The sequence below is a fragment of the Nicotiana tabacum genome, chromosome 4 (assembly GCF_000715075.1).
Source record: "Nicotiana tabacum cultivar K326 chromosome 4, ASM71507v2, whole genome shotgun sequence".
Classification (NCBI taxonomy): Eukaryota; Viridiplantae; Streptophyta; class Magnoliopsida; order Solanales; family Solanaceae; genus Nicotiana; species Nicotiana tabacum.
The window spans coordinates 36,021,231-36,165,409 of record NC_134083.1 but is presented as its reverse complement, the minus strand read 5'-3'; the positions used below and the strand labels follow the sequence as shown (position 1 = coordinate 36,165,409).

At 37.1% G+C, this 144,179-nt stretch overlaps 2 protein-coding genes across 6 annotated transcripts; one reads left to right on the top strand and one right to left on the bottom strand.

The window, feature by feature from the left end:
• Positions 1 to 60,234: 60,234 nt before the first annotated feature.
• Positions 60,235 to 135,619, top strand: LOC107828155 (serine/threonine-protein kinase ATM). Of its 5 annotated transcripts, none has more exons than XM_075251681.1 (79): positions 60,336 to 60,554; positions 60,731 to 60,842; positions 60,924 to 61,067; positions 62,465 to 62,626; positions 62,726 to 62,921; positions 63,064 to 63,220; positions 63,306 to 63,445; positions 64,298 to 64,385; positions 64,673 to 64,776; positions 65,494 to 65,592; positions 65,816 to 65,872; positions 66,108 to 66,192; positions 67,769 to 67,843; positions 69,739 to 69,780; positions 69,912 to 69,982; positions 71,470 to 71,518; positions 73,357 to 73,428; positions 81,259 to 81,396; positions 81,497 to 81,586; positions 81,665 to 81,852; positions 82,080 to 82,680; positions 82,771 to 82,842; positions 82,939 to 83,103; positions 83,894 to 84,019; positions 84,152 to 84,279; positions 88,218 to 88,374; positions 89,021 to 89,067; positions 89,139 to 89,202; positions 89,352 to 89,426; positions 89,515 to 89,634; positions 89,820 to 90,005; positions 90,555 to 90,676; positions 90,761 to 90,830; positions 90,945 to 91,072; positions 91,592 to 91,733; positions 91,833 to 91,973; positions 92,084 to 92,182; positions 92,279 to 92,325; positions 95,024 to 95,216; positions 95,349 to 95,537; positions 96,811 to 96,882; positions 97,196 to 97,265; positions 101,305 to 101,422; positions 101,517 to 101,640; positions 102,629 to 102,769; positions 102,922 to 103,035; positions 103,994 to 104,041; positions 104,147 to 104,251; positions 104,416 to 104,502; positions 107,734 to 108,027; positions 113,095 to 113,204; positions 115,984 to 116,050; positions 116,136 to 116,210; positions 116,375 to 116,455; positions 119,062 to 119,226; positions 119,297 to 119,392; positions 120,080 to 120,231; positions 120,855 to 121,056; positions 121,176 to 121,223; positions 121,321 to 121,404; positions 121,959 to 122,042; positions 122,385 to 122,465; positions 122,608 to 122,697; positions 122,835 to 122,897; positions 123,108 to 123,248; positions 123,358 to 123,414; positions 123,595 to 123,654; positions 124,266 to 124,360; positions 124,689 to 124,797; positions 125,311 to 125,400; positions 125,909 to 125,988; positions 126,077 to 126,155; positions 131,226 to 131,272; positions 131,340 to 131,439; positions 131,637 to 131,768; positions 132,075 to 132,209; positions 132,293 to 132,358; positions 134,771 to 134,917; positions 135,355 to 135,619. In XM_075251681.1, exons 1-79 carry the CDS (start codon positions 60,477 to 60,479, stop codon positions 135,430 to 135,432), a joined length of 9,006 nt encoding a protein of 3,001 aa, XP_075107782.1. In that variant the 5' UTR covers positions 60,336 to 60,476; the 3' UTR covers positions 135,433 to 135,619. The 5 variants fall into 5 exon arrangements, with proteins under 5 accessions (XP_075107784.1, XP_075107782.1, XP_075107781.1 ...); XM_075251680.1 differs by having other exon boundaries at positions 116,375 to 116,491; XM_075251683.1 differs by lacking the exon at positions 89,515 to 89,634 and having other exon boundaries at positions 60,235 to 60,554; positions 116,375 to 116,491.
• Positions 135,620 to 137,308: 1,689 nt separating this feature from the next.
• On the bottom strand, positions 137,309 to 140,856 carry LOC107828156 (uncharacterized). Its single transcript, XM_075250762.1, has 6 exons — positions 140,416 to 140,856; positions 140,240 to 140,354; positions 139,579 to 140,057; positions 138,804 to 139,319; positions 138,605 to 138,677; positions 137,309 to 138,069 (listed from the first exon to the last, which is right to left on the bottom strand). The coding sequence occupies exons 1-6, from the start codon at positions 140,854 to 140,856 to the stop codon at positions 137,309 to 137,311; spliced, it is 2,385 nt and encodes a 794-aa protein (XP_075106863.1).
• Between the last annotated feature and the right edge of the window lie 3,323 nt (positions 140,857 to 144,179).

Here is a 144,179-nt window from a genome sequence, read left to right as displayed (position 1 = left end):
GATGTTTTAGGACTTGTTGGTGTATTTGTTTGAGGTCCCGAGGGCCTCGGGTGAGTTTCGGATGGTTAACGGATCAATTTCTTACTTGGCATTCCAGCTGAAGAATGATGGTTTTCTGTCACTAACTTCCTTCTACGCGATCACATGAAAATGTCCGCGATCACGTAGCCTTGTTTGAGGCAGTAATGATTTTGTTCTTCGCGATCACGTGAAGAGGGCCGCGATCGCGTAGCTGTGGGAGTTTGTTATTCGCTAACACGTGAAGAAGGTCGCGTTCGCGTAGAGTAAGTGGAGCAGAAGTAGAGGTCACGCGTTTTGTGCTTCGCGATCGCGTGGACAAGTCCGCGATCGCGTAGGGTTAATTTGGGCAGTGGGAGAATTGTGCTTCGCGATCGCGTGGACAAGTCCGCGATCGCGTAGAGCAAATGTCTGGGCAGAAAGTTTAAGTTATGACCATTTTTTACAAATTGGAGCTCGGGGAGAGGTGATTTTCGGGAGATTTTCAAGGAAAACATTGAGGTAAGTGTTCTTAACTCAATTTTGGTTAGATTACCCGAATCCATCGTTGTTCTTAACATTTAATTGGTGATTTAAGTTGAAAAAATTTAGAAAACCCTTTTGGTTTAAATTGAAGATTTGATGGTTGAATTGATATCGGAATTTGATAAAATTGGTATGGTTGAACTCGTATCGGAATGGTGTTCGGATTTCATGAAAATTATCTCGCGTTCCGAGAGGCGAGCCCCGCGTTGACTTTTGTTGACTTTTTTGGAATAAATTATTAAGTCGACGTATTATATCCGGAATTATTTTCGATTAATTTTAATGAAGTTGTACAATTACTTTGGATAGATTTGAGCTGTCCGGAGGTCAATTCAAGCAAGAAGGCGATTTTGGAATATCGGCATAACTTCAAAAAGGTAAGTATCCTGCCTAACCTTGAGTGGGGGAAATTCCCCTTAGGCATTGAGTCTTATGTGCAATTTGTGTAATTAAAAAATATGTACGTGAGGTGACGAGTACGTACTTGATTTAAATGTGCAAATTACATTGGTTAAGATCCTTAGACGCCCTTATGTATTAAATTGGAAATTATTGGCACTTACTAAATCCTTTAATTGTCTTGCCTAAATCCTTGTTTTGTTGGATTTGTTTTTATATGATGATTTGGTGTGATTGTCACTTTGATTTTTATGTGAAATATTATTTTGTTGCGTTGTTCACTCCCGGATATATTTGTTAAGATTTTGTGCACATTATGGTCGTGCCATGGGCTCTTTATTGTTTAAAATAATTTATTGTTGATTTTTGTGGCGAGTTGTAATATTTGAGCACTTGATGTGCAATCCGTGATAAATTATAATATTTGAGCAGCTGATGTGCAATCCGTGATAAATTGTAATATTTGCGCACTTGATATGCAATCTCTGATAAATTGTAATATTTGAGCACTTGAGGTGCAATTTATGAGATGTGATATTGGCACATTATATTGTTAAGAAGTTTTGTTTATGAGATGTCGTGATATTGTAGGGAGGTTTGTTCGGGTGTTTGCCTGAGGTTTATGTTCTGCTATTATTACTATTGATATATGCACATGCGGCGTGACAATGTGGGCTATATATATATTTGTGGGTTTGCGCATGTGGCGAGACAAGGTGGGAATATTATTATGCGTGTGTGGCGAGACAAGGCGGGTATTTACTTTATTATTGCACACGTGGCGAGACAAGGTGAGCTATGTCGGGAATTGAATTGTGATGACTTGTGAGAGCTTGGGGGCTTTGTTCTTGTTGCATATTTACTTTGGGACTACAAGGCGGTACCTCGGGAGATCCCCTGTTGAGCATTTACTTTTGGGACTACGAGACGGTATCTCGGGAGTGTCCTTTTGTTGACATCTCTCTATGGTTGCATTTGTCTTTGGTTATTTTGTATTTCTGTGATAGGTCGATCCTTGTGATCTGCCGTGATGTATTATTTGATTTTACTATGTGTTTGTTTTCTTTGTTGTATTGTGTTGGCTTGGGCTTTTTAGTATGAGACTCTGTAGATTTATATTTCTGATTTTTACCGGTTTTTGATGACTGAGTTGTTTTAAATAAAAGAAGTTATTATTATGTTTTAAACTAATAAGTTTTACATCCGAAGCAATAGATTATTTGATGTTTTATTTAAATTGAATTGTCATTTTTCTTTACTCAAACTATTTCCAATATAAGCTCATTTCTTTGTTGAATTCTTACTTGGTTTTTAAAAAAAATTATAACCTTACTTTATTGAAAATAAATTAATCTGCGGATCTTATGTATTGAAATATTTGGCACGAGAGTTGTTCGTGCGGTTGTAATTAGAGATATGGGCACGAGGTACCGTGAGATTATGAAAGGGGGTTGAGAACCGTATTTTATGATTATGATATGAGATATTTATTTGGAAGAGTTTTATATTTGAAGGATACTTATTTTAAGAAAAATATTTGGAGGGTATTTATTTGAAGAGATTATCTGTGAAAGACTTGTTTAATTGGTTGTTCTTGTGTTTCTTATTCATCTGAGTAATAATATTGGTGTTCTTGTTGCCTTACTATTTATTGCACTAGTGGATTATTGTTGCTATCACTGCTATTTGTTTTCGATTATTTTAGTATGGCACAAATTATTTGACTAGTGAGTGTCTTGACTGTACCTCATCACTACTCCACTGAGGTTAGTCTTGATACTTATAGGTACCGACTGTGGTGTACTCATACTACACAATGTGCAGAGCCAGGTAAATGTGGAGTCAGTTGACCGATCGCTAGCAGTACAGATCTTGCTGTGGAGACTCAAGGTATACCTGTGGTTGCGTTCGCAGGCTTCGGAGTCACCTTCTGATATTGTACTTTCACAGTTTTACCTCTATTTCAAAACAGTTGTATTTATAGGCTTTTCTAGTAACTCAGTAGAGCTTATGACTTGTACTACCGGTTTTTGGAATTGTAAATTTTATAGAGATTTCCATTTCAGAAAAATTGTTAGATGTTATTTAATTATTGTTGTTATTCAGTAAATATTAGGCTTACCTAGTCCCTAAGAATAGGTGTCATCACGATACCCAACAGAGGAAAAATTGGGTCGTGACAATTATCATCAGTTGTAGTTAAAGACGTAATTTCTTCTTCAAATGATGTTAAATCTCAACTTTGCTCATATGGGTATAACCTTTTCAAAATGAGATGTTTTACCCTTCGATTGTTGCTATCCTCGATTCAACTCAGTCCAGATCATGCTTAGGGCTATTGTCCGACTAATATTATTTTTGGGTTTTCCTTTTTTATCCCAACTTATGCAATACTCGATTCTTCTTATGACTTTTGCCAAACTCGCATAATAATCTATTTTTTAAAGATAGGACATTTTCCTCGTTCATACAATCAATCTTCGCTCTATCTGAGTAATTCAATTCTGCCTTAGCAGCCAAATGTGACCTAATCTTGTTCAGACATTATGGTCTTATGTCTTGCTCATCTTGCGCCTTTTACATCCAAGCCATAACATTTGAAATCTAAGTATCATAGACCCTTGTGTTTACTTCTGGTACTTTGTTTTCTCAATTCTAAAATACTCGCACAAATCTCAGATCGTTAGTATTAATCTCCATGTATTTGATAAACTATACAGACCTTTTTGAGAACTGCAGTCTCAATAGCCATTACCTCTTAAGCGCTACGCTATTACTCTCAATAGACATACGTTGCAAAGTGCAAAGACCACCACCTGCATAGGGATATACACCGCAAAGCACAAAGTCTTCACCTTCATAAGGCTAAGAACCGCTTTCTCTCATTTACATAAGGCTAACCACTGCCTTCCTATGCTTGCATAAGGCTAACACCTGCCTTCTCATCATTTGCATGAGGTTAATCTCTTCCTTCATTCTTGCATAAGTCTAAGCACTACCTTCCCCCACTTTCATGAGGCTAAACACTGCCTTCATCCTTGCTTGAGGTTAAGCTCTACCTTCATTCTTGCATAAGGCTAAGCACTACATTTCTTTGCATGAGACTAAGCATTGTCTCCATCGCTTGCATAAGGCTAAGCATTGCCTCCGTAATTACATAAGGCTAAGCACTGCCTTTCATTGCATAAAGCTAAGCATTGCCTTTCCTTGCATGGGACTAAGCACTGTCTCCACTTCTCGCATGAGGCTAAGCATTGCCTCCGTAATTGCATAAGGCTAAGTACTGCCTTTTCTTTGCATGAGACTAAGCATCGTCTCCCCTCCTTTACATGAGACTAATCATTGCCTCTATTTCTTGCATGAGGCTAAGCATTGCCTTTCCTTGTCAGAGACTAAGCATTGTCTCTTTTCCTTACATGAGACTAAACATTGTCTCAACTACACTTCAAAAGGCTAAGCACTATCCATTTTCTTTGCATAGGGCTAAGCACTGCCCTCATTTTCTTTGCATAGGGCTAAGCACTGCCCCCATTTTTCAATCACATAATTCCCACTCAATTCGGCCAAAATTGGTCATCATTTTCTTTACCCGACAACTCTTTCATCATTCCCGGGTAAAGAGGGGCAGTTGTTGATACCCAATTTTTACCCACATTTTTCCAAATAGTATATATATTTTCAAAATGTCATTTTGCATCATTATTTAATTTACAAGATTTATACAAGCATTTTTTCATAATTTTTCATAATTATTTAGAGCTCTAAAATTAATTTTCTTGCATTTTAATTACTTGAATATTTACTAATTATTCCTTTAAATTATTTGAGATGACTTAATCATCCAAATTTATTATTTTACACCCACATACATATTTTAAAAAATATTTTACATCGTTTCATATAATTATGTTTGTAATTTTAGCTATTTACGTATTGTTTGCAATAATAGCCTATATTCATGCATAATTACATTTTATTTACATTATTTATGCCAAAAATAGCCTTTTTATATTTTATAAGTTATTATTTTCAATCATTTTAGTGTATAAGAAAATATTTTATTATTTATTATTTATTATTTGTGTATTTTAAACAATTTTGTATTTAAAAGATAGCCTAAGTTATACATATTTTGGACCACATTAGTGGCCCGAAACTACTCAAATCACTGGCCCAATCTCCCCAGCCCAAGCCAAACGACCTCTTAACCTCAACCCGGTCGGTACCCGCTTAAACGACCCGCCCCACTCCCATTTCGATCTTTGCCGTTGATCTCAAATGATCAACGGTCCATAATAATTTCTCCACTTTCCTTATATCCCCTCACCCAAACCCTAACCCCATTTCCCCACTCCAGACGCCTCTAAACCCTCTCTATTCTGTCTGTCTCTAAGAAAACCTAGTAGCCGCCTTTTGATTTCTCTCCTATTCCAACCCAAAAATAGAATCAATCTGAGATTCACTTACCCATTTTGTGATACTTTACTATTGTATGCATGTCTATGGTGTTACTTAATTCTTGCCCTATTTTTGGCAAGAACTAACTTTCAAGAGCAGGCCTGATTGACTCCTATTTTGTGAAGATCTGGACGATCGCTCGTCTATATACACTCTACAATGAACGATTCTTGCATTATTGGTTCGATTCAAGACCGTTGGACCCAACTAGGGGTTGAGATTTTCTTTTTTCCTTATTGATTTTGATTGCATGTGATATATTCTTTACTTTCTTGTGTTTGACTAATGATTTTTCATGTTCGTCCGCTTAATTTGAAAACTATATAAACCCCTCCCTAATTTCCCCTCTGGAGGGACCTAATTTTTCATTGCGAGTACATTCGCTACACTCTTCTCTCACTCGTTCACTTCGAATGATAGATTAGCCTCAATTATCATGGTATTGCTCATGCCTATGGGTTTAATAATCAACCAGCTGCCCATATTGTTTGTATTGCAATATAGAAATTAAGTCTATAGGTTTTGTAATTTGCAAATCCGTTTGCATGCATATTGCTAAAATCAGAATCACTTAGAAACCATGTCTATAGGACTTATAATGAATTTAATCTGTACGTTGGCCTAAAATGCAGCATTGCTTGTTTGATATTGGAATCATATAGAGATCATGCCTATAGGATCAAAAGATTTTGAGTCTCAAGTTCGAAACGTTCAATTGCTTAATCTGAAAATCAGTCTGTGTGCTTCTTTGTTTATGTGTGGAGGCTAACATGAGCTACTTTTTGCTATTATGTGCAGTCCTCTTTGTTTTTTTGAATGCGTGATTAGTTTTATCATTTATAAGAAGCCTAAGTAAGTCTAGAACCACCCAAATAGAGGTCCAAAGCCTCCTGGACCATAGGCATGGGACGAGTAGTACACGCATAGGATGCGACTTAGAACTGAATTAGAACACCTTTAAGTAATAACTTTAACATAGTAATTGGGTAGCAGGAGTGATAGTCTGTGCCCGCTGAATAATATGAGCAATCCCCTATCTTAAGGGAGTTTGCGAAGTATTATTTATGTGGCACGGGGTGATCCTTTAGGCTAAAAAACTTAGGACCCCCTCTTTTTTTTTTTTACATACTTGTTACCTACACTTAGTCGTTTAACATAGACCAATGTAGTAGTATCCTTATAATCATTAAGATTAGTACCAATTCCCTTTGTGTTATAATAAAATTCTTTGACTTTTATATTTCTTTATTTATTTGATCACCTAGCCTAATCCACATAGTTTTAAGTTCGGTCGGGACCCACAGTTGTGGACCTCGAAGAGTGCCTAACACCTTCTCTTTGAGGTAATTTGAGCCCTTACCCGATCTTTGGTGGCATTGACTAGTCAAACAGAGTTATTTGCATAATAGGTGCCCTAACACACCTTAAAACTGTTAGGTGGTGACTCTTCTCTTTTAATACCTATTTAAAAGAGTTGTCACACGTCGAAACCCGATTTCGCAAGAAAAAGGGGCGCGACAGGTGTTATTATGATAAACTGACCTATGTGGTGCATGGTGTGATTTCAACATAGATGCATGATCATGTTTTGGTACAGTGTGTGGTGATTGGTACGGTGTTCGTGCGTTAGGATTTGGCCTTGTAAAGAAATTCGGAAGTTGGGACTTGGTTCTAAAGCTTGTTAGCTAAGGTGATAGGGAGGATTTTCAGTCTGGCTCGAGCCGATGTGTTGAACTGGAATATGGTGGCATGTGTAGGTGCACGAGGTGTTAAACAGTGATTTTGGACAACTCCGGAGCAGTCCTTAGCATGTTCGAGGATGAACGTATGTTTAAGTGGGGGAGAATGTAATGACTCGACCGGTCATTTTGATCTCTAGCGCATCATTCAGCGATTTGAGGCCTTGAGTAGCTTCACTTCAGGTATTATGACTAGTACATGTGGTCGGAACCGAATTTCGGGAAGTTCGGAGTTGATTTGAAAAGAAAATTCTAAATTCAGAAGCTTAAGTTGGAGAAGTTGACTAAGGTTTGACTTTTGATTAAACAACCTCGGAATCGAGATTTGAAGGTTCCAATAGGTTCGTATGATGATTTCATACTTGGGCGTATGTTCGGGTTGAATATCGGATCACCCGGGAGCATTTCGGCGCTTATAATAGAAGGTTGGTATTTTAAAAGTTTAAGAAATGTTTAAGTTTGACTTGAAGTGGATTTTAATGTTATCGATGTCCGTTTGGGATTTCGTGCTTTGGAATAGCTTTGTTATGTCATTTATTACTCGTGTGTGAAATTTAAAGTCATTCCGGATTGATTTGATAAGTTTCGGCACATGATATAGATTTTGAAAATTTAGAAATCTATAAGTTTGATTCGAGGCGCGATTCATGATTTTTGATGTTGTTTGGAGTGGTTTAAGGCTTCGACTAAGTTCGTATTATACTTTGGGATGTGTTGGTATGTTTGGACAGGGTCCGGGGGCCTCAGGTGCGAATCGGATCGAGTTTGGACTTGGGAGAAATGTTGAAGCATCTGGCTGTCACGACCCAAAATCCCACCACAGGCGTCGTGATGGCACATAGTCTCTAAGACTAGGTAAGCCGATTTCTATTACATTTTGAAGCCATTTTTTTTAATTAAATAAGTAACCAAAACTAACAACGGAATAAATATGAATATACAACCTCCTAAGACTGGTAGTACTGAGTCACGAACTCTAACTGAATACATGGAATGATCACGAGGACCGAATATACAATATTATTTGATTAAAAATTAACAGTACAATGAAATGAAAAGACTCCAAGGGACTACGACGACCAAGCAGCTCCACCTTGAATCCTTACGATCCGCTTTAGTCCGATATCTCTAATACCTGGCTCTGCACAAAAATGTGCAGAAGTGTAGTATGAGTACACTACGGTAGGTACCCAGTAAGTATCAAGACTAACCTCAGTGGAGTAGAGACGAGGTACAGTCAAGACACTCACTAGTCTAATAGCCTGTGCAATATAATATACAAGATAGTAGGAAACAGATAACAATAAGGACATCATAAAATAACCAGTGATATGTACAGCAAGACAACAAAATACCATTTAATATCGCTCAACAAATAATAAATACAAGTACACCCAATTAAATCAAATTCTTCAAATAAATATCCTTCACATATAATTCTACCAAATAACTCTCTTTCAAATAAAATTTTCCTCAAATAAATATCTTTCAAATATAATTCTTTCATATAATACTTTCTAAATAAAAATCCTTCCAAATAAATATTTTGAATATAATTCTTTAATTAAAAAGTCACCATGTGACACCTCATTTCATAATCATAAAAATACGGGTCTCAGTCCATTTTCATATTTTTCATAAACACGGGTCTCAGCCCATTTTTCATATCTCCACGGCACTTTGTGCCCATAATTAAATCATCATATTTTTCCGGCACCTCGTGTGCCCTCATTTCATATCACAACTGCACGGACAATTCGCATGCCAATATCCTCAATGTATATAAGATCCACATGATCAATTTATTTCCACTAAAGTAAGTTTAGAATTTTTAAATCAAGTAAGAAATCAACAAAGAATTAAATTTATTTTTTTGAAATCAATTGGGTGAAGAAAATAACATTGCGCTTAAATTAAAGCATCAGATAAACTAGTGGTTTGGTTGTAAAACTATTTAATTTAAAACATAATAATAATTCCTTTTTATTTAAATCAACTCAATCATCGAAAATCAGTAAGAAAAAACAGAAATATACTTCTTCAGAGTCTCGTGCTAAAAAGCCAACACAATACAACTAGGAGCACAAAACACATAATAATAAAGTTAAGTAGTACATCACAGAAGAAGACAAGAATTTACATATTAAATGAAACAAAATCACCCAAGGCAAGAACATAAATAAAGAAATATCAACAGGGCAGTCCCGAGTACTGCCTCGTAGTCCCAAATCATAAATAAATTTACAATATCTCATTTCTTATATCACCGCAGGAGCCTTCACATTTAATTTTAAAGAAATCATTTTTCCCGAAATAGCATCCCACGTTTTAGCCATCCTTATCACACCACATGACTTCTAGTAGTTCCCCTACTAGCCACGCGTTTCAAGCCACCCTTATCTCACCGCATGCGTTTCAACACCCTGACCTTATATCACCGCATGACTTCTAGTAGTTTCTCTACTAGCCACGCGTTTCAAGCCACCCTTATCTTACCGCATGCGAATCAATTTCACAATATTTCACAAATCGCACCTCAAGTGCCCAAATATCACAGCATAATACAACTTGCACCTCAAGTGCCCAAATATTACAACGTTTCACAAATTGCACATCAAGTGCTCAAATCATACAACATATCACAGATTGCATATCAAGTGCTCAAATCTTACAACATATCACAAATTGCACATCAAGTGCTCAAATCTTACAACATATCACAAATTGCACATCAAGTGCCCAAATATTACAACTTGCCACAGAAATCAACAATACATTATTTTCCACAATAAGGAGCCCATGGCTCGACCATAATGTACACAAAATCTTAACAAAAATATCCGGAAGTGAAAAACTCAACAAAATAATATTTCACATAAAATCAAGGTGGCAATCACACCAAATCATCGTATAAAACAATTTCAACAAACAAGGATCTAGGCATGACAAATAGAGGATTTAATAAGTGTCAATAATTTCCAATTTAATACCTAAGGGCGTCTAAGGATTTTAATCAACGAAATTTGCACATATAAACCAAGTACTTACTCGTCACCTCGCGTACATGGTTTTCAATTACACAATTTGCACATAATACTCAATTCCTAAGGGGTATTTCCCCCACTCGAGGTTAAGCAAGACACTTACGTTTTTGAAGTTATGCCGATATTCCAAAATCGCCTTCTTGCATGAATTGACCTCCGGACCGCTCAAATCTATCCAAATTAATTGTATAACTTCATTAAAATTCATCGGAAATAATTTCGGATAATAATACGTCGACTTAAAAAAAAATCAACAAAAGTCAATACGGGGCCCGCCCCTCGGAACCCGACATAATTTTCATGAAATTCGAATACCCATTCCGATACGAGTTCAACCATACCAATTTTATTGAATTCCAAAAACAACTCGACCTCCAAATCTTAAATTTGTGTTTTTGGAAGATTTTACAAAAATCTTGATTTCTTCCATTAAAATCTGAATTAAACGATGAATATAATCATAGATTCATGAAATATAAATACTTTAGGATATAGAATACTTACCCCAATCCATATGGTGAAAAATCGCCTCAACAATTGCTTCAATCCGAGCTCCATAGCTCCAAATATGTTAAAATGACTGAAACCTCGAAATATAGCTACTGCCCAGGTATTTACTCTTCGTGATCATTGAAAATGCTTCGCGATCGTGAAGCACAAAATTTTTTATCCCCAAAATTGCTCTTCGCGATCGCGAAAAACCAATCGCGATCGCAAAGAACAAACTCCCAACTCTTCGAGACAGCCTCTAGTATAATAATTATAACGTTTTGTACAAAATTCCAAATGATGAATGATTTAATTTTTTGAAAACTAGACTCCAAGTACTATAACTTTCATTTGTTGCTCATCTCCCAATTCCTTATATATTTCGAGATATAAGCTTTCAAAGTCAGTCCTATGCAACAGAGATTTTCAAACTCTTCCCGGACAGCCTGTAGTGTATCCACCATAACATTTTGTTCACACCTCCAAATGACAAATAGTTTACCTTTTTGAAAACTAGACACAAAGTCTACAACTTTCATTTTTGGATCATCTCCAAATTCCTTATAGATTGCGAGATATGAGCTTCCAAAGTCGGGTCAGTGCGGCAGGAGTTTCATCTACACGATAGCGAAAAGTCTTTCGCGATCGCGATTCACAGTGTTGAAACAGCAAAATTGCTCTTCGCGATCGCGACCGTTTGTCCGTGATCGCGATGCATACCTTTGTGGCCAAAAACCAGCAACTAAAAATGGCCTAGAAATGGTCTAAAACCACCCTGAAACTCAACCGAGCCACTGGTAGCCCGTCCGAGCATACCAACAAGTCTCAAAACATATTGCGGACTTAGTCGAAACCTCAAATCACATCAAACAATGCTAAAACCACGAATCATACCCCAATTCAAGCTTAATGAAACTAAAAAATTTTAACTTCTACATTCGACGCCGAAACCTATCAAATTAAGTCCGATTGACCTCAAAATTTGCACACAAGTCATAAATGACATAACGAATGTATGAAAATTTTCAGAACTGGATTCCGACCCCGATATCAAAAAGTTAACTCCCCTGTCAAACTTCTAACTTAAACTTCTTATTTCCGTCATTTCAAGCCTAATTCCACTACGGACTTCCAAATAATTTTTCGGACACGCTCCTAAGTCCAAAATCACCATAAAGAGCTATTGAAATCATCAGAATTCGAATCTGAGGTCGTTTACACATAAGTCAAATCTTTGATCAACTCTTTTCATTTAAGCTTCAAAAATGAGAATTGTTCTTTTAATTAAATTCCGAATCTTTCGAAAATCAAACTCAACCACACTCGCGGGTCATAATACATATTACGAAACTACTCGAAACCTTAAGTCACTGAACGGGGCGTTAATTCTAAAAATGACAAGTCGGGTCGTTACACTGGCATCTCATGTAACCGCACCTGCAAGGTTTTGGCCGCAGGTGCGGAGCCGCAGAAGCTGCCAAGAGGGTCACAGAAGAAGTTCTGGGCGAGTTGGGCAGGAGCGCAGGTGTGAGGAAATGTCTGCACCTACGAAGCCGCAAATATGGAGGGGAGATCGCAGAAGCAGAATTGGCCAAGAAGGCCTGGGGCCGCATGAACGGACTTTGGCACGGAGGTGTGTGAGCGTAGAAGCGCTTGTTGTCCGTAGAAGCGGAAGCGCATATATTTGGGCCACAAAAGCAGAGGCTGCTGGGTTGAGTTAGAGCCACACCTGCGTTTGATTTTACGCAGGTGCGGAGCCGCAGAAGCGGCTATTGGACCGCATGTGTGAAGGTCGGGCTCGGCAGCGTGTTTCTTTAAAACGAGGGTATGGCTCAATTTAACTTCATTTCGTCCATGAGAGCCGATTTTGGAGAACTTTTGGAGTGCCATCTTCATCAACTATTATAGGGTAAGTGCTTTCTTCACATTATGAGTTAAATACATGGCTTATATACGGATTTAAAGCATGGAAATTTGTAGAAATATGGGATTTTGGTAGACAACCTAGAATTTGGTATTTTTGGATTTTGACCACGAAATTGGACATGGAATTAGGAATAAATCATATATTTGAGTTCGTGGTGTTATGGGTAAAGTTTATCTTCAAAAAATTTCGGAATTCGGTCACGTGGCCCTGAGGGTTGACTTCATCGACTTTTCGAGCGGAGTTGGAAATTGTTTAAATTGATTAATTATGGTTATTAGAGTATATTTTGATAGGTTTGCACCTTGTTTGAATAATTTTGGATCGACGGGATTTGGTTTGAGGTGTTAGAGAGACTTTAGAGCCGGTTATGGAACTTCAGAGTGAGGTACGTCTCTTGTCTAACCTTGTGAGGGGGAAGCTACCCTTAGGTGATATTTATTGTTATGTGTAACTAGTTGTGGGTGCTACATACGTACGAGGTGATGAGAGTCCGTACGTAGCTAAAGTATGTTTATGTCCAGGTAGACCTAGGATCTTATCATGCAATAATTGAATTATTTGAATTCATTCTACTGACTTAATTAATTGAAGTTAGAATTGAAATTGATCTAGAAATAAATATATGTAAACTAGGCCAAGCCTTAACACTTTGAGTTGTGGGCGAGTTATTTGAGAAATGGTAAAAATTATATTCATTTTATGCTCATGTGTTATGTTGTAAACACGTGTCTCGTAATTCGGTGATTTTCTTCCTTTTCTTGTGGAGCGGGCCGAACACCTCGGCAGTATATAGATGCATCTATGATTCGTGTCGCACGACCTTCGGCAATGTATATATTATTCTGGATCGGGCCGAACGACCTCGGCAGTATCGTGCGTTATATCGCTAGTAGCCTCGAGCTAGTCTTTCCACTGATGCCCGGCATTTTATAGTATTTCTTATTTATTTGGTATTGACACTTGGAATGTTCTGAGATATTAAGGAAGAATACAAGATTGAGAAAATTTATGCCTTAAAGGGAATAAATTGGAAAATTATGAGATTACAGATTTACTTTGCTATAGCTGTACATTTCATATCTGTTATGAATTATCATATTATTTATTTGGACCTCTAGCAAGTGTCAATGTCGACCCCTCGTCACTACTTCTTCGGGGTTAGGCTAGATAATTATTGGGTACGCGTTGATTTATGTACTCATGCTGCACTTCTGCACTAAATGTGCAGGATCTGACAGGTTCATTGATGATCACCTTGGTGCGTAGGCGCACCTGTTGAGGAGACTTTATGTGAGCTGCATTCCAGGCTACGCATCGTAGTCCACCGAGTCTCCATTGTACTATTTATTTCATTCTGTCTTATTACATTCGGGACAAAGGTTGTATTATTATTATTATATTCCTTAGAAAATGCTCGTGCACTCGTGACACCGGGTTTTTTGGGGTTCCTACGGGTTGTTCGTTGTTGTAATTGTGTAAATATTATCACTTATTCTGTAAAAATCTATTTCATACAATTCAATTAAAGGGAAATTTTGATTTCAATTACTAAAATGAATAAGTAAGTTGTTAGATTACCGTTGTCTTGCTTGACGGCGGTGTTCGGCGCCATCACGACCTTTAACGGATTTTTGGTCGTGACATCTTGTGTAACGACCCGGCCGGTCGTTTTGAGAATTTAAGTCCCATTCGGCGGCTTAAGGCCCTGAGCAGCTTTGTATTATGTGTATTGACTTGCGTGTATGGTTGAATTCAGTTACCGGATGATTCAGAGTGATTTTGGACACTTAGTCCCTAAATCAGAAGCTTAAGCCTTAGGATTTTGACTGTAGTAAGAATTGTGTGAAGACGACTCCAGAATGGAGTTTCTTCGGTTTCGTTAGCTCCGTTGGGTGATTTTGGACTTAGGAGCGTGTCCGGACGGTGAATTTGAGGTCTGTAGCTAATTTAGGCTTAAAATGGCGAAAGTCGAATTTTCGGAGATTTTGACCGGAAGTGGACTTTTTAATATCGGGGTCGGAATGCTATTCCGAGAGTTGGAATAGCTCTGTTATGTTATTTGGGAATTGCCTGCAAAATTTGGCATCATTCCGGGTTGATTTGATAGGTTTCGGCATCGGTTGTAGAAATTTTAAGTTTTAAGTTCATTAAGTTTGAATCGGAGGTTGATTCGTGTTTTTTATCGTTGTTTGATGTGATTTGAGTGCTCGACAAAGTTCTTATGGTATTTTAGGACTTGTTGGTATGTTTGGTTGAGGTCCCGGGGGCCTCGGGTGAGTTTCGGATGCTTAACGGATCGAAATTTGAACTTGTGTAGTTGCTGAAGCTTTCAAGCTTCCGGTGTAATCGCACCTGCGGTGGGGTGGCCGTAGGTGCGGACTCGCACGTGCAGAAGGGATCTCGCAGATGCGGCCCTGGTCTGGGTAACCATTGGTCGCAGGTGCGACAAAAGGGGGGCAGAAGAGGAGCCGCTCCTACGGAGAAAGGATCGCAAAAGCGGAAGACGAGCCGAGTGAGGATTCCGCAGAAGCGGACAAGAATCCGCAGGCGCGCACTTGCAGGTGCGGCCCGAAGCTCGCATATGCGGTCCCAACCAGTTAAGCCATTTTCGCACTTGCGATGAGTTTTCCGCAGGTGCGGTTGAAGGCTCGCAGAAGCGAGTTTGCTGGGCAGAAAATAGGATTTCGAGGGTTGATTTCTCATTTCCAATTTTGGGACTTTGAGAGCTCGTATTGGGCGATTATTTGAGGGATTTTCAGAGAAATCTTTTAGGTAACGATTCTTAACTCCTTTATGGTTATATTCCACTAATCTATGGTTGATTTCATCATTTAATTTCAGATTTGGATTGAAATTTTGGGGAAAATGGGAAGAAGTTCTTCAACTAAGATTTTTGGGTTTTGATTGAGATTTTGACATCGAATTTGGATAATTTTGGTATGATTAGACTCATGAGTGAATGGGTGTTCGCATTTTGTGACTTTACCCGATTCCAAGACGTGGGCCTGAGAAGACCTTTTGGGGCAATTTTCTAAATTCTTGCCTTAGCTTTGATTTCATTAATTAGATTAGTTTCTTATAGTTGTATTTATGGTATGTAATTGATTTTGGCTAGATTTGGGCCATTCGGAGTCGGATATTCGTGGAAAGGCATCGTTACTGATTGATTAAGCTTGGTTCAAGGTAAGTATCTTGCCTAACCTTGTGGGGGGGGAACTACCCCTTAGGATTTGAGTTTTTTATGTTGATTGTAGTCCGTGTACGCAAGGTGACGAGTACGTGCTTGGACTTATTTGTTGAAATTGGCCTTTTAGGGTTCCTAGGTCCTCGTATTCATTGAATATGCAGTTGTACTTATTATGATTACGTTCCTTAATTACTAGTTTCACTTTTACCTGCTTAAATAGAATTAATTTCTTCATGATCCACTCTTACTGTTTACTTGATTCATATGTGCCTTAATTGAAAATGTTATTTCTTCCATTGCCATATTATATTTTCCCTAACTGCGTAGCTTTATTTGAAGTTGTAGTTGTCCTTTTTATGCAAATGTTCACCCTTAATTGAGGTTATGGTGATTTTCTCGCTGCCCACTTTTATTTGAATTGGTTGTATCTCTTCCATAATTATCCAAACTTAAAAGAAGCTTAGATATCCTTTGCCTTAGTGGAATTGCCCTTATTTAGAATTATTTGACTCGTGTTAGCTCTTGTTGTTGAACCGTATATTGTGGGGTCATTGTTACATTTTATTTTCTTCCCTGTTGAGTTGTTCTTATTATGCCTAGTATTCTTTATTATGGCTATTTCTTGCGATCGAAGGCTCTTGAGTAGATTTACTTGTCGTACCTTGTGTTATTGTCATTGTTGCTGTTATACTTATTATTGTGATGCACGAGGTTTCTGCCGTGCGGTTGTTGTTATTGTGATGCACGAGGTTTCTGCCCTGGGTTGTTGCTATTGTGATGCACGAGGTTTCTGCTGTCACGACCCAAAATCTAACCATGGCCGTAATGGCACCTATCGTGTTACAAAACAAGCCTACTTCTCAAAATATTACTACTAAACCGATTATAAGAATTTAATAAAACATTTCAACATTTAAAGTGTTCATAAACTAAATCAACTCTAAATATAATATAGAAAAATACGGAAACGAGCCCCAAACATCGGGGTGTCACTAAGTCATAAGCATCTAAAACTATGAACTAAGATATATAAGCTGTCTAATTGTCCAAAAGAAGAAATGACAAGAGGAGTAACAAGGTCTTGCGGACGCTAGAAGCTACCTTGCAATCTCCACAGATAGTCGGCCTAAACTCAACGATCGCCGCGCTCTAACTCACCTGGATCAACACATAAAGTGTAGGGTGTAGTATGAGTACAACCGACTCAGTAGTAACAGAAATAACTAAGGAACTGAGCAGTAGTGACGAGCTAAGTAAAACAGTCCAATTATTTATTTTCACAATTTAAAAATAAACAGGTAAATTCCATAACTCAGTAAATGCCACAAAGAAGTTTAACAGATAAATGCAGCAACAACACAAATAAATACAACCTCACAGCAGTGTCACTCCATCACTCATCACTCGCACTCAACACTCAACACTCAAAACACTCAACACGCTGCGCTCACTGGGGGTGTGTACAGACTCTGGAGGGGCTCCCAAAGCCCAAGCTCTAAGCACGGACAACTCACGTGCCATCGTATCAATACCTGGATCCTTACGGTCAACTCACGTGCTACGCGGACAACTCACGCGCTATGGTATCAATACCTGGACTCGGACGGTCAACTCACGTGCTACGCGGATAACTCACGTGCTATGGTATTAATATCCTCACAACCAGGCCCTCGGCCTCACTCAATCATGTACCTCACTAGCCTCACCATCATCAACAAATAAGGGAGCACATCCCACATCAAATATCACAGCATATTAGCAAATAATAGAGACTGAGGTAAACATGTACAATAATTTCTATAACTGGGTACAAATAATGTGAGCATGAATAAAGCCTAAGCATGATCTCTAACATGAAGGCAGACAAGTTCAACAACAAGTAACTACGTAAACACAGATGATGGTCATGAGGCCTCGCGGGACGGACCAAGTCTTAATCCCTTGAGGTATACACCCACACACCCGTTACCTAGCATGGGTATCACCTCCAAATAGTCACACGATATCAAATTCTCCGGGTTTATACCCTCAAAGCCAGAGTTAAAACTGTTACTTACCTTAACAGCGTAAAATCCTACTCCGTGATGCCCTCGTCTCTGGACTCGATCTCCAAAAGCTCCAAATCTAACCATAATCAAATTAATACCACCAACATAGGCTAACGAATCGAATTCCACAATAAAAACTATAAAATATGCCAAATATCTGAAATAGACCAAAACCCGGCCCCCGGGCCCACGTCTCAAAATCGATCAAAATGGCAGAATAATAAACCCCGTCCTCTCCCGAGTCTAACCATATAAAATTCATCAAAATCGGACTCCGTTTGGTCCCTCAAATCCTCACTTAAACTCTCCGAAACTCAAACCCTAACTCCCTCAATTTCACTTTGAAATCATCAATCAAATCCCAAAAACGAAGATGGATTCATGAAATATAACCAAAACTGAGTAGAGAACACTTACCCCAATCCCTATGGTGAAAATCTCCTCCAAAATCACCCAAATCCGAGCTCCCCAACTCAAATTATGACCGAATGAACAAACCCTTGTTTTATATATTTTTCTGCCAGCTATTCTTCCTAGTTTCTCATGCCAAACGATCCCTAACCTCATGGATTCCTTGTGAAATGCTAGTCAAGTTAGGATTTTGAATCACTTAATTTGACCTTATAATGAAGGAGATATGTTGGTTTCAATATTTGCAAATAGTGCAGATTTTTAAATACGCCGTCAGTGGCAATTTCGTAAGTAATCTGAAAAATCTGACAACCTAATTCTTAGTAAAATGACCATAAAATCCTCATACGATGTCCAAATTCAACGATTCTTTTTGCTACGGGCCCGTAATTATGATACGGATCTAATGCTTCAATCAAAAAAGAAATCGGAGCTCATTTATTCAATATTATATCATTTATGCTTGAAGAAACAGCGTCGAAACATAAGAAAAACGAGCGCAACACAACCCAAACCTATCCGAAACTCACCCGAGGCCCTCGGGACCTCAACCATAAATTCCAATAAGTCATATATCACTACCCGAACTTAGTCGAACCTTCGGAACACCCAAAAAAAATACCAAAACACCAAATCAACCTCGAATTCAAGTCTAAGAACTTCTAAACTTCCAACTTTCGCCTATTCAAGCCTAATTCTACCACGGACCTCCAAATTACATTCCGGACATGCTCCTAAGTCCAAAATCACCATACGGAGCTATTGGAATCATCAAAATTCATTTTCGAGGTCGTTTACACATAGATCCATATCTAGTTGACTTTTCTAACTTAACTTTCTAACTAAGAGACTAAGTGTTCATTTCACTCCAAAACTACTCCGGACCCAAACCTACCAACTCGATACAACTCAACACCACTGAACAACATATAAAGAAGCAGGAATGGGGAAACAGGGCTATAACTCTCGGAACGGCTGACCGGGTGGTTACATCTGACGCGCGGTTGTTGTTATTGTGATGCACGAGGTTTCTATCGTGCGAGTGTTATTGGGCTGCACAAGGTTTCTACCGTGCTATTGTTACTATTGATATTTGTGTGTGTGTGTGTGTGTATGTATGTGTGTGTGTGTGTGTCTGTGTGTGGGGGGGTTGCGCATGTGGTGACATAATGTGGGAACATTATGATGCACGTGTGGCGAGACAAGGGGGGCATTTATTTTACTATTGCACACGTGGCGAGACAAAGTGGGTTGTATCAGGGATTGATTTGTGATGACTTGTGATGGCCTGGGGGCATTCTTGTTGTTGATACTTATGTAGTGGTACACTTATCTGTGTGAGCTTTATCTAGTGAAAAGTTGTGTGAAAACATTCTACGTGCTGTCTATTTCTTTTCCTGTACTTACTAGCTAGCATGAACTATGTTAGGACACTTGCACAAGCATACACGTAGTTGAGCACTCTTATCGGTTAAGAAGTTTTCTTGATATTGTTGAGTATAGATGAACACCCGTGTTTACTTTCCTTCTATATGAGAATGGCTCTATCTAGAATGTGAGTCGTCAGTACGGTTATGAAGTGTAATGAGGGCACAGGATGCCAAGTGTTAGGGTTCAGGTATTGGAACCCGTGAGTTGTGAATAGTATGAGGTTCGGTACCTCGTGGAGTTTATTGACTAAAACCCGGTGTGAAATATGTCGTATTGTTGAGTTCTTACTTGTCCTTTCTTTAGTGATTATCGGACTTAGGTTGTGTTTCTGTTCATTCTTCTATGTCATTATTATGGTGTTCCGTTGATAGTTGTTGTTTTCCTTCCTTGTTGCAATTTCCGTATTAATTGTCACTTCGTGTAGTCTTTATGTAGATATCATATTCTCTTGTTTCTATACTTATACTTGTTCAGGTTATTTAGTCCAATAGGTGTCTTGACTGTTCCTCGTCACTACTCTACTGAGGTTAGTCTTGATACTTACTGGGTACCACCGTGGTGTACTCATACTACACTTTTACATATTTTTGTGCAGATCCAGGTATTTTGAAGTCAGTTGATCATTTACTAGTTGTGCGGACTGTTGCTGTGGAGACTCAAGGTAAACCTGCTACTGCGTTTGCAGGCTTCGGAGTCACATTCTGATTTGTATTCATACTGTTACTTTATTTCAAACAGTTGTATTTAGAAAATTGTAGCAAACTCTGTAGAGCTTATAACTTGTACTACCGATTTTGGGAATTGTAAATTTTATAGAGATTTCTATTTCAAAAATTGTTAGATATTATTTAATTATTTTTATTATTCAGTAAATGTTAGGCCTACCTAGTCCCTAAGACTAGGTCCCATCACGATACCCAACGGAGGGAAAATTGGGCCGTGACAAGTTGGTATCAGAGCTCTAGGTTCATAGGTGCTACGAGTCATAAGCGAGTTTAGTAGAGTCTTGCGGATCGGTACGGAGACGTCTGTACTTATCTTCGAGAGGATACAGAACTATTAGGATAGTTTCACTTCCTTTATTCCTATCGTGTGAGTTCATTGGTCTCGAAGTTTGAACTTTTATCATTCCATTATCTCACAGATGGTGAGAACATGAGCTGCAATTGCTGATGGCGTTACCCCCAAAGCAGATGTCGCTAGGGGCAGAGGCCGACGAGGAGCACGTGCCGTAGCTAGGGCACCACCAGAGCAGCAGTTGAGGAGCCGCCAATAGTTCCAGTTGGGGGGCAGGTACCGGAGGCGCCTGTTGTTATCCCCGAACTTCAGGAGACCTTAGCACAGTTCCTGAGCATGTTTGGTACATTAGCTCATGCGGGGTTGATTCCGGTTGCACCAACTATTTCACAGACCGGGGGAGGAGCTCAGACTCCCGACGCTCACACTCTAGAGCAGCGAGTTCATGTTGGTCAGGTTCCAGGTGTCATGGTGACACAGCCTGTGGTCCCAGTTCAGCCCGTGGTTAGGGCAGCAGCATCTGAGGAAGAACAACTTAGACTTGAGAGGTACAAGAAGTACCACCCTCCTACCTTCAGTGGATTGGTGACAGACAATGCCTAGGGTTTCCTGGAAGAGTGTCACCGCATTCTTCGTACTATGGGTATTGTAGGGACGAGCAGGGTTGCTTTTGTTACGTTCTAGCTCAGGTGAGTGACTTATCAGTGGTAGCGGGCGTATGAGTTGGGTAGCCTGGCCGAGTCAACTTTAGTTTTCAGAGATGTTCCTGAGAGAGTTTGTACCTCAGTCCCTTTGAGATGTATGGCGTGTGGAGTTTGAGCAGCTACGGCAGGGCACTATGTCAGTGTCAGAATATGCCGTTAGATTCAGTGATTTGGCTAGACACGTGCCTGCTTTGGTCGCTACAAATAGAGAGTGTGTCCGTAGATTCATTGAGGGGCTCAGGCATGATATTCGGTTCAGCATGGCTAGGGAGTTGGAGTCAGATGTTTCGTTTTAGCAGGTGGTAGGGATCGCTCACTGAGTGGAGGGCATCAGGAGAGAGAGGACATGCGAGGTCAGGAGAGAGAGGACAGGGGGCGATGAGGCCTCGTAGGCCGTAGAGATCTATTGGTCCTTATTTTGGAGGCAGGGTACGACATGGTAGAGGTTTTATGGGTCAGCCAGTTCAGTTTGCACTTCAGGATTCACACAGTGTTTCAGGTACTCATGGGTCTTAGAGTACCCATACCGCATAGTTCCCATAGCCACGTCAGTAGAGAGGTTGCTTTGAGTATGGAGATACTAGCCACATGGTGAGAGATTGTCCTAAATTCCGGACAGGTGTGTCACAGCGGAGTATTCAGGCGAGTAAAGGGTGCCCAAGAGGGGAAGGCCTGGCCCGTTGATATGTTTCATATAGTATGCTTGAGGTCGTTGCGCCATATGATGTCATACAAGTATGCTTTTGATTTGTTACAGAGGGGCACTATTCATATTTTGATTTGGTTCTGCTTATCGGGGCGAGTTCCCCTATTTGTTGTCCCACCTATGGGTGAGTTCATGACCTAGTATTATTTTTATGTGTTTGCCCTTGATGGGAGATTCTATGAGTGATAGCCATGTCTATCGTTGTTTAAATTCATTATTGAAAGTTAAGAGACTATAAGTGAATTCATGTTATCTATTATGGCAGGTTTGATGTGATTACTGAGTAATTTGGTTACGATTTGTGATTTGATACTCTACCGGGGTGAGAGTTCAGTAAGTGTTGTGATTTCATTGGCAGAATTGAGTTAGTGGATGATTTCAATTGGTATGACGTGTATTCGGCTTGTGATTCAGAGTTGAGGGTGAGACCCTCGCGATTCCATGTGAATTGATATGTTTGAGTCGGGTTGCGTGCCGCGGTGGAGGTTATATCAGGATGAGATCCTTGTGATTTGTTCATATACTTTGATTTTTCCTTTTAAATTGATTCGTAAGATGGTACTGATAGAGAGTTATGCCTGTCGGGCTTATTTGATATTTCTCTTATGTGTTTCTCTTTACATATTTAGTCATTTTCGTCTTGTGCTTATTTAAGTTTTAGCTTACGGGGTGTGTGCCCGGTGGCATTAGATATGACTTGTTGATCCGGGTGTATAGTTATGAGGTCTTCGTGCTTCTTGCATCGTTGTCAGCATTGCGGAGGTTTGAAACGGGCCTCTAACGGATATGAGGCTAATTGCCAATGCTGGTTTTGATTACGGGCAGCTATTGTGATCAGAAATATTATTATAGGCCTATGTGTGGCGTGTCATGTTGAGTGGTTATGCCTTGTGGGTGTAGACATGAGTTGTTGCAACTGGTCGAGATTGATATCGGGTATGGATTTAGAATTAGGTCTTTTGGAGATGAACGAAAGGTGAGATTTTGGCTCTAAGACTTATCAATGTTGGTAGAAAGGATAAATTACAGTTGAAATGGTGTCGTCAGGCTTATGTGGATTGGGGTGACGTGGGGTCACCCGCGGGTGTATGTTGGATTGGGGTGACGTGGGGTCACCCGCGGGTGTATGACTTCGAGGTGATTCTTGGCATGTTTAAGGACGAACGTTTGTTTAAGAAGGGAAGGATGTAACGACCTGGCCGATCGTTTTGAGAATTTAAGTCACGTTCGGAGGCTTAAGTCCCTGAGCAGCTTCGTATTATGTGTATTGACTTGTGTGCGCGGTTGAATTCAGTTACTGGATGATTCGGAGTGATTTGGGACACTTAATCCCTAAAACGGAAGCTTAAGCCTTAGGATTTTGATTGTAGTCGGAACTGTGTGAAGACGACTCTGGAATGGAGTTTCGTCGGTTTTGTTAGCTCCGTTGGGTGATTTTGGACTTAAGAGCATGTCCGGACGGTGAATTTGAGATCTATAGCTGATTTAGCCTTGAAATGGCGAAAGTCAAATTTTTAGAGATTTTGACCGGAAGTGGACTTTTTGATGTCTGGGTCGGAATGCTATTCCGAGAGTTGGAACAACTCCATTATGTTATTTGGGTCTTGCCTGCAAAATTTGACGTCATTCCGGATTGATTTGATAAGTTTCGGCATCAGTTATAGAAATTTAAAGTTTTAAGTTCATTAAGTTTGAATCGGAGGGCGATTCATGTTTTTTAGCATTGTTTGACGTAATTTGAGGGCTCAACTAAGTTCGTATGGTGTTTTAGGACTTGTTGGTATGTTTGGTTGAGGTCCCGGTGGCCTCGGGTGAGTTTCGGATGCTTAACGGATCGAAATTTGGACTTGTGTAGTTGTTGAAGCTTTCAAGCTTCTGGTGTAATCGCACCTGCGGTGGGGTGGCCGTATATGCAGACTCGCGCGTGCGGAAGGGAGCTCGCAGATATGGCCCTGGTCTAGGTAACCAGTGGTTATAGGTGCGACATAAGGGGCGCAGAAGCGGAGCCGCTCCTACGGAGAAGGGATCGCAGAAGCGGAAGACGAGCCGAGTGAGGATTCCGCAGAAGCGGACAAGAATCCGCAGGCGCGCACTCGCAGATGCGGCCCAAAGCTAGCAGATGCGGTCCCAACCAGTTAAGCCATTTTTGCACCTGCGATGAGTTTTCAGCAGGTGCGGTTGAAGGCTCGCAAAAGCGAGTTTGCTGGGCAGAAAATAGGATTTCGAGGGTTGATTTCTCATTTTCAATTTTGGGACTTTGAGAGCTCGGATTGGGCGATTATTTGAGGATTTTTTAGAGAAAGCTTTTGGGTAACGATTCTTAACTCCTTTATGGTTATATTCCACTAATCTATGGTTGATTTCATCATTTACTTTCGGATTTGGATTGAAATTTTGGGGAAAATGGGAAGAAGTTCTTCAACTAAGATTTTTGAGTTTTGATTGAGATTTTGACATCGGATTTGGATAATTTTGGTATGATTGGACTCATGAGTGAATGTGTGTTCGCATTTTGTGATTTTTACCCGATTCCGATACGTGGGTCCGGGGAGACTTTTTAGGGCGATTTTCTAAATTCTTGCTTTAGCTTTGATTTCATTAATTAGATTAGTTTCTTATAGTTGTATTTATGGTATGTAATTGATTTTGGCTAGATTTGGGCCATTCGGAGTCGGATATTCGTGGAAAGGCATCGTTACTGATTGATTGAGCTTGATTCGAGGTAAGTATCTTGCCTGACCTTGTGTGGGGGAACTACCCCTTAGGATTTGAGTCTTCTATTTTGATTGTAGTCCGTGTATACGAGGTGACGAGTGCGTGCTCGGACTTATTTTTGGAAATTGGCCTTTTAGGGTTCCTAGGTCCTTGTATTCATTGAATATGCAGTTGTACTTGTTATGATTACGTTCCTTAATTACTAGTTTCACCTTTACCTGCTTAATTAGAATTAATTGCTTCATGATCCACTCTTACTGTTTACTTGATCATATGTGCCTTAATTGAAAATATTATCTCTTCCATTGCCATGTTATATTTTCCCTAACTGCGTAGCTTTATTTGAAGTTGTAGTTGTCCTTTTTTTTGTAAATGTTCACCCTTAATTGAGGTTATGGTGATTTTCTCGTTGCTCCCTTTTATTTGAATTGGTAGTATCTCTTCCGTAATTGTACAAACTTAATAGAAGCTTAGATATCCAATGCCTTAGTGGGCTTGCCCTTATTTAGAATTATTTAACTCGTGTTAGTTCTTGTTGTTGAACCATATATTGTGGGATCATTGTTACATATTATTTTCTTCCATGTTGAGTTGTTCTTATTACGCCTAGTATTCTTTATTATGGCTATTTCTTGCGATAGAAGTTTCTTGAGTAGATTTACTTGTTGTACCTTATGTTATTGTCATTGTTATTGTTATACTTGTTGTGATGCACGAGGTTTCTGCAGTGCGGTTGTTGTTATTGTGATGCACGAGGTTTCTACCATGCGGTTGTTGTTATCGTGATGCATGAGGTTTCTGCCGTGCGATTGTTGTTATTGTGATGCACGAGGTTTCTGTCGTGCGAGTATTATTGGGTTACACGAGGTTTCTGCCGTGCTATTATTACTATTGATATTTGCACATGGGGCTTGAGAAGGCGATATATATATATATATATATATATATATATATATATATATATATATATATATATATATATATATATATATATATATATATATATATGGGGGGGAGGGTTGCGCATGTGGAGAGACAAGATGGAAACATTATTATGCATGTGTGGCGAGACAAGGCGGGCATTTATTTTACTATTGCACACGTGGCGAGACAAGGTGGATTGTGTCAGGGATTGATTTGCGATGACTTGTGATAGCCTGGAGGCATTCTTGTTGTTGATACTTGTGTAGTGGTACACTTATCTGTGTGAGCTTTATCTTGTGGAAAGTTGTGTGAAAACATTCTATGTGTTGTCCAATTTCTTTTCCTGTACTTACTAGCTGGCATGAACTGTGTTAGGACACTTGCACAAGCATACACGTAGTTGAGCACTCTTATCGGTTAAGAAGTTTTCTTGATATTGTTGAGTATAGATGAACACCCGTGTTTACTTGCCTTCTATGTGAGAATGGCTCTATTTGGCACGTGAGTCGTCAGTGCGGTTATGAAGTGTAATGAGGGCACAGGATGCCAAGTGTTAGGGTTCAGGTATTGGAACTCGTGAGTTGTGAATAGTATGAGGTTCGGTACCTCGTGGAGTTTATTGACTAAAACCCGATGTGAAAGATGTCGTATTGTTGAGTTGTTACTTGTCCTTTATTTATCTGTGATTATCGGACTTAGGCTATGTTTCCGTTTATTCTTCTATGTCATTATTATGGTGTTCCGCTGATAGTTATTGTTTTCCTTCCTTGTTGCAATTACCGTATTAATTTCCACTTCGCGTAGTCTTTATGTAGATATCATACTTTGTTGTTTCTATACTTATACTTGTTCAGGTTATTTAGTCCAGTAGGTGTCTTGACTGTTCCTCGTTACTACTCCACTGAGGTTAGTCTTGATACTTGCTGGGTACCGCCGTGGTGTACTCATACTACACTTCTGCATATTTTTGTGCAGATCCAGGTATTTCGAAGTCAGTTGATCATTTGCTAGTTGTGCGGACTGTTGTTATGGAGACTCAAGGTAAACCTGTTGCTGCGTTCGCAGGCTTCGGAGTCACCTTCTGATTTGTATTCATACTGTTACATTATTTCATACAGTTGTAGTTAGAAAATTGTAGCAAGCTCTGTAGAGCTTATGACTAGTACTACCGGTTTTGGGAATTGTAAATTTTATGAAGATTTCTATTTAAAAAATTGTTAGATGTTATATAATTATTGTTGTTATTCAGTAAATGTTAGGCTTACCTAGTCCCTAATACTAGGTGCCATCACGATACCCAACAGAGGGAAAATTGGGTCGGGACATTGCCACGCCCTAAACCTGGAGAGGCGTGGCTGGCACCCGGTGTCGTACTGGCCTGAGCGAACCACTTTGTACCACATGTTTTTCTTCTGCAACTATCATGGGCCAACATGGCCATAACTCGTAATGTATAACTATAAGTGGGCAACACTGTATCGATAAACTATCGTTCTTAAAACATGAATACATATGGGCCGTCAAGGCCTCTAACATACTGTACAAAATGAACCTCTGTCTACAAAGCCTCTAGGAATATTTAACATCAAATGGGACAGGGTACCGTCCTACCCATAAGTCTGTAGAAAAACTCTGACATGATGACGCATAGACTCGGCTGCACTCCGAATGAGGTGGAGTCTTACCGATCCTTCGCTGAATGCCAATCTCGCCTACTATGAGGGCTCGTCAAACTGATTATCTATACGTGGAAGGCATGAATACAGCGTCCCTGTAATGATCCGGCTGTTCGTTTTGAGTATTACAACCCCGTTTCCCCATTTACTTCTCAAATTGGGCTTTACAGTTGTTGTGTGACTTGCCGGGGCAATTTGGTTCGGGTCCGGTGAGGTTTTGGAATGAATTGGAATACTTATTTCCAAGGATTAAAGCTTAAGTTAAAATAGTTACCGGATGTCGACGTATGTATAAACAACCTCGAAATTTAATTCTGATGATTCCAATAGCTTCGTATGGTGATTTTGGACTTAGGAGCGTGTTTAAAATATTAGTTAGAGGTCCGTAGTGGAATTAGGCTTGAAATGCCAAGAGTTAAATTTTTGGGAAGGTTGACCGGGGTTTGAATTTTTGATATCGAGGTCGGAATCATATTTTTGAAATTGGAATAGCTTTGTTATTCCATTTATGACTTGTATGCAAAATTTGAGTTCATTCCGGATTGATTTGCTATGTTTCGGCATCGAACCTAGAATGTTCGATGTCGATTCTTCAAGAATATGTGGTATCACATTAAGCAAATGAGCTCCAAATTCAGTTTTGATTGATGTATTAGATCTGTATTGAAATTACGGAGCCATAACAAAAAGAATTGTTGAATTCGGATATCATATGAGAGAGTTATGCCTATTTTCGTGTCGAGAAAGATTTTCCGTCGCCGCGAGTGCCCAGGGTAGTGTGGGGCACTAGCCCTGGCGCTGGGAATTTTGGGATGCTGGAAACTGCGCCACAGACAGCGCCCCACGCTAGCTGTGACGCCCGAAACAGCTAAGGGTCTATAAAACGGGGTTCTTGCCATTTTTACTCATTTTTGAGTTTATGGAGCTCGGTGTAGGCGATGTTTTGGGCGATTTTTACGGAAAAATATTGCGGTAAGTGTTCTTTATCCTATATTGATTATATTTCATGATTCCATATTCATTTACATCATGAATCCGTGAATTTATGGAAGAAAAATCATATTTTTATAAAATCTTCCAAAAATATAAAATGAAGATTTGAAGGTCAATCCGATGTCGGAATTTGATAATTTTTGTATGGTTGGACTCGTATCGGAACGGGTGTTCGGATTTTATAATTTTGTCGGGTTCTGATACGTGGGCCCCTCGGGTGATTTTTGAGCTAATTTTCGGATTTTTATGGAAAATTAGCATTTTCATATGGAATTGATTCATATACCTCATGTTGATTGTATCAAATTATTTTGACTAAGATTCGAGGATTTCAGAGGCCGAATCACGAGGAAAAGGTTTATTGGAATAAAGAATTTGCTTGGATTGAGGTAAGTAACTCTTCCAATCTTGGAGTTGAGGGTATGAACCTTGAATACATGTATTTTGTGAATTGTTGGGAGGTGACGCACATGCTAGGTGACGGGCGTGTGGATGTGCACTATAGAAATTATGACATAACTGTTTCTTTGGAATTTTATAGTTAAATAACCTTGGTATTTTCCATGAGATTTTATGTGTTAAAGAAATTGAGTTGAAAAGCATATTAAAAATCATGTTTGAGGCTATGTGTCAGTATTATTGGGACCCACAAAGGTCATATTGCTGTGAAATATTGTGTTAAATTAAAAATTCATACTCAGTCATATTCTTTTCATTGCATATCATAACTCAGTTTTATGACTCTATTTTGATGCATATAAATGTTTTGGGCCGAATGCCCTGTTTTACTGAAATGCCCGAGTGGCTTGAGAGGTTTATGACTGAGTGAGGTCGAGGGCCTGATTTGTGAGGATATTTATGGGATCGGGCTACACGCCGCAGCATGTTGCACATTTATGGGATCGGGTTGCACGCCGCAACATGTTGCACATTTATGGGATCGGGTTGCACGCCGCAGCATGTTGCATATTTATGAGATCGGGCTGCACACAACAGCATATTTGATATAGGCCGAGGGCCTGAGTGATTATGCCATTATTTGGCTTGATATAGCACTTGGGCTGAAGGAGCCCCTCCGGAGTCTGTACATACCCCCAGTGAGCACATGTACCAACTGAGTGCGAGTGCCGAGTGCTGAGTGACTAGGAGGCATGAGTGATCGTGAGGTATGCCCGAGTGGTAAGAGTGATTGTGAGGTAAGCCCGAGTGGCACGAGTGACTGTGAGGTTTGCCCGAGGGGTTGTATATGAGTGATGTTCTGCCCGAGGGGATGTTTATGATTTTATCACTAAATTGCATCGCATTGGCATGCACACATGGCATACAGGCATAGAGATGTATTTTTCCTCATATTGTACAACATCATATCATTCATGATTTCTCACACATTTTCGACAGATGGGCATAGTGATGCATTATTTTTACACGAGTTATCCGGAAGGAAAATGAAACATCTTATTTATTATTGACAAGATTTTGGGAGAAATTTATTGTTTTCAAACTATTCATATTTTTGGGAACTCCGACAAACGATTTGGGTTTCAGTGATGTATTTGAAAGGAAGAACTATTTTTTTTGAAATCATGATTTGGCTGAGCATTTTATCTCTGAGTTACTTCTGGTATTATTTGCTTTATGTTGTTGTGTACTATTGGTTTTGGACCCGACCTTGGTAGAAGCTCGTTACTACTTTCAACCTACGTCTAGGTTTGTTACTTACTCAGTACATGGGGTCGGTTGTACTGATACTACACTTTTGCACATTGCATGCAGATGTTGGCTGTTGTTGTTGTTGTGCTCGATGGTTGTGGGATTTGAAGATGTACCTGCGTTCCTGTTGTAGTTGCCTCTTGTTCAGGGTAGCCTTAGATTTATAAAAGCTCTGTTTATGTATTATTCAAACAGACTATGTATTTATTTCATTTTCGCTTTGTATACTCTATTCTTAGAAGCTCATGATTTGTACTACCAGTTCTTGGGGAGATGTATCGGTTTTAGATATTTTCTTTTAATTAATTTCATTGGAATTGGATAGTTGGAAATTGGCTTACCTAACGGGTTGGGTTAGGTGCCATCACGACTAGTGGGATTTTGGGTCGTGACAAGGTGTGGTTACGGGATTTGAAGATGTACCTGAGTTCCTGTTGTACCTGCCTCTTGTTCAGGGTAGCCTTAGATTTATAAAAGCCTTGTTTATGTATTATTCAAACAGACTATGTATTTATTTCATTTCCGCTTTTTATACTCTATTCTTAGAAGCTCATGATTTGTACTACCAGTTCTTGGGGAGATGTATCGGTTTTAGATATTTTCTTTTAATTAATTTCATTGGAATTGGATAGTTGGAAATTGGCTTACCTAACGGGTTGGGTTAGGTGTCATCACGACTAGTGGGATTTTGGGTCGTGACAAGGTGGTATCAGAGCTCTAGGTTCATAGGTTCTACAAGTCATGAGCAAGTGTCTAGTAGAGTCTTGCGGATCGGTATGATGACGTCCATACTTATCTTCGAGATGCTACAAGGCATTTAGGATAATTTTCCATCTTTATTTCCTTATCGTGTGGAATTGATTCAGCTTGAAATATAACTCTTTTAATTCCTTTCACGTATTTGTATGCGCACATGAGCGCTCGGTATTAGCTGTGCATCGACGGCTTGTGATTCTTTGAATGAGGTTCGAGGTGTGTATTCTGTGTTTTGGTGATGGGCCAGTCTGGAGTACTTGAGGCCATGGTTAGACCACAGCTTGAGCTCGGTAGCTTCAGTTGTAACCTGTACATTTGGACTCATATATCCGGTAATATCCCTATGAGTGGAAGTTGTGGCTCGATGAGCGGCGGAATGGCTTTGTGATGAGTATGATGTAAATGCGGGATGTGTTAAGACGATTTGAATATGACGAGAAGTGTTTCCTTGAAATGTAAAGGAAAGTCCATTGGGTCCTTGATTTTCGAATTGATGTGGCGTACAGTCTCCAGTATGAATGTTTTGAAGGATCTTTCACATTGTTAAATTTTGGGGTAAAACTAAATTCTCACGTCTGGTTAATGAGTTTGGACTCAAATAGACTAAGTGATTGCATAGTAATTGTGAATGCGAAAACGTATAACAAGATACCAGATTGAGGCTAAGCAGGTGGATTATCCCATGCGAAGTAATCTACGTAGGAGTATTACTTATGATGTGAGTAGAGAGTTTCTTTTCTAACGACGGGGTGTATGGGTGGAGATTTGAATCTGAATCTGGTTGAGAAAGTTGACTTGTGTGTTAAGAGGATGAATACGAGCTTAGCGAATGATTGAGGTATTTTTATGGTTGGCGTTGTATGAACTTGGGAAGAAGTTTCGTTGGACTGACTGTGGCATTATGGCAGTAAGAGAGTATTGGTATTGTGATTTATGGAATATTTTAATCTATGGCTTTGAGCCAAGTGGGGGAGTCTACTACTGACAATTTGATTTTATGGTTAGGTATTAAATTTTAATTTTGGTCTGAGGCATACTTGTGGGTTAGTTATGACTTGCAGAAGTTGAGATCGAGGATGACTCAAATAAAGAAATTTTTGGTTAAGGATTATATTGCACGTATGAGTATATGAAATTCGTGGGATGAGTGAGTTGTTATTGATGAATGACGTAGTGCGCATGGAGTATGAATTTGATATGTGGTGTTAAAGTAGAGTTACTTCTTTGAGTGTTGTAGTGCTAATGGGGCACCTGTCTTTTGGCCCATTTGGGTGGTGCATTTAGATTTGAGCAAAGTGGGTGTCTCCCGAGAAAATTCCAGTGGGTTTGAGAATTATATATAGCAATTGAGAATGTTTCTGGACTTGTGTATGGATAAATCCGAGATTTGCATTTGATGGTGCCTGGACTTGCGAAAATCTATATGACTATGGATTCTACATTTTTGTGTAAGGAAGGTAAGAAGAACAATTTCAAATTCACATAATCTATTCTCAGGGTGAGTGTTATAGTTGTGGTATTTTTGAAGGTGCTTAAGAAGAATACAGTTGCTTATGGACCATAGGGCATTGTGGTTCTTTGCTAAGGTTTGTAGGGTGAGTTGTGGTTAAAGATCATGGTATTTTAGCAAGAAGAAATAGCAATCTGAACACAAATTCGGAAGGGACTCGGAGAAAATAGGACAACTGGGTAGTAGGTTGGATCAGTATGGTAATGGATATGATTGGTTCTTTGGGTGCTTATGATGTGGGGGTTTTCTACAGGTGCTTTGTGGCAATACACCTGGACTTGGCGACCTGCGTGGCTTGGTCGAGTTAGAGGAATTTAGTTTTAAGGGTTTGATTATGTGCAAATGGATTCCAAAGTATTCTTGATGGTTTCTACCGGTGTGGAGAACGTGTTGTGTATTGTGATTTTCTCCTGGAAAGAAGCAAGAGAAAGGGTTCTAACTAAAATGGTATGTAAATTATTGGTGACTCAAAGTTGATAATAAGATTCTTGTGCTTTTCACATGATGGCAATATAGATGTTATGTGTTGTACGAAAGCTAGATTTTCATGTATAGGGTGGCAGTACAGTCTTGAAGAGAAGGTAACGAATGTTGGACAACATGGACGGTTTCAAATAACTAGATGAATACTATTACTACTTGGTGTTGTATGAGAAAGGGGCGGACTTCAGAAGGCGCATTGTATTTTTACTTACGGATGTATAAATTAGTATTGCGGTACTCACATGGTTGATAGACTGCTGATATTCAAATTTTGTCAATTGGCATGAAAGAACTTTTAAAGTATTTCTCGTGGGATGATCATGTATGAGAGAAGTGTTAGGCATTCGGGCGGTGGAGATGGAATCAAATATGGTGATTCGCGTGTTCTATGGATTCAGAGATTGGGAGTTCCCAGGAGCAGATTGTTTCATGGTTGTGGACTGTGAAGTGGTGGCCAGAGCTAGCCAGATGATAGAATGTGTTATGATTCAGTCATTATGGAGTTTCAGAAGAATTTTTATCTATTTATGGGTAACCCGAGTTGATTTGGCGGTCCATTGGTAGGCCCAATTAAGATGTGTATTCTACACCGAGCCGGAATGGTTGGCTCCATACTGCTATTGTTGAGGGATGTGTCATTCGGTTGATGTTGAGCGTGATGAGTATTTGGGTATTGCATGATCGATTGCATAATGGTTATGTTCTTTCAGGTTTTGTGTGGCATTATTGTCATTTGCCGCTCCGTGGTTATTGATTTTGAGCAGGGTGGCTCGGGGTATATTATATGGACCAACGTTTGGATGGGGACACACATTGTAGCGGAGCTATGTTAAGGTATGAACCTTGTGTTAGAATCGGGTGATAGTTATGGTTTGATACAGCTTGTTCAAACTCATAAAGTGTGTAAATGTAAGATTCGTGTCTTGAAAGAAATTCTAAAGGTTGGAAATTAAATTCCAAGGTTTATGGGCTAGAGTTAAATTAATGAATTCAGTTGGATTGTGTTGTCAAGCCTATATGGAATAGGGTGACGTGGGTTCACCCCCGGGTACGTGTGTGGTAAGATGGAACAGTGATTTGATGGCTTGGAAACAACTCTTAGCACGTTCGAGGACGAACGTATGTTTAAGTGGGGGAGAATGTAACGACCCGGCCGGTCGTTTTGAGAATTACAACCTGTTTCCCCATTTACTTCTCAAATTGCGCTTTACAGTTGTTGTGTAACTTGCCGGGGCAATTTGGTTCGGGTCCGGTGAGGTTTTGGAATAAATTGGAACACTTAGTTCCAAGGTTTAAAACTTAAGTTAAAATAGTGACCGGATATCGACTTATGTGTAAACGACCTCGGAATTTAATTCTGATGATTCCAATAGCTCCGTATGGCGATTTTGGACTTAGGAGCGTGTCCGAAAAATTATTTGGAGGTCCGTAGTGGAATTAGGCTTGAAATGCCGAGAGTTGAATTTTTGGGAAGGTTGACCGGGGTTTGACTTTTTGATATCGATGTCGGAATCATATTTTTGAAATTGGAATAGCTTTGTTATTCCATTTATGACTTGTACGCAAAATTTGAGTTCATTCCGGATTGATTTGCTATGTTTCGGCATCAAACATAGAATGTTCGGTGTCGATTCTTCAAGAATATGTGGTATCACATTAAGCAAATGAGCTCCAAATTCAGTTTTTATTGAAGTATTATATCCGTATTGAAATTACGGAGCCATAGCAAAAAGAATCGTTGAATTCGGACATTGTATGAGAGAGTTATGCCTATTTCCGTGTCGGAAACGATTTTCCGTCGCTGCGAGCCCTGGCGCTGGGAATTTTGGGATGCTGGAAAATGCGCCACAGGCAGCGCCCCACGCTACCTGTGACGCCCGAAACAGCTGAGGGTCTATAAAACAGGGTTCTTGCCATTTTTACTAATTTTTGAGTTTATGGAGCTCGGTGTAGGCGATTTATGGGCGATTTTCACGGGAAAACATTGGGGTAAGTGTTCTTTATCCTATATTGATTATATTTCATGATTCCATATTCATTTACATCATGAATCCGTGAATTTATGGAAGAAAAATTATATTTTTATAAAATCTTCCAAAAATGTAAAATGAAGATTTGAAGGTCAATCCGATGTCGGAATTTGATAATTTTTGTATGGTTGGACTCGTATCGGAACGGGTGTTCGGATTTTGTAATTTTTGTCGGGTTCTGATACGTGGGCCCCACGGGCAATTTTTGAGCTAAATTTCGGATTTTTATGGAAAATTAGCATTTTTATATGGAATTGATTCCTATACCTCGTGTTGATTGTATCGAATTATTTTGACTAAGATTCGAGGCGTTCGGAGGCCGAATCATGAGGAAAAGGTTTATTGGAATAAAGAATTTGCTTGGATTGAGGTAAGTAACTCTTCTAATCTTGGAGTTGAGGGTATGAACCCTTAATATATGTATTTTGTGAATTGTTAGGAGGTGACGCACATGCTAGGTGACGGACGTGTGGGCGTGCACTATAAAAATTGTGACATAACTGTTTCTGTGGAATTTTATAATTAGATAACCTTGGTATTTTCTATGAGGTTTTATGTGTTAAAGAAATTGAGCTGAAAAGCATATTAAAAATCATGTTGAGGCTATGTGCCAGTATTATTGGGACCCACAAAGGTCATATTGCTGTGAAATATTATGTTAAATTAAAAATTCATACTCAGTCATATTCATTTCATTGCATATCATAACTCAGTTTTATAACTCTATTTTGATGCATATAAATGTTTTGGGCCGAATGCCCTGTTTTACTGAAATGCCCGAGTGGCTTGAGAGGTTTATGACTGAGTGAGGCCGAGGGCCTGATTTGTGAGGATATTTATGGGATCGGGCTGCACGCCGCAGCATGTTACACATTTATGGGATCAGGCTTCACGCCGTAGCATGTTGCACATTTATGGGATCGGGCTGCACGCCGCAGCATGTTGCATATTTATGGGATCGGGCTGCACACCGCAGCATATTTGATACAGACGGAGGGCCTGAGTGATTATGCCATGATTTGGCTTGATATAGTGCTTGGGCTAAAGGTGCCCCTCCGGAGTCTGTACACACCCCCAGTGAGCGCAGGTACCTACTGAGTGCGAGTGTTGAGTGACTGGGAGGCATGAGTGATCGTGAGGTACGCCCAAGTGGCAAGAGTGATTGTGAGGTATGCCCGAATGGCATGAGTGACTGTCAGGTTTGCCCGAGGGGCTGTATATGAGTGATGTTCTGCCCGAGGGGTTGTTTATGATTTTATCACTAAATTGCATCGCATTGGCATGCACACATGGCATACAGGCATAGAGATGTATTTTTTCTCATGCTGTACAACATCACATCATTCATGATTTCTCACACATTTTTGACAGATGGGCATAGTGATGCATTTTTTTTTACACGAGTTATCCGGAAGAAAAATGAAACATCTTATTTATTATTGACAAGATTTTGGGAGAAATTTATTATTTTCAAACTATTCATATTTTTGGGAACTCTGACAAACGATTTGGGTTTCATTGATATATTTGAAAGGAAGAACTATTTTTTTTTTGAAATCATGATTTGGTTGAGCATTTTATCTCTGAGTTACTTCTGGTATTATTTGCTTTATGTTGTTGTGTACTATTGGTTGTGGACCCGACCTTGGTAGAAACTCGTCACTACTTTCAACCTACGGCTAGGTTTGTTACTTACTCAGTACACGGGGTCGGTTGTACTGATACTACACTATTGCACATTGCGTGCAGATGTTGGCTGATGTTGTTATTGTGCTCGATGGTTGCGGGATTTGAAGATATACCTGCGTTCTTGTTGTAGCTGCCTCTTGTTCAGGGTAGTCTTAGATTTATAAAAGCTCTGTTTATGTATTTATTTCATTTCCGCTTTGTATACTCTATTCTTAGAAGCTCATGATTTGTATTACCAGTTCTTGGGAAGATGTATCGGTTTTAGATATTTTCTTTTAATTAATTTCATTGGAATTGGATAGTTGGAAATTGGCTTACCTAACGGGTTAGGTTAGGTGCCATCACGACTAGTGGAATTTTGGGTCGTGACAATCCCCAACAAAAGGACGTCAGTACGAATAATGTACTGAGTATGTAAGGCAGAACTGAAACATAACAGTAAGTCAACATTAATTAAAGACATATAAGAATCAACCTGAATATCTAAAGTGCCACCGTATATGCATACTTATTATACTTATATATATACAATGCTTCTCTTTGAGACTATTATCCATATCGTATGATGCATGACTTCCCAACTGATCAGTAGTAACTGCCCGACCGGCCGTAGCTCGGTGGTAAATGAATATTCATGTCTGCCCAACCGGCGGTAAATAATGATACATAACTGCCTAACCGGTGGTAACTGCCCAACCGCCCTTAGATTGGTGGTAAATACATGACTGCCCGACCGACCGTAGTACGGTGGTAAATGAATATACATGAAGATGCATGTATTACTATATTATAAACTTTAACATCTTTATCAAACACCTCAATAGGGAATTAGATACATACTTAGACATGCTTTTAAAGTAATTACATTAAATTAGTGAATATAACTCATATTTACTACCTTTATTCCTACTGTATAGGCACAACAGTTGCATAGAGAGTATTTTACCTTCATTACTCACACTAAGTTTACAAAGTGGACATACATTTACCAAAAGAATCTAAAAGAAATATTGTGTCCCCTTATTACAAGATGTGGCTTAGAACTAAATCCAATTAAAGAGTAGAATCCAAAAGCTTGGTCCATACTAGATCCGACATACAAAATAGGAATACATTATTCATAACTCGATGAAAACATATACAGTACATTTCAATTTATAAGATGTAGCTTAGTACTAAATACAATTTGAGGTGTGAAAGATTTGTAAGCTTGTCCAACTGAATAGATGCTATATCACTAGCTCATTCCAGGTTATACTTAGTGATTGTAAAGCCTGAATCCTTTAATCCACAAACATGAAATAGCAAATTTATAGATACCCTAGGAGTAGACAATTTAAACCTATCCAGTTGGCCATATGAGAGATAGTAAATACCAGGATATTCAGATGATGACTTTTTTCTTCTCTCTCAATTCTGACTTAAACAATAATTTTAAAGGGGTTATGAGATGGTATAGCCGATGGGGAAATAATTTAATCATATAATCTATTTTAAAATAAATACTTCCTTTATTTCATATAGAATTGTTTCAACTACAGTATCTTTTAGTCCTCTCACAAAAATTCAAAATAGTGTTTCTAACAATTGCTCTGTCAATCAATTATTATCTTTACGGGAATAAATAACATAGATATCCTTAACTGTTAAGAGTAGAACCACTTATGGAATATCATTACATTTACGTATCGTTTCTTGGATCATGCCAAAAAAAAAAGGATTAGCCTTAACATACCTGAGTCGATTCTCTTGAGAAAGATTACACCGTACTCCCTTAAAATTATAAAATCTCACGTTAATTTAGATCGTTGAAGGTATTGGGCGTTGCTCATATGACTCTCGGTTGTAACATACAACTTCATATTGTGGTGCTTTCATACTTTAAAATTTTTCTGCCAACTCTTGCCACTAAAAAGGGCTTAAAAGTTACTTGGTTGAGAGGGTAAGCTCTACGTACACACAAATGACATTTTATTTGTTGGATCTTTATCGTAAACTTGCTAGAATACCATCATCCTCCTTGTAAGCTCTACCTGCTTTCTAGTAAGAACAAAAATATTTATCTTACGGCAATGTCTAAAATCAATATGAATTCATTAATAAGATATAGGGGGGAAATAAACTTAAATTAATAATATATTTAATTGAAATGAGTTGCAATGCCTAACTAATTTGCTGTTACGAACTGCATTAATAATCCAAACAATTTGTACAAAATGTAAATAAGTCAATTTAAAATAATAATTGTAAATGAGATATTGTAAACAATAATCATGACATGACAACATTTAATATTGTAATTATCTACTATCAAGAACATACGGACAAACTAAAGGTTATAAAATTTACCTCAAAGTACAAGTAAGTTTACCTTGGCTGACATGGCGACATCTGACACTATCAAGATTCTTTTAATGAAATATTGAGCTCCTCTTTATACTAAATGGCGTTGGTTTAAAAGTTTAAAAATCAACGTAAGTAAAATTATAATCGGTAAATTAATCCTAAACCTAAAGTGATATTAATGGCTGAATTTTGCAATTTTGGTAAAAGGAATCTAAAGATAAGGGAATCGTAAACCTAAACAAAGAAAGAATACGTCAAAAAAATATTTAGACACAATGTCAATTCAACAACAACAATAAAAGTTATGCCTCAGTCTTAATTTTTTTAGTTTTCCACCAAAAAAAATTAGTCAATGCCAAACCAAAACAAAGAAAAGGATCTAAACCTAAATAAAGGAAATCTGTATTCAAAAAAAAGGGGGCATTTTTTTTTGGTTTTCCTCCACAAAAAGAAAATAATAGTGAATCCTAAAACTAAACAAAGAAAAGACATGGCAATTTTTTATTTTTTCCAAACAAAGAAAAATAAGTGAATCGTATGCCTAAACAAAACAAAAGAATACCTAAACAAAGTAAGAGGTAGCATTAATTAGTAACCTTAATTGACAGAGAAATCCTAAATTTTATAATGAATGCAAAACCTAAATAAGAATAAGTTGTACTCAACAGAAAAAGGCAACAAACGGCGGTTTTTGGTTTTCTTTTCCAGAAAAATAATTAGTGTTCACAATTATAATTTTATCCACCATAAAATACACTTACGAAGGGCAAAAAGGTCGGTCAACATTTCGATAGGGGATTCGTGCTTTTAATATAGTACTAGTTTTAGTGTACGTGTGTTGCACGTGTGCATCACGTTAATCAGTATAAACGTATACAAGAAGAAGAAATTGTTGAAAATAACAATAGATAAATCAAATATTAATTTAAATAATAATTATTATTGTTATTAAATTGACACAATAATTGTGAATTTAATATCTTCCGTACATGCAAAGATGATGAATTTTGTTGAATTAGCTGTATAATATTTTGTAGTTAATAGTTATTTTATTATTTAAAATATAAATATATTATGTTATTGTATCTCATCTAACATCTCTTTAAAAACTCTTTATTTATAATATTATTATACAAAAAAATATTTTGTTCAGTAGATATAAAATGGAGTATAAAAGTTTTTATGCGAATTATTACACGAAAATCAGTTTTTTTTCTGGAGAATAAAATGATAAAATCTAATTTTAATTTATCAAGATTTTAAAATAAATATCATTTGTTAAAAAAATAAATTTAAGCTACTTTTATAACAAAAGAGACTAAAAGTTTAAAAATGTCCTCTGAATTTTTCGTTGTTTCTTTTTTTTTTCTCGGGTTTGAGTCTAATATTAAAACCTTTCCGTTTGATATTTATATTTCTTTTTATGGATGGTGATGGAATTTGTTCTTTGTAACCTAATTACATAAGGGTTTTTTTCAAAGTTCATTATAATTATATGTAAGTTAAGTGGACATCTTCTTGTAAAAAAATAAAAACTTTATAGTTATTTTAAAGTTCCAAATATATTAGTTTATCAAAATATTAAAATAACAATTGTAGTTATAATTTTAAATAGTATGGTTGTAGCTCGATTTATTTTTAAATTAATATTACCATGTTAGTTTAAACTTCTAGAAATTTATACTTGAAATTAAATTTAACTCTTAAAAAGTCAAAACGAAAAAGAACATGCATTGCTGATTTCTAATGATTTTAGGTATTCTATTATCAGTAATATTTGGGAAAAGAATCTAAGAACATGGAAAATTTTAAGTGCCTCGTATTAAACTAAAAAAAAAAAATAAGTCCATGCATAAGGATATAAAGTTGGTAAAATAAGGAAAAATATATTATAAAATAAAATTTATATTAAATTTAAAGTCCTGAATATTAGGAATTTGTACATGATCCAAATAAGGAAAGATTTAGTAAGTAGAATATTAATTGATTTTGAAGTCCTAAATATTAGAAAAATAATCAAATGACTATTTTGTTTAGTATGAAATCTATTTTTAAAGGGTAAAAAAGGCGAACGACATTTCGCTAAAGGCTTTCGTGCTTTTAATATAGTATATATTACTATGCAATAACAACAAAATCAATCTAGTTTTAGTGTATGTGCGTTGCACGTGTGGTTAGCGTCAATCAGTAAATATGTGTATATGAAGAACATGTAAATCAAGTTATCAAATGCTAAATTCTAAAATGTCTACATTAAGTTAATATTTTAAAATAAGTAACTTTGTACAGAGAAAAGTATAAGGAGTTGTCATTTATTTGAACGTATACCATAAAGAAAATTAATTAATGACAACTAACTTAGAATATATTTTGTCTTCTAATGTTTCATTCTTATTGTTTTTAACGTTTGTACTTTTAACAGCTTGACTCTTACTACTATATTATAATCTATTTTATTATAAATTTCGAAAAGAATGATTTGGATTTTTCGTAAATTAGTTAAATCAAAGACTTTTTTGGTTAATTAGGATTGTTCTTAACATTAAAGTGATTTTTTTGTTGGTGATTCAAATCTTAATAATAGCTCATCCTAAGTTTTAAATATTTAATTATAATTATAATTTTTATCCAATAAGAATTTTTGGGTACTGTAGGCGGATTATGATAGAGGAAGTAGAAGGGGCAATGCGTAAGATATGCAGGGGCAGAGCAACGGAGCCACACGAAATCCCGGTGGAATTCTGGAAGAGCGCGGGGCGGGCAGGTTCGGAGTGGCTCACTAGGCTGTTTAATGTTATTTTTAAGACGAAGAAGATGCCCGAAGAATGTAGGTGGAGTACGATGGTTCCTCTTTACAAGAATAAGGATGATATCCAAAATTACTACAATTCTAGGGGTATCAAGTTATTGAGTCACACTATGAAGGTTTGAGAGAGGGTGGTTGAGGCCAGGGTGATGGCGCTGCTTCAGCTCACTGAGGACATGACCCTTGATAGGAGGGTGTGGAGGTCGAGGATTAAGGTAGAAGGTTAGTGGGTAGTTTTTAGTTGTTCACCGATAGTCTTAGTAGCATGCATGTCCATTCATATTCTTAGATTTTTATTACGTTATGTGGTTTTGTTTGCCTCAGGTATTGTATTCCCTATTGCTATTATTTGGTACTACTTATCTTTTATCTCTCTTTTTTTCTTTTCTCTTCCTTCTTTCTTCCTTCCTTGCTTTCCTCTTCTTCTTATTGCCCTTCCTGAGCCGAGAGTCTATTGGAAACAGCCTCTCTACCTGCATTAGGTAGGGGTAAGGTGTCACAACCCAAAATCTCGCCACAGGCATCGTAATGGTACTTAGTCTCTAAGACTAGGTAAGCCGATTTTATAACAATTCAAGCCATTATTTTACCAACAGCGGAAATAATTACAAATATAACAACCTCCCAAGACTGGTAATACTGAGTCACGAACTTTAACTGAATACATGAAATGATCTCCAGGATCGAATATTCAATATTGTTTGAATAATAAATAACAGTACAATAAAAGAGAAAGACTCCAAGGAACTGCGACGACCAAGCAGCTCTACCTTGAATCCTTGCGATCCCACTCTAACTCTATTCAAGTCCGATATCTCAAACATCTGGATCTACACAAAAATGTGCTGAAGTGTAGTATGAATACACCACAGTCGGTATCCAGTAAGTATCAAGACTAACCTCAGTGGAGTAGAGACGAGGTACAGTCAAGACACTCATTAGTCTAATAACCTGTGCAATATAGTATATAAAATAATAGGAAATAAATAACAATAAGGGCAACACAAATCAACCAGTGACATGCCCAGCATGGAAACAAGAACACTATTAATATTGCTCGACAAATAATAAATACAAGTACACTCAATTAAATAAAGCTCTTCAAATAAATTTCTCTCACATATAATTCTTCCAAATAACTCTCTTTCAAATATAATTTTCTCAAATAAATATCTTTCAAATATAATTCTTTCAATAAATCTTTTTCAAATATAATTTCCTCAAATAAATATATTTCACATACAATTCCTTCAAATACTACTTTTTGAATAAAAATCCTTCCAAATATGGGGTTGCACCAGGGATCGGCTCTTAGCCCTTTTTTATTTGCCTTGGCAATGGATGTACTGTCGCGACAAATCCAGGGGAAGGTGCCTTGGTGCATGCTATTTGCCGATGATATAGTGTTGATTGACGAGACGCGAAGTGGAGTTAACGCGAGGTTGGAGGTTTGGAGACAGACCTTGGAGTCTAAAGGTTTCAAACTCAGTAGAACCAAGACACAATACTTGAAGTGCAAATTCAGTGACGGGTCCCATGATGCAGACGTAGAGGTTAAGCTTGATGCTCAAGTTATCCCCAAGAGAGCGAGTTTTAAGTATCTTGGGTCTATTATCCAGGGTAACGGGGAGATTGATGAAGATGTCGCATATCGCATCGGAGCGGGATGGATGAAGTGGAGGCTCGCTTCCGGTGTTTTATGTGATAAGAATGTGCCGCCAAGACTTAAGGGTAAGTTTTATCGAGTGGTGGTTCGACCAGCTATGTTTTATCGGAGTTAGTGTTGGCCAGTCAAGAACTCTCACGTGCAGAAGATGAAAGTAGCATAGATGAGGATGTTGAGATGGATGTGTGGGTGTACCAGGAGAGATGAGATTAAGAATGAAGCTATCCGGGACAGAGTGGGAGTAGCCTCCGTGGAGGATAAGATGCGGGAGTTGAGGTTGAGATGGTTCGGACATGTTCAGAGAAGAAGCATTGATGCTCATGTCAGGAGGTGTGAGAGGTTGGCCATGGAGAGTTTGAGAAGAGGTCGAGGTAGGCCTAAGAAGTACTGGGGAGAGGTGATTAGACAAGACATGGCGCTTCTTCAGCTCACTGAGAACATGACCCTTGATAGGAGGGTGTGGAGGTCGAGGATTAAGGTAGAAGGTTAGTGAGTAGTTTTTAGTTGTTCACCGATAGTCTTAGTAGCATGCATGTCTATTCATATTCTTAGATTTTTATTACGTTATGTGGTTTTGTCCGCCTCGGGTATTGTATTCCCTATTGCTATTATTTGGTACTACTTATCTTTTATCTCTCTTTTTTTCTTTTCTCTTCCTTCTTTCTTCCTTCCTTGCTTTCCTCTTCTTCTTCTTGCCCTTCCTGAGCCGAGGGTCTATTGGAAACAGCCTCTCTACCTGTATTAGGTAGGGGTAAGGTGTCACGACCCAAAATCTTCCCACAGGCGTCGTGATGGCACTTAGTCTCTAAGACTAGGTAAGCCGATTTTATAACAATTCAAGCCATTTTTTTTACCAACAGCGGAAATAATTACAAATATAACAACCTCCCAATACTGGTAATACTAAGTCACGAACTCTAACTGAATATATGAAATGATCTCGAGGATCGAATACTCAATACTGTTTGAACAATAAATTACAGTACAAGAAAAGGGAAATACTCCAAGGAACTGTGACGACCAAGCAGCTCTACCTTGAATCCTTGCGATCCCACTCTAACTCTGTTCAAGTTCGATATCTCAAACACCTGACTCTGCACAAAAATATGCTGAAGTGTAGTATGAGTACACTACAGTCGGTACCCAGTAAGTGTCAAGACTAACCTCAGTGGAGTAGAGACGAGGTACAGTTAAGACACTCACTAGTCTAATAACATGTGCAATATAGTATACAAAATAATAAGAAATAAATAACAATAAGGGCAACACAAATCAACCAGTGATATGCCCGACATGGCAACAATAACACTATTAATATTGCTTGACAAATAATAAATACAAGTACACTCAATTAAATAAAGTTCTTCAAATAAATATCTTTCACATATAATTCTTCCAAATAACTCTCTTTCAAATATAACTTCCTCAAATAAATATCTTTCAAATATAATTCTTCAATAAATCTTTTTCAAATATAATTTCCTCAAATAAATATATTTCACATACAATTCCTTCAAATACTACTTTTTGAATAAAAATTCTTCCAAATAAATATTTTGAATATAATTCTTTCAATTAAAAGTCACCATGTGATACCTCATTTCATAATCATAAAAATACGGGTCTCAGCCCTTTTTATATTTTTCGTAAATACGGGTCTCAGCCCATTTTTATATTTTTACGGCATTTCGTGCCCATAATTAAATCATTATATTTTTTCAGCACCTCGTGCCCATTTTTCATATCACAATTGCACGGATAGTTCACGTTCCAATAATAAAGCCATCATATTTTTTCCGGCACTTCGTGCCCACGTTTCATATCTCAACTGCACGGACAATTCATGTGCCAATATCATCATTATTTACTCACGGCACCCCGTGCCCACTTTTCTTTATCACAACCGCCTGGCAATAGCCACAAGCTCCCAATTTCAACATAAATCAGACTATTATCAATTTACCAAAAACAAGATAAATTGCACAAGGTATAAAAATAAACACAAGGAAAATCACAACATCACATAAAATCACTAATGCAACCACTCCACATCATCACATATCATCCCTGACAATAGCCACAGGCTCCCCATTTCAACATAAATCAGACTATTATCAATTTACCAATAACAAGACAAATTGCACAAGGTATAAAAATAAACACAAGGAAAATCACAACATCACATAAAATCACCAATGCAACCACTCCACATCATCACATATCATCCCTGACAATAGTCACCTTTATCTCTCCTATAGCCACCCTTATCACTCCTATAATAACCTCCATTATCCCTCCGCTCTGACAATATCAATATCCACCCTTATCGCTCCTACAGCCAACCTTATCTCTCCTATAGCCATCCTTATATCTCCTATAGCCACCCTTATCGCTCCGCCCAGATAATATCCCAATACACATAACAACAGTGAAATGCCACCTTTATACCCACATAATATCAACAGTGAAATGCCACCCTTATATCCTCAATATAATAACTCAACAATTTACACAGAATATTATCACGACAACATAACAAAATCAATTCATAACACAATTTGCCTAATGGCCACAACTAATTCCAAAGATATAACAAATTAATTAATTTCACAACAAATAGCCGAAGGCTCCACACAATGTGTATAAGACCTAAAAAACAATCAACAGGGATAGAAATTACTCAGCATAGGGCAACGCCTTTATTAATCTAAATTCTCAATAATTATATAAACACCTCTTCTTAAGCTCATTTAATTTATTATTTGCTGAGGAAAAATCCATAATGAAATTAAATTCCAAGAAATATCAAACCATCAAACTCACGGAATTCACATAAATATACAAGTAACATTCACATCAAATTGTCATATAAAAATAAATTCAATAAATGCGAATTGAGGTATGGCAAATAGATGATTAAATAAATGCCAACAATTATCCAATTTACTACACAATATGCTTAAGACTTTAACTCAGTAAATTTTTCACATATAAGCCCGAGTACGTACTCGTCACCTCGCGTACACGGCTTGAAACATAAGACTCGATGCCTAAGGGGTAATTCCCCCACTCAAGGTTAGGCAAGATACTTACATTTTTGAACTTAGGCCGATATTCCAAAATAGCTTTCTCACGTGAATTGACCTCCGGACGGATCCAATTTTTCTTGAGCCTTCCTTACATTACTACGAGGTTCCGAAAATCCTAGCAACTTCAATCTATTTAGAAACATAACAAAAATGAACCATAATCAGGAAGATTTTCATGGTTTCAGCTCATTTGAGCATTTTATCAAACATTAGATGTGCAAATTTGGTTACAAAGTTCTTTTACAAGATTTCCTTCATTCACAATCCAATCTTTACTTATTTGATCTCAACAATCTTCCCACAAACCTTATTGGTACAAGCATATATACATAATACTCTTACACCCAAGAATCATACTCCTAATCACCAATCTTTTACCCCAAACTCGAAATTTGAAGACTGGGGGTTGAGTCTTACCTCTTAGATGAAGATCTTGTGATTAGCTTCCTTGATTCTTGAAGATTGGATGATTAGAATGCTAGGTTCCCCTACTTCTCTATCTAAAATGCTCTTACCTCTCTCTAAAACCCTCAGAAAAATACCCCAAAATAAGCCCCAAAGGCTATTTATTAAAATGGGGTCGGGTTATGAAAATAGAAAGATTAACCCTCTGAAAGCAGGTCTGCGATCGCATAATAGACCGCAAAATGGGTATGCGGACCGCACAATGGTTGCAAATTTCGGTGCCTAGAACTGAGCTATTATGGTCCATTCTGTGACCAGTTTGGGGTCGCAGAAGCATTTTCGCAATCGCATAACTATTCTGCGATCGCAAAATTGATCGCAGAATCGCATTTTTCCAGCCTTTGGTAATTTGGTCATAATTTCTTATAAGAATGTCCAAATGACGAACGGTTTGAAGAGTTAGAAACTAGACTCAAAGATCTTTCATTTGAAAGGTAATACACCATATAACACTTCGTATCATGAGAGTTATGATCATTTGAAATTAGGTCTTGTGCGAACTCACTTGAAACTTTAGTCTATTATGAAATTTCCAACTTCTACATTCGACGCCGAAACCTATCGAATCAAGTCCGATTGACCTAAAATTTTGCACACGAGTTATAAATGATATAACAGACCTATTCCAATTTCCAGAATTGGATACCGACCTCGTTATCAAAAGTTTAACCTTCGATTGAACTTTCCGAAAATCGTCTATTTTCCAACTTTCGCACAAAATGCGTCGAATTATCCTACGGACTTCCAAATCTAAATACGGACATACGCCTAAGTCCAAAATCATCATACGAAGCTATTGACATCATCAAAATTCTATTCCGGGGTCATTTGCTTAAAAGTCAATTCTCCGGTCAACTCTTTCCATTTAAGATTCTAAATAAGAGTTGTTCTTTCAATTTATTTCCAAATCTTCCGAAAATCAAACTCGACCACACCCGCGGGGTCATAATACATATTACAAAACTATTCAAGATCTTAAGTCACATAATGGGGTGTTAATTCTTAAAACGACATGTCGGATCGTTACATAAGGTCTGCGTATAGACTACCCTCCCCAGACCCCACATGTTGGGATCATACTTGGTTTGCTGCTGTTGTTGTTGTAAGAATTTTTCATTCAATATAATAAAAAAAATTATTCAGGGTACGCGCATCGCGCGTGTAACCTATCTCAATGAGTGTTTGAGTTATAAAATAAAAGTATAAGTTCCTGACAATATTCATTAATATTGGCATTGTATATATAACTAATTCAATAAAGATGTCAAGACCCAATTTTTCCTCCGTATGACGTCGTGACGGCACCTAGTCTCTACAACTAGGTAAGCCTAATATTTTTCGGTTAATGAAATAAAAATATAAATTTAACCAACTATTCAAAAATACACAATAAATCCCAAAATCCGGAACATCGTGAATCACAAACTACAGAAGGAAAACCAAATCTAGTGTCTCTATACGTCAGAGTCTAACAAGGTAAAATACAGAAGATAATGAACATGAGAAAGTGTAGAAGGGGACTCCGAGGTCTGCGGACGCGGCAGATATACCTTGAAGTCTCCAAAGTTGTCCCGGCTCACTGATAGTGCGGCTGATAAGGTGCACCTGGATCTACACACGAAAAACATGTGCAGAGAGTAGCATGAGTACACCACAATCGGTACCCAGTAAGTGCCAAGCCTAACCTCGGTCGAGTAGTGACGAGGTCGGGTCAGGGCCCTACTGGTAAATATATAATAAAACAATATAGAGTGTAATACCGTAATAAAATAAAGGCTGAAATTTAACAACAATGAAGTCATAGAAGGTAACATCTCAGTACACAGAAACACAACAGGGGATCTCCCGAGATACAGTCTCGTAGTCCCAAACGTAAATGTAAAGGGGGATCTCCCGGAATACCGTTCCGTAGTCCCAAAGTAAATGTGCAGGGGGATCTCCCGAAATACCGTTCCGTAGTCCCAAAGTAAATATGCAGTACAAGAGGATCTCCCGGAATACCGTTCCGTAGTCCCTAAGTAAATATGCAGTACATGGGGATCTCCCGGAATACCGTTCCGTAGTCCCAAAGTAAATATGCAGTGCGAATGATAGAAATACAACTACATCACGAAATTCTTACAATTTAGACTAAGTGGCAGTCAGGGAAGAAGTAGGAAATTCACTAAGCATGCTGCACATAATTCACATAAACAATTAAGACACGTAGACATGTTGTATTAGACTAAACATGATAGTTACACATATTGGAATAACTCAATTAAGAATGAAAATAAATTAGTACTCATTAAAATGGTATAACTCAAAATAACAGGAAAACATGTTGTTGCTCGGTAAGAACATTGGCCTTCCCAGGGTGGTACAAAATAATGATATCATAATCCTTAAGCAGCTCCAACAACCTTCGCTGACGTAAGTTAAGATCTTTCTGCTTAAACAGATGCTGCAAACTCCGATGATCGGTGTAAATCTCACAAGGAACACCGTACAAATAATGTCGTCATATCTTCAAGGCATGAACAATAGATGCTAACTCAAGGTCGTGGGCAGGATAGTTCTTTTCGTGCACCTTTAGTTGTCTGGACATGTAGGCAATCACCCTACCTCCTGCATCAATACTGCGCTGAGACCAATCTGCAATGCATCACAATAGACAGTGTAGGACCCCGAACCTGTAGGCAATACTAATACTGGGGCTGTAGTCAAAGCTATCTTGAGCATCTGAAAGCCCTCCTCACACTCCTCGGTCCACCTGAACGGAGCACCCTTCTGGGTCATCCTGGTCATATGTGCTGCAATGGATGAAAATCCCACTACAAAGCGACATTAATACCCCGCCAAACCAAGAAAACTCCGGATCTCTGTAGCTGAGGACGACCTGGACCAACTCTGCACTACTTCAATCTTCTTCGGATCCACCTAGATCCCCTCACTCGATACTATATGACCCAAGAATGCCACTGAGTCTAGCCAAAACTCACACTTTGAAAATTTTGCATATAACTTCTTTTCTCTCAAGGTCTGAAGTACAATCCTCAGGTGCTGCTCATGATCCTCCCGACTCCGGGAGTATACCAGAATGTCATCAATAAACACAATGACGAATGAGTCAAGATAAGGTCGGAGCACATTGTGCATCAAGTGCATAAAAGTTGTTGGGGCATTGGTCAACCCAAAAGACATAACAAGAAACTCATAGTGACCATATCTGGTCTTGAAAGCAGTCTTCGGGATATCCGGCTCCCGAATCTTCAACTGATGATAACCTGAACGTAAGTCAATCTTGGAAAACACTCTGGCACCCTATAACTGATCAAATAAGTCATCAATACGAGGAAATGGATACCTGTTCTTCACTGTGATTTTGTTCAACTGGCGGTAATCAATACACATCCGCATAGAACCATCCTTCTTCTTCACAAATAAGACATGAGCAACCTAAGGTGACACACTGGGCCGAATGAAGCCTTTATCAAGCAATTCTTTTAACTGCTCTTTCAACTCCTTCAATTCAGGAGGAGCCATACGATATGGAGGAATAGAGATGGGCTGAGTGCCCGGCACCAAATCAATGCAAAAATCAATATCTCTGTCGGGCGGCATGACCGGAAGATCAACTGGAAACACATCTGGAAAGTCCCTCACTACTGAAACTGACTCAACTGTAGGGGTATCAATACTGACATCTCTCACATAAGCTAGATATGCGTCACACCCCTTCTCAACCATTCGTTGAGCTTTAAGAAAAGAAATAACTCTGCTGGGAGTATACTCTAAGGTACCTCTCCACTCTAATCACAGTAAACCTGGCATAGCCAGCGTCACGGTTTTAGCGTGACAATCAAGAATAGCATAATGGGGCGACAACCAGTCCATGCCCAAAATAATATCAAAGTCCATCATGCTGAGCAATAATAAATCGACTCTGATCTCAAAATCACTTAAGAGCAATCAAACACGACCGATACACGCGGTCCACAATAAGAGAATCTCCCACAGGAGTAGATACATAAATAGGGGAACTCAAAGAATTCCGAGATATGCCCAAATACGGGGCAAAATAAGAGGACACATAAGAATATGTAGAGCCTGGGTCAAATAATACCGACGCATCTCTATGACAGGCTGGAACAATACCTGTAATGACAAAATCAGAAGAAACTACCTCTGTACGAGCAGGAAGTGCATAATATCTGGCCTGGCCTCCCCCTCTAGGGCGACCTCTACCTCCCCGACCTCCACCTCGAGCTGGTTGAGCAGGTGGGGTGGCAGCTGGTGCTATAATCATAGCCTGAGGACCTGGTGGAGCACGCTGTGGCTGAAAAGTCTGTGGAGGTGCACCCCTCCTAATCCTGGGGCAATCCCTCACCATGTGGCGAGTGTCGCCACACTCAAAACAAGCTCTGGGAGGGCGTGGCTATTGTGACTGGCTCGGGCCAGGTCTGCTGGACTGGCCGCTAGGAACACCCCGTGCATGAGGCACACTAGATACTGGCGGTGCATAATAAGGCTCCTAGGGTCTAGAAGGAGCTGGAACACCGCTGGAGGCTGGAAGAGCTGAATGAACGGGGCGGCTCACATAACCCCTACCATGGCGAGTTGCTGGGGCATGAGCTCCCGAATAATAACCAGCCTCTCGAGACCTCTTGGCCTCCCTCTCCTCTCTATCCCGGGAAAACATGCCCTCGAACCTCCTGCCAATACCCACAACCAGCTGATAAGAAGTATCCATCTCCAATTCCCTGGCCATACTACTTCAGATGTTGGGATGGAGACCCTCAATAAATCGTCAAACCCTCTCTCGAATTGTGGCACTAAGGCCGGTGCATGTCGGGCCAAATCACTGAAGCGAACTGCATACTCCGACACAGTCATAGCACCCTGATGCAGCTGCTCAAACTCTGCGCGCCAAGCATTCCTGAGGCTCTGAGGAACATACTCACGTAAGAACATCTCTAAAAACTGAGTCCAAGTGAGTGAGGCTGCCTCGTCCGGACTACTCAGCTCATAGGCACGCCACCACTAATATGTCGCTCCCCTCAGCTAGAAAGCGGTGAAAGAAACCCCACTCGTCTCCACAATGCCCATAGTGCGAAGAATACGATGACACTCCTCAAGAAAACCCATAGCATCATCTGAAGCTAGTCCGCAGAAAGTAGGTGGGTGGTACTTCTTGTACCTCTCAAGTCTGAGCTGCTCTGCCTCAGAAGCAGCTACCCTGGTCTCATGCTAAACCGGAGCCACTGGGGGCATAGGAATATACTCTGGGGCCTGATCAACTTGGACCCTCTGCTCAGGAGTGCGGGCTGGGGAGTCTGTGCCCCTCCCCCGGCCTGAAATGTAGCGGGAGCTATCGGAAATAGTCCAACCTGAGCCAGAGTGTTGAATATGCTCATGAACTGAGCTAAAGTCTCCTGGAGGGCTGGAGTAGCAATAGGGATCTCCGGTGCTGGCCCTCCAGCTGGAGCTGCTGGGGGCTCCTCTGAAGCAGCTCTCGCAGGTGCTCGGGCTGCACCACGTGGTCATCCTCTACCTCGACCACGGCTTCTGATGGCTCTGACAGGGGGCTCGGGTGACTGATCATCGGTCCTCCCGGTATGGGTCCTCACCATTTGTGAGAAAGAATAGAATAGAATTTTAGAATTTTTGATGTCAGTAACTCGCACGACAAGGAGAACAAAGAAATATGATTGTTCTTAACAGTTACATAGCCTCTCGAAGATAAGTACGGACGTCTCCGCACCGATCCACGAGACTCTAATAAACCAGTTTGTGAATCACGACACCTATGAACCTAGAGCTCTGATACCAACTTGTCACAACCCAATTTCCCCCTCCGTGTGACGTCATGACGGCACCTAGTCTCTATAACTAGGTAAGCCTAACATTTTTTGAAATAATGAAATAAAAATATAAATTTAACCAACTATTCAAAAATACACAACAAATCCCAAAACCCGGAACATCGTGAATCACAAACTACAGAAGAAAAAATCTAGTGTCTCTATACATCAGAGTCTAACAAGGAAAAATACAAAAGATAATGGACATGAGAAAGAGTAGAAGGGGACTCCGAGGTCTGCGGACGCGGCAGATATACCTTGAAGTCTCCAAAGTTGTCCCGGCTCACTGATAGTGCGGCTGATAAGGTGCACCTGGATCTGCACACGAAAACACATGTGCAGAGAGTAGCATGAGTACACCACAATCGGTACCCAGTAAGTGCCAAGCCTAACCTCGGTCGAGTAGTGACGAGGTCGGGTCAGGGCCCTACTGGTAAATATATAATAAAATAATATAGAGTGTAATACCGCAATAAAATAAAGGCTGAAATTTAACAACAATGAAGTCATAGAAGGTAACATCTCAGTACACAGAAACACAACAGGGGATCTCCCGAGATACAGTCTCGTAGTCCCAAACGTAAATGTGAAGGGGGATCTCCCGGAATACCGTTCCGTAGTCCCAAAGTAAATGTGCAGGGGGATCTCCCGGAATACCGTTCCGTAGTACCAAAGTAAATATGCAAGACAGGGGGATCTCCCGGAATAATATTCTGTAGTCCCAAAGTAAATATGGAGTATAGGGGGATCTCCCGGAATACCGTTCCATAGTCCTAAAGTAAATATGCAACGCGAATGATAGAAATACAATTACATCATGAAATTCTTACAATTTAGACTAAGTACCAGTCAGGGAAGAAGCAGGAAATTCACTAAGCATGCTGCACATAATTCACATAAACAATTAAGACACGTAGACATGTTGTATTAGACTAAACATGATAGTTACACATATTGGAATAACTCAATTAAGAATGAAAATAGATTAGTACTCATTAAAATGGTATAACTCAAAATAACAGGAAAATATGTTGCTGCTCGGTAAGAAAATCGGGTTTTACCACAACTAGCCCGTGTACGTACTCATCACCTCATGTACACGGTGCTCACATAACACAATAGTTCCAAATCTTAAGGGGATTTCCCCCACACAAAGTTAGGCAACCCACTTATCTCGAACCAAGCTCAATCAATCTATCACAATGCCTTTCCCACGAATATCCGGCTCTGAATGGCCCAAATCTTGCCAAAAGCAATTACATATCATAAATAAAACAATAATAGACTCATCTAATTAACGAAATCAATATTTTAACGAAAGTTCCAAAATTAACTCAAAAATCGCATGTGGGGCCCACGTCTCGGAATCGGGTAAAAGTCACAAAATACGAACACTCTTTTGCCCACGAGTCTAACCATATAAAATTTACTCAAATCCGACTACAAATCCCCTTCAAAACTCGAAATCTTTGTTGAAGAAATTCTTCCAAAATTTTCCCAATATCAACCCCAAAAATCGAAATTAAAGAGAAAATTAATGATAGATTAGTGGGATATAACCATAAAGGAGTTAAGAATCGTTACCCAATCGATATCTCTGAAAATCCCTCAAAATCTCGTCCAAATCCGAGCTCCCTATCTCAAGTTTTTGGTAAAATGGCAAAACCCCCGTTTTTTGGAAACTTTAACACTGCCCAGCGATTCCTTAATCGCGATCGCGAAAATAGCCTCGCGATCGCGAAGAACAATTTTGCTGCCCCAGAAATTACTCTACTCGATCGCGTAAAACACCACGCGAACGCGATGCTATGGCTCCCCTACTCACGCGATTGCGAACATCCGCACGCGTTCGCGATGAGCAAAGCGCATGGTCCAGCTTTGGTACACTTAACCCTACGCGATCGCGACCTTGTCTCTGCGTTCGCGAACCACCACCTCACATCACTACGCGTTCGCATGCCCATGTCCACGAACGCAAAGAACAATTCCATCCTCTGCTCAGCTAAGCCTACACGATCGCGGATCACCCCACGCGATCGCGTATATGGAAACAAAAACTCAGACACTAGAAAACGTCAGCAACCTCCTAAGTCCAAAAATCGATCAGTTGGGCATCCGAAACTCATCCGAGGCCCCCGGGACCTCGACCAAACATACCAATCAATCCTAAAACACCATACGAACTTAGTCGAGCTCTTAAATTACATCAAACAATGCTAAAATCATGAATCACCCTCCAATTCAAACTTAAAGAACTTGAAACTTTAAAATTTTACAATCGATGCCGAAACCTATCAAATCACGTCCGATTGACCTCAAATTTTGCGCACAAGTCATAATCAATATTACGGACCTACTCCAACTTCCAGAATCAAAAAATGACCCCGATATCAAAAATTCCACTACCGGCTCAAAACTCTAAAAATTTGACTTTCGCCATTTCAAGCCTAAATGAGCTACGGATCTCCAAAACACAATTCGGACATGACCCTAAACCCAAAATCACCTAACGGAGCTAACGGAACCGACGGAATTTCATTCCGGAGTTGTCTTCATATAGTTCCGACTACTGTTCAAATTCTAAGGTTTAAGCTCTCATTTAGGGACTAAGTGTCCCAAAACACTCCGAAACTCAAAACCAATTATCCCGGCAAGTCACAATAGCAGAAATAGATATGGAAAAAGCAGTTAATAGGGGTTCGGAGCTCTAACTCTCAAAAACGACCTGCCGGATCGTTATATAAGAAAAAACGTCTCATAGAAATCCTCAATCATCAGTTAATAATTCAACTTAAAGTTATGCCACTTTTTAAATAAATAACGTTAGCATGCTTCCTTTTCAGTTTAAGTAGTACGCATAGTCATTGAAAACATAAATAGTGGATAGAACTTCACACATATAGCAAACAACTAATAATCCATGAATTTCAGATGAACACAAAATCAAAGCGCCCTGAAAATGAGAAAAGACATTCAAAAAGAATACTAAAGTAAGCTAGTAAAATACATCGGAGAATGACTCATAATTATATTTGAAAAAGTATAATTAGTTTCGATATATCATTATTCAAGTGGAATTAGTATTTAAATAATTCTAATATTGATTAACTCCATTTATCGTTATATTTGAAAATAATTAGTTTCATAACAATTCTAAAATTTATTTTTAAAAGGTAAAATGATCGATACACATTTCGATTGGAGAAAACGTATTTCTTCTTAATTTGAAGGGCATATCCGTTGAAAACTCTTACGAAAATTGTAGTAATTAACATGATATTGAATCTTAAATGATTGATATATCTATTTTTTAGTAATTAAATTCCGATATTTATTATATATTTTATTATGATTCTTCAAAAAGGCCATCAATAAAATTAATTATATGTTTTTTAGAGATTTGGAATAAAGAGGGTCGTCATATAGTTTCTAGAAGAAACTGGTTCACACGTAAAACATTTGAGCACATATATTTTATATTAATTTGAAGGGCATATCCTTTGGGGTAAGCTTACAAATATTGTAGTCATTTTTGTGACATAATATTAAATCTAACATGATCGAAATCGTTATATATTTTTATTATAATTTTTCAAATAGTCATCAAATTAACACTAATTAAAAAAAATTGTATCTTTCTTTTAGAGCTATTGGAATGAACGGCTAGGTCATATAGTTTATAGGAAAAAAATAAATATTTAAGTAACAATGTAAGGTCTAAAACTGACTAATATTGAATGTGTATTTTACAACCAATAACTTATTACGTATACAAAAAACTATAGAGAGCCATTTATTGGAATAGATGAAAAATAAAAATAATAATAAATTTTAACTTATTTTGAATACTTATTATTTCATTCTTATTTCTTCTATTTTGAAATTTAACCAAGTTAATTTTTAATACTATATTATAATTGATTCGACTTTATTTTCTAATTTCTTTCATCATCGGTTGTCTTTTTATTGAAATATATCTATTTAAGCCAAGATTTTTATCAACCTGGAGATAGTTTTACTTGTATGGTGAATTTGAAAAATAATGAAATTAATTTCTTTTTGCTAATTAGCTATTCCAAATACTCAATTATTTATTTTCAGCAATAAAAGATATAAATTATATTTTTATTGATTTAAATTCTTAATATTAGCTCATACCAAATTTTAAATATTCGATTATAATTCTATTTTATCGAATAATTTTTTTTTGTCAAATTGTAAGAAAATCAAATGAGTGGGAAATAGTTTTGTATATTTTAAAGTATTTTAGTATATAAAAGAGTTTCACCTAAATCAAAAAGTTACTCAGTCATCTTCCAAGAACGTCGCACGTCCTCTTTTTTTTTTTTGATTGAATTCTTGGTATCAGTCCAAAGGGATAGACTTAAATATAGTAATATAGATTAGTTGCTATCAGTCACACTTAAATATTGTTATTAATCTTTACTATATAATAATTTAATCAAAATATTATTCGATTTGCGAATATTACATATGTATACTTATGAAAATACTTTTTAATAAGCAACCAAAAACTAAAATATATTATTTAGACAATTATTTTCAAACATTTTCCTTCAACCAAACTGCCATAAGCCTATTTCTTTTCACAATAATAGAAAATATACATAAAATTGTAAAAAGTTGATGAAAATAAAAAGAGACTGGCAAATAATTGATTAGGAGAATATACTTCGACTCAATACAAATTAATAATTTAAAAATAATAGAAGTGCATTTCATAGGATGAATTTTTTCATAAGAATGTGTTTTTTTTAAGGAAGTCATTTTCGATTATTCGATTGTTATTCAAGCTGAAAATGATTTCGCTCATTTAAAGTTTGTTTGGATGGAATTTGTTACCTATTGTATTGTATCGTATTGTTACTTTAAATACGATGTTTGTTTTGGTTATTACTTAAAATTTATTGTATCGTATCGTTAAATCCGTCGTTACGTAACGACGAAATGTGCCACTTTATGTAACGACCGATTTGGTGTGATTGCGTCGTTATCTTGTCTTTTTATCTCATTTCACCCTTCATTATTATTAAATAATTTTATTTTATCATTTACCCTACCTTTTTATATAATAAATTTACCCCGCATCATAATTTTTTTTTATAATATTGCAAGTTTATTATTCATATTGCTGGTGTGTGATATCATGAAACAACAACAAACGATACAATCTATCCAAACATTGTATTCATCAAACAATACAGTACAATACAATGCAATACAATACGATACATTATAAAACGATGTGTAACACTCATCCAAACAAGCTGTTATATATGGAATCAATCCTTCATAACTATCTAAACCCAATTTTTATGATAATTATTTCAACTAATATTTAAATATTATTATTAATGTACGTGCTAAAAATTTTATCGACAATACTGAATCTCTAAACTTATAAGAATATACGTTTCAATATTTATAATATTTTGATATAAGAAAAAGGATCTTTCCAAGTATAATGAGGTCCATGGACAAATTACCTAGTTACACTAATTCAAGTCATAAAAGTGCTTTTGAGCAGCAGTAGAAATAATTTTTCTGCTTTTGAGAAGAATCTACTTCTTCCAAGAAGCAAAAGCAGAAGTAGAAGTAGAAGAAAAAAAATATTTTTCTCTTTTCCAAAATATCCTTTTCATAAATTTATATTTTCAAAATTATTCCTCATTGATTTTACCTTTCTCTTTTTTATTTCTACCATTTGTTTTAGTTTTCACTGTCTTTTTATTCTACTGCTCTTATTCCTATCTAAAATAGTCTAATATAAATAGATATCTTCCTTTTTCTTTTGCCATTTGTTCTTTTCTTCATCTCCTATTCCTCTTTCAATAGATTTCAAGATGAAAATGTTGAAAAATATTATCATGCATGAGGGAATTTCCTTATTATTTCATGATGCTTTTTCGATATATAGTGATTGTTATGGAGTAGATATTTAAGTTACAGTATGATATATTTTAATACATTTAAATAATCATATAAACGATAAGTAATTATACTAGATAGAAAATATTATTGCTTTGATATAGTAATATTTTGTATTGATTAAAATCTTTAATATATTATTTATGTTTTATATTTTATTGAAAAAATTAAACAAATTCTCTTATAATAAATATTTCTATTTATTTATCTATTTTAAATAATACTAATTGTATACTTAACCTTAATACCGTTATTTTTCGTATTTTGACAATCAAAAGTATTTTTTGAAAAGATTGGCAAACACAATTTATTTATCAAATATTGCAAACAATTTTTTTAAAATTAACTGGTCAAATGTAAACTGCTACTCTTCAAAATTACTTTTTCAAAAAAATATATTTAAATAAAATTACTTTTTAAAATAAATAGATTTTGCGAGCTTAGCCAAATGGACTCTAAAATAAGACGAAATAAGTCGAAGTAACTAAGAGCCCGTTTGGACATAAGAAATTTTTCTCTTTTTTCCAAAAATATTTCACTTTTTTTCGCATCAGCGTTTGTTCATAAAATTTTCAATTTTCACTTGAAGATGCATTTTGAAAATTTTTGAAAATTTTAAAAACTCCAAAAAGTTATTTTTCAAAATTTTCACTCAAATCACTCACAAAACCTCAAAAACAACCCAAAATTATATTTATGTCCAAACACAACTCTAAATTTCAAATACCATTTCACTTGAAAAATATTTTTCCCCTATTTTGGAATTTTACAATTCTTATGTCCTAACGCCCACTAAGTTTTTTGGACATAAAATTTGATGGAAGTTTTTTCCAAAACAATTTCACTTTTTTTTCGAAATCAGCGTTTGTTCATAAAATTTTCAATTTTCACTTGAAGATGCATTTGAAAAATTTTCGAAAATTTGAAAAACTCCAAAAAACTGTTTTTCAAAATTTTCACTCAAATCATTCACAAAATCTAAAAAACAACCCAAAATTATATTCATGTCCAAACACAATTCTAAATTTCAAATACCATTTCACTTGAAAAATATTTTTTCCATATTTTGGAATTTTACAATTTCTATGTCCAAACGCCCACTAAGTTTTTTGGACATAAAATTTGAGGGAAGTTTTTTCCAAAAAAAATTTACTTTTTTTTCGAAATCAGCGTTTGTTCATAAAATTTCCAATTTTCACTTGAAGATGCATTTTGGAAATTTTCGAAAATTTAAAAAACTCCAAAAAGTTATTTTTCAAAATTTTCACTCAACTCACTCATAAAACTTCAAAAACAACCCAAACTGAAATTTATATCCAAACACAACTTTAAATTTCAAATAACATTTTCGCTCAAAAAACATTTTTTCGAATTTTACAATCTCATGTCCAAACGCCTACTTAATTTTTTCGTTCCCAAAACACTGTAGTAACTTCAACGGAGTTTTTTCTTTTTCCCTTCATCACAACAGAGTCCATTTCACTGCGGCGTGGAGCGGACCAAAATCCAGAAAACACGGTTTGGAATCGACCCGTCTATTAAAGGGGTCTTTTTGTCTCCAAACCCCATTTAGAACTCCGCTCACTCCCCTTCTCTACTTCACAATCAACAGCAACCGCCCTTCTTTGTCTTCCCGCCTATTCTCTCTTTATCAACCAAATAACATTGGCGATCAAGCCCTAGTTCTATTTCTTGGTTTTCAGAATCTTATACAATCACGGATATGGTCAATACTGTGACGTCCAGAGATATTCAGGACATTGTCTCCAAACTCTCATCAGATAAAGCAAAATCTCGTGAAGTATAAATACCTATTGTTTGATTTTTATTTATTTATAAGAAATTGAATTCAATAAGTAAAGTTCAATTAATCTTGACGGAGAAAATTGATCAAAGAATTTGAATGTTAATGAACACCGTGGTTATAGTTATTTCCTTTTGAATCTGGACTAATTAGTTTGATTCTTATTAAAATAGGAAGGGATTAAGTTGTTAAATGCATGGCTAGAAGAAGGCCAAAGATCTGTTGAGTTCTGCAGATACGTTGGAGAGAAGACCGCGAGGCTTAAACCAGATGAAATTCCTCATTGTGAGTATAATAAATATATAACATGTTCTTTGCATATGCACTCACTTGACGGATATTTGACGGGTGTTTAATTTTATGCAGCTGAGACGTGGCCGTTTCTTGTTACATTGCTTACTAAATGTGTGTCCCTGGAGATATCTGTGAGCAAAAAACGTTTGCCCAAGTTGAATTTTGCTAAAACTCTTCGGATTGTTGTCCAACGAGCAGAGGATGCCAAATTTTCAGGTACTATGGACTAGAAATATATTTTATTGTCATTTTCGATTCTGCCTTCTAGTCTGTGTGGAAATTTAGGTTGTTTCTTTTTATTTCTTGAAAGTGAATATACAGAAAAATTGTATTTTCTTTGTTCTGTGGAGAGTTCCTTGAAAGTGATCTGCATTTGCATATGGATGAATTCCACATAGATTGCATGCCGATATAAACTCGAACACAGACATTAAGCAATACATAGGTTAGTCTGCTTGTTGCCCCATCCACCCAAACAGCTAAAAATGTTATTGCATGTCTCCAAATTTTCAAGACATGGGTAATACCCACGAGTAACCAATATCTTCTCGTTTTTAACTATCTCAGATTTGTGTGCACTGGTATAACTATTAGAGTATGTGTATTTTGATAAATGGTGAGTATTAGTTTTAGAATATTGCAATGTGGGACTGCGTTGCACAGATCCATTTTCAATGATTAAGTTGATCTTTTCGAGTTGCAATGCATTCTCTTCAATAAACATCCATGCTTGCCTTTGTTTACTTTTGGTGGCACTGAATCTCTTTGTTCATGTTGTTTACTTTGGGGAGGTAACTGACCCGCTTAAACTCTTTGTTCATTTTGTTAACTTTTGGAGGTAACTCACCCGTATCCTTGGTCCTTGCATGTCTGCCAGCAAAATGAGATTTCATTTGGAAAATTTCGTATGATGATGGAACGTTCAAAGTTGCATGAACGTAAAATCTCAAACTATCATTACTTATTAAACAAAAATCTCAAACTTTCATTCTTTCGATGTAGACTTGTTGGAACCTTGAGGATTTTCTTCTACATACTTTTTTCTATTAAGATGAAAGGTCAATATTATCTCATCATGTTAATTTTTTTCAAGTATTGTGTGATTTTATTCATAATGGCAAAGCTCTCGTATGCATGAGGTATTCAAAAATAGAGGATCTATTAAAAGATATGATTCTCTACGAAAAGACACCCGATGGTGCACCAAAAGACATTAAAAACTGGAGGCTATTCCTCAGATTTATAAAGATCAAGCTATTTCCCTTTTCTGCATCCTATCCACGTAAGTACCAATAGAGCAACATCTCACACCCAACGTCTTCTCTTCCGTCCTCTGAAGGGCCAACTAAATAGTTCATAGTATCCAACATTGTCATTGTATCCTGAACCATCTTAAAAGTTCCCACCACAGATGTGTTGCTTCCTGACAATGTAGTAAGATATGATTTGCGTCCTTTCTCGAGTGTTTATACTTGAAACACCAACATATGTGTTCTTTCTCAAGTTTTCGACCACCAGAATTGCAGAACCACCAACCAAGCAAAAAAAACCTTTCTTGGTATTATCCATTTCAAAAATGATGGATTGTTTCATATATTTATTATGTCTGGCAGGCAAAGATATGCCTCTTTTACCTGTGGTAAAATTGCTATTCAATCATGTCTGGGATGTCTTAAAGGATACTCCTAGTTTTCAATCCGAGTATGGAACTATTCTCCGGCATCTTTTGGCAGTGAGATCTTACCGTTTTCACATGAGGAAGCGAGTTTACTGCTGTAAGTAAGCAAGTATCTTTTTTTTTTAAACAGAAAAGCGGTGCCTATAATCTAACATTGCATTTCAATCTTAACTATAGTTTTTGTGTTAATCTTCAGGTTTGGTGCTTCTATACATGGAAAAGATAGAAATAAGTTTAAAAGAAAAAAGTGATAGCCAAATAAATCCAAGAGAGGAGGTCTTTCGTTGCATCTCGACACTTCATTCTCTCCTTGAAAATCCCCCTGGAGGTTTTCCTGACAGCCTCCAAGAGGATATTGTCAAGGGTTTTATTGAAATTTTTTCTTATGTAAGGTAGAGAGATATTCTGGTTCTCATGCCTTTTGTTCTTTTTCCTCTTTTTTTTTTCTTTTTTCTTTTCTTTTCTTTTTATTTTTTTTTCTTCCAATTTTTAATTGTTTCGCATTCCACTGAACTCTTTACTATTGTGGTTTAGGGATGAAGGGAAGATTTCACGCAAGCTAATCGAGTGCATTAACATATACTTGCTGAAGGATGGCCCAAATTTGGGTTCTAAATCCCTGGAAATCCATGATGCTCTGCATCATTTTGTCTTCCGATGTTGGATGACAACTCGTGATCGTGGTTTAAAGGTGTACAATTTTATGAGATGCAGTACTTCATGCCTATACCTATGCATCTGACAATAATTTCTAATGTCCATCTCTTCTTTTATAGGATTCACTTGTTCTTTATGCAAGGCTACAACTAAATTTGACGAGAGATTTTGCTGATGGGAGCTCTTTATTAGAACAACTTCAGGATGTACTAGGGAAGGAATTAGATCAAATGAGCAGTTGGACCTTCAATTTACCCTGGTTTGTACTGTTCAATGTGCTGTACCAAGTGCCTGTGTATAAAGCTATCTGTTTTCGGTGTCATGGATGATTGGTAAACATGCTAAACGTGCTGGGATTTTCAAAAGTTCATGGACAAAAGTGTATTCCCCCCTCCCCTTAAACGTATGTTGGACACTTAACGTTTCATCTAAAGCTCACCTCAGTCTTCTGTCCAATCTCCAAAATCTTGTCTTAGCACTCTTCTGATGGTCTTTCATTCCATTGTCCCATCTCTAGCTTTTCCTTTAAATCTTCAACCGTCTTCAAATTTGAGTCCTTCGTCTCAAAGCAGTGAAGTGGTAATCAAAAGCTAGAGCACATTTCATCTTCAGCTCTCAAGTTCCCCCCCCCCCCCCGGGCCCTATTTCCATCTGAAATCTGTTTCTGCAAATCCACCAACCGATTGCTATTGACTTGTCTGAGCTTCCAACCAATCAGAATCTGCAAACTCACCAACTCATTACAATTATTTATTGTTCTTCTTTATTCATTTTGGATGTCTGATTTTTGTTCAATTTTCCTTATAATTCAAGCATGAAGAATGAGCTCTGTTGCTTCAATATTTTGATTAGCTTTGATTCTGAAGGACCTCATATATGAACTTCTATTTGGGTTTTGAGCTTGGGATAAAATGAAACTCAAGCTTGAGCTCGCTCGTCAGTCGGGTTTGAATGGCATCTTGGGTTCAAATGATAGCTGAGCAGAGTCAGAGTGCCCGTAACTCAGCTCGACCCCGTTCATTTACACTGTGACGAGTTGCATCTTTAAGTTTTTAAGTTGTCGGATCTTACGATTTTTCTCAATGTTTTAATGATGTTCCTTTCTGTACAGGAAAGACACAACCAGGGATGACAAATGTGGAAGCTTGTCAAGCTCTCAATGCGGTCTTATGGAGCTTGCAGCACTTGTCTTTTACCGGGTAGTTGTTTGTTAAATTATTCTTGTTTCAACGTTGTGATCAGATGATGACGCTCTCTGTGAACTTTTAACTGTTCAATCTTATTTCCTATGAAATTGAGTCAGATATCCCTTGGTACTTCTATAATTCTGGTATTGTTATAGATTTTGGAAGGTTGATATCTGTATGTCAGATTCTTCGATTGTGGATCTAATGCGCATTTTTTGTCCCCTTAAAAAGTTCTTAACATTTGTAAACAACTAGAGGTAACTAGGATGGCGTACTAACTCCGTGATTATGATTATCAGGCATGTCTTAACACACCTATAGCATCGTCATCTGAGAAACGACTTAGAAGGGAGCATGTTGTAGTCCAGATAAGGGAGAGGCTCTCAAGGGGAAAGTGGCCGTGGTATGTAATCCTGTGTGCTGTTCCTAGTCTTTGCCTCTAGCTATCTACATAGTGACATAAGTATCGCTATTGCAACTTTGCAGATGTAGTATTTGGAAGGAGACCTTCCTATAGTCTCATGAGTTTTTGTGGTCTATTGAAAATTTAATAACCAAAGTAGAAATTTGATTCTTTGTTCCATGATTCATCATATCTGTTACTGAAGGGCATCTAATGAGACAAGTTTGTTAGCAACACTCACCTTCTGACTTTTCCTCGAAGTCTTTTATCTGTTGTCTGTATGCACGATCTATTTATGTCACACATTATCAGACGTATATTCTGCTATTTCTTCATGATATTTTTGGAGAAAGCCTCTCGGATACTTAATTATTGCATAATTTTGGTTGTGGTCTGTGCCATTTCCTCCTCTCATGTTTGAGGTGGTCGGTAGAGAGAAGAGAAGTACAATTGTTGGAAGAGTCTTCACATTGATAAGGAGAAGGAAGCTTATTGTTCTTGTGATGCCCTTATTTTTTGGTACACTGTTGATCACTTCCCATAGAATTTATACTAGGGATTCAGACATGCCTGGTAGCATCAATTTCTGAGGTCATTGATACTCCAATTGACCTGGTTGCCATAAATCCGTGTGAATTGATTGGTAGCACGATCAACTTATTCTTGAGACATTCCTTAAAATTATAAAGTTATTCACTTTGTATGTTTTGGCAATAGGCATGCAGCTTTCTGTTACCTCATCCACAATTATTATGGTCGCATAAAGAAGGATTTGTTGATCTATTGGTTTGAAGGTATATGTGCAAGTTTTGAAAGGTTAGTTTTCTGGTTGTTGTTTTGGATGCTTTGCTTTTTTTTTTTTTTTTTTTTTTGTGTGTGTGTGTGTGTGTGTGTAGCTTATGGATCTTGTGTCCTGTAAGAGCATCTAGTAATTTCTTCATGGCTACCTCCCTGTTATAGTTTTATAAATCTTTGCTTTTCGATCCTGTATATGAGTTTGTTTAAACTGCGGATCTGGCACTCTTTGTTTTCTTTTCAGGATAATAAATGATGCAAACATGGAGCATAGTTATGAAGGTCTCTTGTGGACATTGAGGTGTGTTCTGCCTGATTTTCATCGGTATATTAGCTTTATTACGTTGTACTGGACATGTGGCACTGACTAGTCTTCTATTATATATTATCACTGTTTGTGTTACTTCCATTTACTGTTGGTAATTTCTAACTTTGATGGTACTGCCCCATAAGATTCTGCATTAGTATGCTAATATATAGGAGTACTCTGTTTCTTTTTTACATTTTCTTCTGAATTCTCCTCTCAACCTATCTAGGAGTCTTCAAGGACTTTCTTTGATGCTGTGGTTTCCTGTTCCAGCACTGCAAACATCTTCAGAGTTGTCATCCACATTTAATGGGGTAACAGTCTGTTCTTTCAAAATGTGTTGGCATATTCAATTTTTTGACACCTTGGTGACCTGTTTGGCCTTTTGCTGTTAAGTATATAGAACTTTTTGTTGCCTTATAGCTGGTAAGATTGTTATTTGAATATTTGAATTATTTGCATTTTTGAGCTCTATCTTTCTTGTACTTGTGTGTTCATAGTTTGTCAAAAGCTGTTAACTAAGAACTTAAAATCGGGGAAAATAGAACACAATTAAATGGTGCAAAGATAGAAAGATGAATTTTCTAATTCAAATTTGATGAAGTGACCTTTCTAACCTTTCTGCTTTTGACAATGGGGGAATTTGAGGGGGTGTTTTTGCAAGAGTGATAGACTTAAATTAAGTACACCAATTAGCTTGCTCTCACTTTTAAATGTTCTGGCTTTTGTCCTTGAAGTAGTTTTAAATTTGAGCTGTTGCTCTGTTTTTGGATTGAGACCCTTTATGGGAATGTAAGAATGCTCTTTTCTTGATTATTCCATATTGATTTTCTTTTGAATTTGAGACAGATTTCTTTCCTAACCTTTATATGACTGCATAAGATGGAAGCTTCCCTGCCTAATCGTTTTTCTTTTATTGTCTTTGCTATTTTCCCTTTTTTTTGGGGTCTCATGCTGGCATTTGCTTCGATTTTCTAAGACACAGTGGCAGTTTGGGCGATTAGCCTCTCACAGGGATAGTAGCTTGAGGTATTCTTCCCTTTGCAGTCTAAGACCCCATCATGTCAGAAAGCGACTATTACATGGTTCTCTATCTCACCTCATGGATACGGGGTTTTCACCACAACATTAATAAAAATAACTTTACCCCCCAAAAAATAGTGACCTCAGTTCACCAAAATCTAGATTTCTCAGCTACAACATCTTATGCTAGGAAGAGACTTAATGAGCTTGCGATTTTGCATTTTATTAATTTGAAATACCATCTTATTGGATGAATTTCAGTAAGATACTGATAAAGAGCGCACTCAGTTCACACTGTTCACACTCAGTTTGAAATACCATCTTATTGGATGAATACCATCTTATTGGATGAATACCATCTTACCAAAAAAAAGATGCTGTCTCATTGCCCATTACAAAGATTTTTTACCAATGTTTAAATGCTGGAGTTTGGATGATAAGCTCAGTTCACACTGTTTACTAGAATTTTCTTTATTAAGTAAACTAAATATTTTAATAGGATATTTTGTATAGAAGCCTTAATCAAGTTTATTGAAAAAAGATTTGCATGTGAAATCACAAGGACGGGAAGATTTAAGTAAGGTGGACGAACAATCAGTAAGTAGTTAATACCTAGTAAGTAGTTAATACCTGATTTAACAGCATGACATACCCTGATTGGTGGTTTTTGCATTAGATGCTGAGTTAGCAGCACATCCTTGTGGCAAAAAGAGGAAAGAGGAACAAATGTTTCACGCACAAGTCTTTTTTTTTAATTGTTCACTTGGGGATTTGTGGTCCCTGGCAACCATTTTATAGGGACAACCCGATAAAATTCATCTATTTGTTTTTTTGGTTTAAGGATTTAGCTCTTGACTGTATTTGCAGGTTGAAACAGGTTGGCGTACGATATGGAACTGTGTTATTGGTGGTTTGCCCACATTCAGTACTTTTACAGCAGTTGTAAGTTGTGACTTCATTGATCTTTTAAGGATGGAGTCCTGTTTCTTTTTCTAGTATTTGGGTGTGGTATAATGCTGGTAGCGTGCTTCCAAATACTCAAATATATTATTTCCAAATTTGATAAGGAAACACGACCAAAGCCACATGTAGGATAGGTATTAGAGGCTGGGCATGTAGAACTCAAAAGGTATCCATCAAGTAAACCAACTCATCTAGTGTCATGCTTTTTGCATCCCATTTTTTTGCGACACTATTTGACGTCAATAAGCATGAAGGGCTTAATTCAATTTACATGTTATGTAATTTAAGGTGATAAACAGTATATTTTTTGTTAGAAGTGAATACAAAGTTAGTTTGATAGAATAAAACCATCACATTGTGGTTACGGTTTAAATTGGTTAATAAATTAAGAATTCTTGAAACTGATCTGTGACAGGTCTTGGATTGTTCTGTTTATTTGTTCTTAGTCAGTTAGCTTCTTTTTGTTTTGTTTGATGAAGCTCGTCCTTAGTTTGTTGTTTAAGCCATGACTTCTCGTCCTTTAGCCTTGTACTGCTTACTCTTCTATTGGAAGAATCTTTTGCTGAAAGCAGTCATGAATATCTTTTACTTCAATTACTAAAAGTTCATTAGTTCCATACTTCCATTTGCCCTGTACTCTGAATGACTAATGCAGTTGCAGTTACATAGTAATTATGATGTTTAATTTGCAAGGGCTTCTAAGTCTTAAGTACCAATGCTAAGTGATTTTCCTACATATTTGGGAATGCTGAAGTACTTTAAATCTGAACATACTTTTATTTTGTTGATTTCTTCTCTGAATGTCGGATATCCTATTCAAACATTGCTGTGTAATTAGGTGTTTTAAAGTAAAAAAATGCAATTCAAGTGATTCTGACTCGGGTATTTAGAAATCAATTGTCTGCCTTTGTTGACTCCAGCAGCATCGATAGAGTTTTATGGATATTTATGTTAGGATGAGTATATATTCTTAAACATAAGTTGCTTAAATGTTATTTGAGCAGTGCAAGATTTTCTCTTATTTGCTGATTATTTCATATATCTGTCTTTTGTATCTTCAAGTTTGATTCTCTAAAAGCAACTGATTGCTGTTTGTAGGAAAATGTCTGAAAGAGTACGGAATCATTTTTTTAATAGTGTAATTAAATTTTGTTAACAATTTGGCCCCAAAACCAAAAAATAGAAAACCTACAAAAAGATAAGATTTTCTATGAATGACATCCAATCATCTGTACATAACGGAACTTCTTGGGTGCACCAAATAGCTACAAGGAATAAGAGGCTACTCAATTGTACAAATTTATTACGACACCATCAAAAGCACTCCTATTTCTTTCTCTCCATACGATCTACATAAGTGCAAGTGTAACAACATTCCACGCCCTGCGTCTTCTCCTCCCTCTACCACACTCCAAGCTGAAAAGAATTTCTTTGGCAGTGCCTGGCATCACCCACTCAAGTCCAAACTGTCTCAGGATTTCCCACCATAGCCTCGAAGTACCTGACAATGTAGAAGAACTTGTCTTGTTTTTTGTTTTCTTTGATGGGTGAGAACTTGTCTTGGGTTAATGAGCCCTTCAAAGTCTCGTTTAAGAAAAATTGAACCGGTGCCACAATGTACTTGGGATGCAACTTGCAAGTTCTCAACAAATAAGTAACTTATCAGAACAGATTGGCTTCAACATATCTTCAGCCTGCACTACTGGTGGGAGAAAAACAAAGCAAATGAAATGTTTTCCATTAAAAAGTATATCTGATAAGTATTTAAGTTGTCTGCAAGTAGTTTTTTCTTGTGAAGAGAATATTCAGAGTTCTTAAATCTAAGACAAGTTATTAGGCTACTTGTTTACTTTCTTGTTTACATGTATATGCAGGTGGATGCTGCATTAAGGCTACTTAGAAACATAATACTCAATGTGAGCACTATCCTTTTGCAGAGTTGTGATATTTTTCTTGATTTATTTCTGTTGGAATATTTTGGACGTCTTCCTCTTGTAGCATGTAGCTATATCAGTGTGTTAATATCTTTGTTTCTTATTTCTTTTAGGATAAAATGAATGCATACCTTGTGCCCCAGGACTTGTGGGATCTTCGATTACTTAAACGCGTGCCATCAATGTAAGTAATTCATTCTTTTCATATTATTATGGGAATTAGTATATGAGCCTACTGATGTCAGCATCATTTTATTCTTTGGAATCTCGAATGTACTCTGTTAACTTGTTGTAAATTGTCCTGTTAAAATGAAAAATTAAGTGCACATTGCTTATGAAAACACTTAGTCTATTGTGTTAGTCAACTTATTATTTGCAAATATTTTGTGTTGAACTTCCACACAAGAGAAATGAATCGAAAATCTCATTAAAGAGGCACTTCTTGAATTATCTTCACTCTATCTTTTCGAGGAAGCATTCTTGTAGCTTTTGGAGCTTAAACCTGCAATGAGCTATGATAAGAGTGGTATTACAACAATATGCCATTCTAGAAGCCCTTAGGATAGGTAGAAATGGGTCTATTATAAAGGTATCCTGAATCTGAACTAGAACAGAGAAGACTTGTGTACTATCTATGCATGTCATAGAGGTAAAGGTACAAAAGGTTAAATTGAAATGCCTTGTAGGGAATTTATAGATTCTCATGCAGTGTCTTATATAGGTGATAGTGCCCCTATCAGACAGTATATCTCGAAATTGGGCAAATTAATCTCTACAGCATGATGGTTATGTTGAAGGACTGAGTTTCTTCATTATTCTGCATCTACTTGATGCTTATCAATGATATCTCTCATACTTCATCAAAAAAAGGACTGAGTTTCTTCAGAATTCACTGTTACTGCTTGCTTCCCAAACAAATTGGATACGGATGATCTCTGATGAATTTGAGCTTGTAAATAAGTGCTCAAGTAGGTTTTTCTTACTAATCGTCTGTCAAAAAATGAGCGTCGTCTGTTATAAAAGATGAAATGTGAAGGTTGGTTAGTAAATGGTTAAATTTCAGACATTGTTGATGATGTGTTTGCAACCTTGATTGTTCAACATGGTCATAGCTCCCTTATAGAAATGTCTGTACCATATTGGAATAAAGAAAATTCTGTTAGTGAAAGAAATTATGCATATTTCTGGGAACAACCTGTGCTTTACTAAATATAGTTCAACAGAATGTTTACTTAGTATAGCTCTCTAGTCTCACCTCAAATGTCACAATGAAATGATAAAGCCACCTCCTTATCAAGGAGAATCGATAAACCACCAAGATTCCCAACCACTTTGTACCAGAGGAGCATAGAATGCCATTCTGCCCCATATCTAGGGGTCTTTAATGTTATTTGAGGATTATAATAGGTTGTACAACATTTACTGTGTGTAATGCGACATCTTTTGTGAGAGCAAAATTAAATTCACATAAATAGAGACCTTAATTCCTGGTTTTCTTAGTATACTAGACTCTCTTCTTTTATGTCCTCTGAGATTATATGATTATTCTATGATGTATGTTTGAAGTAGTTTGATCACTTATGAAACTTTTGACTTGAAGTGTTTTATTTGTTGCTCTTTTCGATCTGCACTGATTTTGCTGTCTTCTCATCTTTCCCCTTCGATTTTCAGATCTGTTTTGTGCTTCATTTCGTGTTACTTTTCAAGGAAAGGCTATCAAGTAAGTGCTCCTCTAATAAGTTCTTTCTGATTTTTGCTTTATATTCCTCTTCGGTTTTCCGATGAGGGTTAGAAAAGAAATACATCCTAATCATTTGATGAAGGCATGGTGGTAAACACAATTATTGAAATTATTCATGCTGTTCTTTTGGTTGATGCCTTAAGATAATGTCTTAACTCTGCATTTGCAGATAGATCTTTTAGTCCCTGGATTATTGACATTTTGTTAACATTTTGATGGTGGGCATCCTTTCTCTCTATCCACTCTTCGAAGTGCATCTAAGAGTTGTAGTCTCGTCACTGGGATTTAAATTAAAATGAAAGCTGCTATTCCATCTTTACTAGTTTTATATTCTATAAATAGTTATACAATGAAGGCTTCTTTTTGATAAGTCAACATTTCAAAAAAAATTTTAGTTTGTTTATTGTATCAGCACCAAGAATTTTGTAATTTCTGATACTTTAGCACCGAGGCTTTTATTATACTTTGATAAGTTAGCACGAAGGGTTTTCTACGAGGAAAAAACTACATTTACAGATGAATCATCTAATGGGAAATAGTAGATACAAGAATTTGATTCATCTGTTCCTTATCCCAAAAAAAAAAAATCCAAAATTTGATTTATCTGCAGAAACCTTTTAATACTAAGCCAATTAAGTGAAATATGCAGTGTTTTCAGAGGCTCATTTGTGGCGCACTTAAGCCTTGAAGCTCAGGGTAGGCGCTTCGCCTCATTTAGGCTTCTTCATTGTAGACAAGGCACTGCAACGTGCGCCTAATTGCTCATAAGTTGTATCCTGAATAGAGCTGTACTAGACAATAAATACGATTGGCAAAAAATATATATTAATCATTTGATTGTCAAGGAAATTATTATGAATTAAGTTGTCACTTTTTCTTCGTTGCGCCTTTTTTTAACTAAAGCTCACACTTTAATTGCGCTTTGCGCTTAAAGCCCGGATAGACCTGGAGTGCTTTTTAATGCTTTTTTGCTTTTGACAATGGAAAGATGACTTGTTATATGCTCTACCAAATTTTGGTCATCCTTGGAAGTCTCTCATATTAGGCTAACAAAGTGATAACAGCCACGATGAAACAACAATGGAACTAAAAGGCCTATTCGTAGGAGATTTAGTGCTCTTTTTTCTTAATGTTTTAGAGATTTTCTCTGTTAGCAAGCCGGGAATACATTTTTTTTTGTAGTTTTAGGGGTCGTTCAGTTACCAGGATGGGATAGACAAGGATATCCCATGGGATTAGCTATCCCACCTTCTATATGGGATAGCTAATCCCACCATTTTAGTACAAAATGGTTCCTGGGACTAATTAATACTCATAACCAAACACGGGATAAAATAATCCTGCATTTTATCCCGGAATTATTATCCCTTATCCCACCAACCAAACTATCTCTTAGATCATTGCTATCCATGTTTTAGAAAGCTTGCATAACTACCCTGGTGGACCCACACTGAAATAAAGGTTGTAGATTTGAACTTTCCATTTAATTTGGCTAGTTAAGAATAAAACAAAGGCTCTAGGACAGGCTTTGTTCTCATGTGAAGGGGATTGATGTAGCGTATATGTGGCCTTAATAAACTCAAGTACCATGGTGAATTTAGGCTTTTGTCAGATTGATTTAGTAGTGTATCCGGGAGCTTCTCTTCTTTGAACTCTTAACATTTAACATTCTGACAATTTGTATTGACCTTTTTCCATGGTTGGTGGTTTATATAGTTTTGCTTTATTGTGCATTGAAGATGTGTTTGGGAAAATTAACTTGCTTAGCTATCTTCTTTTATTCCTGTCTTTTAAAATAGTATCTTCTTTTCCTGTAGGGTGATCTTAGAGACGCTTTATATTTGAGGCAAAATCTTTTGAGAGCTGTTTTGGCTGTTCCTTTCTGGAAGGTTTGTTATATTATACTGTTATATGTTGTTAGATAGTTAGTAGTTATGTAAATTAAGTATAGTCCCACATGGAATAGGAGAAGAGTAGGTATTGTGTATTGTTATAAATAGGGTTCTTGTATTATAGTTAACACACATCAATAATATAATTTTCCCGTGTATTATTCCTCACATGGTATCAAGTCGTGAGTGAGACACATCTGGGAAAGTCAGACAGTCGTTGTGCGTCAAATTCCGGCGACTTTCTAGGGCTGATTTACATCAGATCAGTCTCTGTTGGTGTTGTGCGAAAACCAATACCACCATAGGGCCCCAGCCTCCCAGACCAAACCCCAATAATAACCTTCGGCAACCGACTCCTCACGTGCTTTCACACACCGATCACTCCATGCGCTGGCGCGTGGAGCCTTTTCTGGCTATTTTTGAAAGTCTTTCTTCAGGACAGTGTGATCGCCCAGTGGTTCCGAGCCTACTCTTCTCCTATTCCATGTGGGACTATACTTATTTACATACCTACTAACTATGTGTTATTATCCCTTTTTGTGGGTAAAGTAATATTTTGTTGATGTTTTAGGGTAATGAAACATCGTTTACAAGTTGTATACCAAAGATAAGGAACCTGCATAAAAATATTGTTCTCCAATCTCTACCAAAGGACAACCAATTGTCTATATAAATAGGGATCTTTTGGATGCACCAAAACTTAATGAAAAACAAAAGAGATGTCCTAATCTGTGCAAGATCATATTCACCCGTTTGGACGCGTGTCTGTTCCTTTCCTTTAAAGCACACTTATGTCACCCACATAAGTGTATTTATCTTTTAACTGATTTTGGCTAACGATGGTGACTGAAAATGTGAAGAACATGAAAGGTGCAAGAATGTATTTCATGATTCTCCTACTCATTTGATGTTGTTCCTGGTATGCTTATCCTTTCCCTCATTTATGGAGCATCTAATATTTAGTCTTTTGAAAGCCTAAATAGGCACAGCAAATGTGGTAGAACTGGACTCCATTATTGATTCTCTCAGCTCTTTATACACATTGTAGAGCTCTTACACTTTTGGATGTACATTTCACCAGCATTATCTTTTTGCTTGTTTACATAAAAAAAAACACATATGTTACCTATTATAAAAAAAGCCTGTATTTGTGCAAAGGTTATAGCATCTGACCTTTTTGTCTTTATTTTTGCCCCAATTATTTTAGTAGTACGCAATTTATCGATACCAATACCCCATATAGGAAAGCTGTATGAAAGAATTCTTTTCTACATAAGCATTCCAATCTTACATGTTTGGGTTAATCATGTTTGCACCAAAACTATGCCAACAAAATAAAAAAATAAGACCTCCATCTTTATTTGAAACAAGGTCTTCGCATTAAAAGCTTGATGATTCCTTTTTCTCACTCTAGTCCAGATTGCTAAGGAGTCACTTCCAATGCTCTATTTCTTCTTTTTGTTTACTATTTGAGTTTCTGACATTTAAGTAAAGCCCTGTATTTGGAATTACACAGTGAATACCCGAAATAATTTCTGGATAAGAAAAAGATATCTGGATCTAACTCCACATGTTGTGATGACTATGGAGTGAAAGAGTAGTTTGATCTACACAACTTCCCCTGCTTCTTTACGTTTGTAACGCCCATTTACATGGTTTCTTAATCAAGTTAATGGCTAACACACCTTTGTGTATATTCTGGACTATCTGGCTAGAGAGGAATAGAGCTTGCTTTGATGGACAGCGAGATCATATTGTTAGAGTTAGAAGCAGGTGTTTGCATAATCTGTTTATTTGGTGTAAGAGTAGTCTGATTGATAGTACTGATCATTATATTGACTTCTTGGAGTTACTAGGGAAATGCTGTAATTGTTGACTGTATGGTTACTCCCAGCAGTCTTTGGTAGCTTTCTTGTCCCGTCTTGATACTTGATTAATAAACCTTTACCTTATTAAAAAAACACCCATGTTGGGTGCTTTTCCAATTTCCACGGCACCTCATTAGTGGTATTTACATGGTCTTGTCCTTTGCTTCCTTAGATGTTCCAGCTGTTATGTTGGCTGTTCTCCCAATTTTTCTTGGAGCCCTCCTATTCCACTGTTTGGGAAGGGTAAATCTTTTCTCCCTATTTAGTAGTTTTGACTTCATACTGAAGCAAAACCCCTCTAGTGCTCCTTCCATATCCTGGAGTTGCTCTCTTCCCCATAATCGATGAAGTCAAATGAGTAGCTCCTTCTTCTCCTTACCATGCAAAGCCTACTGATGCTTCCATCCAAAATCACTATACCTCCGGGCTCCTTCCCTCTTTGATGTATTCCCTACCCAGCTACCCTGATTTTGCGAGATGAAAAAGGCTGCTGAATTTCTCTTTTTCCAAAGGCGATCTCATGGTTCAGAATGTTCTTAGAATGTAATCCTACTTCCCTCCCTTACCTTCAACTGGATATTTTTCTTAATCTTTCATAAGCTATCATTCCTTTCTTTTCGTTTTGGGTTCCATAATGGTTGTCAATGAGGTTGAATTCTTCACAATCCACTTCTAACCTGATCTTTCAGCCACTGATCTCCTCTATGACATCTCTTCCTCCAACCAGACCTTCCCTCCCATGAAATCTCAATTAATCAGTTATATCTCTCACCCGCAGACGTCCACCCTTATTGTAAGAGGTAACCTTTGCTCCATGGGATGATATTTTGTTCACTTCATCTAACGGAGAATTTCCCTGAAAATGTTCGTTTATATCTGCCACATTAGCTGGGAAGTTGAGCAGATATGTAAATGAGTAGGGAACTAGAGAATCTGCTTTTGATTAGGGCAGTTTCCTCCTATGCAAGAGAATTTTGTTGCTGACTTGCTAATCTTTATATCTGGAGCACTGGGCTCCATGCTGTCCTTTCTTTATAACTGGTTCCCAACGGCAGTTCTGAAATAAGTGGAGGGAAGAGAACCCACCTTGCTTTGAGCAATCTGTACAAGGTTGAGATATAATGGCACTTCTCCCTCTACTGCGTTTGAGATAATCTTCTGCTGTCTGACTTCTTGAAGCCAAATCAATGTCCCTCTTTGATGTCTCTATTGCCCATCCTTTAGTGAGCCATTTATCAGCCCCTAGAACCTGACTGAAACATGAAAAAATTGATCATGTTCTCCACTTGGGCGGCAAAAGCCTTCTTTCTCATAATAAACTCCAGGATTCTCATTGTGAGAAGGCACGGGAGAAAATATGTTATTGATATTGGATGATAAATACAATACAAGAGGTCCCTATTTATAGCTATACACTACAAGGAGATATTACTCCTCTTCCAATGTGGGATAAGACTACACTATACATATCTATAAACTAACACTCCCCCTCAAGCCGGTGCATACACATCATATGTACCGAGCTTGTTACACATGTAACTAATACGAGAACCAGTAAGAGACTTAGTGAAAATATCTGCTAGTTGATCATTCGACTTTACAAACTTTGTAACAATATCTCCTGAAAGTAGTTTTTCTCTGACAAAGTGACAGTCGATCTCAATATGTTTAGTCCTCTCATGGAACACCGGATTTGACGCAATATGAAGAGCAGCTTGGTTATCACACACTAGTTCCATCTTGCTGATTTCTCCGAACTTTAACTCCTTGAGCAACTGCTTGACCCAAACTAACTCACACGTCGCCATAGCCATGGCCCGATATTCGGCTTCGGCGCTAGATCGAGCAACTACATTCTGTTTCTTGCTCTTCCACGAGACCAAATTACCTCCTACTAGAACACAATATCCAGACGTAGAACGTCTATCAAAAGGTGATCTTGCCCAATCAGCATCTGTGTACCCAACAATCTGCTCGTGGCCTCGATCCTCGAATAGTAATCCTTTGCCTGGAGCTGACTTTATATACCGAAGAATGCGAACAACTGCATCCCAGTGACTATCACATGGAGAATCCATAAACTGACTTACAACACTCACCGGAAAAGAAATGTCAGGTCTAGTCACTGTGAGGTAATTCAATTTGCCATCCTATATTTCGTAGGGTCTCTAAGAGGCTCCCCTGTCCAGGCAGAAGCTTAGCATTCGGATCCATAGGAGAGTCAATAGGTCTGCAACCCATCATTCCAGTCTCCTCAAGAATGTCTAAGGCATACTTCCGCTGTGAAATAACAATACCTGAGCTAGACTGAGCGACCTCAATACCTAGAAAATACTTCAATCTGCCCAGATCCTTAGTCTGGAAGTGCTGAAAGAGATGTTGCTTCAGATTAGTAATACCATTCTGATCATTACCAGTAATAACAATATCATCAACATAAACCACTAGATAAATACACAGATTAGGAGCAGAATGCCGATAAAACACAGAGTGATTAGCCTCACTACGAGTCATGCCGAACTCCTGAATAATTGTGCTGAACTTACCAAACCAAGCTCGAGGGGACTGTTTCAAACCATATAGTGACTTGCGCAATCTGCACACACAACCATTAAACTCCCCCTGAGCAACAAAACCAGGTGGTTGCTCCATATAAACTTCTTCCTCAAGATCATCGTGGAGAAAAGCATTCTTAATGTCTAACTGATAAAGAGGCCAATGACGTACAGCAGCCATGGACAAAAAGAGACGAACAGATGCTACTTTAGCCACGGGAGAGAAAGGATCACTATAATCAAGCCCAAAAATCTGAGTATATCCTTTTGCAACAAGACGAGCCTTAAGCCGATCAACCTGGCCATCCGGGCCGACTTTGACTGCATAAACCCAACGACAACCAACAGTAGACTTACCTGCAGGAAGAGGAACAAGCTCCCAAGTGTCCCTCGCATGTAAAGCAGACATCTCGTCAATCATAGCATGTTGCCATCCTTGATGAGATAGTGCCTCACCTGTAGACTTAGGGATAGAAACAGTGGACAAAGAAGATATAAAAGCATAATGTGGTGACGACAGACGATGATAACTTAAACCGACATAGTGGGGATTAGGATTAAGTGTGGATCATATACCTTTGCGGAGTGCAATTGGTTGACTAAGAGGAGACAAGTCCGCAGTAGGTGCAGAATCTGATGCGGGGCGTGAATTACCTGGGCCTGATGCTGGATGTGGACGACGATGATAAGTCAAGAGTGGTGGAACTGCAGAAGGTTGAACTGGATTATGTGGAGCTACAACTGGAGCTATAGGTGGTGGAGCTACAACCGGAGCTGTAGGTGGTGGAACTGGAGCTATAGGTGGTAGAGCTACAACTGGAGCTATAGGTGGTGGAGCTACAACTGGAGCTGTAGGTGGTGGAGCTAGAGTGACTGAATCTCCAAAAGATGAAACTGGTAGTACCTCAGAAATATCTAAGTGATGACCCGAACCTGTGAAGTATGATTGGGTTTCAAAGAAGGTAACATCAGCGGACATAAGGTACCGCTGGAGGTCAGGAGAGTAGCATCGATACCCCTTTTGTGTTCTCGAGAAACCCAGAAATACGCACTTAAGAGCACGAGGAGCTAACTTAACTGTTCCTGGAGTAAGGTTATGGACAAAACAAGTGCTTCCAAAGATACGGGGTGGAAGAGAGAACAAAGGTAAATGGGGAAACATGACAGAGTATGGAACTTGGTTCTGGATAGCTGAAGATGGCATACGATTAATAAGATAGCAAGATGTAAGAACGGCATCCCCCAAAAACGCAACGGAGCATGAGATTGTATGAGTAGGGTACGAGCAGTTTCAATAAGATGTCTATTCTTTCTTTCAGCTACCCCATTTTGTTGAGATGTGTACGGACAAGATGTTTGATGAATAATCCCATGAGATTTCATAAACTGTTGAAATGGGGAAGACAAATACTCTCGGGCATTATCACTACGAAATGTGCGAATAGAAACCCCAAATTGATTTTGAATTTCAGCGTGGAAGGTCTGGAAAATAGAAAACAGCTCAGATCGATTTTTTATCAAAAATATCCAAGTGCACCTGGAATAATCATCAATGAAACTGACAAAGTAGCGGAATCCTAAGGTGGAACTGACCCGACTAGGACCCCAAACATCTGAATGGACTAAAGTAAAAGGTGACTCTGCTCGATTATCAAGACGCCGAGGGAAATGGGAGCGGGTATGCTTACCGAGCTGACATGACTCACACTCTAGAGCTGACAAGTGAGATAAACCAGATACCATTTTCTGAAGTTTTGACAAACTGGGATGTCCCAACCGTTTATGTAATAAATCTGGTGAATCAGTAACAGGACAAGTTGTAGAAGGAAGACAAGATGTGAGTTCATGTGATTTAGAAAGGATAAGGTAATAAAGTCCGTTTGATTCACGCCCGGTACCAATGATCCGTCCCGTACTGCGTTCCTGTATAAAAACATGGTCATCAAGAAATAAACAGCGCATTTAAGTGATTTTGCTAAGCGACTAACAGTTATGAGATTAAAAGGACTATTGGGAACATAAAGGACTGAATCTAAAGGTAAGGAAGGAAGTGGGCTTGCTTGACCTATTGCAGTTGCCATGGTTTGAGACCCATTGGCCATTGTGACTTTTGGAAGAGATTGAGAATACGAAATAGTAGTGAAAAGAGATTTGTTACCAGAAATATGATCTGATGCACCTGAATCAATGACCCAAGACTCAGAGGATGAAGATTGGGAGAAACAAGTCACGCTATTACCTGTTTGAACAACAGAAGCTATCTCAGAAGATGTCTGCTTACATGCTTTATACTGAAGGAACTCAATATACTCTGCTAAAGAAACCATCCGACTATTCAAAGCATCGGTTCCCATGTCGCTACAATTTGTAGTAGTATGGTTAACTTGAAATAGTGGAAATATGTAACTCCTGTGAGAAAACTGAAGAAATAGCTTGAAAAACACTGTTTACAGCAGGAAAATAGAACACTGTTTTGTGCCAGAAACACTGTTCACGCCGGAAACACTGCAGCTTGCCGGAAACACTGTAGCTCGCCGGAAAATTCCTAAGTTGTCGGAATTTGTTGTAACCAGGATGGATAGACTCGGAATTCCTTTGCGAGCAAGCTGTCCTGAAGAAATATTTTCAAAAAATGGCCAGAAAGGTCACTGTTCACGCTGGAAAAATATAAAATTGGCCGGAATTTGATTTGAATTAGATGGGTAGGCTCGGAATTTTGAGGAGAGCACACTGTCCTGAAGTCGCGAAAAAATGGCCGGAACCCTCGCCGGAAAAGTTGTTGCCGGCGCGTGGAGGAGCGTGGCGGCTTTTCTGCCGGATAAAATTTCAGGGGTTGGTAGTCGGAGGGTGATCTACCTCGTGGTGGTGTTGGTTTTAGCACAACACCGACAGAAAGTGACTTTCACTTAGACAAGCCTTAGGTCACCGGAAAAATTACACGATGACTAAGTTCTTTCTTCCCGGTTAACGCTGGAATGACGCACATCGATCTTTTCTCACTAATGCTCTGATACCATGTGAGAAGGCACGGGAGAAAATATGTTATTGATATTGGATGATAAATACAATACAAGAGGTCCCTATTTATAGCTATACACTACAAGGAGATATTACTCCTCTTCCAATGTGGGACAAGACTACACTATACATATCTATAAACTAACACTCATGATGTTAACAAACCCCAGTTAACATGGTAATATGCTTCCTTAAAATCAAGTGCACCTGAAATTCCAGGATCCTCTCCTTCCAATCTGAAGTCAATCTACTCATTCAAAATCAAAGGGGCATCAAGATATTGCTTCAAGAGTCTTAAGACATTATGACACAATGATGTTGCATGTTCTCTGCAAAAGCACAAGGTGTTTTGGTTAATGGTGGTGCTTGACTTCTTTCACATGTAGGACTGTTCAATGTTGAATAAACAGCTGGTTGCTATATTCCCTACAGCTGTTTATGCTCTCTGTACTGGTGGTACACCATTGCTAGATAAAGGACTTTCCCCGTCACACTATGTTCCTGAAACTCTGAATGATGTGAAGGTATATATTGTTGTTTTTGCATAACTTTATGCTTATACCTATTCTCTCTCTCATGACTACTGTTAAGTTGACTAAGATGCTGAAATGCCCATTGTTGTAGGTCGAAGATCATACACATGAAAGTGAGCATGAATTTTTTGAATGCTCCGTTGAAGTTCTTGCAAGAATTGGACATGAATCTGATCTGGAGGTGCTACACTCTTTTATTGTGTTTTCATCTCTTTGTGGTCAAAATATTTCATTTCTACCGTCTTTTAACTGGTTTCAGGACGTTCAATCACCTAGTTGCCAAAGCATACGTCTTCCCCGGCAGATCAGAGATCCACTTTGTCACGAAGTCGAAAATCACATTCTTGAAATTATAAAAGATGAAGAGCATGAAAAGATGTTTCTATCTGATGTCATCTTCCTCTGTGCTATTTTATCAAACTTCATGTATTGTTCATATAGTACAAGGTCTGTCCTTTTCGATTTAAGGTTTGCATGATTCAGTCTTAGTCTTAGTGATTGTCTCTGATAATGATGTTAATACATTGATTTCCATACTGGTATATCATCGGCAGGGAACTGATTATTGGCATTATCTTTTTGCCCTCTGCTTTTAAGTTTCATCTCTTGCTTGCAATGGAATGGCTTCATTAATCTTTCTATTTGTGTTGGCTTCATGTGCTGTTCACTCTTAGGCTAGGAGAAGAAATTGTGCCTTGCCTTGCCACTCTGAGTCAATATGTGTCGAAGTTGTTGGATCGAGCTGCTTCTATCTTAGAGAAAAGTTATGACGACCTCGTTTGTGGTTTGTCGGGTTCAAGGTCAATATTTGACACAATTGGGACCATTCGTGTGTCCTTTGAAAGCTTTCTATGCTCCCCATTGTTTAATGAAATGCAAAATGACAACAGCATAGACGTCCTAGCTGCAGTAATTCAATCTGTGGAGAGGATTCTGAAGGTTCTTGCTAAACTGTATGAAGGATCCTCGAGTAGTGGAAGTAATTTTCATTCAAAGAGGGACGACCTTGACTCTTCTGCATCTGTTTCTAGTCACGATTCTCATCCAGTAAATAGCCGTACTAGTATGATCATGGACATGGAGTTGGATGTGAACATTAGTTCCAAAGATACTGATGCTGTAAAAATTGGGGGAAAAGCTACTGCCGAAATATTGGCTTCGTCTGTAAATCAGAGAATGGAAGTCGTATCGATCATCACAAAGTTCTTTTCAGCTTTACCATTTCATACATGGGATGTCATGTTTGAGCTCATGGAGAAAGAAAGTGATCCAAGGGTAATCTTATTGGAATTTTTTGTCCTGGAATTGTTTCTTGATGATATTGCATTTTGTTGAGTATTTTGCGAACTTTTGATTTTTAATTAGGTCCTGGAAGTAATCATACATGGCCTTTGTCAACATCCTCATTGGTCTTCCAGCAGAAAGTTCTTAAATTTGGTAATGTGGCTTTTGATGTTTATTTGTCTTAGTTATTGTAAGTTATTTATGCTTTTGAAAACTCTGATAATTACTTAGTTCTTCTTTTCTTTACAGGTTACATCCTTAAATGATTTCCTAGACATTCAGGCAAATCTCAAGGTCCAGTCTCTGAATGTGCTAGCTGCCATCTGCAGTTTGTTGGAGAGTCTTTTATCCCTTGATGATGTTGCAAAGTTCAAAAGAAGGACTCTGTCTTCACGGGAAAAATTATCTGAAGAGGTATAATAGGTGTATCTTAGATTTTTCTGCATATTACACGGTGCTAAATGTAGTTCTAGTTAAACCAAGTTATGTATTCGAAAGCAAGTTCCTATATAACATGCTCCTTAGAGCTCTTTCCTGCAGTGTACACTGGTAATACTTCTCCGCATGTTTGCTTTTACCATTTTAAGGCCTTTTCAGATTGTATAGTACGCAAAATTCCATTCTTATCAAGTAAAATTCGGTAGGATGAAATAATACAGACAATTCGGATAGGAAGATACTTAATGGCTGCAGGGTCAACAAGTTTGGACCTCTTTTAGCGAATAGTTCACAAACTTACAATAGGTTACAACAAGGATTCTGAAGTTTCAGGATTCTTACTGCTATTTATATTTAAAATTGAAAATATGCCTTAAAAGTAGAAGAAAAGAAAATGCCACATATGAGATTTACCAGTAAAAGAAAAAGCTGAAGGATACCGGTCTCATGGTTTCAGCCAAGGCAATTTAAACATTGGTTGGACATGAAATGGAAGAATATCTATCAAAGATAACCTGCCAGAACTTCCTCCTACAAAGGTGCTGGTTAATTTAATGCCTCTTTTTTCGTTCTTCTTCTGAAATATATGCTCCTTTACAGTCCAAACTGCTAGATCTGTGATGCAGCTTAATGCCTTATTCACATAACATTTTAGTATTTTTTTTCTTTCAATCGGGAGGAAAGCTGTTTTTTCTTGAACAATAGAATCTCTTTTTTTTTTAACAAAGCTTTCTCAAATTGCATGTCCTGTGAAATGGAAGTATAGGGCTTGATTTCTCTTGGAGACCTGGTGAACAAAATTGCAGACAGCGACCTCTTTGATTGGGTTGGCCGGACCAAGCTTATTGATTGCATTTGCAATTTCATTTTAGTGGATCCTCAAATTGGTCAGGTATCATCTTCTAAAATCTTGATAAAGAAAGATTGGAACGAGATCACTTTTCCTTTTTGTCTAGTTTCAGTTTAAATTTTTGATCTACAAAAACATATTCTCTTTCATGATACCTGCTTCAAATTTGAGCAGTCTATGATTGAAAAGCTGATGTTGATGCTTCGGGATCCTGATTATCGAGTTAGGTTATGCTTCGCTCAACGAGTTGGTGTGCTTTTCCAAACTTGGGACGGTCATTTTGAACTATTCCAGGACATATGGTACGATGCTTGGTTTTCTTTTGCTTTTTGTTGCATTATTACCTTTTTAGTCTGTCAAACTAACTGATTGGCCAGACATAACTTTTCCTAATAAATCTCAAGTGAGCATGGTTATCACACAGTCAATTATATTTTTGCATAGAGTTGTTTGAAAGTTACTCAAAAGTTGATTGAAGACAATGTTCATAAAAAAGGTCACTCAAAAGTTTAATAAGACAAATTACTGTGAATTTGCATGGGTAGCCTTTCTAACTTAGCGCATGTTATAAGTCTTCCCTACTTAAATTAAGTACTTGGGCATGTAACTTTGGTTGGAGTAAAGCATGGACCCCAATTTGTTTTATGCTGCTAAATAGAAATAAGATATTGATTGTAATCTTTGCCTGGAGAATCTACAAACTATTGCATCTACCCCTTTAAAGAGCCCTACCATTTTTTTGAAGCAAGCACATCTGCTTACAGCTAAAGAAAATATATGCAGATTGAAAGCTTTTTACAATGATTTCCTAAATCTACTGTTATTCATCTTTTGTTTGTTGAAATAGTAATTTTCCTTTCCCCTGATTTGATAAAATCTTTTCAATTAATTTTGTAATGCCTAAATGGGTCTATGGAATTAGAAAAGGAAGATTCAAATAAAATTTGGGTTGAAGTCCTTGCTTATTTTGAATCAAGGAGACATGACTGAGCGGAGGGAAGTCTATTTAATGTTTGTTTATCTTTCACTTATCAGGAATTATGAGTTATCATTTATTAGCATTTGTCAGATTATCTTTATCTCCTAGGCAAGGTTTCACTGCCATTTCCATCTGCAAAGTGGATCCAATAAGGCTTTCTATGCTTAATTTTACATTTAGGTAGTTTTTGGGGGCCTAGGAGGGGAAGGATATATCACTCGATATCATTACTCACTGCTCAACACTCAACAAAGGGTGATTTGGCACAATTGAAGAATAGCCTCTTATCCCTTATTTCTTGTTGGTGCATCCATGAGGGTCCTTTATGTATTGTAGATTGGATGTCGTTCTTAGGAAACCATGGGTGTGTTTGGTATGAAGGAAAATGTTTTCCAAGAAAAAGTTGTCTCGGAAAATGAGTGGTTTTATCACTTATTTTCTTTTGTTTGTTTAGTGAGTGAAAAATCTTTTCTGGAAAATAGTTTCTAGTGTTTGGTCATAGAGTAGAAAATAGTTTTTAGGAAAATACTTTTTTATACTACTCTCCTTATCCCCCCCCCCCCCACAAACCCCAAATACCCAATGTTACTCTATTTTCTTCAAGAATTTAATTATTCTTTTAAAATTCACACAAAACCAAAGGAACTAATGTGCTACATTACTTTTTCACGCAAAAACAACGTTGAAATTTGTGCTCCATAACTAAAAAGAAAGTACTCTTTAAACAACATGAAAAGAAAGTACTCATTTTATTGAAATGATAGAAAATACTTTTTCTACATCATGAAACAAAAATACTCATATATTTTTTCTACATCATAAAAAAAATTACTCATTTTGTTGAAATGAAAGAAAATATTTTTTACTACATCATTTTATTGAAATGAAAGAAATTACTTTTTAAGTACGTTTTTTGTTGAAATGAAAGAGAATACTCTTTTTACATCATAAAAAAAATACTCATTTTGTCGAAATGAAATGAAAGAAATGAGTACTTTTTACATTATGAAAAGAAAATACTCATATTGTTGAAATGAAAGAAAATACTCATTTTGTCGAAATGAAATGAAAGAAATGAGTACTTTTTACATTATGAAAAGAAAATACTCATATTGTTGAAATGAAAGAAAATACTCATTTTGTTGAAATGAAAGAAAATACTTTTTACTACATCGTTTTGTTGAAATGAAAGAAAATATTTTTTCTACATCACGAAAAGAAAGTACTTTTTTGTTGAAATGAAAGAAAATACTTTTTTTTAAATTATGAAAAAAAAATACTCATTTTGTTGAAATGAAAAAGAAAGTACTCTATCTACAACATGAAAAGAAAGTATTCTTAATAATATTTCTATTTAGGGTGGGGTAGGGCAAGGTTGGGGGAGGATGGATGGGTGTGGTAGGGTAGGGGTAGGGGTGGGTGGGGTGTGGGGGGTTGGTGGTGATGGGACATAGGGTGGGGAAGGTTGAAAAAAGTTTTGGAAAATGTTGCCCCTTATTTTAATAGGGAAAACATTTTCCACTAATTGGATGAAAATGAGTTCATGAGCAAAATGTTTTCCAAAACATTTAAGCCTTGGAAAACATTTTCTCATACGAAACACATCCCATATCTTTGTGGGTTCTCTTTTTGGTATACTAATTGTATACGGGTGTTTCTGCACACGTGTGCAATTAAATCTTCTCACTTTTTCCCAATAAAAAACACGGAATATGCATGTTTATAAGTTGAAGTTGCACTTTTTCTTTCAATTGGAAGTGTTGTGAAAGGATCTTAGATCCAACCCAAAAAATTTAATGTAATAAGTGCAGTGTTATAAAAGGCGTTAAGCTCTAAAGTGAGGCTCAAAACATGTTAAGCGCCTCGCCTCGCTTAGCGGGCGCTTCAGTGTTGTCATCAAGGCTCTAAGGTACATATACTTTTTTTTGCCAATGAGCGTAATCATGAAGAAACGATACCAAACAATTTATATTTCACGTTATTGTAAATTTTCTTCAATCTCTCTGTCCATATATTTGGTATTCATTCATATAGATATTAGTCTTGGAGTACACATACATATTTGTAGTTTTTCTCTATTTGCGTCTTTCTTCATTAAAGCCCGCGCTTTATTTGTGCTTTGCGCCTAAAGCCCCAACATACCTTAGAATTTTTTTGCGCTTTTCGCCTTTGATAACACTGAATAGGTAGAGTAGCCCAAGACCTTATAATGTCACTTGGAAATTTCTTACACTAGTAATTCGAGATGTTGAAGGGGAGCCTTGGCGTAACTGGTAAAGTTGCTGCCATGTGACCAGGACAACCTCTTGCAAAAATGCAGGGTAAGGTTGCGTACAATAGACCTTTGTAGTCCGGCCCTTCCCCGGACCCCGCGCATAGCGGCAGCTTAGTGCACCGGGCTGCCCTTTTTAGTAATTCGAGATGTTATATATGCCTAACACCATCCCACGTGTAATCGGTTGTAGGGTTTACATGTGGAATGATTTTTTTCCTAGTTCTTTTGTGGTTAATGAGTTCAAATTTTAAGAGATCTCAATAAGCATAAGAGTGGGGCTGGTGTAGAGAGCAACTCAAGAGGCTGAAGCAGGGGTTTGAAGTCGAGATAGTATGCTTAGAAGTGGGCTTGAAGCAAAGTTAGTGATTTAATGGTTTGAGTTGATAGATATGCTTGGATAGAATAGTTGTAATAATGACCTTACTAGTGGAAAAATTGGCTTACAAAAGTTCGGCTCTGATACCATGTAAAAGAATATGAGCATCCAATCGGCAATTTTAAGGCAATATGTGGAGTGGCCCAAGACCATTATAAATTCCTTTTTGGAAACCCTTACACACTATTGTATATCTTTAAAAAGTGCAATGGAAGAGATTGAGGTCTAAAATTTGTGAAAACTGGAAGAAGGAATGAGCAATATTTCAATGAATGAAAAGGGTATTAGAGAGGCGGGGAGGGGACAGCTTCTTTCCTGTTTCATTGTCAAGCTGGTAATTCTTGATCGTTCTAATTTACTTTTAGTAGTTTCTCTTATCAGCATCTTTCATCCTCTTTTGCCTCTAATAAGCTGGTCAATTTGGAGTTGCATTTTGAGCATTTACCAGGAAAACATCCACTACATCTTTTACACAGTTTCAGTTTTTAGGTTTATTTTTCTTCAGACCATTCTCTTTCACAATTGTTAATATTTTGTCTCTCTTCTGTTAGCATTTAAGTTCTTGAATTGTTTATCATTTCAATTATTCACCTAAAATTTGCTGTTCCAGTTCAAATTTTGGCACAAAGCTTGTGACTTGCTCCAGAGAGAAACCGGTGATGGCGAAGGAGGTTTTAGCTGCTGGTCCTCAGCCTCGTACCATATTGGAAACGATAATTGTAACCCTAGCTCATCTTGCGCTGCACAGTGAAAAAATTGAATTGGAGGTATTCACGAGGCAGGTTTTACTTGAATTACACCCCCGCACCCCAACACACACAAACACACACACACAAAAAAAAAAAAAAAAAAAATAGAGGCTGGTTTTGCTTGGCATCATTCATGTTAGCTAAAAAATTTGAACATCTCTTACTGTGGAAGACGCGGTAACAAAATATAAGTCTTTGACCCTGAAAAATATAATTTATTATTAACATAAATGTAAATGGAAGGCGCACCATAAAGAGATTTGTACTGGCCCTAAAATGCCTGCTAGGTTGATTATTGAAAGAGGTTTGTTTTCCGTATTTAAAGAGGGGTATTTGCTTGAGTCTTTTCCTTATCTTTGGTTGCTGTTAGTAAGAGGTTATCAGGTCCAATAGTATAAAAGTTGAGTGTCATGATATTGCTAACTTTAAGATGTTCCAATTTAGCATGTGTTTCCATTGTGCTGAAACCCAAGTTATTTTTCTTTGTTGTTACCTAGCTGACACTTGACCTGATGAACATGATTTACATTTGATTTGTTTTGATCTGTTGCAGTGAACACATTAATTTGCTGCAATTATTAGAGAGTGCATGTATATCTCTTCGCCCAAGATTAAATATTTTGACTTTATGAGGTTATATCTGTCCAATTTGTTGTTTTTGCAGGCTGTTTTTATGGTATGTGTTATTGCTGCTATTAACCCTTGTCTAAGGTAATCAAAAGTCATCAGCTGGTCATGTTTTTCTGGGAGGTCACTTGATTCTTATATTTTCCTGCTTTCAGGAAACTTGTTATTGTTGTCCTTGATAATCTATCAAGGGAGTTAAAGTATACTTCTAGGTCAAAGGTATAAATAAATCTCTACTAGTATTTGCTTATGTTAGTTAAAGAGCATAGGCAATCAGCCTTATAATTCCTGATGAAGAAGTGTGAGATTGTCAACCTGCTTGATCTTTTAAACATTTTTCTCTCTGGCACAATCTTGTCTGTTTGCAGTATATGGAAGAACTTATGGCGCCAATCCTCTTTAGTTGGGTTGCTTCTGGTGTAAATTTAGCTGCTCTTCTCGAGGTAATGTGTTTCTTTTTTCTAATCCGACTCATTATCAACAATTTGTTGCATCCCAAGTAGCCGACACATTAGTTATACTTCATGCCAGGTAAGGGATCTGTTCGTCTTCAATGTAGAGCCTATCAATTTCATTCAGTCCTGCTGCCGTTGGCTTATTCCATCTTTAATGTTGCATGGTGACATTTCCAACATGAATTGGCTTGCGAAGGTTGTAGTTTCTTTAGTTACTTTTCGTTCAGTTACAATTTTAAGTTAGCGATATACTTGTATGATTTCTCTAATATTCTTATGGTGCTTACTCTACAAGTTCCATGCTTTCTCTGTTGAATATTCTCAGATTTTAGTCACTGTTCTACTCCGTACCTGAAATTTCTACATTTTCATCTTTTGCAGGTTACTTGTGAGCCTCTTGCTGAAATGATTAAGAATCACTTTGTGGATATTTTCTCTGTTTGTATTACGTTACACTCCAGTAAGAAGGCTGGTTGGGAGAAGGGATCAGCTGTACTTGAAATGTCAATTCTGGATATTGCTAAAATATCTGAAACTGAAAGAGACAAACTTATAAAGAAGCACATGGTATGGCTCTTTTATACACATCCGAGTTAACATTTTCATGATTTGTCTGAAATGAAGTGTGTGAAGGCCTTGGCGTAATTGGTACAGTTGCTGTATGTGACCAGGAGGTCACGAGTTTAAGCCGTGGAAACAGCCTCTTGCAGAAATGCAGGGTAGACTGCGTACGATAGACCTTTGTGGTCCGACCCTTCCTTGGACCCCGCGCATAGCGGGAGCTTAGTGCACCGGGCTGCCCCTTTTTTTAATCTGAAATGAAGTGTGTGCTATGCGAGGAAAGTGCTGAAATTTTTCTTCTTGTGTAGAGATTTGCTCGCATGAACCTCATATCTAATTGCATAGGTTTGGGATAACATCTGTTTCTCTGCATAGCAGTGGCTTCTATGGAGAGTAGTCTACGATGCTATAATGTGATACGATTGTTTCAATTTCTTTATAAGGCTGAATGTTTCATTTATTATCTCAATGTTACTGGAGTCTTCCTCTTTCACATGAAAAATCAATCTTCTTTCCCAAGCTTTCTCTAAATAATTCCATCATATGTTTATGCAGGTTTCAATCGTGAATACTATTTTCTCTCTTGCTTCAACAGCTGTGGACCCTGTTCTTCCTTCATTTTCCAAGGAGACAATTGCACGTGCAATTATGACAGTTGTGGATGGATTCTTGGAGATGTGCAGTATCTTTTCTCGGTCATTTTTGTAATTTTATGCTGCTGTTGGCATGTCTTTAAATTTTCTTTTACCACTTTCTTGTAGAGATGACTCTTGTCAAAATTTTGGTCTTATTGACAAGATTAACATTTTCCGACCTGATCGAGTATTTACGGTACTGCTCGCGATTTGTGTATATATATTTCCCCGGTGAATTTTTTGTTTGACTATATGTCTTACTTAATAACTGCTGGTGGACAGTTTCTAAATTATGAATATTGCTGTGCAGTTTATAGTAGAGCTGCATTACAAAGTTGCTGCAGCTGGTCATTTCAGGCACAAATCTGATAGGCTTGCTGGGATTGAAGTGCTTATTGATGTATTAGGGCATCGAGTTGCGGTTCCTAGTACTGCCAGGTAAGCTTAAATTGGACTTATGCCTCTGCTTAGGGGGACAGTATTTCACGGTGAGGGCAAATGCGTCTCCCTTCTCTTTTTAGCTTTGAACAAGCTGAGAAGGTCATCTGGGAAATGCAATAGCTTTTTAATTTGTTGTTGTGTTTGATTGGAATTTCAAATGTTAATCATGAACTTTTCACTTTGCTTTTTATGTTTGTCCAGTATAGCTGTTTATTTATTTGAGCATATGGATTGTTAATGTTAGCAATCTAACCAAACTTACAATTGTTTCATATTTTGAAGTAAAATAACTATGATGCATTTTTAGTATAGACTTGAGTGAAATTGTCTGAGCTTTTGTTTGTCCTCAATTTTATTTACACATGGCTGATCTGAGGTGGTACTTGTATGCCGTGGTTGTGGTGCTTTACTGCTTCCCTGCATTGCTTAGGTGGTGCTACTTTTGCTCAACTTTTATTATACATTTATTTCATGCTTAGAGGATCTCGCATCTGACATAATTTTTTTTTTTTCCAGTTATCTCCTCAACTTGATTGGTCAATGCTTGGACCTTGATGCTTTGCTGGACCAATGTTGTCGAATGATCTCTTCATTGCTAAAAATTTTCAAAATAAAGCAATTGGAGGGAACCACTGTTGTCCTAGGTGAACAGCTTCAGGTTGATGTCACTGAGGCTCTTATTTTGATATTTATCTATATTATTTATGCCATAACTCTTCAAGTGTTTTTTAACCTTTTGCCATTTTTTCCATTACAGTTTTTAATTTCCAAGTTGGTAATGTGTTGCATTTCTTCCGAGTCTAGTCCCAAACTGTCAGCTGACACATCATCTCAAGTTTTGTCTCTGCTCAGCCAACTTACCTTGGACTCCGACCCATCACTACACGAGTACATTAAAGTATGCATTTATGTTATTCTTATTACCTGAACAGTTTTGGACCATCATAGTACCTGAGTAGCCAGTGGAATGCTCATTGGTCTCACTAATTACTGTGTGCGTCACTTCAGGAACTAGAGCCATTCCCTAACATCGATTTATTTCATGATATACGGATGTTCCATGAGGAACTATGTCAAAATTACTCGCCTAGGGAGCACTTGTCAATCGTAAGTAGTCACTTGGAACTTCAATGAACAGTTTGATGACCTTTCATTTTGTTATTCATAACACTTAATTTCATTTATCTTATTTGGCTGTTTCAGTTAGGGAAACGATCTCGCTACCTTCCGCCAAGATTACTTGTTTGGAGGTAATACAGCTTCTACTTTTCAGTGCCCCAATTCAGAGATAGTCTCTATGCTGTATCGCTTCTTCCCAAATTATAGAGGGCAACACCCACGCCCACTCTCCCCCCCCCCCAACAACAACAACAATAACACCTCTGCCCCAAACAAGTTGGAGCCGGCTGTATGAATCCTCACTAACCATGTTTCTCCATTAAACTCTCTCTCCCCTTGCAAAGCATTTTTTTGCAAGATCTATTTGATAACTGTGTTTTCGATTGATTTGTTATAAGTAGGTATTCCCTAAAACAGGAAGATGGGTTTGTTTTACAAGCATAAAGAGGAATGATAGTAGGAACAAGTTAAACAGAACAACCTGCAGATTGCTACATCAAAAGGTTTATAAATTAAATAGATTTCCAAGAGAATAATACCTTGAGAATAACTTGGGAGGTCTACTTGATAGAAATTAATAGCCTGTTTGGACATTAAAAAAAATTCACTTTTTTCCGAAAATTTTTCACCTTTTTCCGAAATCAGTGTTTGGCCATAGAATTTTCAATTTTTACTTGAAGATGAATTTTGTAATTTTTCGAAAATTTGAAAAACTCCAAAAAGCTGTTTTTCAAAATTTTCACTCATATCACTCACAAAACTTCAAAAACAACCCAAAATTATATTCATGTCCAAACACAATTCTAATTTTCAAATACCATTTTCACTTGAAATTTTTTCACTTTTTTTGGAATTTTACATTTCTTATGTCCAAACGCCCACTAAGTTTCATGCAAGTTAGTATTGATGTTGAAGAGTAAAACAGAAAGAATTACTGTAATAATGGAACTTATAAAAGAAAAAATACTTTGACTTGGAAGCGTCGAACAATTAATTTGATAACAAGAAACTAAAATTGAGCTCCGTCTGTCTCATTTTAATTTGACACACTTTCTGTTTTAATCAGTCTAAAAAAGAATGACAATTTCTCTATTTGATAACAATTAAAAATTAGTATCCCATGTTACCCTTGATGACATGATTTGTTTGGACTCACTTGATATAAAGTTCATTAAAATGAAGAGACATGTGGACATCACTGATAAGGGGGAAGTCACCGCAAATATTAGGATTTAATCTTTTTAGTTTATTATGCTCTTGCTGGATAAAGTCTGACACAGTCATAATTAACTGAATAAAGTGCTTTCTCTCTAAGAGCTTAAGATTTTAGGTAAGATGATCATGCAATTCAATATGGTATCAGAGCAGGCAGATGTGTTGAGTTCAAGTCTCATTGCTAAAAAAAGAATTTTCATGTGTTTGGTCCATGAAAAGGAATCAGTTCCACACGTGAGGGGGTGTGATGAAGACATAATTCAGTGAATAAAAGTGCTCTCTCTCTAACAGCTTAAGCTTTTAGATGAGATGGTCATTCAACTCAACAAAGTCCTTACATTTGTCCCAACATTAGGAAGTTGGAGATAGGATTTAATAGGTGTGCGTATTGCACAAAGTGTCCACCTTAACACAAACTAATATGGGAGGGAAGTGAGCGGTAAGAAATTCAACTTAAACGAAAGGAACAATGATAAAAGTGGAACTAAAATAAAGACCCTTCAAAGAAAGAAAACCAGAAAAAGTCAAAAAGACCGATTTATCCTTTTTTTACACTCTAAATCTTAATTTTTTTGGATAAGTAAGGTGCCTTGTTTGTACACTCTAATCTAGATTTTGATTTTAATAATTATGTTGGAAAAGTGTTTTTGGTATTATTAATGTCTTATTATGTAACTTTTAGTTGCCTAATTTGAAAATTAAAAGGAAGAGGTACTCTTGTGTGCCCTCTTGGTACACTTTTTATTAATAATAGTTTACCTTTTTTTAAAAAAAGGAAGAGAAGTACCAGAGTAACTCAGTAATATGAAAGTATATAAAGCATATTTTCCTTGAGTTCTAGCAATGTTTACATATTTTATTAATCCAGTAATAGATAATGCAAGTATCTGATTTATTTGTTGTTATCATATGCAACGTTCAATCATTTGGAAGAGTGGTTTAAGCTTAATCCTGGTTGTCTTATGGAGGGTCTCAAGTATGGAATGAGTGCGTTAGTAGCTTTGATAGTTGTTGGTGTCCCACATTGGTGGAGGAGAGGTTGTTGTCTTCTTATATGGTGTTGGACAATCCTCACCTCATGAACTAGCTCTTTTGGGGTTGAGTTTGACTCAAGGTCCATTTCTTATCAATAGTGCAGGAGAATCTTGGAGTCATGACTGAAGTTCAAATATATGAGCATTTATTTGATTACAATATCATGGGAATCAAATCTATTCCCACATAATCCTTGCATATTAGAAGGAAATTAGAAAAGCTGACTTTGGAGGTTAATGTGAGGGGCATCTTTCTGGGAAGTTGGGTGGAAGATAATTTCTCTGATGTGTAGTTTACTTTCTCGGATTAATCTTGCTTGCAAGTTATCAAATTGATTTATAGGGTGCATTTTCAGCCAAATGTTATATTGAATATTTCTGGTCAAGTTTATCATTCTTAGCATTCGTTCTCATGCAGTTAAATGTCCTTTTCTCAATATTTTCTAAATTTACTATCTTTACAACTAGGCTGAAGTCATAGATGAGTATACTAATCTGCTTCAGATTTCTCCCAATGCTATCTATTTTGCTCTGTTGCAAGTGACTTTGGTAGTTAAAAGTTCTTCTCCTTTGGCGGCAGTCTAAAAGCATTACACAAAAAATTGTTTGAAGATGAAGCATACCCAGCACAAAAGAATGAGGAAAATATTTTCGAAGATGCATATTTGGATTCTGACCATGAAATTGTCCACACAGTCTGGAACCTGGTGCACACATGTAGTTTGAGTGGTGCTGGCAATTTTGGGTCGCTGGTCTCTGATTTTTTATCTCGGGTATCATTTTTAGTATTGCTATACTATTGAGTTATTCCTTTTGCTGTTATTTCATTTATCTCGGCTGTCTACTTTCTTTCTTTTTTCTCTTCACGTATCTCAGTCGTTTGCTTTCTTAACTACAATTTGCAGGTTGGTATTGGCGATCCACATGGTGTTGTGTTCCATCTTCCTATCGAGTCTAAATCTGTACATGAGCATAACTTCCACCTTGGTACGGGCATATCAGATGATCTTCTGGTAGCAATTATGAGGCTCTTAAAGAAATATTTGATGGATGACTCTGTTAAGATAATTGACATAGCATCTCAAGCTTTGCGGGTGAGTAAACATATGATGGATTGTGTACTATTATTTCAAGCAGATTTCTGCCAGAACCCATATTTCCATTCTGTACTATTATTATTCATAAGAAGTCATCATTTAAGTCAGTTTTAATGCACGAATTTTGGATTGGCATCAATAATCTCTATTGTACTTGTTAATAAGGCTGGTCACAAAGAAGGTGGTTCAAGCTTAGGCTTCATATCTAGTGACCTTAACTTACGTGCCAACCAATCAAACCACCCTGCCTCTCGACTTGGGAACCAAATAGAAAAAACGAGAGAGAAAGAATGCTCTGATGGAAGAGAATGGATGAACAAATGAAAGAAAGATTCTAAATGAATACAGAGAGTTAGATACAGTGTTAGGTTATCAAGTTTTGCAGTTCCTGCATTGGTTGGATAAATGCTATATGGTTATCTACTGAAGCTACATTGTTAACTGATGTATTAATGCTTGAACAAGCCGAGTCTATCAAAGTGAAGTTACTGAACAGAATATCTGTGTCATTGAAGGGATCTTATGACTATTTTCATGATGTTCTTTACCCTCCAAGAACAAGTTTGGTTCCTCAGATCCTCCTTCTTGATTCCTTAGGCACCACTGGATATATGTCCAGTCTCTATTGTTGTGCTTATGTTCCGTCATCTGTGCTAGGAGATTAGCTTTGTCCATGTTTAAGATGTTAATTTCAGGTTGATACTCTGTTTTTGCATACCGTTTGAAACCTTTGAAATACATATTTCAAGGTTGCTCTTGTAATTTTTACACTGATATTCATTTTTGAGGATGAGGGCCTTTCCTACCAGCTAAAACCGAAGTGATTCATGAGTATCTGGTATAAAAACTTGGTACTTGTATTGCTGTTTTCAGATTCATGAGTGCATCCCAGCTTCGTGTGCAGCAGATCAGTTTTGAGTTCTTGAAATTGGTGCTTTTTTTACCCTATTTGGGTGTTAAAAGGCCTGATGCAATTAGTCTTGGTAGAGAGTGCCAAGTGCAAAGTATATTTCATTGATTAAAATATTGAAGGTGCTTAATTAATGATCCTGGTTTACTACATTCTTAGCCATTTCATCTTGGGTGCTCATGTATTTTAACACCTGTGTCTGCTTCTCACTTTCATTCTTTCAATATTTGTTTCTTTTTGTGTCATTCTCAACTATTCTGTGCAACAACTTTATAGTTTCTCTAACAGTCATGGTTTTCAGAGGATAAAAGTTCAAAAGATCTTGTATTCTGTTTTTCCTAAGCTCGTCTGTTCAAGCAGGGGATACTTTCAACTGAAAATGGTCAGAGGGCTTTGCTATCATTTGATTCTTATCAGAGATCCCTTATTGAGGTAAGTGAAATTGTTCTGTTATAGTCCTTGCTGTTAGTTAAAACATATATTTGATGAAGTTGGATGGAACACTTAAGTTAACAAATCTTTTAAGACAACAGCCTTTTTCTCTTGGAACGTATCTTGGATATAATTATCCGCCTTTTATTTCGCTTGACTTTCAGTAATATTAGTTCTATGATGTGTCAAAAAATGTTGAGACAGTTTGATACGACCAGTTTAGACAAATTGTCAGGGGTTTTGCTTATTATTTTTGGCGTTACTCATTTGTTTCCCAATATTGGAAGTTAAGCTGCTCTTAGTGTGTTTGTAGGTGCATTCCAAAGGTGTCGATGTCAACCTGGTTCAGAAACTCCTGGCAGATCTAGAAAGAAAGCTTAATGGTATGATTCAGTTCAGTGATTAAGTTTAAGTTATGTTGGTCATCTTTTATGTTGTTCCGTGCTTTCTTTTGCTTGTACCGAATATTACTATATAACTGTTGAATAATGAGAGAAAAAAAACGTATTCCCATGTTCCTCTTAAAGTTGTGAAATTACTTCTGTTATTTTATTTCTACTAGGACCTCTTTTGCCTGAGAAGTGAGGCCATTATTCCAGCATTTCCATCCTGGAGTTTAGACTCTGATGAAGCTTGTTTTTATATTCAATATTTCCGTGTTTTTTTGGGAAAAAAACGTTTCTTTCTCAAAGATAATGCGCATAAGTTTAGTACAGTTCGGCTTGTGAAACGGGTATATCAGCAAATGCGGGGAAACATCTACTATTCCTTTCGACCCAAATACACCAAAAAATGCTTGCAGGTACCATATTCCAGACTTTTTTGATGGTTCTGTCAACTTCCCTTGAGCTCCAGCTCACTGATGTCTTCCTCTTATTGATGATGATACATAAATGTGACTGGATAGACGTCTCAATACAATGGAAGATAGAGAGAGTTCTTCATCCTTTAAATTGAATGTCTCAGTTGCCTTTCGACCCAAATACACCAAATAATGCTTGCAGGTACCATATTCCAGACTTTTTTGATGGTTCTGTCAACTTCCCTTGAGCTCCAGCTCACTGATGTCTTCCTCTTATTGATGATGATACATAAATGTGACTGGATAGACGTCTCAATACAATGGAAGATAGAGAGAGTTCTTCATCCTTTAAATTGAATGTCTCAGTTGCCTTTTGAGTGCATTAGGTTCTTAAATTAAACTATTAGGTTTTCCTTATAGTCAATGTCCCATTTTGTCTTTGGAATGACATTAGAGTTTCCTCTAAAATGAACGTCTTTCTTGCGTTCCGCGTGCACTAGATTTTCCAGCAACGATGTTCTTATTACGTTTAGGTGATATTAGGTTTCCTAGTTTAAAATAGGGTTTCTTGAACACATATGTCACACTATCCTTTTGAATGACATCATGGTTTCACGTAAAATGAAGTATCTTCTCTTTAAGTATTTGATCTTGTGTCCTCTCTTGAAATATGATGTTATACTGTGTGATCTGACTGCTAGAGTTAATTAGGCATGGCAGCAAACACTGTCACCTCAAAGTTGCCACTAGTGCTAGTTCCCCCATGTTTCATTCATCATGATTCATATTTCATCTGCTCATGGTAGACTATAGTGTTGCGCTGTTGCAACCTGTCATCAATTTACATCCAAATTTGTTCCTTCCCCTTACTTTAAGTGTGAACTAGATTCCCACCACCATTATAAAGCAACTAAGTAGCGGGAAGTTGAAACTTAGGCGATGTAGAACTATCTCAATTTGCTTTTTTGTTAGTTTATTTCACATCTTTGATTTTTGATCCCAGAATCTTGATCCTTACTGTTCTCTACATTGTATTTTCAATTACTTTTCATATCTTCAACTTTTGATCTCGGATCTTAATCCTTAAATTTTTCTCCAGAACATTATATTCTTTTAAATACGTAGTCCTGTAATTTTTTTTTTTTTTTTTTTTGTATTTCAGATACTTTCTTACTATGTTACTCGGACTCTTCAAAAATGTTGTTGAGTGTGTGTCGGATCCTCCAAATTTAGTGCATTTTTGGAGGATCCGACACGGGTGGGGCAGCATTTTCGTAGAGTCCGAGCAACATAGCTTTCTTATTACTATTTTCGGAATCCCAGTTGTCAAAGCAACAAATTTCCTTGTCCTCTCGTGTACTGATCTGGGAATCAGTTCTCTTTCTATTAATTAGACAGTTCAGTATTTGCATCAGGTACCATAGCTTATAAGTTTGAGTGGCCTTTTAGTTTCAAGCATCGGGGTTTGGCTGTATCAAGGAAGGGAGAGTCGTGCCAACACGTGCAACATTCAGCATTGTCTGATGTCTTCCGTTGATAGTAATGCAAGAATAGCTTGCATAATCTGCTTTCAGTGTTTGTATGCAATGCCATTGTTTTCTTGGCTTCTATATAAGATCGAGCATTTGTTCCTAGAAGTGGCTTTAACAGATAATCAAAGAGATTGGAAGTAATTGCGTAGTTGAATTTGTTTTACTCTTTATTTTGAGGTCATGATGTTACAAGGATGTTACTGGATTGCGCTCAATGAGGCATGTTTAACACAAAACAACCTAAACAGAAGAGGTTTTCAGTTGGTCAACAGATGCTACCTCTGTATGGAGAATGAGGAAACTGTCAACCACCTATTTTTGCACTGCCCAGTGGCCACCAACCTCTGGAACATGTTCTACTGTCTTTCTGGTTTGAAGTGGGTCATGCCACAGAATTTGAGAGATGCACACATGAGCTGGAGTTTATGGAGAGTTGATAAGACCATCAAAAAGATCTGGTTGATGATCCCTGGTGCTATTTTTTGGTGTTTATGGAATGAGAGGAATAGCAGATGTTTTGATGAAATCTCAACTCCAAATCACTCTCTCAAAGCTAAATGCTTACTCAATCTTTTTTGCCGGACTAAGTTAGCTACTGTAATCGGTACTGACCAATTAATGGATTTTGTTAGCTCCTTTGTCTTAGAATGACAAGATGTAGAGGGACTAACATTTAGTACTCCCTCCGTTCCAGTTTATGTGAACCTATTTCCTTTTTGGTCTGTTCCAAAAAGAATGACCTCTTTCTAAATTTGGAAATAATGTAGCTTAAACTTACAATTCTACCCTTAATGAGAAGCTTTTATAACCACACAAATACTCTGGCCCCTTTTTGACTTGTTCAGGACCACAAATTCCAAAAATCTTCATTTTTTCTTAAACTCCGTACCCAGTCAAACAGGTTCAGATAAATTGGAACGGAGGGAGTAGTATTTATGCCTTTCAATTTCCCTGTAACGTTGCATCTTCTAGATGCCTTTTGTTAATGAAACAACTTCATCAAAAAAAGGATGGTGAAACTTAGTAATATTAAATTTTGATGTGATAAATTTTGTTGGTTTGGAGGAACCATTCAAGATGTTTATCATCTATGCTATTACAATGGGTTTAAAACTCATCATGGAGGAAATTTAGCGAAATACCGACGTGATAGTAAAGATATGCAAAAACTTTTAATGCCATAAAGGGTACATTAGGGATGTGGGTATTGTGGTAATTAAATCAAATGTGCAAAACCTAGCTTTATAAACATCATTCTGGGATCCAATTCGATGTCCAACAATAATGATATGACAAGGATTGGTTCCTGCCCATCTCATTTAACTGTATGTTCTTGATTCATCTACCACAAAAATATTTAGTCATGGGATTCTGTAAAAGATTTTAAGAGAAATGCAAGACTAGATGCTTTTGTTCTAAAGAAGGCAGGTGTACTCTAAACACTATTTCAAGTGATTTTAGTAGGTTACAGCAAGGGTTAATTGCTTTAAAAACATTTATGCTTGGGACCCTAGCCTAGAAAAAGGAAATGATTCATTCACTCTCCTTAAAGCTAAAGAATACTTATGTGCCACTACAAAGCCGAAATCATGAGGGATCCAGAAATGTAGGTTTTGCCCCTATATTGCTTTGTTTCCTGCGTGGGGTTATTTTGGGAACCGGGTTTTTCTGGGAACCTCAGGACCTTGCCTCTCATGCCTTCATGAATGGAGGAGGCAAAACTGAGCTAGCAGGCTTAGAGTTTCAATCTATTGCGTTTCGAAGTATAGGCCTTCCAATAGGAAATATGGGGTCCCTTTGGCTTTAAGAGAAGTCTAGATGCCTACAGGAAATGGTGTTAACAATGAGCATCTGCTAGTGAAAGTTGCATTGGAAAACTGAAATTGTTGTTCTATCAGGACTAATCTAAACATCTGGAGACATAGATGCTATTGTCATGTTCCATATGTTCAGTATTACACTGATAGGTGTACCATTGAGTTTGTGCTCAATTAGGGCATAAACTAGATCGTATTTGTTATTCACATTAACAAAAGGCTACTTCAGTTTCCATCTAATCATGTATCTCGTTGCTTAATATCCTTGCAGTTGAGGCACTTTCCTTGAAGGATTCTGCTATATGGAAGACTGATGGAAAAACATTCGAGACATGGATTTGTCCTCTTATCTGTGCTCTGATTGAATATTGTGATGATATGATCCTGAGGTAATTTCTTCCCAGAGCATCTCTCCCTTTATTTAGAACTATCAGCTTTTTTGCTTTTGTTTATGCTGCTTTAATAAGCTCATGGTCCTTTCAGATTGTGTCAAGATATTGTCTTGGTGAAATCTGAAGTTGCAGAACTCTTGTTCCCTTATGTGATGGTCAATTTGTCTAGTAGAAGAGACGTGGATGTTGATCTTTGTCAACTGATCTCCTCACAGGTTATTGTTATAGTTTCTTTCTTGTTCCATCTTGATTATCCTTGGCTTCCACTTATTTTAACGACTTTCCCCATCTTGTGATGTGGCATGAGCATATAAAAAAAAGCAAATTAATTACTTTTCAGTCAATTAACATAGAACATGTTTTGTTATGATTCACTTTTAAGTATATGTTGCTCCATGGTTATTTTATTCATTTAGGTGTCTAAGCCATTTAACTGTTTGGGTGATTAACATGATTAGTCTTATGTCATTGTGTACAGTCTTTCTTATTCAATTAATTAGCAGTTTAGACTGGTTTTAATTAGTCATGAAACTCACTGAAGTATGCATACCTGCATATTCAATATGTATACACAGGATTCTTGCGACGGTCCGCCTTTGACCTTTGTTCTTGCAAAGTCTCCATTTCCATTATTTTCCTACATCATCCTATATTGGTTAAAGCATTAAGATATCTGTATATGACCTTGTTTTCCACTTCTTCTGATATAATCCAATTTATTTGATTAAATGAATCAATTATGCCTTTTCCTATCTCTATTTAAATTGTTCAGAATTAGAAGATTCAATTGCATACTTCATTAGTCAGTTCATCACACATGAATATACTAAATTGATAGATAAAGGACGGGAATTGTAGATCATAGTAGGTCAAGAACATCAAAATAGTCAATGCCTTATATGTACTAAAGTATGTAGCTCCCTTTTTGATAACCTGTGCTTACAAGCTATATATTTCTCTTTCTTTATTGCAGTTAATAACTTAATATTATTTCAAGTTTTCCCATTTGCATGTGATATATTGAATTCACGTTTACTTAAAGCTATTGTTAAACATTGTAAATAAGTGCCTTTTTTTTCGTGAACCAATCCGGAGTTCTATGGACGAAATGTTTTAACATGCTTGTGGAAATCAGATCCATAGGGTACTATTTCATCTTTCTATTGAGAACAAAATATCAATACTCTTTGCTTTTGTATGTAGGTGCAAGAGAACATTTTTACGGAGGACAATAAGTTGACCAAATCAATTCAAGTTATCTTAGATGCTCTTAACGAGCTTCGGTTGTGTCACGTGATGGAAATAAGCACATCCTCTAATCCCTCTAAGCGAGAAAATTCAAAGGTTTAAATGATATGCATTCGCAGATACTTCTTCATAGAGTGATACCTAATTTACTAATTTGCGGAATTTGTTCTTAAGTTTCCTCTGTTATTTATTTTAAAAAAAATTAAGTTCACTCAGTAGAGATGATATAAGTAATATAACAATTTCAGCAATATGGAAGGCCTTCTAGCTATGGATCAAAGTCACGCTCCACGCCTCTGAAGGCAAAGCATCAGACAACCACTTCATCTGTAGTATCAATATCCACATTGTCATGGCAAAAGGTAAATAAATCTTAACATGTATTCTTCTGTAGCAACAATTCCTTCATCCTGTACATAAAACGTAGTTGTTGACTCTGCAGTATTTGATTATCATTTGATGGTGTTTCTGATCTCTATTATGTTGTAGTGCAGTTGAACACTGTCATAGATTAGTATTCCCTGTTCTTTATTGTTTGGCTGCTTGCTGACTAATTTTATCTGTTTTTCTTGCTTTAATTGTTCTTTTCAGTAACCCTAAGGGGTGGGACCTTGCGGCTTCTGTTGGTTGTTCAACTGTTAAATCTTCAGTTACTTTTATGCTTGTCCGACTAAGTTTTGTGGTCTGTCTTTAGGCCTTATATTGCTCCTGCTTTCCAGTCGTTACACCTGATCAACTTTCACACGTTCTAATTTAGGAACTAAGCGTAGTTCTTGAACTGGCTTTTGCACCAATTTTATGAAAGCCAGGATCACCTGCTGGCTAATTTAACCAGATTGAAGGCTTAGATGGGTTTGGTTCAAGTATCATCATGACCTCCCCATTGGAAACCTGGATTCACTTCCACTGAACTATTTCACCTGTTATTATCAAGGGGTTTCTGGTCAAATTTTGATTCTGAAGTTGTTGAATCTTTGCTAAATAATTATCCTCGTTAAAAAGTGTACATGCCAAGTAATTTATTAAAGTTATTTTACGGTGAAATGTGTTTGGTCTCATACTGAAGGATCCAAATCTTATTGACTATGCTGAGGGATTAGTATCCCATTTGTATAATTCCATTCAGAGGATATGTGAAACACATTCACATTTCAAAGATGTTGTAAGCTACATTTTTTGAGAATTCCAAACTTGATGTCTTTCTCTTGGCCTCTAGTGTTCTGGACGTTGGATTGAATTATTGAGAGAACAGTTTATGACCCAAGTTCTCTACTTCGGGTTACGGACTCATGCCCTTTCCATCTCCTGTTGTTTTACTAGGTTTATTGGATTTCTATGGATTATCTTGCTGTTGCAAGGTCTGCTATTGTGAGTGCCAAACTTTTATTCATGCTCTTCCATTTCCTTTTTCTCTTTGATGTTCTTACCTTTCTTACCTTGGCTCTCTCTCATGCCATTGCATTAAATTGACAGACTTCTGGTGCTTACTTTACTGCTGTTCTTTACGTGGAACACTGGTGTGAAGAGAATTTCAATTCCCTGACATTGGGCACTCCAGATTTCTCTCATGTTGAGATTGTGAGTTCATATATGCATTTAATTGTTGGTCATCTAAAGTTATCATTTGTTAGAGTGTCCTATTTGTTAACACTCCCGTTGTGGTCACTTAGCATATAGAAAGTAATGATTTTTGCTATGAAGCTATCCTATATTTTGAAGGCATACTTTCTCTGATGTTGCAGCTGCCGCGACACATTGAAATACTTTTATCTGCAGTGACACAAATAAATGAACCTGACAGCCTCTATGGAATCATCCAATCCCACAAGGTCAGTGAACATAAACACCAATCTCTGCTGCTTATTACATATTTATTATCTACTCTGACTCTCATTTTAAAATTGTCTCTTGCCTGCTATATATACATGCCAAGAAATTAAGAACATAAATCTAGTTACCCAAACAAGATGTCCAAATAAGATCATCCATGCCCAAACCAATAAACTATTCATACCAAAGGGTTGTATATCCATTGATAACTTGTGAAGAGTTTAACCGCATATAATCCCTTAACCAGCCCATCAAATAAGTGGACGATTCATTAAACTGTGAAACTTTACCCTGCCATAACGTGATGTGCTTCCAATGCCAATAAAAAGTAACCCATAGTATCTAACATCCAAAAAATGCCAAATAAATGCACCCCATGCCGAAATATCACAAGTACCGCCTTATGGTTTAATCTTAGCTATGGCTCCTGAATTTATTGCTTCCGTGATAGCCTCTTGTGGTAATCCAAAATAGGAAAAGAGGGAGAAAAAGAGTATAAGTGGTAGACTTGGAAGGCAGGAGAATAAAACGTGAAAGAAAATGCAGTGAGTGGAAAATTGTAGCTTTCTAAACCTCATGTTGTAAATCGGTGTTCTTAAAAGCTATCGCTTCGTCGCTTAAAGTGATGAATGGACGAAGCTATGTGAATGAAGGGTTATAACTTCATGAGTGAAGCCATGCACTTCAGGGAGGTGTTTGCTTCAAATAATGATGCACAAAGTGATCTCAATGAGAAACAATCGGTCCTTTGAATCTCAACTATAAGAAGTTAGATTAATATTGACTTTTTTGTATATTGGATACTGAAATTAGTTTGTTAATTGCAATTTGATTATTATAGTTCTAAATTCTAATGTTTTTTGAATTTCATAAGTTGTGCACTTCGTTTCTCTCTTTTGCTTCAAACCCCCTGAACTTTGTTGTTTTCTGCACTTTTCGCTTTTAAGAATAACGAGAGCTCGTCTTTCTTTTACATCAAGACTACATTATTCCCTGTCATAAACCCTTTGACCTTACTTCAGCAATTTGAGAAGCTACTAATTTTTTTAGTAGGGATTCTAGCTTCGCACGTTCAAGTGTCCTTGGACCAAATCATGGTATTTTTCTAACTGATCTTCTGCGAGATTGAAGTATATACAGAAGTTTCTCTCAACAGTCGAAATCAAAGTAGTTTTCATCAGAGGTTTTTAATTGTTTCGAAGTATACTTTTGATTGACGTTGCAATAATAGAAGTCTTCTAGTGTCTTTTGATTGACGTTGCAATTATAAAGTGTTCTAGATCCACCCATCTATTTTATCCAATTTAGTATTTCATTTCGAGAAAAGAACTGATTATTCCGCTTCCCATTTACCCTGTACTTCAATCCGTTGTAACAAACGTACTGAAGGTGTACCGAAGAAATAAAAAGGATGGGATTCGAAGAGAAACTAGACCAACACCCAAAAAGCATCTGAAAGCTGACGATTCGCACAGGAAAAAGAAGTTTATCTGAATGTATTTTCTGAACAATGATAATAAATAATTTAAGAATAAAGGTGATCAATTGTCAGGACTTCAGAGTGATTTTTAACATCTGTTGAACATTAAAAATTGTTCTAACCTTATATCAAGTTCGTACTTACCTTTCATCAGAACTGACAAATCAGATCAAAGTTTAGAGAACTAGTCTGTTTGTTAATAATAATAATTGGATTATTCATGCTGATACCTAACAAATTTTTACATAAGAAGCATAGTAGTGTTTCAATCCAGATATTGAAAAATCTGAATGAGCTTACATGCTTGTACTTTTATGTATTGAGCTTTTACATTGTTTTATTGTAATTATCTGGAATCTAAAAAGAAGTTGACTTTCATTGTACAAAGAAGACACCAAAATACTCTATTAATTTGATTCATTTAAGTTCACAGATTAATTATTGATTTGAATTCTTCAAAGTAATGAAATAAAAATTTTGATAAGCAAACTTATCAAAATCAAGAAATTATATTTAGATTGATTCTATAAGAGTTGACTAAATAACATTCAACTTATGTAATTCTTGGTCTCAATTCATATAGCAATCCCTTAAGTTTTCTAGTTGAAATGGACATACTTTGTAAACAATATAAAAGTACGATTATGTCACAATATTCTTATTAAAATATTGTAGTAAAAGAATGAACATTTTGATTGCACAAATAGTAATATTGTCATACAATGAGACGTCGAAAGTACCAAGTAAACCATAAGAAGAGTACAAATAGATACTATACTCTTATTTTCTTGTAAAAGAGCAGAAGGGCACGAGTGATTCATATAGCTCGTCTCAACTAAGTTAAGCTTTAGACATTGTTGATTGTTCTAAAGAAAGACGTACTCTCTTTCCTGGAATTTTGTGTATAACTGTTTTAAATTATCATATGAAGAATTATATTGTGATTATTAGCATAGAAATCTTAAATGACATTATTTTTTTTCATTAAACGAATATTAATAGAAGGTGAATAAGGTAAACTCTATGATAAAAAAACTTTGAAACACGCTTTCCCTCAAAATGGCTGGAGAAGGGCTGGGATCAGCAAAGCTTTCTTCAAAATATGGAACTCTATACATGTAACAGTCTGGTGGGTCATATGCAGAGAAAGGAACTCCAGAATTAGACGAGAAAAAGGATTCTACATTTAGTCTCAAGTTAAAATGTATACTTACTTTTCTTTTAGAACATATCTGTTGTAAATGATCCTGAAACCATGGCTTACTTCATCAACTCATTGCATAACCTGTGAAGAATTACAGTTAGGTTGATATTTTAGATATCACTACGAGCACTCTCTTTATGCTGTTTTTACTCGATAAAATTACCTTCTCAAAGAAAAAAGAAAAGAGAAAAAGCTCACTTTTACTTTCTTTTGGATATTTCTAATTTGTTCTAATATGATGTCCTTATTTAACATTTGGTAGAAGTAATAATTTTTTTTTCCTTTTACTACCATGTGCAATACTCATGCCCATCAAGTTGACACTCAATTAACAGTAGGGCGTTCAATATAAGATGGGATAATAATCATGATATTCTTCTTTTTGCAAAACATTCACAACCTAAACACTAGTTTAGCCATACTTTGGGAAGCCTGTCATATTCCCTGCTCTTTTCTTATGCCATTGCCCACAGAATTGTTGAATTTTGAAAATTTAGCATTTGTGACCACCTCTTTGTCCGTTGCTTTCAATTCTGGTCTTTGCAGTTGACCTCTCAAATTATCACATTTGAACATGAGGGAAATTGGAGTAAAGCTCTTGAGTACTATGATTTACAAATTAGATCTGATCCAGTGGCTCAAGGAAGTAGTTGTACTCCTGAAAATTTTCTTCATTCATCTGGGTCCGCAGTAGATCAGATGATCGAAAAGAAACCATATAAGGGCCTTATTAGATCCTTGCAGCAAATTGGTTGCACTCATCTTTTGGATGTGTACTGCCAAGGGTTAACCTCTCAAAAAGGAAGATTTCAACATGATCCGGAGTTCACTGAGCTACAGGTTTGCCTCATAACTTTTCTTTTTCTGTTAACAAATAAGGAGCATGAATGTAGACACAATATTTAGAATGGAGGGCGTAGTGTAGGGCATTACAGGAATGCGACACAAAGGTGTAAACGCAACAATATTACCTATATAATATTTGTGATGCCTTTGCTCAATATTCCTAATAAAGGTTTGGCTAAATAATGTGGATTGGAGGTGCTTTTTTCATATTATTAGTTAGTCAGTTGTTATGTAAATAAGAATCGTCCTACATGGAATAGGAGTAGTGTAGGGCATTACAGGAATGCGACACAAAGGTGTAAACGCAACAATATTACCTATATAATATTTGTGATGCCTTTGCTCAATATTCCTAATAAAGGTTTGGTTAAATAATGTGGATTGGAGGTGCTTTTTTCATATTATTAGTTAGTCAGTTGTTATGTAAATAAGAATCGTCCTACATGGAATAGGAGTAGTGTAGGTATTGTGTATTGTTATAAATAGGGGTACTTGTATTATCGTTAACGTACATCAATAATATAATTTTCCCGTGTCATATTTCTCACATGTGCAAAACCCAACGCCACCACAAGGTCCCCCAACCCCGGCGACCAAACCCCAACAAACACCTCCGACAACCGACTTCTCACGCGCCGATCAGAGACAATTTTTTCCGGCGAGATCTACTCCACGCGCTCCGGCCACTTTTTGAAAAACTTTCTTCAGAACAGTTGGACCGCCTTTTAATTCCGAGACTACCCATAATTTTCTTTTTTAATTCCGAGCACTTTGAAAGTTTTCCAGCAATTACATTAGTTTTCTGGCAGCTATACAGTGTTTTTCCGGCAACTACAGTTGATTCTTTGTTTTATTTGGTGCTAATTTGCTAGACCTCTTTTCAATCCAACAATGTCTTTGGGAGTTGATGTTTTTGGGTCTAAAAACACTGGTTCTGGAAGTTCTGGTATTATGATTACCTCAGAACCTTTAATGGGAAGTTCAAACTACTTAACTTGGGCTTCTTCTGTCGAGTTGTGGTGTAAAGGTCAAGGTGTTCAAGATCATTTAACAAAAAAGGCTAGCGAATGAGATGAAAAGGCCAAAACACTTTGTGAGAAGGTCGATATTCAGTTATGTAGTATCCTGTGGCAATCTATTAATTTCAAGTTGATGCCCTTGTTCCATCCTTTCCGGACATGTTATTTAGTTTGGGAAAAGGCTCGTACTTTATACACTAATGACATATCTCGTTTATATGATGTGATATCGCGAATGACAAGCTTGGAGAAACAAGAATTGGATATGTCTACTTACTTAGGACAAATACAGGCAATCATGGAAGAATTTGAGAAGTTGATGCCAGTTTCTGCTAGTATTGAAAAGCAACAAGAGCAACGACATAAGATGTTTCTAGTTCTTACACTCGATGGACTTCCTAATGACCTTGATTTAGTACGTGACCAGATTTTAGCTAGTCCGACTGTCTCTACTGTTGATGAATTATTCTCTCGATTACATCGCCTTGCTGCAGCACCAAGTCACCTAGTGATCTCACAACGGAACTATGCCTTAGACATTCTTGACGAGACAGGAATAACATGCTGTCGCCCGAATTCTAAATTTTTGCCAGGACAGGGGGAGCCGCTTAGTGATCCTGCAAGATATAGGCGGCTGGTTGCAACAACAACCCAGTAAGATCCCACCAAATGGGGTCTGGGGAGGGTAGAGTGTACGCAGACCTTACCCCTACCCCGAAGGAGTAGAGAGGCTGTTTTCGGGAAACCTTCGGCTCAAAAGGCGAATAGAGATAATAGATCCTTACCAGTAGCAACAACCAGAGAGATAATATAATAACAACATTGTAAAAGACGGAAAGTTGGCGGAAAGACAATAACAAAAACGGGAAAATAATGTGACACAACATACGCCACTAGCACCACTAGCAGACTAAGATAAAACACTATCAGACTAGCCTCACCACCAGCATAAAGAAGAAAAACGTTCGACTACCCCTACCCTTCAACCCTAATGTTCGACATCCACTCTTTCCTATGAAAAGCCATGTCCTCGGAGATCTGAAGTCTCGCCATGTCCTGCCTGATCACCTCGCCCCAATACTTCTTAGGCCGCTCTCTACCTCTTCTTACGCCTGCCAAAGCCAACCGCTCACACCTCCTGACCGTGGTATCAAGGCTTCTCTTCTGCACGTGCCCAAACCATCTGAGCCTCGCTTCCCGCATCTTGTCGTCTAGGGGAGCCACGCCCACCTTCTCCCGAATAACTTCATTCCTAATCTTATCCAACCTAGTGTGCCCGCACATCTATCTCAACATCCTCATTTCTGCTACTTTCAATCTCTGGATATGCGACTTCTTGACTGGCCAACACTTAGCCCCATACAACATGGCCAGTCTGACCACCGCTCTATAGAACTATAGGCGGCTGGTTGGTAAATTAAATTATCTCACAGTGACTAGACTTGACATTTCCTTTCCTGTGAATGTTCTCCCTGTGATAGTCATTGGGATGCAATTGTCCGCATTCTTCGGTTTATAAAATCGGCTCCAGGTAAAGGGTTATTGTTTGAGGATCGAGGCCATGAGCAGATCGTTGGATACTCAGATGTTGATTGGGCTGGATCACCAGAGGCGGATCCAGGATTTGAAGGTTGCGGGTGTCACTATACAAATGTAGCATACGTACCACTAGCCACAAAGACCGAATAAGAAGTACTTGATTCCGTTAGTTTTTGGTTATAGACAAATAAATTCGGTTTTAGTTCAATTTTTTATGCTTGATTTAATTATATTCTAGAATAAAATTACAAATAATAATAATATTTCATGAAAATACGCCTACAATTAGAAAAGTTTCTTAAAAAGTAGCTTAATTACTATGTATTCTTTGTTTGAGTTGATTAATGATCATTGTTCTTGGAGAAATTTTTCAATTTAATTATCAAGCTATATGACAATTGTTTCCGAACCAAAAGTTTCAAATTTTCCGTCTATGAAAATAAAACTCAAAACCTCTATTAATTGAAATATTGTTTTTCACAAGCCAATAAATGGTATTGCTCAAATTATATATATAAACTAATGTTGTATCATTAGAATGAAAAAAACTACACATTACCTAGAATCATTTTAAAAATATGCATCAAAATAGATTGCTCATAAAACAATGTAGAATTGTAAAAAGCAAAACGAAGGCTAATGTAAAGAAATTTAAAAAAGAAGATGAGAGATATTTAGTTGCAAATAACAGGAAGAGAAAAGAAAGAGGAGGAAAAAGAAAGAAGTAGAAGAAGAAGTGAGGGCCCAAGGCCCAACAAAGAATAAAGGAGATAGGGACTAATAAGTAAGGGGAAAAATAAAAGAATGGCCAGAACGCTGCCGAAGGAATCGATCTCAGAACCTTGAAGCCAACACAAGACTTAAGAGGCAGCGCTGAACCATGGCACCCACATGCCATTTGTTTAATACGGGTGCCAATTTTTATATATTATGTTTATTTCATAGATATGAACATACTTACTAAGAATTTTTGCTGAAGCGGGCGGGTGGCGTGCCACCCCTACACTACAAGGTAGATCCGCCCCTGAGGATCACCTTCTCATAGGCGTTCTACGTCTGGATATTGTGTTTTAGTAGGAGGCGATATGGTGTCTTGGAAGAGCAAGAAACAAAATGTAGTTGCTTGGTCTAGTGCAGAAGCAGAATATCAAGCAATGGCTATGGCAACATGTGAGCTAGTTTGGATCAAACAATTGCTCAAGGAGTTGAAATTTGGTGAAATCAGCCAGATGGAACTTGTGTGCGATAATCAAGTTGCCCTTCATATTGCATCAAATCCAGTGTTCCATGAGAAAACTAAACACATTGAGATTGACTATAGATATTGCTACAATGTTTGTGAAGTCGAGTGATCAGCTTGCAGGTATTTTCACCAAGTATCTCACTGGTCCTCGTATTAGTTATATATGTAATAAGCTCGGTACATATGATTTGTATACACCGACTGGAGGGGGAGTGCTAGTTAGTTAGTTGTTATATAAATAAACATAGTCCTACATGGAATAAGAGTAGTGTAGGTATTGTGTATTGTTATAAATTGGGGTACTTGTATTATAGTTAACGTACATCAATAATATAATTTTTCCGTGTCATATTTCTCACACATACTAACTTTTACGTTTCTTTATTTAGACAAGGACCTAATTTGTATCTTTTATAAACCCTATTTTATACCATGAAGGAGGATCAAGAAAACTAGGCAATAGTGCCCCATTAGTGTACAATGGTGTGATAGCAGTAACTAATTTTATAGTCTTAATAACATAAGTTTGCTGTCTGATCTCTGTCTGGCTCATAAACTTAGGTAATAGTGCCCCATTGGTGTGCAAAACCATGATACTAACGACCAAACTTATACAGTTTGTCTTTCAACTCAGCTTGCTGTCTGATTATGTGTCGGACTTATGCAGTGCCATACATAAGATGACTCAAATGCTCAGCCGAAAAACAGTTTTCCATGGGGTCATGTCTTGGGTCGACCTACAGATGCCCCGGTTTGTAGGAGTGAAATTATGGTAGTGGAAGGTGTTAAAAGGGGACAAGGTAGACCTAAAATCACATAGAAGGAAGCTGTCTCGAAAAACCTACAAATCCTTGGAATTAAGACTTAGCTAAAGATAGGGAATAATGAAAGAGAAAGATCCATATATGTGATACCTACTAGTTGGGAATAGGTTTTAGACTTGGTAGAGAACTTTAATACTATTATTATTAATATTATTATCTATATATATAGTTAGCTTGTTTCTCTTTCACTTGTATTTTATTTTGATAATGATGATGGATATGAGTTGAGCTTAAAGAAAGAAATGATGAGATATTGCCGACCCCAACTTCTTTGGGGCTGTGGCATAGTTGTTATTGTTGTAGTTCTTTCCCTGTCTGCATCTTTATGCTGCACTCTGTGGACAGAAACATGTCTACCACTGCTTCTACCAACGTTCTTTACATGCTTCATGTTATAGATTGGTTCCTCATCAAGTGTTGCTTGTGCTATTTGTAGTATGAAGCTGCTTGGCGTTCTGGAAATTGGGATTTCTCACTACTTTATGGTGAATCCAGTGTCCTCTCAATTCAGCATGGAGGTGACCATTTCAATGAAAATCTCCACAGGTATGATGAGGTCTTGCATTTATTGAAGTTCTAAATTGGTATTTGCCATGTCATCAACTTTGACATAGCAACAACCCAGTATAATCCCACTAGTGGGGTTTGGGGAGGGTAGTTTGTACGCAGACCTTACCCCTACCCTGGGGGAGAGTGGCTGTTTCCGATAGACCCTCGGCTCCCTTCCTCCAAGAACTCCCCACCTTGCTCTTGGGGTGATTCGAACTCACAACCTCTTGGTTAGAAGTGGAGGGTGCTCACTACTATAGCAACCCACCAAGTTTCTAGGATTTCTTTTAAAGTTTTTTTGGGATCACTTTCCGGGTACTATTAAACCTAGTTGATTCATGGGGTCTGCTTTGTTCATTTGATTGTGGTGCATCAGTGCATGAAGTGTTATATCTTGATTACACCCTGTACGGAGGTATACAAACGGCAATATTGATATTAATTATGTAGCGCTCAAATGAAACGGCACACCTTTAAATGAAGCTTAGCACAATCGTCAGCAATAATAAACCCAATAAAAATTGGGGTCGAATCCCGCAAGGAGTACGTGTGTGCTAAAATGTCCAAATGCATGTAAACTTGGTGATTCTTAAAGTAATCTTCAAACAAAAGAGTGGTGATTCAATTACTTCTAAATTTACTTTTAAAATTACTACTAAACTAGGCTAGGAATTTTATCGAACATATAGTATGCAAGTAAAGATCTAGTTGTGACTATTAAAGAAAGGCACTAGGATTGCTCCCTCTTTGCGTGGGTTATGTTTTGGGTATATGAGTATTTAGTTCTATTTAACCAAGCTTGTATTATGGCCTCAAATACTATTTCAGCAACATAATATCTTCCAACACTAAGAGGTTTTTACCACAAGTTGATCTTCCAAGTCAACTAAGGTTCAATTATAAATAATTGATTAGCCCAAGTAGAAATCACACTATTCCTAGCTAGATTTCATTAAGTAATTAACTCACTTAATTCCTTGCTAATTGCTTTATACCTAAGCTAATTTCCACTCTTCCAAGTTAGAACAAGCAAAATAGGCATGAATTTAGTGTTTGCAACCACATAATCAATCAATAAAGCATAGAGCAATTAGATAATAGATAATACAAAGCTTAATCAAATTTAGAACTTATATTAATCACCCAAAATCATAACCCCACTTAGGGTTCACAATCCTAGCTTAAGAAAACTTAGCTAGACATAGATGAAAAAGAAAATACAAAGTAAAATGAAAATCTAAACATGTAGTGAAAAGAGGGAAGAAAGACTGTAGAGAATGATGAAGCTTCTTTAAATTAGCTAAGAAGAGCTCCATAAGCTACTACACCAATCTGCCTTTCCAAAAGATGCCCTAGAATGACTTAAAATATCTATCTCAAGAGTGGACAAAATTGCCCTTCGGACAATTGCGTAGGCTTGCTGCATTGGTGTAGGCGTTGCGTAGGCAAAAACAGAATGCTCCAAAAATCAATCTTCTCAGGTTCTTCGTTTGCGTAGCCTACGTAGCCTTGCAGAGTCTTCAGCTCAAACTTCAGCTTTTCTTCCATTTTTCACTTTAACTTGGTCTTCTTTTGCCATAATTTTGATTCTTTTCATTCTTTAAGCTCACTCAAAGCTTCATTAGCTGAAATTGAGCCATTGAAAGCATAATTAGTCCATCTATTCCAACAAATGGGGCATGAAACTCTATAAAAGCAAAATAACCAGTGTAAATTGCCTCTGATTCAACTTATCCGGGAAAAAATCCTCTGGTTTAATCCTCGCAGAAATGATACACAAATATAGGACCTAACTAAACTGTTGAAATGGATTCAGCTCCTAGCTCTTCTCTCTCTCTTCAAGTTCACCTGAAAGTGCAGTTACGATGAGTTGCTAAATTTTCCCCCCCTCCCTTCTCTCATGTAATGATCAGTATCCCTTTCAAAATCTATCTAAAGTGTAGGAACAGGTGATTTGTGCTCTTTTAGCACTCCAGAACATTAACCAACAGTTGGCATATGTCCGCGTCCTTCCTTCTAGTTGACACTGTTAAGATTACCTTCCATGCTACCTCCCTCGTGCAAAAAGCAAATGGGCCGCCAGGTTTTCATACCATATTCATTTTGTCAAATTGAATGTCCTCTGTACAACATTCCTTGAAGAAATCCTTTCTACAGATACCTGCTCTGGGCATTCAGAATCACAGAGCCTCCAATACCCTGTGATTCGTGACTTCTGTGGTGTTACTTGACTTTTTACCGTTCCATTCTGAAATAATGAATATTTTCTAGAGTGTTAATTTTTTCCTAATTGGAAGAAATCTCTGGGGATTTGTACATTGCTGGTAAAATCATATCCGTGTGATATTATACTTTGCCTGCTTCGTAGGTAGTAACTTGTAATTCCATCATAACTCCCATCTCTCGGAAAAAATAAGAAATAAAAGTTCAAAAAGGGGTGATCCATCTACTAATATATCTGCCAAGTTTTAAATGGTACATACAACAACAACAACAAACCCAGTATAATCCCACTTTGGGTTTGGGGAGGGTAGTGTGTACGCAGACCTTACCCCTACCTTGTGAAGGTAGAGAGGATGTTTCCGATGGACCCTCGACTCAAGGAACAAGGACAAGGAATAAATGGTACATTAGTTTGATAATATTATTCCTTGCGCATGCTACTTATATGATTTCTTCTGCATTCTCTCACAGTAGTTAATACTTATGTTACATGTAAATAGTGCTCTCTACCTGTTGGCCTTGTCCTCACTGCGTTGTGCCTGTTGTAATTCAGCTGCTTGAGAGCATTAAAAGAGGGAGGATTTGATGAATTCCAGATAAAACTAAAAGATTCCAAGCAGGTATAGAAGTCCTACGTCATCGTTACTTTTTCATAGTTGTGTGCTTGGACATTTACACCTTGTAGCTGCTTTTCGATATCTTTAGGAGCTTTTGCTGTCTATCTGTCATGCAAGTGCGGAGAGCACCAAGTACATTTATCAAGCTATAGTTAAGCTTCAGGTATCCTGATCTCTCGGCTGGCAATTTGTGTTTTTTCATTTGCATGTATTACATTGTGCTTAAGGTTCCCTTTCACTAAGCAACTTATCCATGGAAAGAAGAACAATTACATATATTAGTACAGAACTACAGATCCTTTGTAAGTTTTATCCATTCTTTTACAGATACTTTATCACCTCGGGATGACATGGGATTCACGTTGGACTTCATCTTGCACTATGCTGGATTCTATGAAGATGCCAAAGGTCTCATCTAAACCTGTACTCCCATCAATTACTCAGGTATTATACAGTTTTTGTTTCTCTATGATAACAAAAACAATAATTACTCTTCAATCCCAAGCAAGTTGGATAGGCGGTGCGAAATCTCACTAACTATGCTACTCGATTTAAGCTCATCTTACATTGTTAAAGATAATAAATAATAGTACGTTATTATTATTATTATTATTATTATTATTATTATGATATAAGGTAAAAATGATAGTTTAATTATAATACTAATAGTTATAATACTATTAAGTTGATAGTGATATTACAAAAAATAATAAAAGTTCTTTATATTCTCTATTGGCATGTAATTCTCAAATAGGACTAAAGGACTCTTGAAAACATAAGACGTGAAGTAAATGTATTAACTTGTCTAAAACATAGTCCAATTAATGGTATCCCCTATATAGATCTTTTTCTTTTATTGTGCTTATTTTCGCTAGGCTTGTATGAATTCCAAGAGATTGAAGGTCCTTTTCTACTTTCCTTTAAACATCTCCGCTCACCATGGTTTCGCACCTAGAGACCAGTGCATCTGGAGGTCAATGTAGGACAGGACCAGACCATTATAAGAAACCTCATATTTTATCCTCGATGTGTGCTACTTGCACCTTTTATTGAACATGATCATTTCTAATCTTGTAGGACCACACATTTATCTTAGCATGTCCTTCTTAGAGACACTCACTTTTTGGATATTTGGACTTTAGTTGCCCAAGATTTGCTCTCATATAACATTGTTGGTTTTATAACTATTCTATAGACCTTTTTTTTCTTTTTTGAGAAGGTAACTATTTTTGCATATATATTAAAATCATCAAAGATAAGTACATAATTACAGGTAAGAGTATAGGAGTCTCTTAGTTATTAATTTGTTACAAGGATCCTATGACATCAACAAAAGACTCATGATCTTCCATATACAGTCAGACCTTCTCTATAACATCATCCTTATATAACAACCATTCACTATAAAAGCCAAATTTTTCTCAGAATCAATTTTTCATGTTATATTTTTCCTCTCTATAACAACTTTTTACCTATAACAGTAACAACCATATTTATAGCAGAACGCTCTTTGTAAAATTACCCCTCTATAACAATCATATAGAATCTTTAAGGTTACTAATAATAATTCTAAAAATATGCGCACAATCTTTTCCATTACACAAAGTTTCTATCTTGCATAAGATATAAGATTTGAAGATTTGCACATCATATCTTTTCTATTGGACAAATTCCAAAAAATATTTAGATAGAAATTTAACTATAAGTTTTTAGATTGTCTTCAAGGGGAAGCTATTGGTTACCTTTTTGCTGAAAATTTGGACTTCGCCAATTCAAGCGTTATAGTGCTATTAAGAGAATGAAATCTACGAAACAAACTACAATTACAAAATGCTTCCATCAATCTTGAAAGAATTTATTTTTCTAGCTAGCTTTAAAATGTCTGTCTTAGAGTTTAAATCTTTATACGTTTAGTTATGAATTTATTAATAATATATTAGCTTTTTTCAATATTTAACTAGTGAAATATGCATATCTTTTAAGATTTTAAATTTAAAAACTTTTTTATCTTTTATATGTAACATTAAAAAAGGAAAAATAATTGATTTTTGGATAATTTTTATCTATAACATCCAAAAAATATTTAAATGTCAAATGATGTTGTAGGTGTATAATAACCATTTACTATAAAAGTCAAAAAATATCGAAACAAATGAGGCTGTTATAGAGAGGGTTGAATGTACTCTTGTTTACACCAAAAGTAGAAAAGGGCCTGAACAATGTTATATTTGTCTTTAGAACCTACCTTTCACTTGTGTAGGTGTCCTTGTATCACATAACACTTTCGGTAGCACTTCTCCATTTCAATCATCCTATTTTGATCCTATGCATAACATCTTGTTCGTCATACCATTCTCCTGAAACTTCGAGCCTACATATGTAAATCATTTGCATTTAGGCACCGCAATCCCGTCGGAAATCACCTCAACTTCATTCTTCTCATACTGACTAAGCTTGCAGTACATATTTAGAGCCCGTTTGGATGGGCTTATTTTAAGTGACTTTTAAGCCAAAATAGCTTTTAAGCCATAAGTTAGGAATTCTAGCTTTTGACTTTTGGCTTGTTTTTGTCATTTTTGCTTAAAAACAAGTGCTTAAAAATACTTTTACTCTATCCAAACACTACAAAATAACTTAAAAGTTATTTTGGCTTAAAAGCACTTAAAATAAGCCAATCCAAACGGGCACTCGGTCTTTACTTCTACTTATTCTAAAACTCTTACTTCTAGAGTGCTTCTCTAATGTTAAAGCTATTGGGTGACAATTGACACCCTTGCTAGTTTTGTCAACTAGCGCAATATTAAAAATATAACATTGTATCATTCTACATATATGGCATGTGATAGTCTTAATTATATTTCCCGTATATAATTGAATAGTTCTGATACCCATTTTTCCCTGATGGCATCAGAATAAGAAGCATTTTGCATGCATATTATTCATGATGTTTATCATGGACCCGGTTAGTAACATACTGAATACTGTGCCTTTTGACTTGGAATTGGCCAATGCAGTTATCATGGCTAGACATGGACTGGAAGCGCACTTTGAAGCAAACACAGTTACATATGAATTTGCTGGAACCATTTGTGGCATTTAGAAGAGTTTTGCTTCATATTTTAAATTGCCAGGATTATACTGTACAACATCTGCTTGAATCTGCAGCTACTCTCCGCAAGGTGATTCTGGTATAATGGGTACTCTCTGGAAATGATCACTATAATTTTGCTAAATATCTTCTTGGTGTAGGTGGCTAGATTTTCTCAGGCTGCTTCAGCTTTGCATGAATTCAAGTTTCTCTGTGCGGAAATGGGAGAACATTCCAACCTTTATTGGCTTGGACGGGTATGAACACGTTCTTTAATAAATTAATGTTAGATGCAATGCGACTGCTTGTCCAATTTGATTATTCTTTGTGCTCTAGTATCGAGTAACTTGGAAGGGTATGAACATGGTTTTTTATTCCATGAAGACATATACAAGTGGGCAGCTGTGCAATTTAGTTCTCATATGTTCCATTGATGTTTCTCAGGAAACCATAAGCTATGACAAAATCCACTTTCTAAGAATTTGAGATTTTAGATGAGGTGATACAAATGATTCAACATAGAATCATAAATGAGACTTTAGAAGATGTTTGACTTGATTACCTGTGCTTGTCAACTAACAGCAAAAAAAAAAAAAAAAAAAAAAAAATTATAATCCAAGCTGAAGTTATATTGGTATAACATTTTAAGATAAGTGATCACACATTTGATTATGAGTTTTCTGAAGTCTTACATGTTTCCACGTTTCTGGCTTCTTGATATTTGATGAGTTAACTGACAAAATGAGGTATACTTTCTGTGCAGTCCATGTTATGAAAGGTCTCTATAGCTCTTTTTGCTCGGGTTTACTTTGAGATCTTCAGATATTTCTTCCGCTGCAAGTTCTTACTCTTCGTTCACATTAAAAATCGATGCTAAACTCTGCTTACTGGTTCACCACTATCTATTATACTGGTACTACTATGGTTCTTTTCATGTACTGCAGCTTGAAGAAGCTAAGCTTCTGCGTGCTCAAGGCCAACATCAGATGGCAATCAATCTTGCAAAGTATATTTCACTAAACCACCAGACGAATGAAAACGCATCTGATGTTTTCCGGTTAATTGGGAAGTGGCTCGCTGAAACACGATCAAGCAAGTCAGTAGTATTCCAACAATGGCACTAAGTTTCCATATAAGTCTGATGCTTTTCATCTGTTTAATTGTGATATTTATTTTGACTTCTTATCTGGCGCTCTCTCTCCCCACTTGTCCTAGTCTCTTCAGCTTCTTGATCTTATGTTTCCCTTTAAGGCCAGTATGTTTCACTTTTTATTGTTTCTTTCTCTTCAACATGTTCTTTGAATGTCCCACCAATTGATTAGTACATTTAGGGATTGATTCCTGCCCAGCCATATCCAATTTCTTCTGATAAATTTATTCTTGCTTTACCGTTACTGATTTCGTCATAGCCTAGTACATCAGCCCATCCCCAATAGAGACGCCATATTCAGAGTGGCTCCAATGGGGCCAACACAAAACCGAGAAAAAAGAGGAGGGCTTTTTTGGGTTTGGGGTGTGTGTGTGTGTGTGTGTGGGAGGAACTTGACATACAAATCTGTAGTCAAACAAAACAAAGGCTCCTGACGAACACTGGACTAATGCAAGCGTCATTCAAAAATAGTTAACAGGCAATAATAGATTTAAAGGGTGATACTGCATTTCGCCACCTATACAAAAAAAATGATTGCTGCTTTCTCACTCTGTAGTATGGTTATGCAGCTCAAGAACTATACTAGAGAAATACTTGAAGCATGCAGTCGTACTAGCTGAGGATTGCATGGCACGAGGAAAGGTTTCCGCCATAAAACGAAGTCAACTGCATTTCCATCTTGCGCACTATGCGGATGCTCTGTTTCGTAGTTATGAAGAACGACTTAATTCCAGTGAATGGCAGGCAGCAATGCGGTTAAGAAAGCACAAGGTATGCTACCCTTATTCCTTCTAATGGAACTGAAATAAACCAAAGAATAATAGGAAGTCATGAAACAATGGTGGCAAATCAATAATCCCATGGTTATTTATGTAAATTTTATTTTTCAGACAAGGGAGCTGGAAGCATTAGTTAAACGATTAAGAAGTTCAACAAAGGTAAGCTTGATGATGGTCATGCTTTCTTTTTGGTGTTATAGAGATAGGATGATTCTGAATTTGCACCTATTTAAATGTGATATTTCTCTAATACTAGGGAGAAAAGACCGACTGTTCAGCAAAAATACAAGAGTTGCAGAAGCAGCTGGCAATGGACAAAGAAGAGGCTGAAAAGTTGCAGGTGGCATGATAATTACTCTCTTTAGCACTACTTCATGGAAAACCCTTTTATCTTCTTTATTTTTAAAAAAAAATTAATTTTAAGGTGGTTTCTACTGTATTCCAGATGGTTTTTCTCATTGGTTCACGTGCAGCATTGCAGCTTTAAATGTATTTAGTCTTAATTTCCCATTGGCAACTGTTAACAGTTTTGAATTTGCCAATAGTGTTAAAGGTACATAAGAGCTGTATAAATGATCTTGTAGGTTATACGGCGGGAAATTACTATTAAAATATTATCTTTTTATTCTCTGTCAAATGAAGTACTTTGAAAAGACAATTCAAATTAAAGTAGCTTTTATAATTCTCCTTAATTTTTGTTACACTGATAAACCTTTGTCCTAGTCTTCACTGTTGTTAAAAGTTATTGAACTGTTCCTTCTCCTCTTTTAAAGTTCAGGAGTAATTTTAACACTTGCAATTATTTCCTGTGCAAACTGTTGCACATTACCTGAAGCTGATTATGCGTTTGTTAATTGTCATGATTTACTTTCTTTTCTTATCTTGGCTGTTCAGGAAGACAGGGACAACTTTCTGAGCACGGCACTTGATGAATATAAACGCTGTTTAGTAATAGGAGATAAATATGATGTCAGGGTGGTATGTATTGGTTGCTGCTTTCTGATTTTATGGGTTTTTCTGCTGAGACCAAGTCCTGGATCCTTTTTTTTGGTTGGAGGGGGGAGGAGAAGATTTGAAGTCATTTTGTTCTAAATCAGCTGAAACAATGATTATAGAGGAGTAGAATTATTGATTTTTTAATTATATAGTTCGTCGAGATTTATTTTAATGGATGAAGTGCTTCTGTTTTACTGCTTTTTAATAGGGAAAGTAGAAATGTTTCAAGATTTTTTCGGCAAACCAACACTGTATGCAGTCATTAGAAATTTCATTAAGCTGTCTCTGGCTTTATCTAGATCTTTAGAGCTACCCTTTTTTCAGGTATTTCGACTTATTTCGCTGTGGTTTGGTCTCTCATTAAGACCAATTGTTGTGGATAGCATGCTCGGCACAATAAGTGAGGTATTCTTCGATCATTGTTATATGTTGACATCGGAAGCTTTACAAGGCTGTATCTTCCAAAATAATCTGTTTTGTATTTGCGTATTTTATATTAGCTCTAGACTGCAGATTATTCAGGATACAATTTATCATTTACTTTCAGGTTCAATCTTACAAGTTTATTCCACTAGTTTACCAAATTGCTTCAAGGATGGGAAGCACAAAAGAAAGTCAGGGAGCTCAAAACTTCCAGGTATAACCTGAGACTCTGTGCTTGTGCTTTTTGCTGTTTCACTTTGATTTGCTTTTATCTGTTGGTTGAGTTGATACTTTTTTTTTCATAAAAAAAGAGGTTTCTAGGTGACTGAATATGAATTTTGCGTTATGCAGTTTGCTTTGGTTTCTCTCATCAAAAGAATGGCCATTGACCATCCATATCATACGATATTTCAGGTATTTAGGGCACAATTGAAGATTCTTATATGTGAAGTTGAAGGTTCCATATTGTTTCAAACTTTGCTTTCTTCTAAATTTTAGTGGCAGTTCGCATCAGAAAGATATTTAAAATATCTTAACTTGAAGGATGCACTCCTTTCTAGTATTTCATAAATATGTTTATCAACCTACTACATCAGGATTTTATTTTCCTGGTGGTTGTGTCAGCTTCTAGCTTTGGCAAATGGTGATCGAATCAAAGACAAACAACGTAGCAGAAGTTCTTTTGTGGTTGACATGGATAAAAAAGTCGCTGCAGAAAATCTGCTGAAGGAGTTATCTTCGTATCATGGAGCTGTCATCAGACAGGTACTGACTCATCAGCATTCTGGTTAGATTTTCGATTATACTTCAGCAAGTTTTCTTTGTGTATTTTATATTTTTTGCACCATAAAGTGGTTATCTCTTTGGTAAACAGATGAAGCAAATGGTTGAGATCTACATTAAACTAGCTGAATTAGAAACAAAAAGGGAGGTAAGCAGATGTCTTCATCTTCTTGTTATGTTGATATTTATCTGCTTTATGTTCCATTCTTCTTTTTTCATTTCTTACTTTTTCTCGTTGGATGGGGGTGGCTGTAAGGCTTGTTTTATTGTTAGTGGAACTGCAGCATCTTTTGCTATTTCACAACTAACAACTAGAATTTATGAGCAGGATACTAACAAAAAGTTTAATCTTCCGAGGGAAATTCGCAGCATCCGAGATCTTGAACTTGTAAGTTCAATACTCCCTCCGTTCCAATTTATGTGAACCTGTTTGACTGGGCACGGAGTTTAAGAAAAAATGAAGACTTTTGAAATTTGTGGTCCTAAACAAGTCAAAAAGGGGTCCAGAGTATTTGTGTGGTTATAAAAGCTTCTCATTAAAGGTAGAATTGGGTGTTTAAGTTAAATTGTTTCCAAATTTAGAAAGGGGTCATTCTTTTTGGAACGGACCAAAAAAGAAATAGGTTCACGTAAACTGGAACGGAGGGAGTAGTTATTTCTTTCAAACTGTAATTCAAGTCTATATTACTGTTCCCGGTGTCCACTGTCTGGGTCTGCACACGCACCCTGAGTGACGAGCAGTCTTGGATGATAATTGTCCTAGGCTTTTTCAAGCTGTACTTGTTGCAACTGACTTCTGCATGTAGGCTGGTTTGATGCTTTTATCAGCTAAAAAGTGAGGGATTGGAATATAAGAGCAGATTTTCTCTTATGAGGTTTTTTTTTTTTTTTTTGTGGGGGGGGGGGGGGGGGTTTGTTTGCTATAGAATCTTCTGAATTTAGTTCTCTTGTTGGAGTCGATTGATACAGCTAACACCTCTTGGTATAATGTGTCTTCAGGTTCCTGTGGTAACAGCCAATATAGCAATTGACCCGAGTTGTCAATACACTGAAGGCTCCTTTCCGCACTTTAAAGGATTAGCAGATTCTGTCACGTAAGTAACAAAGTATACATGCCACTCTGTAGCAGTTTCTTATGATTTTCCTGTGACTTAAACTGTTGTGCTTCGGAGTGCAATAAATGGTGTTAGATAGTTATGTGTATAAGTAAGTCTAGTCCCACATTGGAATAGGAGTAATATGTACTTTGTAGAGTCTATAAATAGGACTTCTTGTATTATATTGAAAAACTAATATCAATAATATAATTTCTCCCGTGCTTTCTCACAAATGGTTTAAGTGCTCTAGATGTAGTTCAATACCACAGGCTGTTCAAATACAGCTGTCATAGTTCTCCTGTGTTTTAACTATTGTGTTCTACAGTGTGATGAATGGTATAAATGCGCCAAAAGTTGTTGAATGTTTCGGCTCCGATGGCAATAAATACCGACAACTTGCGAAATCTGGCAATGATGACCTGAGACAAGATGCTGTACGTGCTTAAACTCTTTCTTTTACATCCGCTATATTTGGCAAACTGAAATTCAGCACAAATACATGACAATTTTAACTAGCATGCTGTTATGAGAATCATGGAAGATTGAGGGGAGTGTCAGATACCACAGAGTTATTTCTTTTCTTTACATCTCAGTCAAATTTGGAAGCATGGACTAGCATCAATGCTTAAGGCTTATAATCAATTATTTCTGCTGGTTATTGTGGAAGCGTTAATTCCGTTGTTATCAGTGATTGCCGGTTCTTCCCTGATTTCTTGGTGTACTTTTACCTTGTTTGATCCCAGCCATCAGTTAGAGCCTTATAGGTGCTGGTAAAATGTATAGTTGGCCTCTTGTTTATTTCATGTCTGTGGATGCCTTCCCTTTCTGCTTGTAATTTGTGTTGTACGCATTGAGCTCAAGAAATGGTATGTTATGGATTGCAAATTCCCTGCTATGGGTTTTCTTTTCTTTTGAGTATTGATATACATTTTGAATTTAATACACAGGTGATGGAACAGTTCTTCGGCTTAGTAAATACTTTCTTACAGAACCGTCGGGACACTTGGAAACGAAGGCTGAGAATTCGCACTTACAAGGTAACATCTTAAAAGGGTAAAAGCACCTTTAATTTCAAAACAAATTATAATGGAAAGCAAAAATCCTTGACTTAAGTTCCTCTTTGAAGGGGCGCGTGCCAAATTATTTAATTCTTTTCTGTTGAACTTAAAATCTGTACTCTTTAATTACACTTGTTTTACTTAGTGATAATCTTTCAAGAATATCTATACTATTCTTCCCTACTGCTTAATATGACTATTAACTATATCACCTCCTGATTTAATGTTATTGAGTAGATTGTTCAAACCTCTCTTGCGCAGGAGTTGTATAAATATTGGTTCAAGATCTTATGATACTTTGTCAATCATATGCTTGTTAATGTATTCCACATGGTTCGGCAGGAATGAGTTGTTATATGACCTTGTACAAATTCTCCAGCTCTAACAATCAAAATAGTTCATTACGCCACGTTTCGTTGCTTTAACACTTGAACCCGTATATACTTCCTCTGTCCACTAATTTTAGATGGTTGTGTTTGTGAGACAGGTTGTACCTTTTACTCCAAGTGCGGGTGTTTTGGAATGGGTGAATGGCACTCTTCCACTTGGTGATTATCTTATAGGCAGGTCAGTGGAACTAGCTTCTGCATTGTTCTCTACCCGTATATTTCATGGATTGAGTTGCTTATTGAACCTTTTATTATTAAAATACCAGCACTAGAGATGGAGGAGCCCATGGACGCTATGGAGCAGGAGACTGGACATTCATGAAATGTCGGCAACACATGACTGTGGTAAGTTCCACAACTTATCTGCTTAGTTCGTTTTCCACTTTGCAAATCTTGTTGTAAATCTCTCAACCATTACATACATTCACTCTATTGCTAGCAATTCAGCTGGTGCCTCAACAGTCTTTTGAGGCTTTGAAGCCTTAATGCCCTGCTAAGTTGAATTACTAAGCAAAATGTTTTGACAAGTTTCTCTTCTCTTGAAACAATAGGCATGGGTAAGGATTTTGGTTACTGAACTCTTTAGTAGACTCCATAAGCTTGTACCAAAAGGTAGGAATGCCAGAGAGGAGAAAATATATATGATTGAGAGACAAGAGGAGTAAAAACTTAAATCTACTACCTATTTGGGGCTACCGCTCGGTGCTTCGAGCAGAGATCTTGCGGTGTGGAATCCGATGATAGAGAGAGTAGGGAAGCGGTTAGCGGTGTGGCAAAAGAGGTACTTGTCGAAAGAAGGGAAGCGGGATGGCAAAAGAGGTACTTGTCGAGTGGAGGGAGGGAAGTATTTATCAAAAGCACACTTCCTAGCATACCGACTTATTTCATGTCACTCTTACGGTCTCCTGGTAAGGTGACCGAGAGGTTTGGAAGACTTCAGCGGAACTTCTTATGGGACATGGCGGAAAGAACAAGCAATTTGTGAATTGGAGAGTTGTCACATTTCGAAAGGAATGGGGATGAATTAGAGTGGAAGATCTCAAGGTTTTTAACAAAGCTTTGTTAGGAAAGTGGATATGGATATTTGGGATGGAAGAGAATGCATTTTGGATGGGCGTGATAGTGGAAAAATATGGTATAATGGAAGGGAGGACCAAAAACATCACAACTCCATAGTGGCTTTTGGAGAAATATCGTGAAGGGGTGGGAAGACTTTAGTGGACATATTTCTTTTAGGTTGGGTATGGAAGCACTGTTAGTTTTTGAGCGCATAAGTGGTGTAGGGAGAACGAGTCGAGGGAAGCCTCCCTTAACTTGTATAGTGTATCAAGCCAAAGAGGGATGGCAATTCAACAAATCTATAGGTCTCATGAAAGGATAGTTTATTGGGATTTGAGATTCAGGAGGGACTTACAAGTTTGGGAGATGGTGAATTTCACAATGTGGTTGAGATATTGTATGGGTTGAATACGCCAAACTACATATCATGGAGATGGCTAGAGTGTAGAGATGGAATATTCACTCTTAAATCATATTATAAGAGGTTGCTAGGGGAGGAATACATCTTTTCACATTGCTCTATTTGGAATCCTAGAGCGTCAAGAAAAGTGTGTTTCATTGCATGGTTGGCGGCAAGGGGAGTGATTTTAACCGTGGAAAATCTAAGAAAGAGGGAGATTCACTTATCTTGGTTTGTGTTTCATGTGTAAAAGCTCGGGCAAAGACGTAAATCATCTTCTAGTGCGTTGTCAAGTGGCTTGTCGGTTGTGGAGGGTGGTCCTTAATTTGTTTGTGACCCAATGTGAAAGAGGTGTTGCATAGCTGGGTTCACCTTAGGGGAAAGAGAAGTCCTAGGGCATCTCGAAAGTAATGGGGATGAATTAGAGTGGAAGATCTCAAGGTTTTTAACAAAGCTTTGTTTGGAAAGTGGATATGGATATTTGGGATGGAAGAGAATGCATTTTGGAGGGGCGTGGTAGCGGAAAAATATGGTATAATGGAAGGGAGGACCAGAAACATCACAGCTCCATAGTGGCTTGTGGAGAAATATCGTGAAGGGGTGGGAAGACTTTAGTCGACATATTTCTTTTAGGGTTGGGTATGGAAGCACTGTTAGTTTTTGAGCGCATAAGTGGTGTAGGGAGAACGAGTCGAGGGAAGCCTCCCTTAACTTGTATAGTGTATCAAGCCAAAGAGGGATGGCAATTCAACAAATCTATAGGTCTCATGAAAGGATAGTTTATTGGGATTTGAGATTCAGGAGGGACTTACAAGTTTGGGAGATGGTGAATTTCACAATGTGGTTGAGATATTGTATGGGTTGAATACGCCAAACTACATATCATGGAGATGGCTAGAGTGTAGAGATGGAATATTCACTCTTAAATCATATTATAAGAGGTTGCTAGGAGAGGAATACATCTTTCCACATTGCTCTATTTGGACTCCTAGAGCGTCGAGAAAGGTGTGTTTCATTGCATGGTTGGCGGCAAGGGGAGTGATTTTAACCGTGGAAAATCTAAGAAAGAGGGAGATTCACTTATCTTGGTTGGTGTTTCATGTGTAAAAGCTCGGGCGAAGACGTAAATCATCTTCTATTGCGTTGTCAAGTGGCTAATCGGTTGTGGAGGGTGGTCCTTAATTTGTTTGCGACCCAATGTGAAAGAGGCGTTGCATAGCTGGGTTCACCTGAGGGGAAAGAGAAGTCCTAGGGCATGGCAGGTTGCCCCATTAGCAATCATGTGGGTTATTTGGAATGAAAGAAATAGGAGAGCATTTGAAGGGGTAGAACAAGATTTTGGAAAAAATTATAAAGTAGTTTTTTGTTTCTAGTTTCTTTTCAGTGTTCTCGTGAGGTCCCTATTTGTATAGAGGATGGATTGGGTCTCTTTTGTTGAGAACCATATTTTGGTGTAGGCATACAGCTTGTATGCGGGGTTTCCCCCAATTATTAATAAAATTATTTACCTTACAAAAAAAAAAGTTTAGTTTTTACGGACAATTGCCCACAAGTCTTGGTAGGAGATAGAGATCAATCGGTATAGAGAGGCTATTCGATCAATGGCTCAACTCAAATCGAGAGGACGACTTTACATATCTCCTTAAATCTGAGCAAGATAGAAAGCATATGTTAACTGTTTTTTGACATTAGAGATCTACTTTGAGCACGTACTTGTTACTCTAGTTATGTATGAGGTTAATCAATAGCATACAAGTTGGGGTTCTATGGTGTATGGTATTCCTAGATGATATTTCGTTAATTGATGGAATTGGTGAGAAAATAAACTAAAGTGCAGAACTCTTGATATTAAGGGTTTTAGGACATGTCAAAGTGAGATGGAATATATACACTGCAGGTTCATCCAACATAAGAAAAATGATGTCGAGGTGACATTAGACGACTAAGATATTTAGGCTCGGTCTTTTAAGAAAATAATTATGGATGAAGACTAAGTTTCATGGAAGTGTCGGGATACCTACCAGATTGAGGCAAATTCTTGTAAAACAATTATGAGACCGGAAACGCTATATGAGAGTGAATGTTCGTCCTATAAGTATTCATAACGAGTGTGACAAAAATGTAGATGTTAAAATGAAATTGTGGTCGTATAATATTAGATAAGACTACAAAATTTAACGCGCGACAGAAGGTGCACGCAGATTCATAGATCTGATACCATGATGGCTAAAGGTGTCTAGAAAAAAGGATGAGGTTGATAGAAATTCATGTAGAGAAGTATCTCAAATGATTTACAATTTCTTAGACCTTATGTGGACTTAGCGAAAAATAAAACACATTAGGGGTGAATTATCAGTATTGTTCGATACCAGCTATTTGGATTAGGGTTAGTCGTCATTGGGACACATTAACTAGATCTGGCTGTTTACAGGAGTCTCATAAGTTTGGTTGGAGACTATTCAGTAATGTAGGGATTGGTGTGAGATTTAGAGAATCCATAGTTTTAGAGAATTCCTATACTGAGTAATGTAACGAAAGAGGCTCAAATGGAGTCCAATAAATACACAGATTCATGTAATCAACTCCAACTATTTCTGAGTGAGACATAGTTGTTGTATCCTCTCTCAGTGTATCCCACTTAAATCTTTTCCGTATCATCCACGATATGTTTGTTTGTAGCTAGAGAAACATCATTGAGGTTAAACAAGAACAAATTTGCTTACTTTTTGGGCAAGCTTACCTAAGTATATGTGCATGTTTGGAGGGGCTTTCGAGGAAATCCCTTAACTTCCTCCCACAATCTCTTTTGACATGTAGGAATATCTAAATCGGAGATAGTAAATGGACGAGAAACTTTATATGACCTTAGAGCCATGACTTTGAATAGTGTTAAAAATGGACTTTGAGGTTAACTCAACTCCAAAAGTTAGCTAATGAGGTGTGTATTGCAGAACGCTATATATGGAGGTAACAGTCTATTCCCTCAACCAATGTGTGACATTCTAACTCTTCGCATTGGGCATGGACATTTAGAGTGTGAACTATAGAATGTGGGGTCCAACATTGCATAAATCAAGAATAGGGATGGGTCTGGTTTTGATACCATGTGAGAAGTTGAACCTTGGGCTTAAATTAACTCCAAAAGCCAGAGCATAAAGGTTAGGATTGCCAAGGATCATAGACATCAGGTCATTCCCTCAGGCCTCAACCAATGCGTAAATTCTAACAAATAGTACAAGCATTTGAAACTCGTTTGGGAATGCAGAATGCATGATATAAAATGAGATATAAAGATTTATGTGAAGCTGCATACAATTGGTTTGTAATTCTTAGTTTCAAGTTAGTCATGCCGATAGATTTGCTTTTAATTCCATAGGCGTAACTCTGTTCTTTTTCTTTCTTTTATTTTTGGGGGGAGGTGTTGGTTAGTCATGCTGGCTTTAGTTATTATGTTCAGTGAAGCTCAAACACCATATTTAAAAACGGGTCAAATATGGATAAGAACCATATTATCCACTTAGAAATTGGATAACCAATGGGTTTAACTTTTACATTTGTAAAGCCTCAAGTTGGGGGTTCCTCTAGTTTGGGAGACTAAGAGTTCTTCCAAAAAGTGATCATATTCAAGAAGCCATGGACAATATGGATATCCATATTATCCGCCGGTTAACCTGTTTTTTATCCATATTAAATATAGGTCGGGTCGGATAATTTATCCGTTTTTGCATTACCCGTTTTACCCATCCATATCCGACCCGACCCGTCCGATTGCCACCCCTAGGTGGCTGTATGAGTTGAACAGTAGAAGGACATGGCATAAACGTGTGGGGCATCTTTTATTATAATTTAAAATTGAAGCTCAAAAGTGCATCAATTAGCACATTGAAACTGGAACACCATATCTAGTTGGGAGTTTTGTATATGACTTATTTCAATAATGTTTACATTTTGTGTAGGAAAGTAACAAGCGGAAGGCCTTCCAGGAAGTCTGTGATAACTTCAGGTATTACTCACCTTCCATAAGACCTTGTGCTCAAGTTGTTTGAGCTATCTAATTGTCTTCGCTGCAGGCCTGTCATGCATCACTTTTTCTTGGAGAGATTTTTTCATCCAGCTGACTGGTTTCAAAAGAGGCTTGCTTATACCAGAAGCGTGGCCGCAAGTTCAATGGTACTACTTCCAGTGATTTAGCAACTTTCTGAAACAGTACTCTCTTCAAATATTTCCTAGTAAACCAGAAAAGAAATTGTGTAATTATAAACAGAAATTAGAGAACTGTGTTTGAGCTTAAGTTCTTGCTAGATATTTAATGTCAAGATCTTGATTTATCTAATAGTTTTGAATGCTCATACTTCTTTTACATTCAGGTCGGATATATTGTTGGACTAGGAGATCGGCATTCCACGAATATCCTTGTAGATCAAGCCACTGCAGAAGTTGTTCACATAGATCTTGGGGTTGCATTTGAGCAGGGCCTTATGCTGAAAACTCCCGAAAGGGTTTGTTTATTTCAATACTTCTGTTCTGTTAGATTAGTTATATTAAAGTTGGTCATATTCACAAAGAAAAGTTAATCAGATGTGTAAATATGTATTAGTGGCCCACAGTGGATGGATTTGTTATATACGCTATATAGGGTATCTACAAAAGAACTTAGGTTGAAGTCACTTGTCTTCTTGTATTCCTAATCTTTTCACTCATACTCTCACATATCCATATGTCACTCTTTTGTTTTATAAGATCATGTCATTGTTTAAATTTTCTCAGCCTGTATCTCAATGGTCATCCATAATGATCTATTGCAGGTACCCTTCAGGCTGAGTAGGGACATTATTGATGGCATGGGCGTAACTGGGGTGGAAGGGGTTTTTAGAAGATGCTGTGAGGAAACCCTGTCTGTTATGCGGACAAACAAAGAAGCACTGCTTACCATTATCGAGGTACCGCATTTCAGATGCCTATTCCTACCACATTAAGAGTTTAAACTGTGTCCGTCAGTCATACTTACGGACCTTCACTGCAGGTCTTTATCCATGATCCTTTATACAAGTGGGCTTTATCCCCTCTAAAGGCTTTGCAACGTCAGAAGGTATATCAATGATCTTGGCGTTTATCCTTTTCTGAAGTCCACTTGCAATGTTAGTGTCATATTCATTAAGAAAACTGAAAGTCAAAAGTTCATTTAAGATACAACGTAAAAGTGGTAAAAAACATTACTGATGAAATGTCATTCTCTGTGATTCTTGAATGATGGGATTTATCAATTCAGGAGTCTTGCTTAGAATGGATATCAATAATTTGACATGGTGCACTTGCAATGGATAAATGTCTAAATGTCAGCTGCCAAGTCAAGAGGATAAAGGGAAAAGAATATATGAGTGAAAAATATCCCTTATGAACTCATTCTTATATGTAGTTCTTGATAGCAAAAATATTAGAGTATGGAAAAACTTGAAGGAATATTCTGGGTTCAAGTCTCACAGCGGATTAGTAAAAGCAATTGTTGTTTACGGAGATAAAATATTTACCGGACATCAGGATGGTAAAATTCGGGTTTGGAAATTTTTGGGTAAAAAAAGAAAAGCCTTTAAACGAGTTGGTAGTTTACCTACCATTAGAGATTATTTAATAAGTTCCATTAATCCCAAGGCGTATCTTGAAGTTAGAAGAAATCGTAATGTTCCGTGGATTAAGCATTTTGATGCTGTTTCTAGTATGAGTTTGGATAAAGAAAGAGGGTTGCTTTATTCTGGATCTTGGGATATGAGGTTTTAAAGTGAAAAAAGAGGGTTGCTTTATTCTGGATCTTGGGATATGAGGTTTTAAAGTGAAAATTGTTTTTACATGGATCTTCTTGTTCTTTTCCCAGAAGCTGAATTTATCATTCTTATATGTAATTCTTGCACTAGAGAAAACCCGTGTACTAAATATGTATATTCAGTGCTTTTGCGGTAGTTTAAACTGAATAATTAATAATTGAAATATTCGATGCATGGCTATTCACGGATGTAACTTTTATCTAGTATTTAACTGAATAAGAACATTAAAGAATAATACTTATAACTTAACAAAGTCAATTTTAACAAAAGCCATGTTTTTATACTCTCTTATGAACATACTGAAAAGTGAAAAAGATGAATCTTTCGTTCTGAGTCACTTACTCATCAATAATTTGACATGGTGCACTTGCAATGGGTAAATGTCTAAATGTTAGCTGCCAAGTCAAGAGGATAAAGGGAAAAGAATATGAGTGAAAAATATCCCCTATGAACTCATGATTTCTATTAGTCTCTTGAGCTGCATTAAAGTTGAGTATTTATCCTCACAAGAAGCAAGAAAATAAGAGAAATAGTAATGAACAATAATACAAGTGGGCTTTATCATTTCTCTGATGTGCTTGCACATTCTGAGGATAAATATTGAACATTTGTTCTGCTCATGGAAAGTGTAGTGTCTACTGAATTTACCTTTACTCCTCAAATTATTTTCTTTTTATTTTGTGTTGCCAAGAGCTTACTTTAAAATACTTAGGTCTCATAATATATGTTTGTAGGAAAAAGAGGAGGAGAATTGTGGGACATTTTCAGCTCGAGTGTTCTCAATTTACCGATCTGCGCATTCTAAAATAGGAAAGAATCAAAATTTGTAGCATTGGATCTTCCTAATTGATATATATAATATTTTTAAAGTGCTAATTTATATATTTGCAGATATACTTAACATAGGTTATTAATTATTACATATGAAAGCACGCTTTTGGCTAACTTGTACGAAAACCCTGATTCTGGTTTTGTTTTGTGACCTAGACTGTCATTCCACTTCTATTAACGTGACATTTGTAGGCATATTATCCACAATGCATTATGCACCTGACTGTATGTCTGAAGGAGCAACCAGAAAAGTATTGTTGTGTGGGTTGTCTTGGACATTACAGCTGGTGAGACATGCATATGCATTTTGAACCTGACTTTTGTATATTAAAAAAGTGTCTACATTATCTAAAGTAGTTTTTCTGCTTGTGAAGTTCAATGAGATGGGATAAATCCAACTCTTTTCTTTTTTCCTCGAATAAGTAGACAAAATCCAACTTTCTTAATGCCCAAATTTAACGTTAGTCCTTGATAGCACTCCTAATTTGAAAATTTTGGTTTCGAACAGACTTGTCAGAAAGTATGTGGCACGCGGAGGCGTAAAACTAATTGAACGGCTGAGTATGAGCAAGTCAAGACCTCATACTGCTCTGTTCCAAAGTACACTCAGTTTTGTAGGAGCCCATTAGTTTATAGGTGGTGAAACTAGTTTTAGCTAGAAGCAAGTTCTTGTCTTACTATCGTAAAGCACATAGACTTACTACCCAAGTCCCCATTAGAATAGCCTGTACTCATGTTTTTACAATTCAAATAAAATACGTGTATATATGAACTGGTTGATATCTGAAAAAGGTATAATAATGTTCATCTTCGCATTTACAAAGGCTTATTGAACTATTTCTGCTTGTTAGGAAAGTGAAGATGATCTGGAAACCAGTTTGGAAGACTCTCAACAAGATGACTATGAGGGGAACAAGGATGCTGCTAGAGCCTTGATGCGCGTTAAACAAAAGTTAGATGGATATGAAGAAGGTGAAATGAGAAGTGTTCATGGGCAGGTAACCGGAATAAGGCATCAATTCACGCAGGTAATCTGTTAACCGGAATAAGGCATCAATTCGCACACACTATACACTAATAAATTATTAATCTGATTATTAATTTTAATCCCTGCTAGCCCAGTGATATGTCTTATTGCTCTTTGTTTAATTAAACTTGAGAGCATCATTCTTTACCTTCTACACAAATAATACACACTACTATATGAATGCTCTTTTCAGAAATTGTGCTTTCAGGTTCAGGCAACTCTAATTATCTTTATTTGCTTTCTCTCTTGACTGAAATTGATCAGCAAATTCTTTCCAATTGGCTGATAGGGTACTGTGATTATAAGACGCATACTTTCCTTTGACTCAAACTTGAATTTCCTATTGGTACCTCAATCTATGTTGCATAAAAGAAAGGAAAGAGGTGATAAGTGTCCCCCTTTTTGCAGGTTCAACAACTCATACACGACGCCATTGATCCTGATCGTTTGTGTCATATGTTTCCTGGATGGGGAGCTTGGCTATGATAGCTTTCAAACTAGTGTCAGCGCTGATTAAATCTTTTGGGTTTCTTCCTTTTCTTTTTCATTTTTCCCTCCTTAGTGTAATCTTGTACGTGATCTTAGGTTATGGGTGTCGCTGTAATGAACTGATGTCATGTAAATATGTCAGCAACGCCGTCATTTATTCTAATCTGTATGGGTTTCAACTTCATGTTTGATTCTCCCGGTGCATCTACAACTTAAGCTCTCACAATCTCACTTTCAAATAATACGACAAAAATGGAATTAGAACTCTTTTTCTCGAGCTTGAAGCCTTGAACTTTAAGCTCAAATCAAATTTATACCCCTATACGGCGCGTTCTTCTTTTTTCTTTTTCTCTCTATTTGTCCTCCCATAGACATGAAATGAAATTACCTGTGACAAAATAGTAGAAGAAATGAAAAGGAAAAGCTCACCTCGAATGAGCTCTAATGGAGGATGAAGGACCTAGGCAGAGTCTTTTGGAACCTTCTCTTTCATTAGAAATGAACAGAGCTAAAGTGTACAAGATACAAAATGTAAAAGTTGCTTAGTACAAAAAAATATCTACGCCTATTTATACTGGTACGGTTGTGTATAGCTATACCAACTACACTATAACTACTTGTACAAAATAAATACACACGTGCAATACCCTCCCCCCCCCCCCAGTTGGGAGGAACTCACAGCCAACTTGCTAAGTAAATTGCAATGTTTGATCTCTATAAGAGGCTTGATGAATATATCTGCCAGCTGCTCATGTGTGGAAATGTGATGTAATAAGATGAATCCCTCGTGTAGTTGATTCCTCACAAAGTGGCAGTCCACTTCTATGTGTTTTGTACGTTCATAAAAAACAGGATTCTTAGCTATGTGGAGAGCTGCTTGGCTATCACAGAAAACTGGAACAAGTAATGTTAAGGGAATTGTCAATTCTTCAAGCAGCCTAAGTAACCACACTAATTCTCCCATAACTTGTCTAGCTGCTCTGTATTCTGCTTCTGTTGAGGATAATGAAATGGTGTGTTGTTTCTTAGATTTTCAGCTAATAGAGCTGTCACCTAGCAACACAACATATCCACTAACTGATTTCCTTGACTCAGGCAGGCGGCCCAGTCTGAGTCACTGAAGGCTCGAACCCTGTAGTCTTTGATGTGGATAGAAAAATCCCTAAGCTTGGATCACCTTTAAGGTACCTAAGTACATGGTATGCAGCTTTCAGGTGTGGCTCCCTAGGACTCAGCATGTATTGACTCAAATGTTGCACACTATAAGATATGTCAAGCCTTGTATTAGTTAAGAAATTCAGCTTTCCTACTAGTTTCCTGTAGTGAGAAGGATCAGGCATTAGAGACCCCCCATATGCACTTAGCTAAGTTGAAGGATCAAGTGGAGAAGTTATAGCAGAGTACTTGGTGCAGTCAAACTCTGTCAATAGATCCATTGTGGATTTTCTTTGAGATTACCCCATCATCCTTATACAAAATTTCCAACCCCAGGAAATAATGTAGCCTTCCCATGTCCTTTATTTTGAAGGTCTCATGTAAGAAAGCCTTCAGTGCTTCTATTTCCTGTAAATCAGTCCTTATTATTAGGACATCATCTACATAAACAGCCACAAACACCAATGAAGTTCCATGCTTCTTGTAGAACAATGAATAGTCGAGTAGGGAGTGTGTGTATCCTCTGGAATAGAGTGCTGCAATCAACTTCTCATACCATTGCTTGCTTGCTTGCTTGTTTCAGACCATATAAGGACTTATTCAATTTGCACACTAAGCCTGGCCTTTCCACAACATGACCTGGAGGTACTTCCATATATACTTCCTCATGGAGGTCCCCATGGAGGAATGCATTGTTGACATCTAGTTGGGAGATCTCTCATCCTTTCTTCACTGTTATCCCAATTAGAGCTCTAACAGTTGTCATCTTTACTACTGATGAAAAAGTTTCTGTATAGTCTACCTCTGCCTGCTGAGTGTATCCCTTTACTACTAGCCTTGCTTTAAATCTTTCTATGCTCCCATCTGCCTTGTACTGCACCTTATATATCCATTTACAACCTATTATTCTTTTTCCAGCTGGAAGTGGCACTAAACTCCAAGTATGGTTGGCATAAAGTGCTTCAAATTCCTGATTCATAGTTGTCTGCCATACAAGATCAGCAGCTGCCTCTTCATATGAACTGGGCTCAGTCCCATGTGAAATGTTTTTGATCAATTGCTGACTAGCAGAACTCAAAGCATTGAGTGAAACACATTGGGCATTGGGTATAGATACATTAAAAGAAAGTGAGGTAATGCTTTGGTTGCTGCTGGAAGGAGAGTTAAGGTGGCTTGTCTGTAACGTGGGGAGTGAGTAATTATAATCTTTTAAATAGGTATGGACTTTGAGAGTTCTGGAGGGTGTTCCTGATGTTTCATTAGGTTGTTGAATCACTAAGTTGGGAGTATTGTTGATAGATGTCTCATGCTGATTGTTCTCAAACAGGGTAGAATATTCTTCAAAGTTTGAAGTTGTATGAGAATTGGATTCACTCAGCCCTAGTGATAAGGAGTCAGGTGACATAGCTGGGAGATATGGACCAAGTGAACTAGGAAGAGATACTGACTCATGAGGGGGAAACAGGTCTTGTGCCAAGTCTGAATTTATTTGTGGAAATGAGAGAAAGACTCTATTGGAATCAGAATGCAAAGCAAAAGAAAATACACTTTCATGGAATACAACATCTCTTGATACATGAATTCTCTTTGTGACTAGATTGAGTACCTTGTAACCCTTTGTCCCAAAGGGGTATCCCACAAAAACATGAAGTAAGGATCTTGTTTCAAACTTATCTTTGTGAGTTTTGAGGGTTGTAGGAAAACAAAGGCATCCAAAACTTTTAAGGTGAGAATAGTTGGGTTTTCTTTTGTAAAGTAACTCCAATGGGCATTTGTTTTTTTAGGGTAGTAGAAGGGAGTCTGTTAATCAAATAGGTTAAGGTGAGAATGCATTCTCCCTAGTATTGCATGGGGAGTTTAGACTGATACAACAGTGCCCTGGCTGTTTCTAAAAGATACTTGTGTTTTCTTTCTACTATGCCATACTGTTGGAGCGTATAGGGACATGTTTTCTGATGTATAATGCCCTAGGACTGCAAGAAGGAAGCAGTCTCAGAGTTTATGAACTCAAGACCATTGTCAGTTCTAATGGTCTTAATGGAGCAATTGAATTGATTCTTTACCATGGCAGTGAAAGCCTTGACTTCCTGCAGAGCATTACTTTTGCATCTAAGCAGGTGTGTCCAAGTACACCTACTGTAGTTATCTACTAGGGTGATGAAGTACTTATGCCTATCATGTGTTGGGACATGATAGGGCCCCCATAAACTAACATGTAGGATTTCAAATATTTTGGTTGTGACTGTAGTTCTTTCTGGAAAGGGCAATCTGTTTTGTCTAGCCATTGGGCATATAGGACAAATGAAAGGTTGTTTGGGTGAAAAATGAACAGGTATGGACTCAATTCCTCTCATTTTGGCAAAGGCTACATGTCCCAATCTATTGTGCCACAAGAGATCAATCATATCTTTATCAAACATAGATGCATTGTATGTAGAATTGGCATTTCCTTTACATTGCACATGAGAATTTGTGACAACTTTATTGCATTCATGAGAAGAAGTGTGTGAACTAGGTACAACATGTGAAACAGAGTGTGAGACAACATTATTACTACTAGTTAGGCTAGATGGAACATGTGAAACAGATTTAGTGATTGCATCACCTTTATTAGATGAACTAGATGAATTGGCATTAACCAAGGAATTAGACTTGCAGGAATATGAGGTGTAAAGGTACAGACCATCTTTACTTTTACCAATTGCCAGAGGCCTCTTCAGTGAAGGGTCCTGCAAAATGATACAAGCAAATTTGGAAAATATGACAAAGCAATCAAGTTGAACTGTTAAGCAATGCACAGAAATTAGGTTGAATTTGAAACTAGGGACAAAAAGGACTCTTTTTAGGGTGAACCTAGGACTCATGACTACATCTCCTATCAATGTCACATTCACCTTATAACTATTAGGCAGTGTAACTAAGAAAGGGTATACTAAAGTTTTCACATTGGTCAAACATGGATTTGTTATAGGTCATGTGATTTAATGCCCCAGAATCAAGTATCCAGGAATCAGCAATTGATCTAAAACACTCATATGAGTTAGCACCAGAATCAAATGAAGTTGAGCAAGCTGAAATACCTGCAAAGTTCACAGCTCCTGCTTTCAGTTCATTTCCTCCATTTCCAGCATGAAAATTCTCCAGGATGCTCAGTAGTTGATTATATTGTTCCTTTGTAAGGTTTTGCATGGTTCGATCATGTTCCTGTACTTGGCCATTGCCTCCATATTCACCTTCAATGCCATTCTCACTTTGACTTCCATATACATTTCCAACAATTCTCTTTCCTTTGTTGAACCTTGAATCTTGTGGATAACCATGTAATTTGTAGCATCTTTCCTTAGTGTGACCTGGTTTCTTACAATAGTCACAAAAAAACCTGGGTCTGCTCCCAAAATATCCTCCCCTGTAGTTATTGTTCCCAGTTCTGTTTCCTTGTTGATTGTAGTTTGTATATCCAGCATTGTCTGAGTATTTGATTGTTGATTATAACTTGTTCTGAAAGAATTTCCTCCTGACCTATTTGCACTCAGGGCAGTAGATTCAATCACAAACTGATCATTTGGTTTGACCTCTCTTTATTTCTCCTTTTAGATAAGGATTGAAAAAGCCTGTGTGAGTGAAGGCAACAGATTCATCATCAGAATACTTCCCCTTACCACAGTATAAACTTCGTTTAGCTCCATTAAGAACTGAATCAACCTTCTGTCCTGCTCAACCTTCTGCATATTTGCCTTAGCACCACATGTACAGTTGCATTTGCACTGAGCATGTGCATTCAACATGTTCAGCTCTTCCTAGAGCTTCTTCATCTTAGTGTAATACCCCAGTGATGTCTAGGGTTCCTTGACTCAAATCATTTATCTCTTTCTGCAATTGATACAGCTTCGCTCCGTTTGTCTGGTCATATCTATCCTCTAGTTCCTGCCAAAGTTTCTGAGCATCATTAACATATTGCAGATTATCCGTTAAATCCTTTGAGATAGAATTCAGAATCCACGACGTGACCATATTGTCACATTGTTCCCATTGATCATAACTAGGGTCCTTGGAATCCGGTTTCCTGCATTTTCCGTTTATGAATCTCACCTTGTTTTTCACTGAGAGAGCTCTGAGAACTCCTCTTCTCCATGACCTATATCCCGATCCGTCGAAAGGTACCAGTACAAGCATAGAACCCACACTTTCAGATGGATGCATGAAGAGTGGATTTGTCAAATCTAGAAGTGGATTTATGGAATCCGTCGTGTTTTCATCAATAGCCATACTTATCGAGGATCGAATTGAAAATTGGGAAAATTTCGCTACTCGCACAGAAAACTATCGTAGAGATATAATCGAATGGAGAATCGACTGATTGATCTTAGGACTGAGAGCCTAGCTCTGATACCATGACAAAATAGTAGAAGAAATAAAGAGGAAAAGCTCACCTCAAATGAGCTCTAATGGAGGATGAAGAAGGACCTAGGCAGGGAGTCTTCTGGACCCTTCTCTTTCATTAGAAATTAACAGAGCTAAAGTATACAAGATACAAAATGTAAAAGTTGCTTAGTACAAAAAAATATCTACGCCTATTTATACTGTGTACAACTGTACCAACTACACTACAACTAATTTGTACAAAGAATAAATACACACGTGTTATCAATATAATATTTTGTTTTGTTTTTCTTCTTGTAGATATACAAGTTCAACAGGGATTATCTATGTATTTACACCTGTCTACAACACGATATAGTATAGAATTTTCTCGAGACAAATAAAAGCCAAAGAATCCTCGTAAAAAAATTACTAACGAATTAGTACTGAACAACAGCAGAGCTACTATCACGCAAGATGCCACTAAGCGATTCGGAGTATCAAAATAAATACTCCATCCGTTTCAATTTAGACGAGGTAGTTTGACTCGGCACGGAGTTTTAAGAAAAAAAAAAGAAGACTTTTGAAACTTGTGGTCTTAAAAGCTTAAGGGGTAAAAGCTTTGTAGGGTGATGATATTTGTATGGTTATAAAAACTTCTCATAAAGGGTAAAATAGGTGAAATGAAAAATTTAAAGTTGAATTATTTCCAAATTTAGAAATGTGCCATTTATTTTGAAATAGACTAAAAAGGAAAGTATCTCATCTAATTTGAAATAGAGGGAGTAATTAAAACTCCATCCGTTTCAATTTATGTGAACTTATATTTTTTTTAGTCCGTGTAAAAAAAATGACTTTTTTCCTATTTGGAAATATTTTACCTTTATGTAATGATTTATAGTCACACAAAATATATGTGTCTCATTTTACGTAAAAATAGCGTGTGGTAGCCACTAAATAAGGTGGTATTTATTTTTTATCCACCAATTCTAATGTTGAGCAAAAATAGCCACTACTCTATTAAAATTAATATGAAAAGATATTTTTACCCTTTCTTCTATTTCTTTTATTCCCAAACCCTTCCTTTATACGCTTCTCTCATTTAAGTTCAGAGCCAAAATTTCATAGGCAAAATTTCACTCCCTCAATATCGTTCCTGCATGCAACTCTCTTCTCTCAATTGAAGTTCAAAGCCAAAATTTCATAAGAAAAATTTTGCTCCCTCAATATCGTTCCTGCCCAGCCCACAACAATTCTCTGCGTATACTTTGTCCAACTTAATCTCTTCTCCTTTGTCATCTTCTCTGCAGCGAACCAACGTACTAGTATGTTTTCAATTTTGCTTTTATGCATTTTTCTTTTTGTATATCTCTAATCGTGATCAATGCTGTATTTGTCATCAAGTATGTGTGAAATGTCCAAAATAATGATTATAACTTGATTCGCTGAGGAATAAGGTACAGATTCTTGTGAGAAAGTTATTGAGAACCTTTTGGTATTGAAATGTGTTTGTGGTTCAATCAATATATTGATTATGTAAGGACATTTCAGAAAAATAGTCCTAAGAATTTATAAGCTAACTGTGTTTAGGAATTTTAGTTAACTGTGCTTCTATTAAAGATGCATCTAATTAGGTCCTGGATTTTAGTTTTTTAGTTTAAATATTAAGGACATTTCAGAAAAATAGTCCTACGAATTTGTAAGCTAATTTTAGTTAATTGTGTTTCTATTAAAGATGCATCTAATTAGGTCCTGGATTTTAGTTTTTTAGTTTAAATATTAAGGACATTTTAGAAAAATAGTCCTAAGAATTTGTAAGCTAATTTTAATTAATTGTGCTTCTATTAAAGATGCATCTAATTAGGTCCTGGATTTTAGTTTTTTAGTTTAAATATTAAGGACATTTCAGAAAAATAGTCCTAAGAATTTGTAAGCTAAGTTTAGTTAATTATGCTTCTATTAAAGATGCATCTAATTAGGTCCTGAATTTTAGTTTTTTAGTTTAAATATTAAGGACATTATAAAAAAATAGTCCTAAGAATTTGTAAGCTAATTTTAGTTTATTGTTCTTCTATTAAAGATGCATCTAATTAGGTCCTAGATTTTAGTTTTTTAGTTTAAATATTAAGGACATTTCAGAAAAATAGTCCTAAGAATTTGTAAGCTAATTTTAGTTTATTGTTCTTCTATTAAAGATACATCTACTTAGGTCCTGAATTTTAGTTTTGTAGTTTAATTATTAAGGACATTTCAGAAAAATAGTCCTAAGAATTTGTAAGCTAATTTTAGTATACTGTTCTTCTATTAAAGATGCATCTACTTAGGTCATGGATTTTAGTTTTGTAGTTTAAATATTAAGGACATTTCAGAAAGATAGTCCTAATGTTTACGTTCTATTTCCTTCTTTGTAATATGCTAATGGAAGGAGATCGTATTTTCGAGTTTGATGATTGGCGTAATTCGATGAGCTATTGGAAAGGAGATTTTCAGTATAAGGAAACAATAAAAAGTTTCTTGTCGAACACGCAATGGAAGAAGTTGAGGGATGGTGTTTTCGGAAACTTTTTCCGATTACAAGGTGTGAAGTTCTGTGGTAGACTTATTCGTTGTGCGTTGCTTTCAGAAATTATAAGCAATGACTCGCATTCAATGACATTCAAGGTTTTTGATCATGAAGTGAAGTTTACACGTAAAGCGTTCCAGATAATTACTGGGGTGAAATGTTCTTCTTCAGTGGACTTCAAAGTTTTATGTGAAAGAGAGAATAGGCTTTCGAAAGTCTACCTCCCTGGAAAGGATAGAATCGAGTTAGGTGATTTGTGGTATTTTATTACTAGTCACCCATATGGTACAACTGCATCATTTGTAGGCAGCCATGACGATGCGGTGAAGTTGCCAACAATTTATTTTGTTGAATCTGTGTTGATGGGGAAGCGCAAGAATCGGAATGTGTCTGAGCGGGTAATGAAAATCGTAGATGACGATGCACTCTGCTCTTCTTTCAATTGGGGCTCTCTTTGTTATGAAAAATTACTAAAATCATTGAAGAGCTGCTTGAATCCCAAACAAAATACTTCAGACAATGAGAATGAGAATGAGAAAGAGAAAGAGAAAGATAAAGAGAAGGACAGTTATACTATACTTGGCTTCCCTTTCGCATTCTGTATTTGGATTATGGAAGTATTCCCAATTTTTCAGGAAAAACAATTTGTGAACTTCAGAGAATGTGG

Coding starts and splice junctions, on each gene's coding strand:
- LOC107828155 (XM_075251680.1), top strand. CDS start 60,477: ATGGTCAATACTGTGACGTCCAGAGATATTCAGGACATTGTCTCCAAA. Junction 73,429..81,258: donor TGGCTGTTCCTTTCTGGAAG/GTTTGTTATATT, acceptor TTTCACATGTAG/GACTGTTCAATGTTGAATAA. Junction 124,361..124,688: donor GGATTAGCAGATTCTGTCAC/GTAAGTAACAAA, acceptor TGTGTTCTACAG/TGTGATGAATGGTATAAATG.
- LOC107828156 (XM_075250762.1), bottom strand. CDS start 140,856: ATGGCTATTGATGAAAACACGACGGATTCCATAAATCCACTTCTAGAT. Junction 139,320..139,578: donor CCTGGATACTTGATTCTGGG/GCATTAAATCAC, acceptor ATCATTTTGCAG/GACCCTTCACTGAAGAGGCC. Junction 138,070..138,604: donor GACCATTAGAACTGACAATG/GTCTTGAGTTCA, acceptor AAATAAATTCAG/ACTTGGCACAAGACCTGTTT.